The 144,179-nt window shown below is 35.6% G+C and overlaps 11 protein-coding genes and 1 non-coding gene across 13 annotated transcripts in view; 5 read left to right on the forward strand and 7 right to left on the reverse strand.

Moving 5' to 3' along the window:
• LOC109008950 (peptidyl-prolyl cis-trans isomerase PASTICCINO1) overlaps positions 1–4,217 on the reverse strand; it is an 8,114-nt gene extending 3,897 nt beyond the window's left edge. The window contains exons 1-12 of one of the 2 annotated variants that reach the window (XM_018989258.2): positions 3,944–4,217; positions 3,691–3,775; positions 3,507–3,591; positions 3,148–3,217; positions 2,612–2,709; positions 2,200–2,322; positions 1,906–1,938; positions 1,447–1,505; positions 1,257–1,341; positions 811–969; positions 267–324; positions 1–65 (exon numbers count right to left, since the gene is read on the reverse strand). The exon at positions 1–65 is cut by the window's left edge and continues 84 nt beyond it. In XM_018989258.2, the coding sequence (XP_018844803.1) occupies positions 1–65; positions 267–324; positions 811–969; positions 1,257–1,341; positions 1,447–1,505; positions 1,906–1,938; positions 2,200–2,322; positions 2,612–2,709; positions 3,148–3,217; positions 3,507–3,591; positions 3,691–3,764 (909 nt within the window). In that variant the 5' untranslated portion in view covers positions 3,765–3,775; positions 3,944–4,217. Of the gene's footprint in view, positions 66–266; positions 325–810; positions 970–1,256; positions 1,342–1,446; positions 1,506–1,905; positions 1,939–2,199; positions 2,323–2,611; positions 2,710–3,147; positions 3,218–3,506; positions 3,592–3,690; positions 3,819–3,943 lie in introns of both variants that reach the window. The other variant, XM_018989257.2, reaches the window with a different exon arrangement.
• A 13,002-nt stretch (positions 4,218–17,219) lies between these two features.
• On the reverse strand, positions 17,220–19,808 carry LOC109010626. Its single transcript, XM_019004464.2, has 5 exons — positions 19,200–19,808; positions 18,789–19,115; positions 18,323–18,677; positions 17,951–18,076; positions 17,220–17,836 (listed from the first exon to the last, which is right to left on the reverse strand). Exons 1-5 carry the CDS (start codon positions 19,530–19,532, stop codon positions 17,724–17,726), a joined length of 1,254 nt encoding a protein of 417 aa, XP_018860009.2. The 5' UTR covers positions 19,533–19,808; the 3' UTR covers positions 17,220–17,723.
• A 23,172-nt stretch (positions 19,809–42,980) lies between these two features.
• Positions 42,981–44,288, forward strand: LOC109012035 (universal stress protein PHOS32-like). Its single transcript, XM_018993470.2, has 4 exons — positions 42,981–43,340; positions 43,456–43,565; positions 43,662–43,780; positions 43,950–44,288. The coding sequence occupies exons 1-4, from the start codon at positions 43,166–43,168 to the stop codon at positions 44,038–44,040; spliced, it is 495 nt and encodes a 164-aa protein (XP_018849015.1). The 5' UTR covers positions 42,981–43,165; the 3' UTR covers positions 44,041–44,288.
• Positions 44,289–62,740: 18,452 nt separating this feature from the next.
• Positions 62,741–63,820, reverse strand: LOC109012036 (glutathione S-transferase U8-like). The gene is made up of 2 exons (XM_018993471.2): positions 63,416–63,820; positions 62,741–63,323 (listed from the first exon to the last, which is right to left on the reverse strand). Exons 1-2 carry the CDS (start codon positions 63,725–63,727, stop codon positions 62,964–62,966), a joined length of 672 nt encoding a protein of 223 aa, XP_018849016.1. The 5' UTR covers positions 63,728–63,820; the 3' UTR covers positions 62,741–62,963.
• A 7,404-nt stretch (positions 63,821–71,224) lies between these two features.
• On the forward strand, positions 71,225–71,851 carry LOC109012047. Its single transcript, XM_018993482.1, has one exon. It carries the CDS (start codon positions 71,225–71,227, stop codon positions 71,849–71,851), a length of 627 nt encoding a protein of 208 aa, XP_018849027.1.
• A 1,608-nt stretch (positions 71,852–73,459) lies between these two features.
• On the reverse strand, positions 73,460–74,390 carry LOC109012048. The gene is made up of 2 exons (XM_018993483.1): positions 74,151–74,390; positions 73,460–73,879 (listed from the first exon to the last, which is right to left on the reverse strand). The coding sequence occupies exons 1-2, from the start codon at positions 74,388–74,390 to the stop codon at positions 73,460–73,462; spliced, it is 660 nt and encodes a 219-aa protein (XP_018849028.1).
• A 14,626-nt stretch (positions 74,391–89,016) lies between these two features.
• On the reverse strand, positions 89,017–90,029 carry LOC109012039 (glutathione S-transferase U8-like). The gene is made up of 2 exons (XM_018993473.2): positions 89,656–90,029; positions 89,017–89,566 (listed from the first exon to the last, which is right to left on the reverse strand). Exons 1-2 carry the CDS (start codon positions 89,965–89,967, stop codon positions 89,210–89,212), a joined length of 669 nt encoding a protein of 222 aa, XP_018849018.1. The 5' UTR covers positions 89,968–90,029; the 3' UTR covers positions 89,017–89,209.
• Positions 90,030–94,207: 4,178 nt separating this feature from the next.
• LOC109012038 (glutathione S-transferase U8-like) lies at positions 94,208–95,288 on the reverse strand. The gene is made up of 2 exons (XM_018993472.2): positions 94,903–95,288; positions 94,208–94,813 (listed from the first exon to the last, which is right to left on the reverse strand). Exons 1-2 carry the CDS (start codon positions 95,212–95,214, stop codon positions 94,454–94,456), a joined length of 672 nt encoding a protein of 223 aa, XP_018849017.1. The 5' UTR covers positions 95,215–95,288; the 3' UTR covers positions 94,208–94,453.
• Positions 95,289–112,398: 17,110 nt separating this feature from the next.
• On the forward strand, positions 112,399–115,935 carry LOC109012040 (rop guanine nucleotide exchange factor 7-like). Its single transcript, XM_018993474.2, has 7 exons — positions 112,399–113,152; positions 113,248–113,364; positions 113,499–113,653; positions 114,190–114,264; positions 114,348–114,638; positions 114,718–115,074; positions 115,177–115,935. Exons 1-7 carry the CDS (start codon positions 112,549–112,551, stop codon positions 115,633–115,635), a joined length of 2,058 nt encoding a protein of 685 aa, XP_018849019.2. The 5' UTR covers positions 112,399–112,548; the 3' UTR covers positions 115,636–115,935.
• Positions 115,936–118,450: 2,515 nt separating this feature from the next.
• Positions 118,451–118,522, forward strand: TRNAD-GUC. Its single transcript has one exon. It is a non-coding gene; the product is annotated as a tRNA-Asp (tRNA).
• A 1,097-nt stretch (positions 118,523–119,619) lies between these two features.
• Positions 119,620–120,456, forward strand: LOC109012049. The gene is made up of 2 exons (XM_018993484.2): positions 119,620–120,020; positions 120,211–120,456. Exons 1-2 carry the CDS (start codon positions 119,681–119,683, stop codon positions 120,225–120,227), a joined length of 357 nt encoding a protein of 118 aa, XP_018849029.1. The 5' UTR covers positions 119,620–119,680; the 3' UTR covers positions 120,228–120,456.
• Positions 120,457–127,363: 6,907 nt separating this feature from the next.
• On the reverse strand, positions 127,364–130,209 carry LOC109012041 (uncharacterized protein DDB_G0271670-like). The gene is made up of 6 exons (XM_018993476.2): positions 129,801–130,209; positions 129,291–129,378; positions 128,876–129,039; positions 128,458–128,518; positions 128,310–128,358; positions 127,364–127,796 (listed from the first exon to the last, which is right to left on the reverse strand). Exons 1-5 carry the CDS (start codon positions 129,951–129,953, stop codon positions 128,342–128,344), a joined length of 483 nt encoding a protein of 160 aa, XP_018849021.1. The 5' UTR covers positions 129,954–130,209; the 3' UTR covers positions 127,364–127,796; positions 128,310–128,341.
• Between the last annotated feature and the right edge of the window lie 13,970 nt (positions 130,210–144,179).

A 144,179-nucleotide genomic window follows, 5' to 3' on the forward strand; every position in this document is an offset into this window, starting at 1 on the left:
AAGCATGCCCTTGTAATGGACTCGTAATAGACTGTCATGAAGAGGGCAGTCCATTGGAAATTCACCTAATTGTTTCAATCATTTCAGAATAGCATCATGTTTAGGTTCATGAAATAATAATAAAATTAAATGAAGAAGCTGAAAAGGCAGTAGCTGGAACCAAAACCATGTGCAAGTAGATAAATCATACAGCATCCTTTAGTCTCAGTTTACCAACTAATATCAATTGCAAAGGGGAGAAGAAATGTTCCGAAACCCAACCCAACCTTTTCCATCACGAATCCGACGTTTTATCAGGCGTCCATCTCCAAGCATGTCCCGCACCTGTCAATGCATAAATAGAAAGTAAACTGATATTTCAGTACGAATCCAGCTGGATGCTTGTCTGATATCTAGGGATTAACTCAACAATACCGGAACAAACTACATTACGTGTGACACATGGGATGGAAGAGTACAATAAAAATAAAAAGTTAATGTCTTACATTACGACTTCAGACAGAATGAACCTAATTCTTTACATGACTTGGATATTTTAATAAACCAACATCACCTTGAAGCAACAAGACTGCATTTGAATCTAAAGGGGGAAGGGTGGTTTTTCATATATATATAGGCAAAGAAAAGGTTGAAATATGTAATGCACAGCCAAAAAAAAGGAACCATGACCAAGAAGAAAGCACACCATTAAGCAGTTGCAAATCAAAGACTCGAAAGCTCAGAAAATCATTTGTAAACAGTGAATAGTTGGCATACATATAGATGAGCTGAGCAAATAACTATGTTTTGCCAATAGAAAGAGCTTCAGACCTGAATGAAGTGGACAAGCTCCACCTCAAAATGAACTTCTTCAAAACCTTCTATCACAGGGATCAAAGGCGATGGAGTTAAGTACTGACTGGTGACAAATATTATAGCCTTCTCTCCCCGTGTCATTGTTCCAATTCCCATCTCAAGACCTTTAGGTACCTAATTTACAAATGAGCAATGAAAAACACCTTATAGAAAAGTGCATAAGATTGTGTACAGGAAAAAAGTAGCATTCTTCCCAGTTATATCCAAGAGACATAGTTTTTCTAATCAGCTAAAAGCTCCATGCTTTTCTGAGTTTATCTCAACAAATTAGCAAGCTATGATTGAGTTAAAACATAAAAAACTTCATTATGCATATCATTCCATTATGAAAAAGAAAAAAAAAAAAAACAAGCATGTCTAACAATTTGGAGAAAGTAAATCATAGGGAATGTGTTGCTGACCTCTGATTTTCCAAAAGTAAAGAAATGTGGTTCTCCCTCCGTGTGTGACAGAATTAACTTCCCATTACCAGTCTTTGCAGAAATCCTGGAACAATCATACTCCAGTAAGAACTTCAAGCATTCCACTTTGCAGTTTAACATTAACATAGAAGAGAGGAAAATATATAAAGTGACAAGAACAAACTCCTACCAGGCTTTTACTTCATAAGGTTCTCTTGGTGATTCCCAACCCTGCCCTTCATTTATCACCTGTTCATATAGGAGTCTTCAAAGTCTTATAAATATCACATGCTTACTCAGAAAAAATGAAGTGAGAACTCAGATATATCACCATCGTGTTTCTTATCTTTTCCTTTTTCCGACAGCAGATTAAGATTTCATTATTACAATATAAAGAAATTCACTTCCATGCATTTATAATTCTTTCATAAAGCCAATGCAACAATTCAGAACAGATACTCTCACTGGTGAATGAAAGACACTAAGAAACAAAAAGAAAATTAAAAATTAAAAGGTTACAGCCAGCATCTAATAGAACCACAGCATGCAGACAATGAAACCATCTCAGGTTCCCAATAAAGTACCCTGAGATCATAGCATGACCCTAATGAAATTATAAACAATGAAACAACCATGTAGCTTCCAATACCTTCTTTAAAACTCCCAGATCATCACTAACAACCTGAAAATCAGTAAATTAGACAAGCAAATATTAGAAATAAAGATACGTCACATGCAATTACTCACTTATTCTTCAGATTTAAAGGCATCAAAAGCAAATCAAACATTTGCAAGAAAACACCAATTAGTTGAAGGTCCATGATCTTGAACAAATTTCAGTCATAGAACTGATATTGTAACAGCCACCCCAAAAAGTAATGAAAATTACTGTGTGCTGGGAGTGAAGTTCCACACAAGAGGATTTGAAAATTGATAGGCTCACCTTAGCTTTGAAAAAATCTATCATCTCAATCTCAAAATGAAGTTCATCATCCTTTGGAAAGTTATCAGATGCTGAAACTGGACAATCATCCTCACCATAATGCAATTGAGGCTTCATCTTAAACTGTGAAATAGCAATACAATTTTGTAGTAAGTAAAATATACCAGTATATCTAAACCATCAAAGTACTTAATTTGCTCACTCTAGAAGGTCCTTATCCAGGAAGTAAAAAGAAAACTTTCAGACACAACTAAAATTAGTGAAGGCTACAAGGATTAAGAAACAAATTCTAAATATTTTTTTGTGAAATATATATGGTGTACATTGAGTTTATTCTTCTCCATTCTTTGCCATATATTTTGCCTATTTTCTTTTTTAATACACAGAGTTTTGGAAACAATGAAAATGTTACCATTGCAACTTCACCCTTCAACATCGTTGGAATACCTTCTAGCAATCCCAATATCATCTTGCTTTTTCCCAATACAATTCTTATTGGGGTACTTTTGCCTGTCATGTAAGGTACATATTTATTCAAGCCAATGGCTATAGTAGAAGATAAATCACATAGTAAACCTTACAACAACAGCACATTAATTACAGGATAAATGAGAAATAACTGTTAATGAATGACTCCATCTCAATTATATTGAACCTCAAAAGGAATCTACAATGCAGTTGAAACATAAACCTTAAAAGTATTGAACAAAGAACTCAAGTGCTATTCTCTAAACCATCACTGTCTATGTGATTTCTGCAGTCATAAGAGAAAAGAACAGCCAAACCAAAGGAAATAAAATGAGTTGACCGTATAGGCATTACTAATGTACAGGATAGAACAGCAACCATTTTTGCAAAGAAAACATATGATATGTAACCAGAGGGAAAATACAGAAGTGTCTTTTTCAGTTTACTCAAAACGTAACTAGAGGCATACAATCAACTGACCTCCATTTTCAAATCTACTAGATTCAACAACAACTCCATCCAACGTTCGAATGGTACAGTGATACACGACCTGCAGAAAATGAAACACAACTCAGATTTCACATTTCAAATCCAAACTTCTCAAATAGCGCACATTCCATGATGACAATAAAGCCACTCCCCACTAGTATAAGACAGCAGGTCAATTGCAAAAATGTCCCGTAAATTATAGATTGAAGCATTTCTCACTACTCATATACCCAGCCGTGCTAGTTTATCTTTGAGTTAACTCAATGTTTTGTGTCTAATCGGGTACAATATTTGAAATGAAAAGGAATACAATCAGGCAGAACCAGAGCATGGCAAGCGAAAAGAGCTACCTGATCACCATCTGAAGGCCTTGAATCCCCCCCACCGGGCCTCATCAGCGCTTTCATCAAGCTCCCGGGCACGATTTTGCTTTTCCTTTTGGTCATAAGATGAAAACATAGAAACGAATAGCGTTACACTTGAGAGTTCTTATTATCATTAAAAAAATTGAAAGTGGAAAGAAAAAAAATATGCCTCTTCTCATCATCAGTTGGTGGTTTCTTCTTCTGTGACGCAGATTCCTGTTCCGTATCCTCGTCTAAAGCCATAGCCAATTACACTGGCCGCAAAATTGGCGAATAGTCTTTTAATATAAACCGACCCTAGATACAATTAATAGAATTACAAGAGCTACACGGTGAATTGAGCTAAAAAATAGTCACGATTAAGTTCAAGAACGAATAAGATATAGCGAACACATTGACGAGAAATGACAGTAAACCCTTACGTTCAACTTGCTTAAAAAAGCCAAGGAATTTCCTCTTTTTTCCACTATTTGAGAGCTCGCACAGCTAGAACACAAACACAATTGAGTATAATTGGAATGTTTGGCGATTGAAATGAACTTCCCGATTCTTCTCCGACCTGAATACTTTCGCTGTAAAATTCTTCCTTCTGGGTTTGGCTCCCGAGAGAAATTCTCGGAAAATGAAGATTTCGGATGTGGAAGACGAATCCGGACCGGTTGACCCAACCGTAACGCAAAATACTGAAATAGTATGCACTTGGTCAAAAAGAAAGTGCATTTCTGTTCTTAATTCGTCTGATATATATATTTTTATTTTGAAGAAACAATTTATTTATTTAACTGATATATACCTTCTCCTATTCGAAATTTATATGGAGCAATGCTACAAAGATAAAAGAATTACAAAATGTAAACTCATATGATTCATATGAATATAATCACTTTATGTAAATTCATAAAGTGATATGGCTTCATATTATTTATTAAATATAATTTTATAATCTAACGTATCACATCAAATCAGATCATTTTATGAATTTACTTTTTGTAATTCATTTGTAGTTAAAATATTTATTATCATTTTATGAGTGTCAATTTGGAATTGGGTCCAATTTAAAAACTTTCTTCAAATTATCAGATTTATATTTACTTCTATAATTCTTTTATCGTTTTTTTAATGAGCTCAAGTAGGGTTGCTATCCGCAACTACCGAACAGTTTGGGCCCCAAGCCCACCCTCCATGTGTGAGGGCCCCGCCCAAATGCCGAGGGCAGATTGGCCCCCACGGTTGTCCGCCCACCCACGACAATTGACGAACAATTTTGCATTTCAAAAACAACTTCACAAACTCACAACTAACTTAGAGAGAGATACCAGCTAGGAGCGACGGTGACTCGCGAAAAGTTTAAACTGGAAAGAGAGAGAGAGAGAGAGAGAGAGAGAGAGAGAGAGAGAGAGAGAGAGAGAGAGAGAGAGGCCATGGGGGAGGGGTTTTAAAACAAACACTATAATAAAACGACATTATTAATCCAACCAAGGCCTCGTCTCCCATCCTTTTGTCTGCAGGCGGGGGAAGGATGGGATGGGCGGGATGGTAGGTGGCGGAGCCCCGCAGCCCACTCCTATACTCAAGGGATGTAATATGTGATGATAGGGCTGTACAAAAAAATCGATAAACCGACCTAGACCGACTCAGACCGGCCGCCGGAGCTCGGAACCGGCCGAAACCGGTGAAGAACCGGTCGGCGTGCAGCAGAAAATAGTATAAACCGATATCAGCCGGTTCGGCGTCAGTTCGAACCTGGTTCAAACAGCTGAACCGGCCGATTAAAGAAATGTTATTTTTTTTTATATATTCTGTATTCAAAACGACGCCGTTCCAGTTAAGTTTAAGTGGAACGGCGTCGTTTTAAGTCTGTAATTGTGTTTTAACATAACTGAAACGACGCCGTTTGTATTAAACCAAACGGCGTCGTTTTATTCATAACGTATTAAAAAAAAATTAAGTAGAACGACGCCGTTTGGTTTAGACCAAACGGTGTTGTTTTGAAATTAGGTCGTCTTCTTCCTCGGGCCTCTTCTTCCCAGTGACGCATCGCATTTTTCATCCCCTCTCTCTCTCCTCTGCGACACTCTCTCTCTCTACTCTCTCAGACGAAACTCGCCGATGAATCGACCGTGAACCGCCAGAGAATTGCCGGTGTCGAGACGGCCGGTGTTTTTCTCCCCATCGATCGGTTTCGGCCGGTTTCCTCTCCCAAAAATAAACTATTTGTCGGCGTCAGTTTTACCCCAAAACCGCGCCGATACAGTCGGTTTTCACCCCTATGTGATGATATACATTTTTGTGTTAATTTGTAGGTTGCGGTGGCAAAAATGGAGGAACCATTTATTTTTTTTTTCTCAATTATTGATAATTAAAAAAATATTTAAATAATGTCATAAACTTATAGATAAGTAGTGTATTGTAAAAATTTATTAATTAAAATAAATTAAAAAAATATTTTTAATAAGAGCCGAGAAAAGTGAATGCTCTGTGCTTTAAATTTTGAAGGATAGGTGTTGGGCGTATCGACGACTATAAAAGTGGTAGGTCGCCAACTCTATTGTGTCGGCAATTACAACGTGAACCTGTTTTCTTTTTTTCTTTTTTCTTTTTTTAAATTTCTGGATATGAACAGTTTGTTTTCATATTAACGTCCCGCATAAACAAACTAGACGGCCACGGCCACCTATGGATGCGACGATGAATACAGACTTATTCGGTGATAACTTTTTTAGAAATGCTTTAGTTTTACAAAATTAAATTTATAAATTGACGTAATTTGATATGGTAAATTAAATTATAAATATACTTTTATTATAAAGTAAATTTAATGTATTATATAAAGTCATATCGATTTATAGATTTACTTTTATGAGATCTCTTTTTTATTCTTGCATTAATCTAGGTTTTTTAGATAAATTTTTTAGCCAAAAACAGATCTTACAAAAGTGAACTCGTAAACTGACGTGATTTGATATGATAAATCTGATTAAAAAGTTATTTTTATTATAAAATAAATATAATATATCATATGAAACCGTATCAATTTATAAATTTATTTTTATAAAAATAAAAATTATAGCCGTATTACTTCTCTAATTTTTATAGTTTTCCTTTCTTATTTCTTGTAAAAGATACCGAAGAGGATGAGGCCGTGAGAAACTCTATCTGCATTATGGCATTGCATCAAAAACTACATTTTTAACGGTCTTGTCCTTAAGTTTAGTCTAGAAACGTGGGTAAAAAAATGTTTTACCTCCACATCTTCTCTCATTGTTTTTATTTATAACGGTATATTGATTATAACTTAATAAATTTTATTTATTAAAAAGTTACCATTGGCTCTAAGGGGTCAATTTATGTACTAGTCCTTGACAATTTGTCGAATTTCAAATTTCTCTTCGCATATAAATTTCTCATTAGAAAATATATTTTAAAGTTATGTAAGAAGTATACCCTAGGAGACTAATGTGGCCCACATATTATAAGATACTTATTTAATATAAAGTTATAGGTGATATATACTCACGAAAGGTTGGATTGCTTGATAATACACCAAATTTGCATTCCTTGATGGAAGGGTCCCTGACCCACAATGAACCACAACATTAGTTTCAAGCATGTGTACTCCATCTATGATATCTTTTGATATGGGAGGGCTAGTAATTCAAGACCAAGGAAATACTTTAAAGGTCTAAAGTCTTTGAGTTTGAATTGAGAGTGAAGAAACTGTTTTAAATCAACTACAAAAGCATCATCATTACTAGTGATGATAGTATCATCCACATAAATCAATAGTGCAATAAAAGAAGCACCTATTTGTCGGGTGAACAATGTATAGTCAGTTGAAGATTGAACAAAGCCATAAGCTATCACGGCAATGGAAAACTTTGAAAACCATTATCTTGAGACCTACTTAAGGTCGTATAAAGACTTGCGCAATCGACATACAAGTGGAGTATTTGAAGAATTAGTAGTTGCTTTGACAAAAATAGAAGGTAAAAACTCCCCTTGAGTAGAAGCTCCATTATTAATGCATTAAAAATTAGGTGGAAGAGACAAATAGTGTAACGACCCAGACCAATAATTCTAATGTTAGAATATTGATCATCTTTATTGGGCATAAATTATATTTAATGAGCCATATTAGATAATCACACAAGCGATAAATTATTGAGGTTAATTATGAGTTTTAATTAAACTCAATAACTATGTTAAATCTCATTTAATATTTATTGAATGAGTTAGACTCATTTTAGAATTTAAAAATCAACTATTAGAAGTTTATTTCAATTTAAAATCATCACTGATTGAAGTTCCCTACACAGTCTCAGTACTCACAATCTTGCATTAAATGAACTACTAAGCTACTAAAGTAAGTTTTAATTTCAAACACACTAGGATTACAATTCTAGGATCCTATTCATTTTAAAATTCCTAAATCCAACCCATACCATCCTATAAATAGAGTCTCATGCACTGTACGTGCACCTACCTCTTCAAGCATAGGTTTTTTTTTGTTAACTCTCTTTGTACCTTCAGCATGTTGCAACCTCGTCTCCCCCACCATAAAACACAGCAAGACCACCATGTCTCTTCCTCCCTCCTACTCACAACCATCGTCGTCCCTCCATCGCAAAGTGATTGATTTTGTGTTGAAAATTTTAGGAAGCAACACTACAAGGTAAGTATCTTGATTATAAATTAGGATTAGCATACTTTAGCTAATTATACATATATTATTGAAGTCAGTTATTTCAAAGTCAGTGTTTATGTACCACGCATGTCATGATATTTGTAAGCACGTCATTCATCATGTTTCATTTCGCATATTATAATTATGTATGTATCATGCATCTCACATTGTATAAAACATGTAAGCTTTCATAAGATTAAGTGTAATATAAACTCAGAACAATCAATCAGATGGTCATTCATATGCATGGTACCAATGCAGTTTCAGGATGGATGTGCAAGCCATAGACTCAAGCGTGGTCTATCATAGTATGCCAGAATACTATCAGCGGCTCCCCTTGTGACAGCGGGACTTGAGATCGGTGCATAATCTCGCACACAAGATTAAGTGTGTTGACCAGTTAGATCAGTCAAATAAATCAGTTAAGTTAGTTAATTCAGATAAATCAGTCATGCATAGCATAAACATTAGTATGATTATTCATGATTTCAATTCGCAGCATGAAATATTTTATGAAAACCTTACGTTAAGTATGTTTACGTTATGATAAGTTTCTTACTGAGTCATTGACTCATTTTAGTTTATTTTTATATTTTTAAACCACCCCAAGTCAAAATATTTATAAAGGTAGAGTTACGGTATGAGACTTAGTCCAAGGAGGTGTGCCAATGGCCTAGGTCATGTACATGGATTTAAGTTACGATTTTTAGGCATAGATTTTGAGAAATTTTAATAAATGTCAGAATATTTATGAAGGTAAAGCTACAGTACGAGACTTAGTCCAGAGAGGTGTGCCAATGGCCTATGTCATGTACATGGATTTAAGTTATGATTTTTAGGCACAGATTTTGAGAAATTTTAATAAATACTTCCGCGCACTCTATCTTCTGATCTCAATATTTTTAATAAATAATCATTTTAATTATTATATAGAATCTTTGTGTTTGGTGCAAATATAACAAAATATTTTTTAAGTCAAGTTAAGGGTGTAAACTCAAACCGGAAAACCGGTCCGGATCGGACCGAACCGGACCAGTTTTACCGGTTTTGAACTGGTTCGGTTCGGAACCGATTTTTAAAATGTAAAAACCGGCCAGTTCAAGTCCGGTTCCGGTTCCGGGATTTTTTGGCCCGGACCGGACCGGTTGATTAAAAAAAATAAAAAATAATATTTTTATATATAAGTTTTATACAAAATATTTTTTATATATTAAATATTAATATATATAAGTTTTATATATAATGTATAATTATAAATTTTTATGTGAAATTTTATATATAATATATATATTCATATATGAAATAATTTCTTATTATAATTTATAAATTATTACATAAAATGTTAATATTAAATCACTAAAAGTTTATAACTAATACTAATATATAACTTATAACTATATCAATAGTCTAATATTAATACTATTATATAGTCTAATATATTAATAAAAGTATAAAACAATTTTTTTTAAATCAAAAAAAATTTTTTTATAAACAAATTTTTAATGACAAATTGTGAAACTTACATTTTAAAAAAACCGAAAAACCGGACCGGACCAGAAACTGGTAAAACCGGAAGTACCGGTTTAGGAGGGTAACCGGTGCGTAATCGGTTTTAAAAAATATAAAACCGGTACATATCGGTTCGGTCCTAGATTTTATCCAAAATCGGACTGGACCGGACCGGTTACATCCCTAAGTCAAGTTCAGTAGTAGCACTCCGGCTCCCCCAGATCTTTAAAAATGACTTTATTAATAATTGTGGGGAGCGGGGTGTTACACATAGACCTCATCCTCTAATTCTCCATGCAAAAAAGTATTATTTACATCAAGTTGGTGCAGAGACCAATTCTTGGATGCAGCAATGGCTAAAAGAGTATGCACAGTCACTAACTTGGCAACATGTGAGAAAGTTTCCAAGTAATCAAGTCCTTCATGTTGTGTGTAACCCTAAGCAACTAACTGAGCTTTGTGTCGCTCAATAGAACCATTAGAATTATATTTAATCTTATAAACCCACTTACATCCAACAACTTGCTTGTTTGGAGGTAAGTGAGTTATTGACCAAGTTTTGTTATCTTCCAAGGCCTAAAATTTAGCTGCCATGGCATCATACCACTGAGTATGTTGTATGGCTTGATGAAAAGAGGTAGATTCTAATTGGGAAGAAATGGAAAGGGCAAAAGTTTTATGGGAATGAGGAAGTTTGGAATATGAAATAACATAGGAAAGTGGATGCTGAGTACCTGAAGCAAGAGCATTACTCGAGGAATCAAATGAAGTGGCTGTTGTAGTTTTGGCTAAACTACAATGATAATCTGCAATATATGATGGATATTTATGAATTCAATTGGATTTTTGAATTTTTGGCTTAGTAATTGGAGTAATTGATTGAGTAATGGGATTATCATGTAATGATTGAGAATGCTCCCTTGTTTAGCCATAGAATATATAGCAGGAGCTTGAAAATCATTTTGTAGAAGATATAAGCCAGTCACTTGTTTAGCCACTCCAATCGTCTTCCAAGAGTGTAGGTCCTATATGAAGCAAGTTTGAGAAAGAAACACAAGACAACAAGAAGAATTTTCAGCGAGTCTTTTGACTGGAATGATATTAAAAGAAAAGGATAGGACATATAGAACATTGTGTAGGAATAAGGAATTTGATAATTTCATAGTACCAACATGTGTAACAGAACAAGTGCTATTTGGTAATTTTACTGAAGTATTGACAAGGGAGGTAATTGAAGCTAGGTGAGAAATAGAACTAACGATATGGTCAATAAACCGCTATCAATTATCCAGGAATTAGATTAACTAGAAACGTGATTAGAGTAAAAAACATAAGATAAAGTCATACCTGATAGGCTAAAAGAACATGAATTAGAAGGTGAATTAGAATGGCCCATAAAAATCATTGATGCGGGTTGGGATGATTGTGAAGAAGATTGAAGGCAAGAAGCTAACGGCATTGTTCTTTGGAGAAGGGAAATTGAGGAGTGGTATATAAATTCATGGTTGCTTCATCAAGGCCAGTAGAAGATAAAGAAACCTAGTTTACAGAAGATGTTTTGGTTCTAGGACACTGATGAAATCCAGGTAGGTAACCATGTAATTTGTAGAACCTTTCAATTGTGTCTAGTGAGGCCACAATGGGTACAAACAGGCTTAGAGCATAGCTTAGGATAATGCTTGTTGTTTGGTCTAGGAGAAGTTATACTCTTACTGAGCAAAGCAGCCAATTCAGTCATCACAGAGGCTCCTACAACTTTTCGTTGTTTTTCTTCTTGCAAATTCAGAGACAGCACCCTATCAATGGATGGCATTGGGACCATTAATAGGCTCTGTCCTCGAATATGTGTAAATAAATCATTTAACCCCATAAAAAACTGAACAACATATTCATTTTCATGCTGATCAATCACTGTCTTTAAAGCCCCATAAGAACTCCTCGGGTTACAAGAACAACTGGAAATTGGTTTTATAGTAGAAAATTCATCCAACATAGCTTTCAATCTTGTGTAATAGGAACTCAACATAAGATTGATCTTGAGTAAAAGAAGCAAGATCTTTCTTGAGTTGAAATAGGCTAGGACCATTACCTTGAGTGAATCAGGTCTTTAAGTTTCTCCAAACTTCTTCAGCGATTGGGGTACTAATAACACTAGCAACAATTTCTTTGGTAAGAGAATTGAGAATCCATGAAAGAACTATATTATTGCAACGAAACCACAAAAATATACGAGGGATTAGATTGATCTACAGGTCGAGAGAAAGTACCATCTACAAAACCTGTTTTGCTTTTAGCATTGAGAGCTGTCAATATTGATATGCTTCATGTGTAGTAATTCTCACCATTTAATGCTTGAGAAACTAGAATAGAACTGGGGCTTTCTCCATGACGAAGAAAATAGGGATTTGAAAAATCCTCTAAGAGAAATGCAGGGTTTGATGCAGAAGCCATACCAGGATTATCGGGTCACATTCGGAGTAGGGCGTCTTAGAATGTTTTTCGGGCCATTAAGTAACTAAGCCCAAATTGGGTTTATGAATTTCCTAACAGCATATGTAGCCCAATAAAGAAACCATAGTTCTATTTCTGTTGACCCGTGACAAATCCAATCTTTAGGTATTCGGGTCCCACTGCATTCAAGCATTGCATGTTGATCTGCCTGGACAGGTTCCGTCCAGATTCCATTTTGTCAAAACGGAAATGCTTTAGGTCTTGAATGATTTTTTTTTATTATTTGGTAATTAAGAAAGTATTTTTTAATGATGTTGTAAATTTTTTTATTTTTTTAAAAATATTTATGATGATTAAAAATATACATAAAATAAAATAAAATAAAATATATTGTTCAGTAGCCTAATTCAAAACTTTTTTTTGGTTACTCTAGCAGAACTCTTGTAAAAAATACCGCATCCCATTAAACAATTCTCAACAAACTTATTTCTTCTCTGTAATTAATTAGTTGCTATCAACTGGATTTGGGAGCGAATGAAGAAAGATAAGACATACAATTGAGGTTCTAATTTTATCTTAAAAAATTCACTCGAATAACCATAAATGTTATGGGACACATTTTATATGTTTATCTCTCGAATAATTCTATACATCAGCTATTATTCACTTTTACACTCCACATTTATAATTTTATTTTTCATAGGATGTAGGCCGGAGTGCTTTTCATAGAGTGTGAGATATTCTTTATAAAGTATGGGATGTGGAGTAGTGAACAGTAACTGATGAAAATAATTTTACGTTTAGATAGTGAGAATACCTGAGAAGTGTTGAGAATGTTTGTGAATAATTATAAGTAGAGATTAAAATGGATTTGTGGGTCTCATTGAGAGTATTTTGAGTTATTGACTTTTGAATAGATAATTGAAAAAAATGTAGGTCCCATCAATGATTGCTTTTTTATTTATATATAATAGTGATAAATATTATAGAATATTTATGAATAGTTATGAATAAAGATTAAAGTGAGTTTGTGAATCCCATTAAAAATATCTGGATTATTTATGCAAAAAAAATGTTTACGTTATCCATGATTCATCTCTTACTACAAGGGAAGAGATCCTCTTCTATCGTACCATCGTATACTACCTTGCCACAATGGATTTTTGGGCGTTTAAGAATTTGTTTATATTGATTTTTTAATATATTTATTGAAAATGCAATAGGACCCACCAATTATCTAAAGGATCAATGTTAGGTTTTGTAGTGCCAAACATTTCTTTTGAAAAATAATGAAATTTATCATTAAAAAAATTAATTTTTTTTTATGTGATTTTCATATTTCTTTATTTTTTTTTAAAACGAGTTCATGATGCTTACGTACTCCATGACTGTAAATATTATTTATTTATTCTTTAACTAAAATTAAAAGTTTAAAACCTTCTTGACTTCATATCATTTTTTTGGCTCAAAAACATCGCAATCTCAACCAAAAAATTTGTTAAGGTGGATGTAAGATACAATGTGGTTTTATCATTTATGAATAATGTAAGAGTGTATATGAATAGTATAAAAACTTGTGAGATGGTTTGGATGTAAGATAATTTCATCAATACATAAGTGTTTGTGAAAAACTCTTTAAGACCTGGTTTTATAGTGATAAAAATAGTAATATACTAATAAATTCATTATTAAAGTATATTTGGATGTAAAAATTGAAAATAATTAAATCATAAATGATCTAATATTAATTAATAATACTCAGCCATGATAGACGGAGTATTCATTTAATACATGTAGGCTGCAAAATGTAGAGAAAAAAATATATTTTCATACTATTTGTAAAGCATACGTAATAAATTGATTATATGATATAATTTAATTTAATAAAAAAAAATTTAAAATTCGAAAATAGAATAAGCCAAATAGAAATGCGAATTGGAAAACCAATCACGAAAGCAAAACAAATGGGGAAAAATGGAATCCTCGGCAGATAAGAGCAAGTCAAAGTTCAAACACCTCCCCGCCGAAACACGCACGCAGCCCACGTCCAACACCACTAAGGACACAACCGACGTGCAGAGCGGATACCCCAAGAGGCCCCATTCCCAACCCACCCCCCCAACTACGTGCCTAACGCACGTGGTGGCTCCCCCCAAATCCCTTTTAGTTTTAGTTTTGGTGCATGCAAGCAGCAAACTCCATGTGATTCATTCAAACTTACCAGACTCGTCGAGCCCAGTCTTTGCCGGCAAAATGAAGCGATGTGACCAATTTAGAGCAAAAAAAAAGAATGCATGCCATGCCATGCCTTGTGCCAGCACTGTTGTAAAGTGCTCGAGATAGTGAAAGCAACATCTTCTCCACTCATCTCTATCGTCAACTCTGATAGACAAAGCTTCAAGAGATTCAGAAAAAGACCCGCCATCATAGAATCAAGCGAGATTATGGAAAAAAAAAAGATGATGACAGGAAACGATAGGGCTGGAGCCACGCTGTGCAACCAAAACGTGTAAAAGCAGCAGCCCACGCGTAGTCGCGTATGATCAGTGTACTTCATGACGACTCCCATCATTTAAGCCACATCAAAAGATACTTCCATCCTAAGCAAAGCCACGGACTCTCATCACAGCTCAAAATTCACTTCATTTCTTCTCTGTTCCCTCTCACCCTTGGTTACATTCTCTACCAGAGTTGCGGAAAGTATGGTGATATTTGAATAGTAAATTAAGATAAAAGTTGAATAAAATATTATTATAATATTATTTTTTAATATTATTATTATTTTAAAATTTAAAAAAGTTAAATTGTTTATTAGATTTTATATAAAAATTTTAAAAAATTTATATAATAATAAGATAAGATGAAACACTTTCATCATCCCTAGCTTCGAGCCCACAAGGTAACTATTAAATAGTTTCATTTAGTTTACAAACAAGTTATAAGAGCTAGCTAAACGCCGGTGTCTAAAAATTAAATTATTAATTAATATATATAGTGTATTTATAAAATATAAAAAAAATTAAAAAAATTAATATTAAAATATCTAATATTATTTTATTATTTTAACTTTTAGATGGATAGTTCAATGTGTATTAACCTTTCTAATGATTTGACTTTAATCAAAATCTCAAATTTTAGACTTGGAACCATTGCCGATGCTCAAGTATAAGAGTATAAATTTCTGCACTTAAAAAAAAAAAAAAAATGATAGAGTTATTACTCTATTATTACTTATTTACTACTCTTTTTGTATTTGATTTTTTTCTAATTTTTAATTTTACTTAATGGTCTAAGAATTTTACTTAATGGTTTAAGAAGTGACTATTAGTAAAATTATATATATATATATATTTTTTAATTTTTTCTTAATAATTAAGAATGATAAAAAAATACTAAAAAGAAAATTATAAAAATATATAAACTTCAAATACACTATAAGTAAAAAATGAGTAGAGAACTTCCAATGTATGCTCTATAATACATTTTTTTTAAAAATATAAAGAAACTCTCTTAAAAGTGCCTCTAATAAGAGCATTGGTAATGGTCTAGCCATTACCAAGTCTAAAATTTGGCTAGAATCTTAATTTTTGGCTATAATATCAATTTTTGACTAGGTGAGTCCACATTGGACTAGCCATTATAAAGTTAAAATAGTAATATAATATTTTGTTTTTTATTTTATTTTTAATTTTTTTTTACAAATACAATGTATATATTTCTTATATCTTCATGCTTTGTAGAAATAATGTGTCTACTCTATCAATCAGTAGAAATAATGTGCATGACATGCATGTTTTACCATTCAAAGAGAGAGAGAAGTGATGAAATAATTAAATATTGCTTTCCATTGTGAATAGTAGCTAGCCATATTTGGAGAGGACTTAAGATTTACTATTCATCAAGTCTTAAGCTTTGGACCATTGGCTAGTCCAATGTAAATGTTTTTTCTCACATATAGCTAAAGTTTAGACTTGCATTGGCATTTGGCTAGTCCATTGCCAATGCTCTAATGGATTTTATATTTCATCATTCATTTTAAATTCTGCTACAATAGTATGCTAGATGTGGAGGGAACTTTAATCCTTGCAAACATTTGAAATTGGGTAATTCTATGCATCAGCCTACACTCTCCACACACCATGCATTCAATTTTTTTTTTTTTAACTCAATACACTAAGTGTGTGATAAATAGTAGACTGATACAAATATTTTTCCTTTTAAATTAGTTTCTCCCCTGCTGATTGATTTTTTCTATTTCTTCATAAGTCATTTATTTTTATTTCAGATCTTCTTTCATTCTTACACTTTCTTTTTTGCTGGACGCCAAAAAACAAAATTTATCCGTTTATTTTCACATATGAGATAAGATAAGTTGAGATTAAAATTAAAAAATTTAATAAAATATTATTATAATATATTTTTAATATTATTTTTATTTTAAAATTTAAAAAAGTTAAATTGTTTATTTTATTTTATATTGAAAGTTAAAAAAATTGTAATAATTAGATGAATAATATAACATAATTATATAACATTATATATAAATAAATATTGTAAATATTGTAAATTTTAAGATATTATTGATAGTTAGAAAAAATATTTAAAATGAATAAAAAAATATTAAAAATATAACATTTAAATGATATAAAAAAATAAATAAATTTTAATGATATGATTAAAAAAAAAAGATAAAGAATCAATTAAAAGTTCGAGAGAGAGCAGTAACCTATCACTATCCGAGTAAATGGAAAATGTAAAGTTCTAAATTTTTCTACTTTTTTGTTGAAAGGATGTGCGCCATGCCGTTAGACTATAGAGATCATTTCCTACGACTGAACAGATCCGGAAGCATGAACAGTTCATTGCGCGTTAAAAGAGGGACCCAGTCACCCATTTTGCAACATCAAATGGGCAAAACCCAAGAAAGAAACCTCCAGACCAAATTCAAACTCAACCTTAGTAAAAGATCTCCAAGAAAATTCCAATTCCTATAAAAAATCGTTCATGACATTGCAGAACAGGAAAGAGAACACGCGTGAGAGAATTGAGAAGGTGAAGAAATTAAATAATAATATGCTATTTTATTACTCGATGGCATGCATATGCGCTGGGCAAGACAGGTTGGGAATCAAATTTCAGGGGAGAAGGGATGGGCATGATGATTGTAATTCACCATACTAAACAAAACATAATGGGCTCCAACACCTCCTCCTCTTTAATCCCGTGATTTTCTTCCAATCGATCCCAAAGCTTATTCCCAAACTAGAAAAAAAAAAATCCCATCCACCACTTCCTCGTGTGAGCCCAACCGAAAGAACAAGAGCTGTAGCTTCATCGAATTCGACATTTATTACCTCTAACCCTACACCCAAAAACTGAAAAACCTATGCTTTTAATCCTGTTCTTCTCAATCTTCTTCGACCATTTCTTTCTTCATTCTTTCAGATACTGTATCTTAATATAACTATTCCTATAGCAAACTAAAAGCTTCCAAATTTCTTTTGCTTCCTAAAACTCCCAAAACACAAGGATATGAAGAACACAGATTGAAACGGGAATCAATAAGTCCACTCCTTTGGTAGCCTAATCTCATGGCTCGTTTCTGGCAGCGGCCGGATGTTACGCTTCTGATGAGAATAGACGGTGTTACTCCTACGCCTCGGAGCAGTGTCTGCAATAAAGAAAACAAACAAACAAACAAACAAACAAAAAAATGGGTAAAAACCAATTTCTATTGTTTGTACCCGAGGGAAAAAGCTTGACATGAGAGTAACCGTATATATACCAGCGTCTGGATCAGTAACTGTCCCAAAGAACCGAGGCTGAAGCTGGGGCTGAGAGCCCATCATATCTTCCGAGTTGAGGTTCAGTGCCTGCGCCACTCTTGCAGGGACTAAGACGGTGGAACACGCTGTAAGAGTTTATAGGAAAAGAATCAGACATGTTGTATAGGAGGGAAATAAGCTAACTAGATCTGACTATCGAGACAGCCGACAATAAGTAAATTAACAAATTCCACACCCACCAAAAAGGCTAAAAGAACTTGACGCAGTAGAAACATAGGGGAATAAACCAACATTTTTCTAAACCAACTAGAAATGGACGGTTTACAGCTTTAAACTCAAACCAACACAGCGGAAAGTAACAGTGAGTGGACCTGGCTTCCGGCGTGTATCGGATGGACTATCAACTTGACGAGGCAGAAACACCCCAGTGCCGGCGCATTCCCTTTTACCACCAGGACGCCCAAGAAATACAGCTCTCATGCCTGAACCATTTTTCTGCTGCTGGTGCTGGTGCTGGTGCTGGTGCTGTTGCTGAGCCTGTTGTAGATGGGGCCATGCAGAAGCTGACAAACCCAGAGGGCCACCGTTTCTGCCTCCAACGAACTCGCTGTTCCTTCCCCTGTTCTGGGCCTGCCGCTGTTGGTATTCTCCATTCGGCTTTCCTTGTGTTCCCCAAATCGCCGAGCCCTGCTGCTTCAACATCTGTTGCTGTCTGAGCTGCTGAAACTGTTGGAAGTAACAAAAACCCCATCAATAATAGAAAGTTTTGCAAGCTTCAGGATCTGATTAAACAAATCTCGGGTGGTGCCAAGAAAGCAGAGTAAATGAGAGCCTTACTCGCATTTGCAACTGCTGGTGGGAAAGCGCGTGTTGAGGAAAGAACCCAACATCAGTGTTGGAATTATCCTTAACGGGAACAGGAAGGGGAGAGGGTTTCCTCAAGGGATCCATCAGACCTCTGCCATGGTTAAGCGCATAAAACTCTTCGTTCATCCTCATCCTTGCCACTTCCCCTGCAGCAGAGTGAAGCAGATCCCAAGTCGCTGGTGGGGACGAGACTTGGGAAGAACCATTTGGGCTACCATGGCTAGAGCCCTTTCTGCATCCACATCCGCTGCCCACAGCGCACAGCGTCGATTGTGGTGAGCCGGACGAAACCCAAGCCTGCAAAATGAGCAATAGAAACCCCAAATCAGAAATCATAGAAACAAAACGCGTCGATTATAAAAAGGAAGAACTGTACCAAACCTTCGCGTTCTCAGAGTGAAAAGCGGGGCCTGATTTCCTGGACTCATTCACCAAGTTCGAGCGAGCCATTTGGCGGGTCAAGCCAGCGAGGTAGTCCTCCTCATCGCTCTCCGTCTCACTCGAACCGACAACTGACTCAACCGGTGAACCGAGATCCGATGAGGAAGTCCCAAAAGAGTCAAACCCGTAGGGAAACTCTAGAGGGAACAAAGCCTTCGTCGTCTCAGAGTCGGAGACGAACCCATTTCTTTCATTCTTGTCCATGGCAAAACCGTCTTCAGTGAGGAACTCAGGTGGGAGCCAAAACTCAACGTCATCCAAACTCAGAGCCATCCTAAAAAACCTTACAGAGAGAAGAAGAAAGAAGCTAGTAAGGAAAAAATATCAGGGGACTGGGGGCTTTTTGAAGTGACGATGGAAAGAGGTTCGCTTCTGGGTTAAGATTTTAATAACCAAAACCCTTTACCCAAGTTGGGGATTTGCGGGTGTGTGCGGGAGTCTGATCAGGGGGCCCAGCCGAATCAAAAAGCAGGGTGAGAAGGAGAGTGATTGAAGGAGGGAAACTGGGGAGGGGTCTCTACGAAAGCCTCGAGGCCTTCCTTTTTAACAAAGCCCCAGCACAGTAATTAGCCTCTCTGCTTTTCTTTATGCGTGTGTGTGAGAGAGAGAGAGCAGAGATACGCGCGGAAGAAGGGAGGTGAGAAGAAGAAAAAGAAAGAAAGAGAAGACAGTGGGGTCCATTTGAGAAGAGGGAGTGGGGCACATAACCTGCTGCTTGTGATCGAGCATCCAACTGAAGGCCACGTTCTCTGTAAAATTGTTGGCTTTTATGGTGGGACACACCAAACTCCAAAGTGCTTCGGTAATATCTATTCATTATCACTTTAAAATATTATAACAAAAATAAATTATTATAGATTACTCCCAATATTTTCCATTTTTTTTTTTATAAACTACGGTTCCATTTTTTAGAATATAAAAAATAATTATGGATGTATGTTTAGATTTAGAATGAGATAATTTTAAACGAAAGATAAAAATTTTAAAAAAATATTTTTTTTATTTTAAAATTTAAAAAAAATTAAATTATTTATTATATTTTATATATAAATTTTAAAAAATTATAATAATAAAATAATATGAGATGAGATAAAACATTTTATAAATTCAAACAAAACCTAATAGTAATGAAGAATATCACATTTATATAGTGAAATAAAGTAAAATAAATGTGTCCTATGTAGTAATTTCTTTTTTTTTATACTATCACCCTGTTATAGATATTATAAAAAATTTAAAAATGATCACATGAGATCACGTCAAATTGTAAAAATAAATCACAATAATGCCCAATTATTATTATTTAGATAGCTTGTATGAGCATTATTTTTAGGCCTCATTCGATTACACAGTTAAAATGTGACGAAATATTTATATAATTAAAAAAAATAAATCTTTTTATTTAGAAATTGGCATGGAGGATATATTACCTACTTTTTACATGACAACATACATCATTTGACTTGTATGGTTTGAGTACACAATTAGTTTTATTTCAATGTTTTTATATTATTTATGAAATTTATCTTTCAGATCAAATTATATCAGATTGTATAATATATAATATAAAGATTTTTAAATATAATTATTCTATACTTATAATATAAAGATTTTCAAAGGAAATTGCAGTATCCTTCTTGGCTAAGTATTGTAGAGGATACTTACTATATACAATGTGTGGTGGATTGCATATGCTGTGACTGTATCGTAGCTGTTAGCTTTTACGAAGGCAACAGCAGACGTACATTTGTCCATGTTAATGAGTCCACTTGGCACTTCAGGGGGGCGCCTCCTCCTTCCACGCATGCAACTCAGAATCTCCGCGGTTCCTTTTTTTTTTTATTTTTTTTAAAGTTTCCCCGTTTTCTTGACTTATCTGTCTCTGGAATCTTGCACATTGACCAAAGTTGGCATCCCCGTACAGTTCCAAGTTCGTAGCTACTGTACATTTTAACGATAAAACCAAAATCAGTTTAGCTGCCGGAGCTAACCATATACACACTTTTAACGATAAAACAAAAATAAGTTTATGCATTTTTCCTTTTACTCTATTGTATATAAGGATTTTAATCTTTATGTTTTAATTTATGAATGTTTAAAAATTTGTAATCTAAACCTCTTTTATGTTTATAAGAATAATGATCATGTCACATGTCCTGCATGAAATAATAAGAAGTCGGTATGAATAGTTGATAGATATAGTTTTAAAGTGTATAAGTCTCGTACATTCTATTTGAAAAAAAAAATAGAATTCATCATTAAAAAAATAAATTTTTCATGTGTATCTCAAATTTATCCACTCTTTTTCAAAAGTAATGCACGAGATGTACACACCTTATATCTGATGTTAATGTCAAAAATTACCCAATAGGTCAGAACGAAGGAAAGAGTTATCATCATCCCCTACATCACACACTAACATGTGATCTATCATTTTTACCATTCAATTTAAGCACACACATATTTATGTATAAATATGTATGTTTAAATAGAATGACAAAATTGATAAATCACATGTTGGTATGTGGTTTGGAGATGCTAAGTAGCATTTCTCAATAATAAATAAGCAAATAAAAAATAAATGAAGAGACACAAGGATTTACGTCGATTTCGGGAGGTTGAAGATGATGCCTTTATTGAGAGAAGATCTTTTGGAGTCATTGTGCGTGGTGGAGTCTGTGTTTAAAAAAGTCATAGAGAGCCCATTGATTTGTAGAGATCTCCTCATTTTATAGAGATCTATTTTCTTCCTCGGAGTGATTTAGTCCAACTTGTTTTGTGAACTCCTTTCCTTTTAGGTGTTTGAGTCAATTATCTCTTATTGGCTTTATTTCTTGACTAAATTCTTGACTTTATTTATTCTCTTATTATTAGCAATGGGTTGGACCCAGTCGACTTTATCCCCAACAGATGCTCACGATTCTTAAAATCAATTTGCTCAACAAGAAGGTCTTGAGAATCTTCAAGTCAAGCCGCGCTAGAAATAGTCTGTAGAAAAATAAACTCTGAAAATAATCCATTGGTTTTCTATTTTTATGTGCAAAGCAATGAAACTTCCTGAGCCCAGAGCTCGATTTGGAAGGTGGGTTAGAGATGCACTTGACAGTGCTAGTCGCGAGCGCAGAGCTCAACTTGGAGAGTTAGGAGGGAGATATGCTTGATCACGCTAGTCGCGAGTGTGGAGCTCAGCTTGGAGTTTGTTTGTGAACATTTGTCTGATAGGTTGCGTGAGACTGTTTATTGTTAGCAAAGAATGCGTATTTCCTTGATTGTTTTTTGCTATTTTTTTTAGTGGTGGATTTTTGTTTGCCCCTTGGTGTGAATTGTTATTTGATGTTTCGATTTTGGCGTTGACGTTAGAATTTGTTTGCAGTAACCCCTGCTTAATTGGTCAAAAAGCCTGTTGACCCCTTGAGTCCATCTTAGACTGTTACCTAGCCCATTGACTCGTTCTCGAAGGTAACCTGCACCTAGCAATTGTGAAGCTAGGAAGCTCCACAATCTGTGCTGGAGGTGGTTGTGGCTTGAGTGTCAGCACTCGGCATTTGTTTGAGAAGGCCTGGCGTTGTTGTCCAAGTGCCAGTGTGAGAACACTCGACTTTAAGTGGCGAGGGATGATGCAATCAAGGGACTTGCATCGTTCATATTCACCATAAGTCTAGGGACTCAACCACAGTGGGGCGAGGGTCACACAGTCAAGGGACTTGCGAGCCTGTGTTCGACATGAGTCATGGGACTCGACCTCATTGGGGCTAGGGTCATGCAATCAAGGGACTTACGGGCCTGTGTTCACCTTGAGTCTAGGGACTCAACCTCGATGGAGCTTGTGTTCATCGCGAATCTAGGGACTCAACCTGGGTGGGGCTCATGTTCATCGCAAGTCTAGGGACTCAACCTCGGTGAAGGAGATGCTCGACCGCACTTTTGTGGCGGGAGGCTGAGTTCGACCATGTTGTTGCGGTAGGAGCCGAAGCTCAACCATCTTGAGAGATTTTCACCAAAAACCAAATACGTTAGTGTAATATAAATTATGAGTTTGAGATTTGCAAACCTAAGCCATTTTGCTGGAGCGTGATGAAGGCTTGAGGCACACAAGAGAGACCCATTGGCAGCCCTGATTTGGTAATGATAAAGATCTTGGATGCTCGTTGTATCGAGTGGTCTATTCTGGTGGAAATAGGTTAAAATGTCTAGTTCCCACGGGGGTATTTGTAGCTAGCATTTCGCGTTGTACAAGTGATTTCCAGCAAAGTATATCCCCGAGGCGTGTAGCCACTATGATTTCCATGGAACCTCAAAGAGTTCTGCAGGGAGAACCTCCAAAAACCAGATTTCTTAGTAAAAATTAAATTAAAATAACAAGTTTGAGAGAGAAGAACTAGAACAATTTAGCTTTTTCTTTCAATTTTTTCCACCTGAGGTTGTTTACTGCTGAATGACGATTTTTGCATGGGGAAGTTGTCCATCCTTGAGCCTTTTTGTAGCAATGGAGATTGCCCGTTACTGAATAACTTTTTTTTGAACTATGTTGTCGAACTAAATTCTTTGTTTACATATCTTTTAGATCAACATCCTTATTGTTTTGTTGAATATGATTGATGAGCCTTTATGGTTACCTTTGAGGTTGGACTTGTGGTCCCATTGGAATTTCTCAAGCGAACAATTATTGTGATGAGCACTTATTGTGAGCAAGCAAAGGTGATGGCGACGACCTTCTACGTGGTGAGCAAATTTTTTGTACTAAGGTGCTTCCACGTTGTGGAAGATTGTCATCTCCATTTATTTGCTAGCTAAGTGTGGAGGGTGATATTGTTTTTGCCCGTTATGGGCAATGGCTCAACTGGTCCCGATGTGGGCAACTTCATGGTGGCGAGCCATGGCTTTCCAACGGGGACTTCGAGGTGGCGAGTGTTCTTTCATACATGGCGAACGATCTTACTAGCATTGAGGTTGGGTGAGGTGCATCATGGTGGTGAGGAGTGTGATGGTGTGGCAAATAATGCCTCCAGTGGTTTTTGAGTTTCCTGTCATGGGCTTTGCACCGATAATGGTGTTGGCATGCTTACAGGGGATTGGTGGCCCATTACGACCCATTCTGGTGCAGGCACGATCATTCGGTGAGACGTGGTTGGGCTCTCCGTGTGGCTAGGGATGCCATGGTGCCCCCCGTCCACCTTACCGCGCCATTGAGGTGCATATGGCTAGGTTGAGCTTCATGGGCACATTGTGGTGTCAATTTCCTGCGGGAAGCGTCAATGATGGTAGAGAGGAATGATGGCGAGGAAAGCCTCCGTGGTTGAGGATCATCTTGCGGGCTACAGGAAGTGCTGACCGTTTGTGTGGGGACTGGTGGTGGCTCTATCAGCTCACGGTTGGCTGGCATGTCCTTCCAGCTTGTTTCCAGGCTTTAGGTGGTGAGAAGTCGACATGAAAACTCTTGTTGGCTCCGTCTGGTTGTCCAACCAGGCAGTTGGGTCCGAGCCACACCATTCAAGATAATGGCAGTGGCGGTGTGCACAGAGCGTGCCATGCAACTTGGTTTCCCTTCCCTCTCCCCCCTCATTTTTTAAAAAAGTGTTTTTACCAAGGAATAATCCAAAGGTTAACAACTTTGCAGAGAAATTTAGAGATAATTAAAGATACCAATCGGATTAGTAACTATGATCCTTACATAATTTCATAGAACAATAATAGCAGTTATTTTTTGGTATATAATAGAAAAGAAACAAACTATATTTTTTTATCAAAAATAAATAAGAAAAGATAATGGATAAAAGGAAGATAAAGTCTTATCTGCATTTTTGAAGATGATCTTGTGAGTCAGAGAATATTCTTCTCCCAATTTTGGTTTAGAAAATTAATTTATCCCATAAATAGCGCTAACTGTTAATTTAAAAAATAGTCCAGTAGGCTGGAATGGAGGAAAGAGTCATCATCGACCCACGATAATAATTCGGACATTGATACGGTGCTCTTTGTATTCATCCATAAAATAAATAATAATTAAGTAAATAAAAAATAAACAGAGAGACATATAGATTTATGTGGTTTGACATAATAGCCTACGTCTACGGATTATTTGGGAGACGAAATTGATAATGATAGGTGATTTTACATATCTCTTATGACTTCACATGTTCTCAATACAATGGAGAAATTTCGGGAGGTTGAAAATAATGCCTCTTTTGAGAGAATATCATTGAATTCATTATGCGTGGAGGAGTTTGTGCATAGATAAGTAGTAAAGAGCCCATTGATTTGTAAAAATCTCCTCCTTTTATGGAGATTTATTTATTTTTCTTTTAAATGTTTGAGTCCAACTTATTTTATGAATTCTTAAGAATCTAAATCAGCTTGTCTTATCTCTTATTGACTTTATTTTTATATTAGATTCTAAACTTTATCTACTCCTTTATTATTAGCGATGAACTTTATCCCACCTAAAGGTATATATCCTTATCCAAGCTGCAGCCATGATATAGAAGGAGAAGGCATCCATGGGGTGGACTGTGCATATTGGGGTGGATCGCTGACCACGATAGGAATAATTTTTTTTGTTCTAATTTTTCTAAAACTTTGGGATTTTTTTTAATAATTTATACATTTCTGATTAGTATAAAGATGCCCAAATATTTTTATAAATTAGAGGCTCATTTTTTTCTTATTGAATTTTGTCTTTGCTATTTATTTAAAATAAAAAAAAATTAACGATTTACCACTTTCTAGCAACTTGTACGACTTTAATTATTTCATTAATTTTCTTTGCCTTACAACTATGAAACATTAATGGTCGACCATGCACTCATCTAGCAATTAGTGACCAGAGTCATACATACATATGTATATATTATATGGAAAAATATATGCATCTGCCTCACACCGGCACATACTTAACTTATTGAGTGTAAAAAAAAAAAAATGATGTGAAGTGTGTGCCGGTGTGAGGCAGATGCATAGCATTTTCCATATTATATATATATATATATAAGTATTCCCAAAAAAAATAAAATAAAAGGGAATATAAATGTGGGCGACGTGCATGGTGACATGGACGGGTGCTCTCATATTTTGGTCAATCTAAACTGTGCGTTTATTTTTGTTTTAACCGACGTCGTTTACTGTGTAGATCGTCACTGCGTGTCGTTATCCACTTGCCTAATTGTCGGCGTTGGTCGGCAGTGTCGTCTCTCCCTGTCGTGGCACGATGTTTTGTGTTCTATTTGGCTTTTGTAAAAACGGGAATTTGAAGCTTTATCTCGTGTAAATCTCCCGCCGAAAGATAAGTGATCAAGAACATAATCTTCACATTACACGTGTGCACGTGATTGTCAACTGAATGACCATACTGCTCATGAAAGCCATCTTCTGTCAAATAGAAACACAAAACCAATAAACTTCCTTTTGAAAAACTGAAAACTGAAAAAAAAATTTCCCTCATCTCTTCAATCTGTCAAACAGAGTTGCAATGTTTTTCTTCTCCATCATTGTCGGCATCCCGTGCTCGATAGAGTCTGATATTTTTCTCTTCAATCCATTTCCGTGTTTCCATGTTCGACCCACTCCAATCTCCTCACAACATTTTGAGTTCTGAGATTTATCTTGTTTATCATGATGAGAAAATAAATAAATAAATAGATTACAACAAATTGACCACATTTTTTTGCTTGCTCTAAATATCAGGACTCTTAAAGTTTAAAACTTTGCTCGCGTTTCTTTTGCCAAAATTCCCCAAAAAGCAAAAGAAATGGAACCAACAATGAACTATTATTTATTTTATATAACAAGAGCCCCATTTGCCAAGGATCTGACAAAAAATGCCACCAATTTCATATAATCCAATTCAATAATATATTTACATTACAATGATAGGCTATCAAATATCCCTGTAACCTACATGCCTTTTGACAATGATCCAACTCAATTACCGTCTTGAATTCCACTAAAGAACCCTGAACATCACCCTTGTGGAAAAAAATGTCCAGATTACACAGACTGAAATGCTTACAAAATTATGTACAAAAATGAAGTCGGAACTAGTATGTGTTATGTAAGATGAAGAAGCATAATATATACCTTCTGAAAAAGCAGCATTCCTTGTCGAATGGCAACACCAGCTTCACGTGCATGGTTACCGCCAATCAAAGCATCCCAAATTCTAGAAACTGAAGGAAGGAACAATCTTCTGGATAATGTTGGTGGTGGGATATGGTGGCTGTGAATTCCTGAAGGAATGACGGTGAAGAAGAGTGACTTAGAGTGGGTATTGAATCGAAAAGGGCGTAAGCGTACATAAGGAGTGAAATGTGAAGATGTGGGCAGTAGCTTTGAGCTGAGGAAGGGGACGTCGGGGTCTCGGGTTGATGAAGGCAATGGTGATCTCAATCTGAAGGGGACAACGTGTTTCAACAAGAAAGACGTGAGAGTAGGGGAGATGTGTTTCAGCAAGAAAGATAGGAGAATTCTGCGGTGTGCAGGGCCACTTAATGGAACGACACCGTTTTCACAATTAATAAAATGGTGTGTTTCTGGGTCGTGCACGGGTAATCCTCAAATGGAGATTGCATACAAAATTTTCTTACTAATTTAGAAGTTTGCACATATGTTGGAGAGACCAAAATCTCCCTTAGACCTCAAGGCCCACATGCCCAAAGGAAAGAGCCCATGATAAGCCGCGAATGTCATATGGCTCACCTATTCAGAATCAATACGTCACCTGCAAGAAAAGGATTCAACGGATTTTGTATCAGTAGAGTAAGTTTAAATAATTCATTGGTGATTGAACAATATCAGATAAGGAGGAAGATTCAAATTACTAGCCCTGTCCTAACTCAAATAAGAGATAAGGTTGTTACAAAGACGAGAGCAGCCCCTCCCAATCTCTATATATGATGACAGACACATGACCTTCAAATATAAAGAAAAAAAGTGAGAGACATGCAAACACAAGCAAATTGAGACAGCTTTCCTAATAAAAGAGGTAGACTAGTGAATAAATGATCCATTCTCGGGGTAAGTACTAGAGTGACACATGATGCATGATCAAAATTAATTAATGTAGAGATCAAGAGATGATCAGTAGTTAACGAACCTCTCTTCATGTTCATGTGATCTCCTCATTTTAATTAGTAGTAGTACTACTACTACGTACCTTGGCAAACTAATAATGAAATATATATATATATATATATATATATATATATAAGATGTCGGGCAAAATTTCATGGCAGCTAGCTCGATCGATCTCATGCGTGGACTTTTTGGATCAAATGCGAAAAAGATTTTCCACTGTACATACATGAGTTGCATGCTGCATGCAACCAAATCTCACATCCCCCGCCCCCATTTTTTCCCCTCAAAATGTCTGTTTTAGTTTGACTTAAAACTGTCATGTGCTGGATTAGAAAAAGGCCGTATACGGCCATGGGGCGGTGCAACGAGCTCGTGAGTTGCGTGCGTGCGTGTTATAACGACTATGACTGAGAACTTTAAATTAGTTAAAGCTTAAAAGCTGCATGCATCTCCCTGGCCTTCATATTCGTCACATATAGGCTAGCTGGAACAAACAATGATATAAAACATGACGACGTACCATAATTATATATGATCGATCTAGCTTATAAAAGGAATTAGCGTGTGCACGCATGCAGTACTCCTTGATCTTATCCACATGATGACTTGATTAGTGGGTAACATGTCGATGATCTGTAGATAGAGAAAACAATATATATATATATATATATATAATGAAATTATATATATGTATGGTACAGCTTGGGAGAATGTTAATCATGTAAATTATAGTCCAGAAAAATATACTAATTAATTATCAGATATAATTATCCTTGGAGTATGTATCATCTTATTTTTTGTGTATTTCTAGACTACTATACTAATAATTACTAAAAAAGTATCATCATGTATAGATTCCTACAAAGTCTTAATTAAATTATATATATTGTGTGAGCTTTACCTTGGATCGAGTAATTGTATATATATTTTTGTTATATAGTTTTGGTAACGCTAAACCATATAAAATTCCATCTTGTAATATTTAATTTACGTACGTTTTAGAGCAATTCAAATTCATCTATATATATATATATATATATATATATAATTATATATATAATTCGGTCTTTTCGGTAAGCCCGATATGATATTCCACTTGAACTGATAAGAGCTCTACAATAAAATCCAAAATTATGTCTGTAATTAAGCTGTCTCGATCGAGGAGATCAGGAGAATTCCAATGACTTGCTCTGATTATATATATCCCATTAGTTTACAATTAAATTTTACAAATAGTACTTAGGGTCGTAAACAAAAAGATAGATCAGTTAATGTTCCTCGATCCTTTTATAAGCTCAAATTTTAAAACCTTGATTTGAGTTTGGTTCGTATAATAAACAAGTTAGTATTACACATAAATTTATACTTGTTTATTAATGGACCTAATTCACTATAAGAATAACGAATATTTATGATAAATTATTTATGAAAAAAATGATTATTTGTGATGAAAACAGACTCGTTTTAACAAGAAATAATCATTTTCGCAAGAATAGCTAGTCACAAATAAACAGTTTTATTATAATATAAACTCATATAAATTGGATTTGACTCGATCGTATAAATTCTATTACTTTGTAATTAAACGTTAATATTTTTACTTACACAATAAAAACATTTTAATTATTAGAGAAGATAAAAGGGAATCACATTTTTATTATTATATCATGGATTCCTTTAGATATAAGTACTTTATATATAGATACGCTTGAATTTATATAAACTCAAAATAAATTTATTAGGATTTATCGATAAAGTCACAAATCTAATATAAATAACATATGTTGAGATAAAATTCATATATAACATTCATTAGTTTTAACTTTTATAAGTGTTTATATATGATTTACCTAACTAATTTAAATGATATATATTTGCATAACTAATAAACTCGTTAAAAAGTGTAGCTAAAATAAGGGTGCTACCCCCACCATATGATGCGGGTTATAATTTAAAAATTATGTAATTTTTAAATTTATTAGTACATATTTTTTATAAATTGTAGTGTAGTAGGCGTATACACTACAAGAAAATTGTTTATTTACGATCAGTTATTTCTAGTGAAATGATTATTTTTAGTTAAAATAAGTCTATTTTCGTCGTAAAAAAATTTGTCACAATACCCGTTTTTCTTGTAGGGAGTGTGACATTTTTATAGATTGTATTCACAATACAAGTCTCACACTTAAGAAATATGAGACTCTTATATTACTTTAACAATTTATAAAAAAGTAATCATAATACACTACAACTTATATAAAATATTAAGTAAAAAATTTTACTTAATATATATTACTATATTTATATAATAAAATATATAAATATAGGGCGGGGTTGGGCCCCGCACCCTGATGCCCACCCTAAGCTAAAATATCATTAAAATAATAATAGAATGAAAACACCTCGTATTAGGATTAGGACAAGTAGGCCCCAAGTAATTATTAGTGCACATGAGAATTAAAGGGTAGAAAGTTCACATAAAAGAAAATTAACTAATTATGGTTAAACTAACATCATCATAAAATAATCAACCCACCCAACTATAACCTCAAGAAAAAGGATAAAAAAAAATAAAAAAAAATTGGATAAATATAGTGTAGAGTTATAAGGATAAATAAAAAAAAATTGGATAAATGGAGGGGGAGATGATAACATCTCTTTGCTTGCCTCCCGGCTCTACAGTAACAAAGTGGAAAATAGATTTATCTTCACGAATATATAACTTTTTCTCAATTTGATCATAGCCCTAATTCCACTAGTCTAAAGACCCGTATGAACAAAAAGAGTAATACTAGGTATAAATTTTAAATAAATAAGTTCTGCATAGATATTTTTATAAATAAAAATTCTATTTACAATCTTCAAATGGAAATTATATGTGCAAGCCATTCGTTAAATAAAAAAAAAATACTATTTTAATAAAGATATTATTATAATTTTGATAAAAATTAAAGATAAAATTAATTAGATTTATAATATAATTTTTAAATAGAATCTGTATGTAACAATGCTCTTAAAATTATAAAATCCATAAATTAAGGGTTCTTAAAATTTTAGGATTGACAGGAAATCAGTTCTTAAAATTTATTAATATTTGTACGAATTATTAAACAGCATTAATTAGGTTTGTTTTTTTGTCTTTTTTTCTTTTCTTTCTTTCGAGATTCAGAACTTTCCAAGTATCTTAATGGAATGAGATAACCTAGGAAGTTTATTCTATACATTTTTTTATTTTATTTTAATTAATTTTGCATGGCCCAGTTGCAGCAAATGAACTTAGGGGTAAACTAGCAGACAAGGTGGACTAATGAGTGTCTTGTAACACTGCACCTGACAACACACGATCATAGTACCTTTTACGAAGAAACCTTAGATCCCAATCACCGATTCACCGCCACGGTCCGACTCCACCACGCTTTTCGTCAGCGCGTGGTATAAAAAATCTTCAAAATATTTTTGATCTTTTACCTTTTAAAATTACAGAAAATATTAATTGAAGGCGTGAGTGGTGGCAAAGTCGGTGGCCTGAGTGGTGTCCAGATGGGCAGTGGGTCTTTAGGATAATGTGAATCTATGAGTTACCCTAATTATTTGGTGGTGGGGGTGATTTCCTTTTGAGTGTCCTTCAAGCTTAGCTTGCTACGATGATACCATCATCTTCTTCCCTTCCCCGCCGGCCCCCAGCTGCTTGCTTTATGTCTTTCATCTCTTTTCCTTTTTGCTTTCACCTTGGAATCCTTCGATGTCTGCACCGCATCGGAGATATGGCGTGGGTGTTACAGTATTTAATGAATGATTTTGGTTGAATTTTCATTTCCATAATGCTTTCTGCCATCTTATCATGAAACGACGTTATCTCTAGCTGCTTTTCATCAGTCCAAATTCTTACCCTATATTATATATGGGTCCCCGCAGTAGCTTCGCATGCAAGGGATTAAAAGATTGATGATCTGTTCAGGGATAGATTTTTTGGATCTTAAGAAGTATATATCAATACATATTGAGATACTTTTCATCAATTAGCATAAATCACGTCCAACATCACCTTCTTCAAAGCATGCGATTGACTTATATATAACACATATATATTAAACTTTTGATTGTTGTAAAAACACGTAGTGTTGAGAAACAAGTGAAAGCAAATCAATCAGATCAATCACACGATATAAAATTAATATGGTTTGGTAACGTGTCTATGTCTATAAAACTGCAGAGAATTTTATTATATTGAGGAATTATAAAATACACTTTAAATGTGAAATCTCACTGTTCAAAACTCTCAAGTTATACTAAATTGTTTATTAAGTACATATTTATAGTGTCACATAGCAGAAATCTTAATTTTTACTTTTCTGCATTATTCGCTCGAGTAGAGTGTCGAGTGCACCTCAAGTAAGATCTCTATCCGAAGCTCGCTCGAGCTACCTTTCAAATGAGACTTGAGCGAACTTTCTACTTGAGTTTTACTTGAGTCACCTGTCCCGCGAATGTTGAGTGAGTTCTTTACCTGACGCTTTTTCTAAATGCAAACAGTGCTAAAAAATTTTCCCGACAGTGGCTTTGCCCCGAGACACCACAAGGCTTGGGCTGGCATACCAACAAAACTGGGCTCGACAAATAAAAAATTAATTAATTTAGATTAGTTTTTGAACATGTATCTTAATTAGGGCATCTCCCATAAATAGTTTATTTTATTAAAATTCTTTTTCGCCGCTGTACGTGGAATCCGTATTTTATGTAGATCGAATTCTCCGAATATGAGTGATGACTGTACTGGAGTTGATTGAATTGGTTCTAGGAAAAGTTTCAAAAGCGGATCAAAGAAGATATGTGGGAGCTGTCTTGGCGAATATGCAATCAATCATATCAGGATCGAAAATCATCCGAATAAAATTTAACCCGAGATGTTTGGATTCGCAAGTCATCTCAGCTCATCTCAACTCATCTCACTATTATTCATTACTATTCAGTAACTTTAACTTACAAATCTCATTACTATTCACAACTCATCTCATTACTATTCACAATCCATCTCAACTCATCTCAGCTCATCTCAAGTCATCTTCGAATCCAAACATCTCGGGTAGGTTTGGGGTGAGATGAGATATAAAATTTTCATCTTATCTTATCTTATCTTATTATTATATATTTTTTAAATCTTCATATAAAATATAATAAAAATTTTAACTTTTTCAAATTTCAATTCAATAATAATATTAAAACATAATATTTTAAACATTAAAATAAAATATAAAATTCTCATCTTGTCTTTCAAACATGTCCTTATTCGATTGTGCCAAGTGTGAAATTATCATTTTTTAAGTTGATAAAAAAATATAGATTTTATTATTTATTTTATATTTTAATATTTTTTTTACGTGTAGATCAAACTCTTCTTTAATAGGTGGCTTAACACGTAGAATATTTAATTAAATCGGTTAAAGTGTAGAGTCAGGGTTCGAACTTAGAAACTCTACTATGATACCATGTGTAAATTACCACTTATCCTAAAAATTTAAACTGATAAAAAAAATATAAATTTTATTATTTATTTTGTATGTTAACATTAAGAACGTATGTACTGGAGTGCTATTATTGCATATATTAGTTTAACAAGAATAAAATAAAATAAAATATTTAAAATATAAAAAATAATAATAGATAATTTTAAAATATATAAAGTGTGTGATATGAGATGATGAATAACATCCCTCAATATGGTTTAGTGTAGATCGAGATCAAGATGAGACGCACATGGGAATCACCTACCACTAATTAAGATTAGGTTTGGATACACAAACATTCTTATCTCATTTCATCTCATAAATACAAATTTTTTAAATTTTCATTAAAAATTATAATAAACAATTCAACTTTTTTAAATTTTAAATTAAAAATAATATTAAAAAATAATATTTAATAATATTTTATTCAACTACTATTCAAAACATCTATTCTCATCTCAGATGAATTTTCTATCTAAACCCAACCTAAGTATCATCTAAGCAAAAGAAGGAGAGTTTTCTAGATGAGTTTTGCTATACATCATTACTATTCATCCCACATCTCACTATTCATAAAATGTAGAGTTTGAGATAACGAATAGTAATTGAAAAGAATATCACAAATCGATATAATCTTTTTATTATTATAAAATAGATTCATAATCGTATAAATTTATGCATTTATATATGTACATATGTATATATATACACAAACATACAGATAAACCATTATGTATATATATACACAAACATCCCTAGCTTGTCCAATGAATGGATTAATTAATGGATACAACGCATATATAGATGAAAAATGATACCATGCATATACGTACCATGCTGAAATGTTAGTAGTAGAGCAGATGATCTGGTCATGTCATGACTAGATCGAGGTTGGTCGACATTGGCGAATAAGATACGACTGAAATGTCTAATGTTTTGGCTGCATAAACTTACCACCATGCTCATTACATGACATCATCATCATCATCCTCATCCCAATAGTGACTGATAAATTAATTTTTATTAAAAAATTAAGAAAGCTATTTAGGTCAGAATAGCGATAATTAATCTCATTACGAATTAGAGTTAAAATAATTAAGAAACTTTATAATTCTCCGATCCAATTGCATTACTCAAAAGACAGAATTGTAAAAAGTGTTTAAGGAAATCATGATGGGATTATCATGCATATAAAATAATGTTTTTTTTTTTTTATATATATATATTAAAGGGTAGAGTAAGACACAAGGGAAAGAAGGAATGGATTGTGAGAATAACGAGGAACATGTCCCCTTGAATTGCGGGGTGAAGTATGGGTTTGGTGTTTTAAGATTGTCGTTTTGCCTTTTCGATATTGGTCCGAGTATACGTGTGTGGTTGCGTCTCGCTGTCTATGAAGTAGTGCCTGAGATTCTGTTCTTATATATGGAAAAGCTAGCTTGACCATCTGCCCCCCTCATTTAAGCAGAGCCAGCTACCTCTTTGACTATCCTGAACCTCTGACACTGTAGCTTCCATTTCTCAATTCTCACCTCCTCCACCTTCCTCTCCTCTCTCTCAGTGGATGCCACACCCACAATCGACTATTATAAATAATTAAAAAATAATAATAATTACAATCATAAATATGTAAATATATAAAATTTACATAAAAAAAATAAATAATTTTTTAATAATAAATTTCATTCTTTTTCAAAATAATTATACGATACTTACGTATTCTAGGACTACATATAACATTACTCATAATTAAATGAGATAGAATTAATTTATATATCTAATAAAATATTATTTAATTTTTTAAATATTATTATCATATCTTCAAAAATTTAAAAATTATAAGAATATTTTCGTTGATTAATAATTTTTTTAAAATTAAATTGAAACCACGTAACGTACTATACAAAAAAACATATTTAAGAAAAAATATCAAAATATATTTTTTAATTTATTTAAGATGAAAAATACTTTACTACGTAACATCCAAATAATTTTAAAACTATTTAAACACACTTTTTTAAAATTTCAAAAGGCCCCAAGTTGTGTTGATACAGTTAATCGGGCGTTGAAAGTCGCTCAAGGCTTTTTCTATTCTGATTATGGTGTGTTGCAACTGTGACTAAAAGATTATGGAAATTGACAAGAACCTAACACAACACAATAATGGTAGATATCCTACTTTTATTGTAGAAACAATGAGGTTGACAGCTCGAGGTCTATGTAGCACCTGACCTTAGAGATTTTGGGCTGTATATGTCATGCTTTCCTAACTTGTGGACTTCCTTTACATGGGCTCGCGTGCCCATACTAAAAAATTTTTGAGAGAAAATATGATGTTTTATTTTATCATAATATAATAAGTGTAATTAAAATTGATTTCAATTGACATGGTATCTTATAATAGAAAGTGAATACTGCCTATCCATATTATGAAAATATATAATGTTAATGCCTTAATTTGTACAACAGATCGAAAGGGAGGAAATAATTATTCTCGGCTCACGATGATGATCCGGGCTTCGATACAATGTTTTTCGTGTTCATTCATAACATAAATAATAAAAAAGTGAATACAAATAAATAAAGAGAGACATATGGATTTCCTTGCTTCTGGTCTGTTAAGGCATTAACATCTAATAATTACTCTTTTTTTTAATCTATTTAAACTCACATTTTTCACCTTATAGATTCTATGATCTAACAACTTTTTTCTAATTTTCATACATGTTCAATGAAATGCACCAAGCAAATGCAAGCAAGATCATTGTGCCTCCCAATTTGGCTTACTTTCAAATCCAAAACCACGCAACATATGTAATATTTAAATTATATCTTAATACTTTCATTTCTCTTAATAGGTAGTTTCAACATATGTAATATTTAATTAATGAGATGAATTTTAGAGTTAAAGTTCGAAATCAATACCTCTGCTTTGATATCACGTAAATCTTTTGATTTCATTTATCTTACAGAGATGACCGAGTGATTAATTACAAAACAAATTTAAATATTACAAAGTAGAGAAATGTCTTATCTACAAAAGGATTTAAAAAAAAAATCTAAATTTATATGATTTGATATAATAATTGTAAAATGTTCTTTTATTATAAAATAGATATTATGCATATTGTGTTTGAATGTTAAATTGAGTTGATTTGAGATGATAAAATATTGTTAGAATATTAATTTTTAATATTATTATTATTTTAGAGTTTGAAAAAATTAAATTGTTTATTAATTTTATATTTAAATTTAAAAAAATTATAATGATAAATTTAGATGAATTAAGATAGATTTAGCAACCAAACGAAAACTCGCACCTCTGTGTTTTCTGGGTAGTCAAAGACCAGCCGAGCTCCCCTGCCCCGTGGCCCAATCTAGGACGCTCTGTGAACAAGAGTTCACACGACTAGGCGAGCAAAGGCAAAGCCCAAATTATCTTTCTAAGTTTTTTGATTTTGTTGTTTCCAAGGGGAAACGAGACTCGTTTATGTGACTATATGAATAAAATTAATCTATATGAAATAAAATTAATTTTTTAATAATTTATTTCACTTTTATTTTTAAATAATTATGTAAGATTTGTACATTTTATAATCGTACGTAGCATTATTTGTATAAATAAAATTAGTTATAAACTGATAAAAAAGTGAAAACAATGATGAAAAGTGAAGAAAAAAGAAATTCCGGTATGAATTTGGTCAAAAGTAACAGTACCCTAATCATATAAATGAAATGGACGAATATGATGTTTGACATTGTGTTATATATTCACGAGGCGTTTGATTCGGAAAATCTAATATTCTATTCGACATTTATATTTTTCAAGAATGTGATGCCAGAGGATATAGATTCTTGGAAGAGAAATTTTTTTAACACATATAAATTTTATAAAAATACATTATAAACTGGCTTGATATGATATAGTATATCAAAATGTAAAATTATTTATTTTATAAAATAAATTTAACGTATCATATAAAATAATATTAATTTATAAATTTATTTTTATAAAAGAGAAAATATATTTATAATTGTGAATTGTGCAATGTAATTATTTTGAAAAAAATGAATAAAATATAGAATCTATATAAAAAAAATTAATTTTTTAATAATAGACCATATTCTTTTTCAAAACGATCACGCGACGTTTATGTACTTTACGATTATATGTAAAATTACTCTACGCCATTAGTCCAAAATATCTTGGCAGATATCATTGTAGTTAATGTTATGATTCACACTTCTTTCGAGTAAAACTATTTTCGAATTATAAAAAATGGTTGTGTAAAAAATTCATAAAGGATCTTAATGGCAAAATTAAAAATTTCCTTAGACAATTCTTAGGCGTTTGATTACATAAATAAAAAATTTATGTATAAAATATTAAATAGATAACTTAATTTTAATTTTATTAATTTTTCTATAGAAAAAAGAGGAAAAAAAGATATTTATGGATCGAATTAGACTGAATGGACCGATAACTAACCATCAAATTTGACAAAAATGATAGGCTAAAATTCTCAACCTATGAATTTCCCGGACCAGAGCAGACCGATTCATCCGTATTTCAGACTGAGAGTTTGCTGGCAATTGAATTACAAATTACAAATTCCATATGCAATAAATTGCATGTCGGGCCCACTAAAATGAAGGTATAGTCAACCAACCGCTATTATTTGAAGGACAAATGGATCACAAGTCACACCCCACTTGGTTTGAAGGCGTTTAATGCTTTTTTATAATATATATTAGATTAGTTTATAATAAAAATAATTTTATAATATAATATGTCACATTAATTTACGTAAATTCATAAATTTATTTTTATAAAATATTTATATAAAATATGTCTCTTTTACATTTATCGATATATTTATTATTTTCCCTTAATTTTATTGAAGGTTTTCGCTTATTTTATTTGTGAAACTTATGAGCTCTTGAGACTGAAATTTTTGCTAAGGAAATTATCATTAATATTGCATATAAAAGAAAGTATCATGGATATGACAACTGACAACGACTAAGGAAGGTGTCGGAAGGTGTCGAGTGACTTGATTTGAATTTGTGATTAGTTTCAAAACCGTGTAATTTTATCTTTATTGGTGGTTTTTGGATGTTAATATATAATGAGAAATAAAATAAGAGATTTTTACTATCTAAATTAGGCTTTAAAAACTTTTTGTGTACCGTTGATGTGATGTAATTTTAATTTATAAGATTATGTTTGAATGTTGAGTTGAGATTAGGGCTATACAAAAATCGACAGCACCAGCCGCCATCGACGCGAACTGACCGGCCGCATTAGGAATCGGTAGAAAATCGGTCGGCGTGCGGTGGAAATTTTAAGAAATCGACGTTCAGCGGTTCGGTCTCAGTTTGAAGCTGGACTGGACCGCTGAACCGACCGATATAATAAAATCTTTTTTTTTTTTTTAAATATACCATTATCAAAACGGCGCCGTTCCACTTAAGTTTAAGGTTATGTTTGGGTACCAAAAGTTTCTCAACACTTTCCAAGTATTTTCGTACTTTTGAAAATACTTCACATGCCAAACAACTTAAAATACTCTTAATGGGACCCACAAACCCATTTCAATCTCTACTCATAACTATTCACAAACATTCTATAATACTTATTACTATTACATATAAATAAAAAATAAAATCACTATAATATTTATCACTATTAAATATAAATAAAATAAAATCACTATAATATATAAATAAAAAATAAAATCACTATAATATATAAATAAAAAATATTTATCACTATTATATAAAAATAAAAAATAAAATTGCTATAATATATAAATAAAAAATAAAATCACTATAATATATAAATAAAAAACAAAATCACTATAATATATAAATAAAAAATAAAATAACTATAATATATAAATAAAAAATAAAATCACTATAATATATAAATAAAAAATAAAAGCGCTATAATATATAAATAAAAAATAAAATCGCTATAATATATAATAAATAAAAAATAAAATCACTATAATATTTATCACTATTAAATATAAATAAAAAATAAAATCATTATAAAATATAAATAAAAAATAAAATCACTATAACATATAAATAAAAAATAAAATCACTATAATATTTATCACTATTAAATATAAATAAAAAATAAAATCATTATAATATATAAATAAAAAAAAAATCACTATAATATATAAATAAAAAATAAAATCACTATAATATATAAATAAAAAATAAAATCACTATAATATATAAATAAAAAATAAAATCACTATAATATATAAATAAAAAATAAAATCACTATAATATATAAATAAAAAATAAAATCACTATAATATATAAATAAAAAATAAAATCACTATAATATTTATCACTATTAAATATAAATAAAAAATAAAATCATTATAATATATAAATAAAAACTAAAATCACTATAATATATAAATAAAAAATAAAATCACTATAATGAAATAACTATAATATATAAATAAAAAATATTTATCACTATTATATATAAATAAAAAATAAAATCACTATTATATATAAATAAAAAATAAAATCACTAAAATATATAAATAAAAAATAAAATCACTATAATATATAATAAATAAAAAATAAAATTACTATAATATTTATCACTATGAAATATAAATAAAAAATAAAATCACTATAATATATAAATAAAAAATAAAATCATTATAATATTTATCTCTATTATATATAAATAAAAAATAAAAACACTAAAATATATAAATAAAAATAAAATCACTATTTTATATAAATAAAAAATAAAATACTATAATATTTATCACTATTATATATAAATTAAAAATAGAATCACTATAATATATAAATAAAAAATAACATTACTATAATATTTATCACTATTATATATATATAAATAAAATCATTATAATATTTATCACTATTATATATAAATTAAAAATAAAATCATTATAATATTTATCATTATTATATATAAATTAAAAATAAAATCATTATAATATTTATCATTATTATATATAAAAGTAAAATAAAATCACTACAATATTTATTAATATTAAAAAATCACTATAATAAAATCATTATAATATTTATTATTAAAAATCAAATCACTATAATATTTATGGGACCCACACATTTTTCAACTACCTACTCAAAAGTCAACAACTCAACATACTTCACACATTCAAACAACTCAAAATAATCTCAATGGGACCCACAAACTCACTCCAATCTCTACTCATAACTATTCACAAACATTCTCAACACTTCTCAACACTTTTCAACACCCAAACGTACCCTAAGTTAAACGGCGTCGTTTTAATTAATAAGTACTACAACAGATACTGGAAACGACACCGTTTGACATTAAACCAAACGTCGTCGTTTTATTAAAGACGTAAGAAAAAAATAATAAGTCTGAAACGATGCCGTTCCACTTAAATTTAAGTGAAATTGCGTCGTTTCATTAAGAGTAATCTTCTTCCCCGATCGTCTTCTTCCTGAACTCTCATATGTAACTCTCTCTCTCTCCCCTATGCATCTCTCCCTCTCTCATTCTCTCTCGTAATTATCTTAGTAGAACTGTCAAAGAACCGACGCCGACCGAGAACCGGCAAAGAACCGCCTCGATCGGTGTCCTCCTCGCCATCGACCGGTTACGATTGGCGCCTCACCCATTTTTCCAGACGTCGGTCGGCGTCGATTTTGCCCAAAAATCGTGCCGACGACGTCAGTTTTCACCCCTAGTTGAGATGATAAAGAAAGTTTTGTAGAGCCTATCTAAAATGAATTTATGTGTTTGAATGTTAAGGTAAGTTTCGATATATTTATAAAAAGTTGAAAAAGATTGTAAATCTTGTATATAAAGATGTATTGAGTTAAAAAATATTATGAATCTCACGTGTAAAAAAATTTTAAATTAAATTGAATTTAATGATTTACAAATTAGACATTAAATTTAATTTAAAATTAAATTGAATTGTTAAATTGAATAATTTCAAACGGAGCCTAAATCAAATTTAATATATTAACGGAATGAATGGTTTATTGTATGCCATCGACTCGCAATTTTTGTCTCTCGAGAGAAAGAAAAGCATTTGATAATTATTAAAGGAAGGAGTGCCATGTGGGACATCCTTTTTTTTATTTTTTTTTTCCGTTTCTTTCCCATTAGCATTTACTACATTTCCGAATAGGGATTTTGGGGTAGTGGGAAGCAGATAGCAATGAAAACACACTGGCGACGGTTTTCCATCCCCATCACACGAAACTGCTGGGAATGCGCACTTGAGTCCTTGAAAACTCATCCATTTTACTTTGAATAAAGCTACTTTGCCCACCGGTTTTGGCCGCTCCATTTGACCGCTGATAAATTTTTTTTTTTTTTTTTTTTTAACTTAGTGATTAAGAAAATATTTTTAAATGTATTAGTATATATTTTTTATTTTTTATTTTTTAAAAATATTTAAATGTATTAAAAAATGTAAAAAAAAAAAAAAAAAAATTTAACACTGGGCGGTAAGCCCAGTGGTAAGAGTGGGGCGGCAGAGTAGCCCCACTCTTTTACTTTTCCAGGCATCAATCAACGGTCTGTTACTGCGGACCCACCATCAAGTGGACCCATGCACAGAGCAGTGTGCACGCATTCATTCAAGCACCCATCTGCAGCAGAGACAGGATCTCTGCAAGAAAAATGATATCTGTACTTTAAAAAAAATAAAGAGAAAATAAGTTTATACAACTTGATCAACAGTCTCTTTTTCTCGTATTTATAAAGAGAAAAATTTTAAGAAAACTTTTGTTTTGAGAAAACTTCTCATCTCATCTCATCTCATTATTATAATTTTTCTAACTTCTAATATAAAATAAAATAAACAATTCAACTTTTTCAAATCTCAAAACAAAACTAATATTAAAAAATATACTTTAATAATATTTTATTCAACTTTTTAACTTTAATCTCATCTCATCTCTGAAAACAAACGAAGCCTAAGTCTCATATTTTACATATTTATTTAAAAATATGTGATTATATATTTTTAAATAGATATATAGAATATGAGGCTTCTACATAATTCAATATAAAATATAAAAATAAAAAAATAAAATTACATATTTTTAAATAGATATATAAAATATTCTACGTAGCACAACTCTTACCAGGAAACCGGACACCGTCAATTTTTTTCTCGTCTATGAGAATCTTAGCTTTATCTTTTTTAACTCCACACGCCGAACCCGTCTACTCCTTTTGCTCATTTTACAAAAGCAAGAGATCTCAGCATCAGCAAGACAGCAACGGCAGGAGAAGAAGAAACTAGATACAGAAAAATGGCAAAGGATAGGAAAATAGGTGTGGCCATGGACTTCTCAAAGAGCAGCAAGAACGCTCTGAAATGGGCCATAGATAATTTGGCTGACAAAGGTGACACCCTTGTCATCATCCACATCAACCCCAACTCCCTGGATGAGTCTCGTAACCAGCTTTGGGCCGAATCTGGCTCTCGTAAGTATCTTGTTCAAACTTTGATCGTTTTCTTTTTTTTCCTGAAAAACACTAATGATCACGAAGACGATCTGAACTGGGTTTGATCTGATATGATTTGATATGGTTTGCGAAGCTCTTATTCCTTTGACGGAGTTCAGAGAGCCCGAGGTTATGAAGAAGTATGATGTTCAGACAGATATCGAAGTCCTTGATACGCTTGACACTGCTGCGAGGCAGAAAGAGGTTATTTTGTTTTTTGTTTTTATCCTCTTGTCAGGTCCATCAAATTTCTCTTTCTTAAATAGTCTCTAATATTGAATTTTTGTGCCTTTCCTTTAGGTGTGCATTATCGCAAAACTGTACTGGGGAGATGCTAGGGAGAAACTTGTAGAAGCTGTTGAAGATCTGAAGCTGGACTCTCTGGTTATGGGAGGCAGGGGACTTGGCACCATCCAAAGGTTTTTTTTTTTTTTTTCCTGACCAAAATATCAAATACTGTGGGTTTTGATGATTGTCTTGAATTCTTAAATCATATATACATATTGTGAGATCTATCTTCTATCCTCTTTTACTTACATGCGTGTTTTTTGGGTGCTTGTAAATTGTGCTATATCATATGGAAAGCAGGATCCTGCTGGGGAGTGTGAGCAACTATGTGATAACCCATGCTCCTTGCCCTGTGACTATCGTCAAGGATTCAAGCTCTGGCCAGCCCTGATTTTGTCATTGGCTTTTCGGTTTTGAGTGCTCTTTAATTACCAGTACCATCAGCAGTGTTGCTGAGTTTAAGATATGTTCTTGTGTACTCCTCTGATCTCAGTCATAAAGAATATTGTAGTTTGATAAAACAAAATCCTAATATTTTGCCATTTTGTTTTCCTGTAAGTTGATGTTTTCCAATTGGTGTCGTTTGATTGATAGTGAGGGGAATTGAGATGAGACGTTTGAAAAATACTATTTTGTCCATTCAATTTGTCCTCTCATGTATTGAAAAATTTTCTTATTCAAAAATCTATTGGCATATCAAAATTTAAAACATTATCATCATATTATATTAGAGCATCACATCGAGATAGATATTATGTTTAACCCTTGTAGGGTTATGAACTACTATTACTCTTGCGGCAGGGTTGTATACCACTATTATACCCATGGCGAGTTTTGTATGCAACTATTATATCTATGGTGAGGCTGTACACCATTATTATACTTGTGGCAGGGCTGTATACCATATTTAACTCTCGTGATAGGATTATAAACTACTATTATACCCGTGATGGGGTTGTATACCACTATTATACCCATGACGGGACCTTAATGAAAAAAGAACAGAAATAACATCGGAACCAAATTATAATCAGGTAGAGAATCAGAACATTTATGCCAAGATTTTCAGATGACACATTGTATTAGAACAGAGTGTTGAGTAAGATTTAGATCATTTCACATATTCAAAATAACATAATCAAAACTTTTTCATTTAATCAAAGCAAACTTTTTTGATCTCATATTTGCTCTTTTTGTACAATTTAGAAACATAATGTAACAAAATAAGCTCATGACAAAAAATACTTCATTCTTATACAGATTTCATGAATATGCAGAACACATATCCGAAGTCATTTTCAGGTTTAAGCAAGCATGCATATTTTCAAAACCAACCTCATTTCATTTCTTTTATGTAAAATTTAGTATAAGAATTCCGTTTACCTAACTATTGTACTGTATTGTCTAAAGCTTGAGTCGAGACTAGCAATCTAAACACCTACCAAAGAATAATCACTGACCTATTAATAACCTACACAAACATCAAAACTACTCAATACAACAACTACTCGATTCTAACAGTGAATTAATAAGAACACATAGTTAGCAGTTAATTCATTATCCTTGTGGAAAGCAACACAACCTATTTTCCAGCAACTAACACAGCCCAACTAACCACTCATACCAACCTATACAGCACGCATAACTGCTTCTTCAGCCAAGCACAACAATCCAGACAGCCACATGCCCCACTTAGCATCACAACATCAACCTAAACAACCATATATCAACCCAACTAGTCATCATCATACTCTCCTCCATCCACTTCACCTATGCAAAGGAACTCCCAAAGCAACTATCCAAAAAGAACCCACACAAATTATATGCTTCGCCATTTAATATATTTTCATGAAAATTTTTAGCAACTACCAAGCATACCCATCATACACATTATAGTGCAAACAATGAGTCTAGTTATCATACTTACTTTCATTGGTGGTCGCTGGAATTAGTGAATGGAGTGACACTGTCCAGATATGTGAATACTGCCCTGTGCACCAGCAACCCACTAATATTTAGATTTTGTATTTGAAAAGAATACGCGATGGTTAATTCAAACCAAACAAGCAGAAAATGAATTTACCTAAGTGATTAGAACATATCTTAACTTTGTTAACCTAAGTTAACTGTAGGTTATCCTTGGGGAAAAAGTGATACTATAAGATAAATCCGAAGGTTTGAAGGGAAAATACGCTAAATTAATATACATTTAGGAAGGAATAAATACAGTGTAAAACACGAACAAAAAACTCGACAGGGACTTACCAACGTTGGTGGAGAAATCCCAACGATCCCTAAATAGGAGTGATACACGGTGGGGGAGTAGAAATGATTCGTGCAAAAATTATGTGAACTGTAATTTAGTGAAAGTGCACGGTGAAACAACAGAAAGACCTCCATTGATATTGAAGAGGCTCACCAGTGTTGGTCGAGGATATTGGCATTAGCAACAACAACCCACAAGTGCGGCGTTGATACTCCGTGTCCAGCAACAGAGGATGTTCACATACAAGGCTAGCAGTGAAAGAGAGAGAGAGAAAGAGAGTGAGAGATACTTACCAATGAGAAAAGGGTCAACCTGCAATGACCCTTGATGGTAGAGGTGCATGACGTGGTGGTGGAGGGGTGTCCTATTAGAGGAAGAGAAAATTATGAGGGCAAGAGCTTGAGTATGTGCGTGGTTGAGAGTGAGATCGGAGAGTGGGATGAGAGACTTACCGTCGTTTAGCCTTGTTCCGGTGAGGAGAGTTTGAGTATGGTTGATGCGGTTGCTGGGGAGTATTAATGAGTAAGACCCATGATGCCACCTATGGACTTCTGGAAGAATTGGCGTCCAACAATTATCAATGGTCTGATGAGAGAGCAATGATGAAAAAGGCAGCTGGAGTTTTTGAATTTGATTTTATTACCACACTGGCGGCACGTATGACAAATCTTTCACAACAATTAGGTAAGATGAACGTTAATGCTATTCAAACTAATGTTGTTTGTGATCATTGTGCAGGAAATCATTCAAGTGTAGATTGCCAAGTGGAGAATCCTTTTGTCCAATCGAGTCAAAAACAAGCCTACTACGTGTCCAATTTCTAACGTCAAAACAATTCTTATTCAAACACGTTCAATTCCGGATGGAGAAATCACCATAACTTTTCATTGAGCAATAACTAAGGGTCGGTTAGACCACCTCAACAGTTTCCACAGTAAGAGAAGAAGCCGGCATTTGAGGATATGTTCATGCAGTACATGCAAAAGACTGATATGGTGATCCAAAACAACTCGGCATCCATCCACAATCTTGAAGCCCAAATCGGTCAGCTCTCCAACATGCTTATCGAGAGGATAACAAGGACTTTACCGAGCAGCACTGTAACCAATCCGAAGGAGCATGTCAAAGCCATAACATTGTGAAGTGGGCAGATATATGACCAGCCACAAACAGTAAGTACAAAGCGAGATTCAGAAGTTGAAAATGTGGAGACCGAAAAGAAGGAAACTGAAGACGAGGTGAAAGAAACCGATCAGGAGGCGACCGACTAGCAAGCTGAGAAGACTAAAGAGAATAAAGGGGCTGCAAAATCCAAGAAATCCAAAGAGTTTACTTTTGAAACTTATTCTCCTTCAATTTTTGATCCACCAATTCATTTTCTGCAAAGATTAAAGAAAAATAAAATTAATAACCAATTGAAATTACCCAAGTACCCCCGTAATGCAGCGAGAATATCTACCAATTCACTCAACAAATTGGTTAGTTGTCAAATATGCAATTAATTTGATAAACAATCAAATACATAAAATAAACGAAGTGCGTAACACCAAGATTGGTATCGAAGGGAAACCCTTTAAAGAACTCTTTAAAGGTAAAACCTTATGGGGAAATCAAACCCAGAAAAATCAATTTTATTATTTGAAAATCAATTACAAGTACTCATTAATTACAAAACCTTTGCAACTTGACTATCTTACTTGCCTAGACAAACGACCCGTTTGTCTTTTACAGCAATAGCAGCCAGAACCTCTGGCGATCTTCAAATATTGTTTTTTCTCCTAGAACTCTGGAGACTGAAGTCCAATCATACGATCATCCACGCTCAAAGCACGATCACACTTAAAGAGAGATCACAAATATGAAAATTCACTAAGAAATTTTCTCCCCAAACTATGCATTAGAAAGTGCTCTAGAAAATATGTAGATCTGAATCTCTAATGATCTTAACCGGTAGAATCCCTTAAATAAATTATCTGGAAATAGTTCTAGTTTTAGTTGGATTCTGCTGGCAGATAGAATCTGTCGCGAAGACGTCTCCTGACAGATTGCTGACATGTCGCAATAACTCTTTTCTGTAGTAACTGATTTCTGTTCAGCTTCTGTTCTAGATAACTTCTTGATAGTTCGAAATTTGATATTTTCTTTTTGAATCTTCTATCCAGATTACTTGATATGTCCTATCTTTTTAAACATTCAATTTTGATCAAAAGTCTTTTGAACATTTATCTATTTAACCACTTATCTTAGAATTCAAATATTCATAGATAAAGATAAAGACAAACCTTTATCTATTAATCTATTTATTTTTGAATATAAATATTTATAGATAAAGATAAAGACAAATTATATTCATCTAATAATTCAAATATGTCATAGTCATCTAATCCTAGCCAACAAACTTTTATATCAACAATCTCCCCCTTTGGTGGATTGGTGACAAAACCAACTTGATGAATGCAATATAAAACATGTGAACATCACAAACAGTAGACCAAGAGACCGAGTAGAGATTCCAGACAAAAAATAATGACATAGAACAATGACTAAGATTAAAGTTCACAAGATTTAAAATCTAAGCATGTTCTAATCTTGGAGTTTAATTATATGCATATTTTAGTTCTCCCCCTCAATATTAAACTTTATTAATTAGAACAATAAAAATTCATTCAACTCCCCCTCAACAACACACTTACTTAAACTCCCCATAAAACTCACAATACGAATTTCATAATACCCGAAGTAAATCAATCTTCCAATATATCTCCCCCTTTTTGTCACTAATCTGACAAGACTCAACTCACATGTGTCTCAACTTTTGATAGATTAAATGCCTCTGATGCATGAGAATGAATGCAAGTAAAATCATGACAAAATGAATGAAGTGGTTTAGTTGAGACATAAAAACAAGCACTTGGTATGCACTGAGATAAAACTGAAATGTATAATCACATAACTCACAAAAAATCGTCCTCAATACATGAATAAAATACTCTCATATGATCAACAATGTCAATGTCCACTCTGCCCAATCAAAATCGCAGCCTCAACATCATAAATCAACAATCAAAATCCCAATTTTTAGATATTGATGTGCCGAAACCTAGAACTAGAAGGAGAGAGTGATTTGAATTAACTCAAAATTTTACCATGAATCCGTGATGGAGAGCCTTTAGTCAAGAAACTCAGACTCGAGTATTTCTCCCAAGTAAATCATAGATGATATGGAAGAGATGAGGAAGGCTACGGCTTGCATATAGAGAGTGCCGTGAGCTGTGTATAAGAAGATTTAGAGAAATCAACTAGGGGGCTGCGCATGTGACTTAAGTCACTTAAGTGACTAAGGACCATGCACGTGCTCTGTGCCTTAGAGTCCTACTGGGACTTAGAAACAAAATAGAGACCCACCACTAGGACTTATGCTAATATATCAGAAACCAAGTTCCAGATTTAAACCAACATCCAACACTTACCCAACCAAAAATTATATATTATATTTTTATCACTTTGTTCATAAAAAAATGAAGTAAAACAAATAGAAATTTTTTATTTTTTATTTTTTATTTTTATCTTTTTTATACATAAACTATTAAGCAAGTAACATGCCTAGATGCATCTTAGTTCAAGCATAATGTCAATCACAAAATAAATTCAATAGAGTACATCCTCTTATTTGCAACAATCACTATGGATGTTCACTCCTCATAAGATCATTAATCTCAAAATTCATGTGAGTGTGTGAGTGAGTAACCTTATATCATAGCACTTTTATATCTTCTTTCTTCAATATATTTTTGAGACCTTTATTTATGAATGTTTTGCTTCTTATAGGAGTTTGTTACTCACCTTAAAAGTCAAACTTTATGTTAGGGCCCAGATACATGAGCATCTCCTCCAAACACTAGTTTGCACAATCCCCTTTTTGTGTTCATGTTTGTTGCTTATCTTTTTTTCATAATGATTAGATTAACAATTATTTCTATAAGAACTTAAGGGGGTAGATCCGTGTAGGGTGTTTGTCTTTTTCCGCAATGATTAAACACCAACTTTTTCTATATGAATCAACTCTTTGTGTTTGGCAAGGGGAGATCTCTTTATTATTGTACTAGGTTCAGCTAGTATTAGTCAATTCAAGGCATGAAATCCCTCTATGGTGAGCATCTCAATATTTAATTATGAGGTGCATACACATAAGCTTCTCACAGTATTTTGTAAATGAACTTTGTCAAGATGACTCATAGGGTTAGTATGCATAAATTGAACTGCTCAAAGTAAAGTAGAGATATGCATAAGTTAAAAAATTTACCGTGTGAGAATACAAGTGTTCAAACTTTGACATATCAAGCATGTACTTTTTTTAAAAAAAAAAAAAAAAAAAGCTAATCAAACTGATTTTTATATTTTATTTTTTCTTATATAAAACTGAAAAAACAAAAACATGAAACAAAACAAAATTATAAAACAGAAAAATAAAATGCATGTCCGAAACTACTAAAATGAAATGCAATGAATGCAAGAACATGCAAATAGTCCTATCAATTAATGTGATAGAACATCTTCTTTGACCACCCACTTTGCTTTAAATTTTGGCCTATTATTTTCATCAACGCCACTTTGTATGGACTTTTCTTTATTGTGAAGGCAAAATGCTGCTAGTTCACCAAGTTTTAGAGTTATGAAGGTGATTTGTTGACTCATCTCATCAACTTGATTTTCTAGAGTCTTTCCTTTCTATTTTAGCTTTCTTTCTCCTCCATTTTTCTTTCCTTTATTCAAGTTAAAGCAATATGGTCTTATATGGCCAAGAATACCACAATGATGACAAGTAGGAATAAACTTAACTTTGGACTTACCTTGGTTGGGCTTCTTTGTCATTAATTTATCGTGCGAGGCTCTTGAAACATGAGTTTTAGACATGACTTTGTTTGAAGCTTTCTTATCTCGACTTCTTTTAATAAAAATGATACATTTTGATGAAGTGTCAACGGATGATGACCCCTGAAGTTCCATACCTTGGGAAGTTGTATACCCCAAACCCGTGCGACCATAATTAGATCTTTGAAAACTCAACATCTCTTCTAATTTCTATGTTGCTGTTTTTTGCTTGCACTCCTGAAACTTTTCCAATTCTTTTTCAAGTGTAGTCCTTTGATATTTTAATATTGATACTTCAATACCAGAAATTTTTAATGCCCCAGAGAGATATTTTTCTCATTCTCCACAATAGTAAACCTATTGTACAACTTCTTGTTGAGTTTCTTTAATTTGACCACTTCTTCACACATCATTGTATGCTTCCTGTAAATTTAGTTCTTGGTCAGCATCAACAAGTGATACATCCGAATCACTGAAATTACAACCACTTTCAGATTTTGTTAGTGCAATCTCAGAAAAATCATTCACAATAGAAGAAAAAGTCATAAAAGATTTTTATCATCAGATGATGAGCTTGAACTTTCAGAATTTGAACTATCACTAAATGTGACATTCAATGCTTTTCCTTTACTTTTCTTGAAATTTGGACATTCAATTCTTATGTGGCCATAACCAGAACATTCATAGTACTTTACTTTATTATTATTGTCAAATTTTTCTTTATTCCAATTTTCAGAATAATTTTTCTTTGCAAAAAGTTCTTTATCTTGCTTTTGTTTTCCACTAGCTTTTTTGTTAAACAAGAATTTTTTGAATTTCCTTGGAATGAGATATATATCCTCTTTGTTAAAATTTTCTTCATTAGAAAAATCATCTTGATCATCTTTTATTATTTTTAAAGCAATGAACTTACCTTTTTTTATTTAACGAAGTAAGGATTCATACGTTTGTAAGGAACCGATCAGCTCTTCAACCCTTATTGCATCCAAATCCTTACTTTCCTCAATGATAGTAACTTTAGGCCGAAATCTTTCTGGTAGAGACCTCAAAATCTTTCTTACGACCTTTGAATCTTCCACCTTCTCACCGAGATTAAATCTGGAATTAACAATTTCGTTAAGCTTAGTATAAAAATAATTAAAACTTTCATCTTCCAGCATCTTAATCTCTTCAAATTTTGAAGTAAGCAATTGTAATTTTGAGTTTTTCACAATTTTTGTTCCTTTGTGTGTAACCTCCAATATGTCCTATGCTTCTTTAGCAATCTCACAAATGGAGATTCTCTTAAATTCTTCCGGAGATACAACCATGAATATAGCATTCAGTACCTTGCTATTCCAATTACAGTTGCTGATCTCATCTTTTGTCTAAGCATCAATACTTGTTGCTAGTTTAGTCCATCATTTTTCAATGAAATACCACACTCGTTCATCCGACGATTTGAGAAAAGCCCTCATACGAACTTTCCAATATGCATAGTTTTCTCCATCAAAGTGTGGCGGGACATGTAGCGACATAGTCAACAGGGAACGGATCACACTCGAATGAGTGAACCACACTCTGAAGCCAATTGAAATTACCTAAGTACTCCTGTAATGCTGCGAGAATATCTAGCAATTCACTCAACAAATTCGTTAGTTGTCAAACATGCAATTAATTTGATAAACAATCAAATTCATAAAATAAACGAAGTGCGTAACACCAAAATTGGTATCGAAGGGAAACCCTTTAAAGAACTCTTTAAAGGTAAAACCCACGGGGCAGCCAAACCTAGAAAATTCAATTTTATTATTTGAAAATCAATTACAAGTATTCATAAATTACAAAACCTTTGCAACTTGACTCTCTTATTTGCCCAGACAAATGACCTGGTTGTCTTCCACTGCAGTAGTAGTCAGAAACTCTGGCGATCTTCAAATATTGCCTTTCCTCCTAGAACGCTAGGGGTTGAAGTCCAATCACACGATCACACTCAAAGAGAGATCACAAATATTAAAATTCACTAAGGAATTTTCTCACCAAATAATGCACTAGAAAATGCTCTAGAAAATATGAAGATATGAATCTCTAACGATTTTAACCAGTAGAATCCCTTAAATAAACTATCTGGAAAGAGTTACAGTTTTAGTAGGATTCTGCTGATGGATAGAATTTGTCGCGAAGACGTCTCCTGATGGATTGCTGACATGTCGCGATAACTCTTCCCTGTAGTAACTGATTTCTGTTCAGCTTCTGTTCTAGATAACTTCTTGATAGTTCGAAATTCTTTTTGCTTGATATCTTCTTTTTGAAACCTCTATCCAGATCACTTGATATCTCCTATCTTTTCGAACATTCAATTTTGATTAAAAGTCTTTTGAATATTTATCTATTTAACTACTTATCTTAGAATTCAAATATTCATAGATAAAGATAAAGACAAACTTTTTTTTATTAATCTATTTATCTTTGAATTTAAATATTCATAGATAAAGATAAAGAAAAATTACATTCATCTAATAATTCAAATAGGTCATAGTCATATAATCCTAATCAACAAACTTTTATATCAACACCAACCACTGCGCGCACTTCAACAGTCGGCAACAAGCAACCTCAACGTGCACTCAAGCCTTCGTTAGCCCTTTCTGCCGTCTCAACCTTGCATCGAGAGCCCCACGGCACCGAAGCCTTCGTGGGAAGCAGAAACCAAAACTGCTATGGTTTAAGCCCATAGAACAGAGCAACGCGACCCCAAGCATGCTGCACGTCTCCTCATGTACTACCATGCATCACCAAGCAGCACCACTGTGACACGCACCTTGCACCACCCCGAACCACCATACCCATCCTGGAGTCGTCGTGAGCCACCATCACAACACCTTCAACCCTCTCAATTACTCCCTGTCGGCATGGTCTTCATGCTCTCTCCCTCTCTCTGAACTCCACCGCCTGCCACGGAGGAGGCTGCCGTGATTGTATCTCGCCAGCCTAGCCCCCTGCACCTTCATGTATTCCCTGCTCTCCCTCGGTGAGTGTTCTTTCCTGTTATGCCATGATCTCTCTCTCACGCATTGCTCTCACTCTCTCCCTCTCTTTGTGCTCTTCTGCCGCACCCAGACTGCCATGCTTGCCACCGTCGAGCACAACTCAGCCACCCACGTTGCACTGCCTTCTCCCTTGTCTTGTGCGGTAGGTCCCTCTTTCATGCAACTTTGATACGCAATGCTGCTACACCTGTGATGGGTGGGTCGTGGGCCACAGGCCCATGTGGTTTCATGACATTACCAAAGTGATTTTATAATTTTAGTAGTATCGGCTTTCGCATCGGTTTATTTTGAATTCTTCTTACTTTAGGATGTTTAGCTTTAAATGAGTTGAATTGTATGGTGTTTTATTTTATAGATTATGTATTAACAATTTTAAATGGGCTTATAAATTATTGTATTATTTAAAGTGGGTTATGTTCAAGAGATGTAAGTTTTAAATATGACTAAGTTAATTTTCAAAATGAATCTAAGTTTTTTTGCCATATTTGGTAAAATTATTTTATGATAAGTTAAGATTATTTTTAATGATAATAGTATTTATTAGATTTATGATAACTAGATAGTTATTTAGCTATTTCCGTAGTATGAATTTAAGTAGATGGAGAGTTTTAACAGTTATTGTAGAAGTTTAGTAACGTTTAGTATTTTGTATATGTGACGATTGTATTCATTTCAGCACAATTGTGGAAAGATTCGGAAAAGCTAAAAAGTCTAGGTAAGCGAGGTTCCTATGCTAGGCTTTACACGAATTATTGAGACTAAGGTTGACATTCTGGAAATTTTGCATGTTTTGTTATGAAATGAGAACTTGGGAAAAACAACCTCGGTAGTTTATTTGCATTACTCATGAAATTTGTATGAAAAAGGAAAATTATTTTCTGACATGCATTGGTAGACATGAGCTATATTTTGTCATACTGTCTCTGAAATCTGAAAAATTGTGCAATGATTTAAAAAGATGATCCGACTTTTATTTTTAGTATGTGAAAATGATTTGAATATGTTTTGATTCTCTGTTTTGTTTTGATTTGGCATCTGAAAACCTTTGGCATGGTGTACTGATTTTGTATTTGATTTTGTCTCTGCTTTACTCTGTTATGCTCCACTCTGCTCTATTTGAGTTGGTACTAACTTCTCTGTCTCTAAGTGCACCCACTTTGGAAGCAAAGTGGTTTTATTTGGTCTTTCCTATGTGCACACTTGGAGTTTCGAGAAAAATAAGAGAAATATTTCATCTTTGTCTCTGCCCGGTTTAGCCACTAGGGATAGCACAGCCCTTTCACTAGAGTTAAACATGGTCTCAGCTTTGTGAGATCCTCTATTTTGATGTGATGATGATACTTATGTTATATTATGCCAAAGTACTCTGGTTTTATGTGTTTTAAAACTATCGCTCTGTTACGTTTGAAAACATGTTTTGCTTTGCATAATAACTCTAAAAGATATTTTGTTATGCATACTATACTCTGTAAATGCTCATTCTTGCACATTGGTATATATCTTTTGCCTACTCAGTTGTTGATAACTCATCCCTTATCTTCATAATTTTGATGGTACAACTGGGGATCAAGATTAGAAATTATGTATAAGGCTATGTGAGCATAGTGGATTAAGTACAAAGAAGGTATTTTGGTTATTGGTGATTTTATTCAATAGTTCTATTTTGCTTAGTCAACTTGGTATTCTGGAAGGTTATTGTTTAATTTGAGATTTTTGTGGTATTTAGATTTATTATATTGGAGTAGTTGATTAGAAACAGTGGGTTTTATGTGTCATTGAGAACTTTGAAATCTATGATTATATGGTTAAGACATGTTTTCAAGCGACATAGAGTAACTCTCCGACCTCTCCGGGACCGGGGCGTTACATCTATTCTGTTCCGTTTGGTGCATTGGAGACCTACAGAAAATCTTTTGAATCTCATCTGCTATAGTTTGAGGTAAATAATTTATGTATTCTATTTTCGTGGAAATTCAAGTAATAAGCAAGAGCAGCAGCCTGCACAATACACACAACCAACAACCATTTAACTTTTCTTTGAATATCTGCTGCTGTCCATAATTTATGTTTTGAGTTTCACCTTCCTTTTCTCACATCTTTCTTCTATATCTTGTGCATTTGAGTGGATAATCATAAGGAAGGAAAATATGATCTATAAATAGGATTAAACCCGCCTGTTAGAGCTCAAAGTACATTAGGAAATTTGTGATGTTTTCTATTTGTGCTGCAACAGTTTCCCCTTCATTTTTAGCTTATATCTTCACTCTACAAGGCTGGAACTTTGGCTTAAATTTAATTTGTAAGAAGACTAAGTTCAGTTTAGATTAAAACTCCATCATTTTCCCCTCTCTTAGCTCACGTCTAGTACCTAAAAAATAGTAGCAACACACTTCCAAGTTCTGAAATTTTCTGCAACAGATTTTGTCGTGGTGTCTTCCAACCTCATCTGTCCTTTCATGTTCCCCCTAATACTTTTTTAGTTGGGTGTGTAACTAAGTGGAGGGAGGGTAGAAACATGCATAATTCGTGCAATCTACTGCTTGAAGAGGTGAGATGATTTTCTGCCTTGTTTTGTTCCAAGCTGTACAGTTTCTACAAAAAGGTTCTGCTATAGTTTTAACTATACTTCTTCCTCTTTTTGAATCACTTTTTAGTTATGTTTAGGCCTCCATTTTTTTGTGTTAATGTAGTAGAGATCAATATGTATTTTTTTACCTTCTACTCAAGCTAATAACCAAGTAAACAACTAAGGATTTCATTCAAACTGGTAAGTTTTTTCTTAGAATTTTCTGGTTTATCAAGAACTATCTCTTGCTGTTTTTATGCTATGTCTACCCATAAATCATGCTTATTTCCAATTTTTCTTCCAACGCTAGTTCATTGCTTGTGTAGTTGGGATTATAGTTGAAGGAGGCAGATTTTGAAACAGGTTTACAACCAACTTATTGGTTGTACAAGCTAGTGCAGAAAATTCAGCAACTTTAGCTTTGATTCTTCTTAAGTTCTAGCCCCTTAGTTTGCATTTATCTCATCTCTTTAACTCAACCTCAATATGTGACATTAGGAGTGCCAAATGACCTTAAAATCTCAGATAGAAAATGGTATGAATGGGATGGTGGTTGATTTGCATTGCTAAAGTAAAACTGGACGCGATCTTCGTGCTAGTGGAATACTCATGAACAAGTAACATCATGATTCCCCCTACAATAATTTATTTTTGCATGTAGGTGATGTATCTGAGTACGTTAGTTCAAATGGTGATTTACTTAATATGGAAATTTTGGAACCTTGCGTTGAAAACTGGTTGCTACCACTTCTAAATTATTCAAAACTGCCTACTGAACTCCATAAGGGATTATATATAAGGGTGTTGTATTGCTCCTTTCAGGCTAGTGGAGTATTTGGTGTTGGATCACTTGTGGGTTGCTAGCTTCAACAACTTGCTAGTAAACAGGCAAATTTTGAAACCGGTACTCTAGCAAATTTTGATTTAAAGGACTGCCATTTTTTTTCTTTTTATCTCTTTAATCCAGCACTCTGTTACACCAGATTCCATTATCCTATCTTTGCAATATTTTTTTGAGTCCTAATGATTTATATGATGTATTGGCTTCAGGATACATTCACTCGAGCCAAACTATGGGTTCAAGAATTGCATAGAAAATGTGAGGTCGTCAAAATTGCTCTCAACATTTCCGAAGTAATTCACTCTTGACATTAAAATCATTTTGGATGATCTTAGACTCACTATGTCTTTTCTTGACTCAGAATATTACACATGATTTCTTAGATTATATACTTTGATAGTAAACTTGAGAGTGGGCTGATGATTACATGCTGTAATCACAAGTATGTGGCATACTATGACTTAATATTTTACAAAACTAATATTTTCAGCTTTTTTTAGGGTGCTGAGAAATAAATAAATCCTTCCATAGGATAACATATGGATGGATAACATTCGCAGCTTGCCCTTTGTGCTGAGAAATTGGAAATGATTGAGATGCAGAAATGGAAAAGGGGGCTAGCTGCTATTTTTTATGTGATCTTCAATTCTTGTCATATAGGTTTTTACTGTTATTCAGTCTGATGCTTAAACAGATAAAAGGTTCGTTTAATTTGCTAGGAAAGTTTTGGAGAGCAATTATGTCTGGTGCCCTTATTTTCCACCAATGGTCATGTTTTATAATCATGTTTATGGATCTTTGAAGTTTGGACCCATAACTTCTAGCAGGAAAATGTGTGGAACATATGATCAGGTACCATAGAGCTAACACTTTGAATATTTTCAGGGGAAAGTGTACCTGTTTTGCTTCTTGGAACTACTGCTCTTAGTCTGGTATGAAGTCATTTTGTTTTATGCTTTAGCTGATGTGATATGTAGTTTATGTAGTGCATGCATGCAATCGATGTACCTTGTTTGTTTTGTTCAACAACATCTTAGTGTTCGTTGGTACATATAACACAGTACGATAATTCTGAATGGGACTGTAAGAGTCTGCATTTTGTGTTTTTATCTTTTTAAATAAATAAATAAAAAAAGGTTTGGTGAACTTTTCTCCTTTCACTTCTAAAATTCATAGATTCTTTTCTTTTTCCTGGAATCCGGTAATGATGGATTAACAATTTCCTGAAACCAGTCAGAAAAAAAAATTATATGATGATGAAAAGTAAAGTCAAACTGGAAATGTAGTTGATATTTAGTTTTTCCTCATCCTGCAGGAAATGAGGATTTGAAATGATGAGTGAATACTGATTTCTTCGAATATTTTTACTTATAAAATGATAAGGGTGATCTGATTTGACAAAATCTTACATGAGCAAGAGGAGCATTCCCTGCAAGGGGCAGAAGCTTAAATTGATTTTTTTCATACAGTTTAGGCTGTTTCCTCCCTGTGATTAAGCATCCATATTCCTTTGGTTTTTGTTGATATTGGCGATAACTTTGAGTTCACAGAAATGAGTACATAAGGAGTCAACATGATGATTTCAAGTAAAGATGAATTCTCAATGTATAAAAGTCGTGTCTTTATTACCATGAGATTGTTTTTATGATTGCAATTTTGTAAACTTAAAAACTGAAAATTGTCATTCATGGATCAAGATTTGATTTGATTTGATTTGATGTTATTAATTCGATCTGAATGTATATATATTACTAGAGAATAACTTAGAACCGGTCTCTTTGTTCTATTGTAAAACATAGCCCACCAATAAGTAATCGCCACGTAGGCAGTCCATTTGAAAAACATATGGGACTGCATGTAGGAGCCTCCTTCACTCAAACCCCTCGTTTGGGGTCATCTCTCTCCTTCGCTCAAACCCTAAACCTTATGCACGCACCTAACCCTTCCTTCCTTCCACAAACAGATGAAGACGAAGACAAAGACGAAAACATGTTCTTCTCATCTTCTTCTTCACATGCCCTAAACCTTCCTTCCTCCCGCAAAGTCGTGCCTTTCCACGAAGGGATGACTCTCCCTCCCTTCGTCTTCCCACATACGTGTTCCCAATATCAATCGTGATTCATGGAAACAAGTAAAATAAGTTCAATAAACATAAAACTGAGTCACATAATACAACTCCCCCTGTTGGAATGCTATCAAAATGACAAGTTCTATCAAAACTTTAACTTTGACAAGTTGGAATGCACTTCTGGTCTCGATCTTTTGATTTCTGTACTTCATAAGAACTAGAAACACCACTTATTCAATCCCACGAAATTCATCATTGAACTTCAGTTCTAAACAAAATTATACGCAAGTTATGAAGTAGATATACTCAAATACTTGAAAGACCACAAGACCAAAAGATTTATCTGACGATGAAAAAACTCAAAACTCAAAATCCCAACAAAAAAATAAAAATTTATATATTCTACAGTCATGATAAACTTCCACAAGTAGGATTTGGGTATCTGCAAAATAACTAAGGGGAGGGGAATCTATGAAATTCTCCGTTATCATACATTGGGAAACCACTAAATAGAGTCGTCGTGGGCGACAGAGATGGTGGGCGGATGGTGAGTGACGGAGATGCTGGGCGCGACGAAGATGGTGGGTGCGACGGAGATGGTGACACCAAAATTGGTGTCTGACGGAACTGTTGAGGCGTTTGACTACACAGGGGGGTTCGATTGAGGGCACTAGATTGGGGTGTTCGACGGATCTACAGTTGGCGTAAATTCCTTCGACTGGGTTGAGTTTTTTGGCAAGGGCGTTCGATTGGGACGTTTGGATGATCTCATGTTAATTGTGTGGAATCGCTTATGTGACGGCTTATAATTGGTGGCTGGTATTCCCTTAAAAACAGCCAGACCGCTCCAAAGCGTTTATGATATTACTAATCAATTTGCTACTTTTTCTTTGCCAGGTCTACTTACTAAGTTGATCTGTGTGCAGTATCGAATGTGTCAAGGCATTATGGAACTATCAAATGCATTAATATATGGTGACATATTACTTTGTGGTTCCTCTTAAATAGCTAAAGGAGGTCAAAGCATTCTTTCACAATGTCGTTCCATTGTGATCTATTTATTGTCTTCTTGCCTTTAGCTGATATATTGTTTTTATGATTGTAATTTGTATTTTTTACGTAGAATGTTTTAGTACCGCCATTTTTTTTTCTTTCAAAATAAGTCATTTCCGGTGACTTCTTTAACTTCTTTAAAGAAGTTATGATACTATAAAAAGATATCATAAGGAATACTGGTGAAATGTTTCCCTAGTTTATTTTATTTTATTTTTGTAATAGATAATTTGCGGCGACTTATGCAAAAGGACCCTTTGTCATTGAAAATAACTTTTTGCAACGATTAATGATGTTGAAAATATGCTTTTAGCATCAGAATCCAAATTCATCGGGAAAATTTTATTTGCGAAGTGGATTTCTTATGGAAATGGATAATGGCGGCGAATAATGTTGCTCACAAAAGTCCTTATGGTTCTATTACCATTTAGCAACGAAAATAAATATTGTTGCAAACACTTCTTTGTGGCGGTGATTTTACCGTATTGAGACAATTTTTACCGTTGCAAAAACGTTTTCTCAATGATAAATGCTATATCGCCGGGAAATAGAAGAGTCTTTTGCGGCGATTTATTTACTTTTTGCGAAGATATATCGCCACAATGGATTTTTCTCAATGATTTAAGAGTAAACAGAAAGACCATTTCCGTAAATTTTTGGGACAATTGCGATTGACAAAAATGTCAGAGTTATATATTTTTTCCGACGACTTTTGCCTATTGCTAATTTAACTCATAAATGACACTTTAATTGCGTCTAAAAATAATTGGATTTATCATAAATTAAGTTTAGAGGGACGAGTTACCACCATAGTGGAACTCCTCTTAGGGAACTTGCCATCTGTATGCTTAGAATTTTCTGAGTCCGTACTATAATCTTTTTGCATGTTTTCCTTCATGTTGTCCCTCTTCACTTCGTGTTCGGATTGCACTTCGTCAAGAGCAGCCATATTAATTTCCTCCAAAATTATTTTCTCAAACCCATCTACCTTGAAGCCTATGGACCCAGGTTGCACCAACTGACCATCCACAATAACCCCAGCGTCACCCACCGCTTGAACAAGTTCTAGGGACCCCTTCATTCCGTGCACCACGTGTTGACTAGCAAGCATAACTAGTGGCTGCATGTGCAACTCAATCTGTCCATCCGCACCACTTTGATTCTCCACGGACCCATTACATGCTGCTGCAAGGTTGCTTCTCCACGTCCACCTTCACCACGTTGTCACAAGACTCACCCTCACCCTCACCCAGAGATTCCATATAAACCACCATCTGCAAATTCTTTTCTTGCAAGTTAGGAGGTTCTACAATTTTAACCTCACCATTAATACCTTCCTGTGATGCTTCAACAGCAACCTTGGCCAAAACTGAATGCAGGGAAGTTTTTTAACCACCAACCTTCTTGCACTTAATTGCACAGTATGAGTAGAATGTGCACCTACTGTGCATGCCATGCACAGTGGAGCACTGGGATATGGGTAGGAACATTGTGCACATAAGTGCACGGTGTGTACAACAGGTAACCGGCTATATGTAATGGGTGCAGGCTCGTGGCGGCAGGGCTGTTGCCCATTGCCCCTCATGAATGGCCCCGCTGTCGGTGTCAACTCCAATGGACGACCACGTTGAACCGACAGAGATTTCTCTGCCTAATTCTCGCCATGCAAGGTCTAGTGGCCAACGAGAGCCATCCCGTCGACCACCTGGGAGTTGGAGAAGCAACCGGCTGCCACCACGAGCTAGGGTCGCGGGCGGTGTCAACTTTTTTCATGCCCATCAAGGGCCCTAAAGTCAACTTTTTTAGACTAGTGTATCAAAGTCAACTTTTCGATAAACCCTCCCGAAGGAAAAAAGAGCTTCACCCTATTCTATCCAATCCAATCTGGTCAGCGGCGATTACTTGATGTGCGGACAATTATTTAATACAATATCTCATACGTAATTTTGTTCAACAAGACAAAGTTGAGTTAAGTACGAGAATCAAGTAAGTTAGACATATTGGTAATTAGATTTTATAATATTTATTAACCATTAGATATTTTTATAAAAATTATACAAATAATAACAATAAACATCATGATATAGCTATATATTTTAATTGAAATTAGATAATAGTTAGTAAAGGAGAATGCGCAATAAGTTAGATTGCATGCATATTCCCAAAGATCAAACTCATATCATTAAAATCCGTTTTGCAAAAAAAAAAATTATTCATTTTTTATAAATATGTCCAAGACATTGTTTATAAATAATGTAGAATTATTTCTCAACAATCTTTTACTAAAATATTATTTACAAACTAACCTAGCAATATGCGATACATGTTAGGTCTTTTTTTAAATTTGATGTACTAAAATAAATTATGTCAATTTAAAAATTTTATTTTATAGGAAATGAGCCAAACAATTTTCTTAATAAAATCACTAATGATAAACAGCAACTCGCTATTAAAATAAGACACACACAAAAGATAAATAGCAAACCGTACACAAGTATTTGATTTGTGACACGTACGGATAGATTACATTACATTACATAAAATACATACAGAAATATAACTTTTTCACTAACAGCGAGTGCATATTGTTACGTACGAAGTAGTCTTCTTCTTCTTCTTCTATTTGGAGGCATCAGTATTACGTGTCCCAAAGCGAGTACGTAAATAGGCGATTAATTTGTCTCTGGGAGGAAGGTTTTCTTTGATGCCACTGCTGCTCACGAACACATCAGCCCAGTTGCTAAGTTTGGGAAATTCCTCTCTTGTCAACAACTTTGTACCTGAAATTTCTTCAGTTATTCCCAACCAAAACCCTATGATGTTAGCAACAATGTCTACAAATCCAATCGCCTCTCCTCCAAAATACTTCTTTTCTCCGATCTCGTTTTCCAGATGCTTTAGAACTTCACATGCTTCTTTTACAGCATTCTCATGCTGTTTCTCTTCACCCCAGAGAGCATTGTGTATCACAGGCAAACACTGCAAAAGTAGAGAATTAAAGAGAATATTCTGAATATATAACAGCACAATTAACATTCCAACAAGCTGGAAAAAATATATATATGATCTACGTTTTCGTCAATGAATTTGGCCCAGAAACGTGCGTTGGCTCTCTCGTAGGGATCTTTGGGAAATATGGGATAGCCTTTCCAGGTCTCATCGATGTATTCCAGAATAACCTGGGACTCAGCTATAGGCTTTCCATTGTGTACCAGCACCGGAATTTTCTTGTGAATGGGGTTGTGTTTGAGAAGGGTAGGACTCTTGTTGGTTATATCTTCTTCAAAATATTTGTATTGGATTCCTTTCAGTTTTAGAGCCATATCTACTCTTCGACTAAAAGGGCTTCCCCACGCACCAAACAGCAAGACTTCTTCGGCCATAATGGAACTTAGATCTTCGGAATTAATCCAAGTCAATAATGCTGGGTTTTCAGATGCTGCTCTTTCTGGGGCTCTTGATCCTATTTTATAGATAAAGCCAAGCCATATATTTCAACGGTTACTTAGCCAATAAGGTCCTACAGTCCCAATAAATTTTAAATGAGGGTAGGTGGCAGTTGTCATTGCCGGTACATGACTTGCAGTACTGATAATCTGATATACTTGGGAAACAAGCTATACTATATTTGGGAAACAAGCTATACGACAAGAATAAATCTTTACAATTTCTTAATACTCTATATTTTATATTATTTTTAATTTTTATTAATTTTTATCAAATATTTATTATATAAATAATAAATTATAAATTATAAATAATTTAAAAAGAATAAACTAAAAAAAAAATAAAAAAAATAAAAATTATAAAAATTTAAAAAAATATAGAATATAAAGTATAGTAGAGATTGTAAAGCAAAACACGTACGACAAAAACAAATGCATCTCATGCGTCCTTCCTTACCCAGCAAGGATAAAGAAAAAGAAACAAACATGCAGGTCATTAATGATCTTGTTGGATGACTTCAATTGAATTTAGAGAATGCAATATCCCCAACTTTCTCTCTAAATCCAAACCCAGACCGTAACTTTCTCTCTAAATTCAGTTCATTCTGACCGGCTAGAGGGGGTGGGGGCTTCGGCTCCTTCCCCCTTCACTCTTTCCCTCTACTTCTCTAATTTTTCTTTGTATTTTGTTTTTTTTTTTTTCGTTTTTCAGGCCAAATAAAGGGAGAATCGCCGTTCGTGGTCTTCGGGGTCCCTATAGCCAACATGCGACCCACCAGGAGGTTGCCCAGCCGCCGATCTACACGTCCACCGAACACGGCCCCAACCGGAGTGGAGCGTAGCCTGCACGCGTGGGATGAAAATTCTGAAACTCGTCGGCGCGTGGCCCTCACGCGCCACCAAGGAGCTCTCTGCCGTTGCAACGAGCGGCAGTTCCCGAACCGGCGACTCTGGATCTCCCAAGACCGACCGTCGGTTTTCCCTTCCGAGGCATTTTTTGTGCACTGTTTTTTCCTTTTTACAGTGTTTTATCTATGTAATTTATTTATGCATTGTCTTTATTTTCAAGAAAACAAAAAAACCCAAAAAAATTTGTCCCTTCGGACTTAGGTCTAAAGGGTGTTGTCCCCTCTTCGCTTAGTCGGTGATGTTGGGGTTTGGTTTCTCCATACTCAATCTAGTTGGGTATGGAGTTTTATGTTTAGTTACTGTGAACTCTGTTGGGAATTAACAGAGTTGTGCTATCTCTTAGACTTCGGTTTTTAGAGATAAGCCGTCTGGACTAGACCATGTCAGTCACATTAGTGTATTGAGATTCTACTAAAGTTTGTAATTGACTTGTTGTTTGAAGTCAAAGATGTATGTCCTCTTAAATGAATGGAATGAGATCCTTTTTATCAAAAAAAAAAAAAAAGAGATGTGTTGAAATGAATTATAAATAATAAAATAAAATATTATTTTTTAATATTATTATTTTAAAATTTTAAAAAATTAAAATTATTTATTATATTTTTTGTGAAAATTTAGAAATGTTGTATTGATAAGATGAGTTGATGTGAGTTTTCTTGTCTACACAATAGATGTCAGAAAACACTTTAATTTTTTCATAAAGATTTTATGAGTAATACAAATAAACAACCGATGTTTATTTTTTTTCTAAGTTTTCATTTCATAACAAAATATGCAAAATTTTCTGAAAGTCAACCTCAGTCTCAATAATTTATGTAAAGCTTAGCATATGAACTCTGCTTACCTAACTCTTGTAGCGTATTCTCTAAATTTTGAAACTGCACTCTTGTGTCATGATAACCTATAATATAATAATTATGCACATGCTAATTACTATACCAAGCTAGTATACAAACTTAACTAATCCAAATTTACAACCCTTAATAGATAAAACATAAGCCAATCAATAGCTAAGTTTACAATAGCCCAACATCAGTTATAGCATAATTTGTATAGTTGCTTATTCCAATCCCGAATAATGACACAACACATGACATGCCTACACAACTAACCCCACAAAACTCTTCACACAAAACATTCATAAACACCATCCCAAAAATTGGTACCAACTCAAAAGTAACACCCAAACTAGTCCATCTTTTTCCCCGGACAGCCTCATAATTTTATCCATATCGCTACTACAACTCTACAATTTCCACATATTCCAATATAGGCAATAAATAATTCACCACAACCACATAATAAGATGCAAACATCTTGCACAACTCCAAAACAGATGATATGGATTAAAAACTGTCACATCAACACCAACCAACCACAACAATTCTCACCACCCAACACTTTCAACCACACTTTCTATAATTCATCCATGAACATCATACGAGTACAAAAATCATAACAATTCCCAAGGTTTGCTTTCGTGATTACCTTGAAGCACTTCGAATGGGGTCGTGAAGAAAATGCCTCTTTTCACCAAGCACGATGGTGATACTAAGACCTCGTTTGCTTTGAGACATGAAACACAAAACTTTGAAAACAAACACTCATTTTTTTATCTCATCTTATCTTATCTCATTTCATTTCATCTCTGATTATTTTATCACTATTCATCAACTGTACTATACACAGAAAAAGTCATTAGTGGGACCTATCCTTTCTTTCTTTCGGCAGCAAATAATGGGTCCTAGTGGCAGTGGGTCCTAGTAGTAGTAACGCCGAAATGTGTGCGAAAAAGAAAAAAAAAAGGGCAAGTGGCAAACAGAAAACGCCGAAATGTTAGGAAAAAGAAAAGAAAAAAGAAAAAAGTAAGTGGTAAACGCAAAACGCCGAAATGTTAGGAAAAAAGAAAAAAAGAAAAAAGAAAGCAAGTGGTAAACGGAAAACCGAAATGTTAGGGAAAAAAAAAAGCAAATTGTTGGAACCCTAGAGAGGAAATAGAAGACACGAAGTGGAGAAGTGAACTGGGTGAACTGAAGACATACGAAGTGAAGAGGGATCCGGAACTCAAAACGGCAGTGCACAAGGCCTCCTCAAAGCGCACCGTTTGGTTTTAATACGTTTTAGATAAATTAGAGAATTATGTTTAATTGCTCATCTGGGTGTAATACGCAGCGTTTTAGTGTTTACACTAAAACGGTGTGTTTTCAATTTTGTCCTTTAAGTTACGTGAACAGTGGTCATTTTATGGTTTTTTCCAGAAGTTTGTTATGAGTGGAGTATTTGACAGAGAACCGGGGGAGAGGACAGGGGTCTTTTGGATGATTTTGAAAAGTTATCTGTTGTAGTGGAGGAAGGAATGACCTCGAATTCATTCCACCTTGGTTCATAATGCATATCAATATTCCCTCATCTTCCTTGTCTTATTATCATTGTTCATCCCCAACCCAGTAGCACCATTCGGATTCCATCAAGGGCCTTAACAAGTGGTATCAACTCTGAGCACCGATCCTGCCAACCTTCCCTTCCGCAAATTCAAACCAAAAAAAAATTAAAAGTCCATCCACACAGTTCCATTTCAACGCCGGGTGATCAAGAAAGCCATAAACCATACATAACACTGAAATCCAGAAACCCTTGGACCAGAGGTCCTGCCCAAACACACAGCCATTCACAACCCAGAAACCATCCAAATAGACACCCATACACCGTATCCAAACAGAAATTCAGAAACTAGACTACCATACAAGACCATGGCTGATGCCACAAGATCCAAACACATGCAACAACAAATCGACAGCCTGGAGGAGAACCATCAAGCAACCGAAACCCGCCTCAACTCCATTGATGAAAGACTCGACCAGCTCACTGAAATGGTTCGCACCTTGGTAGCTCACCAAGGAAACATGGCAAGGGACCTGCAACACCAACAAGAAAATGTTCAGCAACAGCAAAGGGGCCCAAATGTGAGAGGTGTTCGCCTAGACTTTCCTCATTTTAATGGAGACAATCCATCAGCATGGATTTTCAAAGCTTCACAATACTTTGAATTCCATCAAACTACCCCTGCCCAGAAACTCTTGTTGGCCGCATACCACATGGAAGGAGAAGCTTTGGTATGATACCAAGAGGCCCTAGACACAGTCCAATTTGTGAGCTGGGAAACCTTGGTGCGTGCTATGTTGGTTCATTTCGGGCCAACAGCCTACGACGACCCCATGGAGACCTTGACAAGGTTAAAACAAAGCACCACGGTAGCAGCCTATAAGGCTAGTTTTGAGGCACTGTCAAATAGAGTTAGGGGCCTATCCGAGCACTATAAGTTGAGTTGCTTTCTTAGTGGGTTAAGGGATGAAATAAGGTTGCCGATTCGCATGTTTAACCCACACAACCTGACTGCAGCGTTTGGGTTAGCCCGAATCCAAGAAGAATACTTCATAAGCACTAAGAAATCAGGTAAGTTGCTGGGAGAGAAGAGCCCTTTTAATTCAAGTAGCACTTATACCTCTCATGGTACTAGTGGTACTAGTGGAACTTATAACCAAAAAAACAGTAGCCCTATCAAGAAAGTGTTCTCTACAGCGTGGGATGAAAAGCGAAAAAATGGGTTGTGTTATCATTGTGACGAGAAGTGGAATCCCAATCATGTATGCAAGAATCCAAAAATTTATTTCATACAAGGGATTGAGGAGCAGGAAAATAAGGAAGAACAGGAAGAAACAGATGTTGTACTTGCTGATATCACTACTGATTTGGACTCAAAACAAAAAGGGGTCATGGTAGCACCAGAGATTTCTTTGAATGCGATCACGGGGACTCCTAGTTCAAAAACTATGCGACTTGTTGGGTGGATTGGCAGCTCTCAAGTGGTACTTTTGGTGGATTCCGGGTCTACTCACAGTTTTTTGGACCCATCTATTGTCCGGGCTGCAAGGTTGTGTGTTGATAAGAGTAAGAAGATCGCTGTCAAGGTTGCAAATGGACAATTGGTGCAAAGTCTAGGCCACTGCAGCAACGTTAAGACAAAAATTCAAGGTACTCAATTCAACCATTCTTATTATATTTTAGACCTTGGAGGTTGTGATGTGGTCCTCAGGGTGGATTGGTTGGAAACCCTTGGATCAATTGTGTGGAATTTTGCTGAATTGAATATGAAGTTTGAACATTCGGGTAAAAGGGTGGAGCTATTGGGGCTGAGGTTAAATGACCTTACAATTGAAAAAGGGGGAAAAGCCATGTTGGCTTCGATGCATAAGGGGAAGGGGTTGATGTTACAGCTGATGGGGGGGAAAATATTGAGAAAAGAACAGAGTTGAGGGAAGATATCCAGCACCTACTTAAGAAGTTTTCCCTAGTGTTTGAGGTACCAAAATGGTTGCCACCCCCAAGATCCCATGACCATAGAATTCCCCTTAAAGAAGGAACTCAACCTATGACAGCTAGACCTTACCGTTATCCCCATTACCAAAAATCTGAAATAGAAAAGATTGTGGTGAAGCTGTTGGAGTCCGGAGTGATAAGGCCTAGCACAAGTCATTTTTCTTCTCCCGTGCTCTTGGTTTGTAAGGCGGATGAGAGTTGGCGCATGTGCGTTGACTATAGGGCCCTTAACCAAGTGACCATAAAGGACAAGTTTCCTATACCCGTGATTGATGAGTTGTTGGATGAATTATACGAATCGGTGGTGTTTTCCAAGCTGGACTTACGGTCCGGATACCACCAAATCAGGGTGGTGCCCAAGGACGTGGAAAAAACAACGTTTAGGACTCATGAGGGGCACTACGAATTCCTTGTCATGCCTTTTGGGTTAACTAACACCCCATCAACCTTTCAAGGGTTGATGAATGATGTTTTCCGACCCTATTTGAGGCGATTTGTACTAGTTTTTTTTGACGACATTCTAATATACAACAAGTGTTGGGCAGATCACATGGAGCACTTAGGGATAGTATTGGGGGTGCTAAACAAAAATCAGTTATATGCCAAACTTTCAAAATGTCAATTTGGGGTTACCAAGGTGGAGTATTTGGGCCATGTGATTAATGAAAGGGGAGTGATGGCTGATTCTCATAAAGTAGTTGCCATGTTAGATTGGCCAATACCAACAAGTGTAAAATCCTTGCTGGATTTCTTGGGATTGACAGGGTACTACCGTAAGTTCATTAAGGGGTATGGGACGATTGCTGCCCCATTAACAAATTTATTAAAAAAAAATGCTTTTGTTTGGAATGATGAGGCAATGAAAGCTTTTAGTGATCTGAAATCAGCTATGACCCAACCCCCGGTTCTTAGGCTTCCGGATTTTTCAAAGCCCTTTACAATTGAGTGTGACGCAAGTGGGAAGGGAATGGGAGCAGTTTTATTGCAGGCTGGGCAGCCCCTCGCTTACATGAGCAAGGCATTGAAAGGTAAGGAACTCCTCCTCTCCACTTATGAGAATGAGCGCTTAGCCTTAGTGACGGTTGTGAGGAAGTGGAGGCCCTACATCTTAGGGCAGTCGTTTGTAGTTAAAACGGACCAACAGGCCCTAAAATTTCTGTTGGAGCAGAGGGTGGGGACCATAGCCCAACAAAAATGGGTGAGTAAATTAATGGGTTATGATTTTACAATTGTGTACAAACAAGGGAAGGAAAATATTGTGGCGGATGCTTTATCCAGAAAAGAAGAGGGGGATGAGTGTAACGGGGGATCCTTGGCCATGATATCTTTTCCAACACCCGAATGGGTAGAGGAACTCAAAAGAAGCTACGAGGGGTCAAGGGAATTAAGTGAGGTTATAAAAAATCTCAGGGATGGCACGGTCCCTATTAAGAGTTATAAATTACAGCAAGGTTTAATTATAAAAAAAGGGAGAATTGTTCTTGCTGCAGATTCTGATTTCAAGGGTAATGTGCTACAACATATTCATGATCATCCTCTAGGGGGCATTCGGGATATTTGAAGACCTACCAACGGGCAAAAAGAGATTTCTATTGGAAAGGAATGAAGAAGGACATAAAAAAATGGGTACGGGAGTGTGAAATCTGTCAAACCGTGAAGTACGAGACAACACCCCCTGCAGGTTTATTACAGCCTCTACCAATACCTCAACAAGCATGGACAGATATCTCTATGGATTTTATAGAAGGGCTACCATTGTCAAGTGGGTTTACAGTGATATTAGTTGTGGTTGATAGGTTCACTAAGTTTGGACACTTTATACCCCTATCCCACCCATATACAGCATCTATTGTGGCCAATTTGTTCATTCTTCATGTGTTTAAATTGCATGGGTTACCCCGCACTATTGTTTCTGACCGAGACCCTGTGTTTCTAAGTTCTTTTTGGCAAGCCTTCTTTTCTCTACAAGGCTCAACCTTGAATCACAGTTCTGCCTGCCACCCTTAGTCTGACGGACAGACAGAAGCTTTAAACAAGTGTCTGGAAGCTTATCTCAGATGCTATGCTGGAGTTAAGCCCTAGAGATGGTCACAGTGGTTGCCCTTTGCAGAATGGTGGTATAACACCACCTACCATACAGCCACCAAAATGACACCGTTTCAAGCACTATACGGCTACCCACCACCCCAGTTATTATCCTATATACCCGGGACATCCTCAAAGCAGACCGTGGACCAGACACTCCAGAACAGAGATCAAATTCTAAAGCTATTAAAGGAAAATCTTGAAAGCGCACGGAACAGGATGAAAATACAAGCTGATAAACACAGAACCGAGAGAAAGTTTGAAGAGGGGGATTTGGTATACCTCCGGTTGCAGTCGTACCGCCAAAAATCAGTGATCCACCGCCGCAATATGAAGCTCTCCCCCCGCTATTATGGGCCTTTCCAAGTGGAAAAGAAAATAGGGGAGGTCGCGTACTGTCTCAAGTTGCCAGAATCCTCTCGGATCCACCCCACATTCCACGTTTCATGTCTAAAAAAGAAGGTGGGGGATTCGGTTCAGCCCTTAGTGACTCTACCACCTGTCGACAGGAACAGAGAAGTTCAGCCTGAGCCCGAATCAGTTGCAGATCGACGGATGAAGAAAGAAGGGAACCGATGCATCACTGAGATATTGGTGAAATGGAAGGGATTAACCGAAGAGGAGAACACGTGGGAGAAGCTGTGGAAGCTTCAGCAGCTCTATCCCCACCTTGTGGGCAAGGTGCTCTAAAGAAGGGGGAAATTGTTGGAACCCTAGAGAGGAAATAGAAGACACGAAGTGGAGAAGTGAACTGGGTGAACTGAAGACATACGAAGTGAAGAGGGATCCGGAACTCAAAACGGCAGTGCACAAGGCCTCCTCAAAGCGCACCGTTTGGTTTTAATACGTTTTAGATAAATTAGAGAATTATGTTTAATTGCTCATCTGGGTGTAATACGCAGCGTTTTAGTGTTTACACTAAAACGGTGCGTTTTCAATTCTGTCCTTTAAGTTACGTGAACAGTGATCATTTTATGGTTTTTTCCAGAAGTTTGTTATGAGTGGAGTATTTGACAGAGAACTGGGGGAGAGGACAGGGGTCTTTTGGATGATTTTGAAAAGTTATCTGTTGTAGTGGAGGAAGGAATGACCTCGAATTCATTCCACCGTGGTTCATAATGCATATCAATATTCCCTCATCTTCCTTGTCTTATTATCATTGTTCATCCCCAACCCAGTAGCACCATTTTGATTCCATCAAGGGCCTTAACACAAAACCCAAGTGGGTCCCACAACCATAAATACTTCACAAAAAGTCGAACTAATTTCATCTCATCTCTATAAACAAACACAATTTTATCTTATTTCATCTAATCTCATCTATACTAAACATATCTTAATATTATTCACACATATCTAAAAAAATCTCATTTCATATCTGAAAACAAATGAGGCCTAAGTGAGATGAAAAATCTGAAATTTCCAGTATGCGTGAACGATTAAAAGACCAAACGAAAGAGAAAAGAGAATTTAAAAACAAAATTTTAAAGGAACAATTGGTATCTAAACTGGTCTAATTTGTGGCATGATGTAATGATTTGAGAACAACAAAAAAAAAAAAGAACCTTGTGAGTGTAAAAACAAAGTGGTGGGGGCGTGCATGTGTGAGTGAAATAGAGAGTGAGTGGAAGAGAGTGGTCAAAAACTTACCGTCGTCAACTGAGTTTGAGAAGTGGTTGGTGGTAACACCGATCCAAGAAGACAATGCAGTCCAACTTCCGAATTCTTTGAAATTTGTGGAAGAGGGAAAAATTCAATGTGATGTGTTCTTATGGGGGAGAAACAAAGCGATAAAGATAGGGAGAAGAGACTGAACTTACCAGCGCAAGATGTGATCGGCGGCACCAAAATGAAAGATTCTAGCAAAAATCAGCCACACTAAAATCTCAGGAGAGTGAGAGAGAGGATGCAGATTTTTTGTTATTTGTGAGGAAACTGAAAAATGATTAAGCAACTGAACAGAAGGAAGTTGGGAAAGTGAGATTTCATGGGAGAAAAAAATGTGTGAGGAAGAAAACTGATGAGAGGAAAAATGGGAAGCAAGAACTGATGGAAGGGATGCATACCAAACTACACCGTATTTGGTTCAGGAGGGCTGGGCTTTGATCACGGGTAACGGGCTTGGGTCTCAAATCCTCTCCCTTACAAAAATTCCATCCTCGAAATTTGCTACAAGCTATCAAGAGTCTCGTCGAACAAGTGGGGGTACTTAACTCTCATCTCTTCCTCAAATTCCCAAGACGTTTTGTTAATATCATGATTATTCCAAAACACTTTAACCAAAGGAATAGTTCGAGTTCATAGCACTTGCTCTTTCCTGTCCAAAATCCATACTGGTTCCTCGGTGTAGGTCATATTCTCTTGAATCTGAAGTGGTTTATGATCTATAACGTGGGTGGGATCATGGATGTACTTTCTCAACATAGACACATGAGACACATTGTGCACTCCCAAGAATGCCGGTGGTAATGCCACCCTATAAGCCACTAGTCCAATCTGATCAAGAATCTCCAATGGTCCAATATATTTTGGGCTCAACTTGCCATTCTTTCCGAATCTCATAACTCCTTTCATTGGTGCTATCCTCAAAATTACTTTATCTCCAACCTCAAACTCTAACTGACGACGACGTTTATCTACATAAATCTTTTGCCGACTGTGAGTTGCTTTCATTCTAGTCTGAATGATATCTATCTTCTCTGTGGTCTGCTGAATAATCTTTGGCCCCAAGTGTGTTTACTTTCACCTACTTCATCCCAATACAATGGAGATTTACACCTTCTGTCATACAAAGTCTCGTAGGGTGCCATTCCAATGCTAGCCTGGAAACTTTTATTATAAGCAAACTCGACCAATGGTAAGTGTTGCATGCAAGTTCCCTTAAAATCCATCACACATGCCCTCAACATGTCTTCTAAGATTTGAATAGTCATTTCTGACTGCCCATCTGTCTTGGGGTGAAAAGCAGTACTGAAACTTAACTTAGTACCCATTGCCTCATGTAAGTTTTGCCATAACTTGGCAGTGAAATGAGGGTCTCTATCCGACACAATGGATATCGGTACTGCATGAATCTCACTATCTCGTGCACATACAGCTCATCTAGTTTCTCCAGTTTATAAGAAACTTTAATGGGCACAAAACGAGTAATCTTCGTTAAGCGATCCACGATCACCCATATAACATCTTGTCTGCTCAGCGTCCTTGGTAGGCCTGTCACAAAGTCCATGGAGATATGCTCTCACTTCCACTCTGGAATTTGGAGTGACTGTAACAATATTGATGGTCTCTGATGCTTTGCCTTCACTTGTTGGCAAGTTAGGCATTGTTCCACAAATTTAACTATTTCTCTTTTTATATCATTCCACCAAAAAGACTCTTTCAAGTTTTGATACATCTTTGTACTCTCCGGGTGAACTGTGTACAAAGAATGGTGTGCTTATTCAAGAATTACCCTTTTCAGTTCATCATTAGCTGGCACACACAATCTACCTGTAAACCTCGAAAGTCTATCCACAGGGAAAAATTTGATGTGGTGTGTTCTTATGGGGGAGAAACAGAGTGATAGAGAGGGAGAAGAGACTGAACTTACCAGCACAGGAGGTGATCGGTGGCACCAAAATGAAAAATTCCAATAAAAATCAGCCACACTAAAATAGCAGGAGAGCCAAAGAGAGGATGCAAATCTTTTGTTGTGTGTGAGGAAACTGAAAAATGATTAAGCAACGAAACAGAAGCAAGTTGGGAAAGTGAGATTTTGTGGGAGAGAAAAATGTGAGGAAGAAAAACTGAAGAGTGGAAAAATCGGGAAGGAAAAATTGATGGAAGGGATGCTTACCAAACGACGCCGTATTTGGTTTAGGAGGGTTGGGCTTCGTTCATACGGGCTTGGCTCTCACAAGAATTCTTTATAAGGGGGGATGATGTAATACCTAGGCCTAGACCAGATGGAAGCTCAGCCCCTCAGGATGATACGACATAGTTTAGGTAAGATTTTTGTTTTCCTAGTTTTCTTCTCCCCAAGCACTTCTCCCACGTCTTTGCATCCCAGTTCCTTCTCCCCCAAATATCTCTCTTCCCTTTAGTTTCTCCCCATGATTTCCTCTTCCCCAATCCCACTCCTTCCCCACGCTTCTTCATTTTAACTTAATTTTCTCTTCACTCTCAAAGACCTATACAACATACACTCTTTTCCTCACCTCTTGCAAAACCCTTGTGAGCTTGGTATTGTGCGTGTGGGTGTTCCTGGGTTTTGGGTCGTCGAACTGAACCAAGGTAAACATCATATATATATATATATATATATATATATATCTCTCTCTCTCTCTCTCTCGTTTTGTTTCTCACACATACACACACACTCACTTTGAGTTCTCTCCCTCTTCCACAAAATTTCTGTGCTTTTGTGTGTTGTAGTTCGTGGGTCTTCTTGGATCGGTGTCATCATCGAGCATCATCATCAGAACTGCTGGTTGGACGACGATAAGCCTCCCTCTCACTCCCTCAAACATCCTTTGTCCCCTTTCAATTTCTTCATGGCCCACAAATTCTTCATGGCAAAGCATATTTCTCCATGTGGTGCATCGCCGCTGCCCAACATCAATTTTGGTTGTCCCGTTGCATTGGTAACCGCCGCTATCCCTGCCTATCACTTTCTCTCTTTCTCTATTTCTCTCTCATGGTGTGTGTATTTTGCTGGCCAATGACCGTTTTCGTAGTATAATTGGTACGCCACCACCTTTGTTCGTAGACTTTGTTGTTGACCCGACTCCACATCGCCAACATTGGTGAGTCTCTACTAGTGGTATCGATTTTTACTACCTATTTTTACTTTCTTGGTTAATTGCCTCTGTTACTTGTTCCTCTCTCTCTAACCCCTCAAGTCTTGCTTTTCACAGTTGCATCCTTTTTCTCTAAGATTTCGGCTGAGGCCAATTGAAGCCATCGAAAACAACCTCTTCAAGGTAATTTCTTTCCACCCATGGTTTGATTTCTGGTGTGCCTCTGTCATGTATATTAATCCACTATACGAGCTCAGTTTAATGTGTTCCTTGTCACAGGACACTAAATTAGTTCCTAGACAGCGTTACTATACTTTCGAAACTCAACAAATCTCCACTCCGAGACTAAGGTATTCATGAGTGATAGCCCTGTAACCTTTGAGTTTGACGAGACTTGTGTAATAGTGTTTGTTATAAATATACACTGGTGCTGTATGTATGTTAGAACTGATTAATTATGTAAGCGTATGGTGAATTGGGTTATTTCTGGTGGATTCGCCGTTGTGAAGGGTATCTTGGTTTGTGGAGATTCTTTTGGCGTAAGATTGGATGAGTTGGAAGTTAGAGCACTAGCATTGGACTCATCAAATGAGTCCAATCTTCAAAACTTGATGATTTTAGTTTTAAAATCCTAGTATTGAATTCACCATATGCTTAAATGTCAAGTTTTTAGCTACAGTACATTTCTCTTCATCTTCAAATTTGAAGACTTACTATTTACACTCTATAACCATTATTTTATTTATTTAAATTATTGTTTCCTAATTTTGAGCCACAATATATTTAAATTGAAAAATAATAATTGAAGTACAAATTAAATTATTAATTAACATATAGTTAGCGTAATTGTAAAATATAAAAAAAATAAATTAAAAATATTATTATTAACAAAATAATATTATATTATTATTTTGATGAATCCAATAGCTAATCCAATGTGGGGTTATGGATATAGAAGCTTTAAATTTATGAAAAATATGTACTTTTCATCAAATTTTGAAGATGAAAATGATGAATCTAATGCTAATGCTCTTATGGCAGGTTATGCGGGACATGGAGTTGGAGATGATGGTTATTTGGGTCGAGTTATGTGGCTATACATGTTTGCTTTATGACTGTTGTTGGGTTGGTATATGTTTGGGTGGGTTGTGTTTGACATATTGTGAGTCGTATGGATACTTGAGATTGAACTGCTAGGTGGTTTATAAATGTAACTACTGGTAGGCTCGTTCTATTCAAGAGTATGACTATGGAATTTTCTTTTTCTAAGCAAGCTTGAATGTTATAAATAAATAAAACTATTACAAACTACTAAGGAGGATCATTTCTACTATCAATATAAAAAATAGCAGAGGGATTAATATCTAAAGGAATGCTACCAAACAAAAAGTATGTAGCTGCCCATTGCGCATCCGAGTGCGCGAATCGATTTTGGGATCGATCAATCTTATGAAAGCTTCAGCTTGTATGAGGTTTCAAAGAGTTTGCGATATCTTCCGAGATAGGTGCTATTTGCCATATCTGTTATTCCTTGTAAATAGAAGAAATTACCAACTGAGAGTCTCCAGCTAGGGAGATGAAAGGATGGTTGAGATGTTCCGCCATTTTAAGAGCTAACTTAGCCGCAAGTGCCTCTGCCATTACCGGGGACGTAGATAAATTTGTCTCAATCAAGATTTAGATAACTTCTCCTATTGAGTTTCTGCTTACAGCTGAAGCCAAGGAGAAAGAATTCTTGACTGCTGCATCAAAGGAAATACATATTTGGTTGATGAGAGATTTTTGCCATTCTTTTTCCACTTTGGATTCAAGCTTTTTTTTCTATGCTTGGAGATTTTTTTTATAAGAGAGATTCAGCTGCTGTGAAAGATTGTGGAGAGAGAGTTCCTTGCGATTATGAACTTGGTCATTTTTTAGCCTCCAGATAAAGTCTAGAATTTGACCCGCAAAGACTTTGAAAGGGTGTTCTTCCTGGGAGGTAAGACCGAGTTTTTTCTGAGGGTATAAAATAATCTGAAACCAATCCTTTATTGAATTTACCGTTAAAGAAGATAGATTTAAAGGCCAACTGCTACAACTCCAGAGAATTCTGGTAATGGGACATTCAATGAATAGGTGCAGGAGAGTCTCTTCTTTTTCATCACAGAGTGTGCAGTTTATGGAAGGAATGCTCGGAATGAATCTTTTAAAGCGCTCTCTTGTCAGCAAAATATCCCAAAGTATCTTCCATAAGAGAAGTTTGTGTCTGTCATGGATCTTGAGTTTCCAAATTTTCCCTCATAGTATATTCGTGATTTCATCTCTGGAGTAGTTTGCGATAGTTGATGCTAGATGGTAGACACTTTTAAATGAGAAATCCCATTTTGGGTTTTAGTCCAAATAGCACCATCCGCGGCTTGGTTGGATTCGAGTAGTGGAATTTTAAGAATTTCCTTTATGCTTTCTTGTTGGAACAGAGAATTTAGCAATGGGATATTCCAGGATTTATCATTCTGAATAATCAGGTCTGAGACCTTGAGGGTATTCGAGAAATTAGTTGTGTGAGTGCGGGGAAAATGTTTAAAATTTTCCAAGGTCAGGATCCAAGGATCTAGCCAAGCTCTCACAGACAAACCATTTGCAATTTTGAAACAAGTACATTTTTCCAAGAGTGGTCTTGTCTTTAGAAATCCTTTCCAGAGACTCGAGTTAGTTACCATTTTGGTTGCTAATTCGAAGACGTTTGATTTCAAATATTTCTTGGATAGATGCTTGTGCCAGATATTGTTGCTTGGTTGGCTCATTTTCCATCCTGTCTTCGCTATCAAGGCCACATTCATGTTTTCCATAAGTCTTAATCCCAATCCAACATCTTTTTTTTCGGTTGGCAAATAGATTTCCATGATTTTAGGCAAAACTTGTGCTTCTGGTTATTTGATTTTGCCCACAAAAAATTTTTAAAACTTGTGTTTAGCTTCTTGCAGATTGATTTTGGTAGCATATGCGTTGACATTTGATATATTGGGATGACACTTATTACTGATCTGATGAGCATCGTTCTACTGGCTTGAGAGAGCATCTTTGATTTCCAGCCATCCATTCTTTTGTTGATTTTTCCCATCAAATCTTTGTAGTCTTCTCTCCTAGATAGACCAAAAGTTGTTAGCATGCCCAAATATTTTATTTTTGAGAAAGACTCTTTGTATGGCATATTCTTTGAAATTACTCTTCTTGTTGCTTGACTAGTATTTTGAGTAATGTAGATAGAGGATTTGCTTTGATTGATGCGCTGGCCAAACCAAGCTTAATATTTCTCTAGAATATTATTGATCTCCTGGATTGACCTTCCTTTTGATTTTGCAAATATAATTAAATCATCTGCGAAAAGAAAGTGAGATATTGTGGGACTATCTCTGCTGATTTTAATACCTTCCAATTTTTTTAGTTCTTCTGATCTTGCCCATAGCCTTGAAAGTACCTCCGTACATAGGATGAACAAAAAAGGCGAGATGGGATCGCCTTGTTCAAGATCCCTTTGAGCCTTGAAGAGGCCTTTTGGAGATCCATTGATGAGGATAGAGAATGAAGCCGTAGAAATACATTCTTTAATGAGATCTATCCAAGTAGAGTTGAAACCCAAAGCTCTCATAACATCATAAAGAAAATCTCATTCAATAAAGTCGAAAGCTTTTTCCATGTTTAGCTTTAAAGCTATCTGACCTTTCTTCGCCTTGTAATGCTTTAGATGATGAAATATCTCATGAGCTATTATAGAATTTTCTTTGATATTGTGACCGGGAACAAAGGTTGTTTGGAAAGGTGAAATTATAGATGGAAGAGATTTTTTCAGCCGGTTTGCCAAAAGTTTTGTGATGATTTTATAGATGACATTTGTCAGACTTATTGGCCGGAAATGCTGAGGGGAAACGGGGTTGACTATTTTTGGGATGAGAGCTATATGGGTGTGGTTTTTTAGTTTAAGAAGTTTCCCACTTCTAAAAATATTTTGGATCGCCGCAACTACATCTTTTTTGATAATATGCCAGTAATGTTCTTAGAAAAGAGCTGTCATCCCGTCTGGTCCTGGTGCTTTATGATTTGGAATTTGTTTGAGTGCACCAAGAATTTCCCCTTTCGAAGGCATAGCTATTAAGAGATTATTTTTTTCCTCTGAAATCTGTCTTTCGAAAAGATTTTCTAGGTGCTCCGGGAATATGAGAGTTGTAAAGGTATAAATGGATTTAAGAAAATCTATGAAAGTAGATTCAATGATATCTTGATCCATTGTCCAATTATCTGGGCTTAGCTTGATTGAGTCGATCTCATTTCTTCTTCGGCGAATAAATATTGACAGATGATAAAACTTTGTGTTGAGATTAGTTTTAGTGAGCCAGGTGATTATTGATTTTTGTCGCCAAAGAGTTTCTTCATTTTTGAGTTGTTCTTGAAGTTTATGATGGAGAAACTTCTCCCTATGTAGGCTCCATTGATTCAGCGGGTTACTTTGAAGATTGCTGATCTCTGACTCGAGGTGCTGGATGTTGGTCTCAATCTTCCCAAAGTGGATTTTATTCCAAAGCTTGAGTGCTTTTTTTGTTTCCTTGATTTTGTTACACAGAATAAAAGCAGGGTTTCCGTAGAAATGATGATTCCATACCTCTTGAATTATAACATTGCTGAGTGGCTCTCGAGTCCAGAATTCCTCAAATTTGAAAGGAGATAGATTCTTCCTTATCTTCATAGTATTAACCAAGAGGGGGTTATGATCAGAGGTTAAAGAAACAATATGTTGAACAGTGGCATCTGGAAAGAGTAGGCGCCAATTTGCGTTGGCTATACCATGGTCCAAACGTTCTCTAATCATTGCCTTTCCCATTCGATTATTTGTCCAAGTGAAAATAGGTCCAGAGAACCCAATAACAATGAGGCCATGAGAATCCATTAAGCTTTGTAAGCCGCCTATGGATGAGGACGTTACTGGTCTGCCACCATATTTATCTTGTTGGCCTAACAAATCGTTGAAATCACCTATGCAAAGCCATGGACCATTAAAAGAGGCGTGAGTTGAGTCCATTTGAGTCCAGAATTTTGCTTTTTGTTGCATTGTGCTGGGGCATAAACAAAAGTTGCTAACTAGGGATTATTGAGAGGATCAAAATAAACCAAAATAGAAATAACAATAGCATTAATATGAACCGGTTCGATATCTACACTCGCTCTCCATAATAACAAAAGGACTCTTTTCTTCCCCGAGGCTGGGAAGTGTACAAAAAGTTGGAAACCCAGTCTATTTACAATAGTCGAGGTGCTATCATCAGACACCACGGTTTTCGACAAAAAGATAATGTTCGGACTAAAATTATTTATAAAAGCCCTTACATTTCTAATTGCCTTAGGGAGGGCTAGACCTCTGCAATTCCAAATCAAGGACTTCATGGAAAAGCTGGAGGCATGGTAGAGCCCGCCTCGTTAGCTTTCTTGGATTTTCCGAGTAGTGATGCCTTGGATGAAGCTTTGGTGTATGGCTTTGATCTTGCAGCTTCCTTTGATTTTTTTGCCTTACTAGTTGATGCTCCTCTTGATTTGATAGACAATAACAAACCGCCCACTTCTGCTTCCTCATCTCCAGGATTTTCGACAATGCTGCCTGTCTGTGGGTTATCAACCTCAAGTGTCTTTTGCATTTTTATTCTTAGTGGTTTAGAGCCTTGGTCATAAAGAGGTGCCACCCTTTTGATAGGGATTTTTGAAGTTGAAATTCCTTGAAAACTTGCTTGAGAAAACACTAGTAGCGAGGACACAATAGAATGTATATTGGCCCTTGAATCTGCGAATGAACACTTAGGACAACATGGTGATAAGTGATAGAAAGCACAAAATTTAATTGTTTTGGTTTTGGGTCCAATAGGCTTAAGGCATTGAAAGGGGGGTTGGACTTCCATCTTTTTATCTTGAGCCATACCTTCTTGTGGGCTTTTGGAGTTCGCTTCCGTCTCCATTGGGTCCTGTAGAGAATGATTAACCGGACTCTTCTTTGAGTTATTGGCCACTAACAAGATGCTAGTCAAATTAGTTCGCATAAATATTTAGGCTTTTGTCTTCAACCAGTTGGAGACCCATTCTTCGGTGTGTGTAGATGGAGAGAGGATAAAGTTCGTCGAGTCCGTCCCCTTGAGGTTACTGCAGAGTACCTGTTGGGAGATTGATTGAGAACCCTGTGTCTCTTGAGTGATTGATGGATCAGAGTTTGGTGAAGGAGAGTTAACACCCGAAGTGAATGAAGGGGTTTCGGTTGCAGTAGAACAAATTAGTACAGTTTGAGAGCCACTGTAGACTACAGTCTATGGAGCCATCCTCACCATCCAATCCAGAGGAACGCTGCTGTGAGCATCACCAACTGGAACGCCGCTATGAGCATCGCAAAGGACGCCACTGTGTACATCACCATGGATGCCTCCATGAGTGCCACTATTAGGGCCATTAAAAGCGCCACAAAAAACACCTCCATGAGCGCTGCAAGGAGTTGGGAAGCTCTGTGGAGAAGTGGCCCGAATTGCTTCTACGTCCTTTGGGAATCTCGCAAGAGACGTTAGGTTTGGCTTGAAATCCCTCTGCCTTGTCGAAATCTGGGGGATGAGTTGAGTTTTTGTCTGATTTTCGGCTAGATTGCTTTTTGAAATTTCACTTTGTTTGCCGCGTGCATCTGCATGAGATTTGGAATGAAATGAGTTTGGATTTTTGCTAGAAATAAGCTCATAGGGGAAATTAACTCTAATCGGAAGTATTTGCCAAGAGGAGAGTCCGATTATCAGCCTGATTAAAATCCCAATTTTTTCCCATTTTTCCTCTAACGAACAGATTTCCTCTTATCGAGAGGTCTTCTTCTGTAATAATAGCTTTTCCTTTCCCTTTGAAATTGTCTGTTGTTTGTTCTTGTGGATGAGGCATTGGTAGAATTAGGGCTGACGAATCAAAGTCCCTACTTTCTAGCATTTCAAAATTTGGATGGTCCTTTCTTTCTTGAGACTTTTCTTCATCTGGAGAAAAGTCCATGAAGATTCTAGGAACACTATCTTGGCCTCAGTTGGTGGGATTAACTGACATGAAAATAGGTGATTCTGCACGTAGCCAAGGCCCAAATGGCATTTGTTCTGTGTTAGACTTCAGAGAATTGCAGAAAATTTGAGAATGCCCAATCCTTCCACAGGCATAACAAAAAATAGAAAGATGTTCATACTTAAACGAAACCCATGTGTTAAAATTGCTTTCTCTTGGTTCCCATAGTCCTTGCTTCAAGGGTTTAGTGATGTCTAAATCCACTTTTATTATGATAAATTTCTTACAGGGTAAACCAAATAGAGGGTCAATGTCCACACCGAGGAAGGTTCCAAGTGCATTCCCTATTTTGTGAGCATTTTTTTTCTGTCATGTGTTTTCTGGTAAGCCTATGGATTTGGATATGGAATGGTGATGTGTCAAGACGAATATCTTTCCATGTAGTTTCTGCATGACAGTTTTTGAGGATGAGAAGGTGGCCTTTAAAGTTCCAAGGGATTTGACTCAGAATTCTCTTTTTGTCACCAGCATTATGAAAAGTAAAGAGGAAGATGTTTACATTAAGATCTTCAATATGAAACTTGCTAAGGAAGCTCCAAGCTGCTCTGAAGGAAGCATGTAAGGAGATTCTGCTCAGTGGTCGAGTCGCAACAATTCTACCGATTTGAGCTTGTTCAGGATCACCATTGGTTGGTTCATTTGGATTCGGCTAGAGTGTGGACTCAAAGCGTAGAGAATACACAAAAGTCAGGTAAAAATGGTTCCTATATTAGACTTTACATAAAAGAAATGAATTGAGATCGATTTTGAAAAACATACATGTTTTGTTATGAAAAGAAATTTTAAATAATGTCAGTTGTTTGTTCTGCATTACTCTTGAAATCTGCATGAAACATAATAGTATTTTTTATTATGATTGGTGTAGACATGAGCAAATTTTTGGCATTGTGTTTTTGAATTATGCAAAAAGAGTGAATATGAAATTTATGAAAATTTTTGCATGTGATGCGAAATTGTTCTGAATCTGTTTTAAATATGTGAAATTATCTGAATATGTTTAGTACTATGTTTTGATATGATGTGGCATCTGAAAACCTTTGCATTGAGTTTCTGATTCAATATTTGTATTTGATTCTGATCTATTTCTAATAGTTTCGTTAAGGCTATGCCACAGGTATAATCGTGGTATACGACTCTGTCAATGAGTATAGTGGTGGTTTATAACCCTACCACGATGGTTAAACATGGTATCTGTTCTGATGTGATACTCCGATATGATATGAAGATGATGTCTCAGATTATGATATGCGAAATGATTTTTGAATAAGAATGTTTTTGAAAGTTTCGTTCTGATATTTTGATAACATGTTCTGATTCTGCATTTTAAAAGTAAATTTTTTTTTTTTTTTTTTGCATTATGGATTCTATAAATGCTTATTGTTTACATACTAGTATATGTTCTCTCCTTACTGAATTGTTGATAACTCATTCTTTTATCTTCACAATATTTAAGATGACTTTGATGGTTCAACTGAGGATCAGTAATAGAGTGTGTGGATAAGATTGGCTGATGATAGTAGTTGAGTACCTCAGATTACTGTTGTTGTTGGTGGATTTATTTTATTCGGTATATAGGTTTCAGTATGTTAGGTAATTATGGAGACTTTTGTGAGCTCTGGTTTATTATACTATGTTATTTGAGATATGTGGACGAGTAAATCTATTTTATTTGGTTTATTGTATTGAGTATCTGACATATGAGTATGTGTATTTAATTAGATTAGAGGAATTTTTGTTTGATTTGGAGTCTAAATATATATTTGGATTTGGAGAATATATTAACATTGTTGAAGTTGATTTTCAAGTAACATGAGTTAACTTCCTGGACCTCAGGGATCGGAGCGTTACAAAGAACAAGGATACAATCTACATTTTCTTCAATGAATTTGGCTGAGAAACATGTGATGGCTCTCTCATAGGGATCTTTGGGAAATATGGGATAGCCTTTCTAGGTCTCATCAAGGTATTCTAGAATGAGCCTTGCTAGGTACAAGCGGTTTAGCGCATTAAACTGCGTACCGATATTGACATAAATTTTTTTTTATTGAAAAGAAAAATAAAAGAAGGAAAATTTTGAGAGAATAAGAAGATTCTCTATTTTGAGAAGTATGTACAGATACTTTGTACATACTACATATACTGTTAAATCTTTTTATTTTTATTTTTTAAAAGTATTTTTTTGTGTATTCGTTTTGTAAAAAATATAAAATAAAATACTAAAAAAATAAACAAATATAAATTTTAAAAATAAATTGTTAAGTACAAATGATAGATACACTTTATGTGTATATCTATAATTTTTACCTTTTCAGAACTCAACAAAATATTAAAAATAGGTAAAAAATCAAATAAAATTTAAAAATTTATATTTTATTAAATAATTATAAAACAAATTGTGTAATAGTCGTATCTTTACCATTTTTTAAAAGAGAAAATATAAATATCAGCCTACTGTTTGTTGAAGCCGCCGCACACTCAATGGATTGAGTGAAAAAAAAAAAAAAAATCTGTGTGGTGTGCTGCGGCTTCCAGCTGATGCGCAGCACAGCCCTTTTAAAAATCTTAAATAGGGATTGTTACTACCTGTAGGTAGACTTGCAGTGATATTTATTTTGCAACAAAAGAGGTTACAGTCTGAATAGTAGAGTTTGTTTGAGTTCACATTATACCAATTGTATAATTATGTTTTTGCCCTGATTTGCATAATTATATTTTTTTTCTCTAATTTATAATTAAAAATATAATTAAATCTTCTATTATTCTCATATTAATTAGATGATGATGATGATAAACTTACAAATAATCTAAATTGAAGATTTTGGTTTATTAAACTTTTGTGGAACAAATTAATAACTTAGGATTTTTATATTGCTTCTCAGATTTAAAAATAATAGTATTTTTCGTATATAATATTATTTGAAAAATCTAAATTCATGTTACTTTTAATACTAATTTGTAAAAATAAATCATAGTCATTGGACTAATAATATTTTTATTTTACAAAATACAATTATTAATTTTTGGTTCCAATTTATGCATTGGCTTATAATTGGTTTTTAATTTATCATATTCACTATTTTAATTTTTGTGGTAATGCATTTCATAATAATAATCTATTTTTAATGCATTTTTTAAATTATTATTAAAAGAACTAATAACACTTTTTATCCTTTAAATTCTATTTTGGTAAGAACATGCTTTTATTTTCTAAGATCAATATTGCAATTCCAAATTTGAAAAGAATAATAATATTACATTTAAGTTCAAAAATGAAAATATTGCCTTTAAATTTAAAGAATAATATTTCATTATCATAGGAAATCGTTTTTAAAAAAATAATAATTGTCTTCATATTATTTCTCATAATAATTAATCATACTGAATAAACGTTTTTAAATTAATATTATTTTTATTTAAAAAAACATTATTCTTCTTTAAATTTCAAATGAATAGTCTATTTTTACAATTTATCATTCCAATAACAATTACATCCATTAGTTTTCTAAAATAATTAGAAAATAATATTATTTTATTTTTCATTTATAAGAGATGCCTGATTATTCTTATAATGAGTTTTAAACATTTGACTTTTTATGTTTTCAATAATTTTATAATTTCTGTTTCCTTCATTTTTTCAAGTATATTGATAATCATTTGTAAAATTTGTTAAATAGATTTATTATTATCTTTACATTTATCATAATTATTGTTCTAAGTGATATGCATCTTAAAATTCATATTTACCATATGAAAATGCAATAGCATTTCGACTTGTCACGGACTCACATGTGAGATCACTTTGCACGGTTATGTCCTATAAGCTCAGCATTAGAAAAGCTTAATAAAATGATAGGGGTGTTAAAGACTTGTCCCTATATTTATCCCTTTGCTAGTGTGGTTTAACAAGGATGTCAAACATATGGCAGTAACAAGACATAGAGAGCTGCATTGTCGAGAAGTATTGTTATATTTACTTTCAGCCCATGTTGAGAGAGAACTTTCACCTTCCACTCGCTTATTTTTAAGAATTATTAAAAAATTGTTGGTCCTTTCTATTAGATTCTAAAGCTCGGCAATTGTGTGTGGAAGGGATAAAATATCCTTGGCCCATATGGCACCATAGGCCCACCTCAAAGGAGGAATTTCATCAGAAAGGAAGTGAGAAAGGAGGATATGGGTACAAGGATGAGACAAGAGATAGGGGAAGTCAGGGGGATGTCAAAGGAAAATGGGGAAGTGACAGGAAAAAAGGGGAAAAGAGAGAGAAAGGGGGTCAGACACGTAAAAGAGGATAGCGAAGTGACATAATGCTGAGTTCTTCACCTATCACTGACAGAGGCCAATAAAAAGGATTAGGTTGGCTAAGAGAATAAGAATTCTAGGCGACTAGATGTTAGAGTTTCTTCTACCTCTAGACGAGAGCTTCAGTTTTATTATTTTCTCTAGGACTTAAGGGCTCATTGATCCCATTTGTATTGTAAGATATGAGAGACCATAAAAGATTGTAAAATACTTCCATTTATAATGAATTTTCCCTCCAAACAACCAGTGGAAGTAGGTCCTGTGCCGAATCATATAAATTTTTGTCTCATTCTCCATTTATATTTGTTGTATTTATTTTCTATTTATAGCAATGGGCGCATGTACAATACCGTTGTCGTCGCTCCAAATTTCCCTCGTGACCTTCTAAAGACACTGACCAAGGCCCGAGTCACCCTCATGGGTCGGAATGACTATTTCTCCCTTTCTATCCAAGTGGTTACAAAATACAACTTAACAGTTGGCATTGTTTGTGAGATCCGATTTATTTTCTACACCGGAAGTGGAAGAAGCTAGAAGATTTCTTGGCTTCTAAAGTCATCTTTGAATGAACAGATAAGATTCTCCACACTTTTTCATCTTTCATTATTTTTATCACTTTGGATAATACTGTTACAAAAAGAAAGAAAGAGAGAGAGGAATTGCATGGAGTTCCTTGCCGTTAGTGTTGAGAACACTGTGCACTTCTTGGGCATAAAACACATGCACCCATCAAGTTCCTTGGTGATGAAAAGACCTATGCCCCAAGTACTTTGTGCACATAATTGCACAGCCTGCATATATAGCACATGCACCCACTGCATGCACAGTGGAGCACCGAGATATGGGTAGGAACATTGTACACATAAGTCTACAGTGCATAAAACACGTAACCCGCTATACATATTGGGTGCAAGCTCGTGGCGACAGGGTGGACATTGCTCGCTGCCCCTCGCAAACGATGCTGACAGTTGGTGCCCACTCCAATGGACGAGCGTGCTGAACCGACAGAGATTTCTCTGCTTGATTCTCGCCATGCAAGGTCTAGGGGCCAACAGGAGCCATCCCGCTGACCAGCTGGGAGCCGGAGAAGCAGCCGGCTGCCACCCCGAGCTAGGGTCGCTGGTGGTGTCAACTTTTTTTATGCCCATCAAGGGCTCTAAAATCAACTTTTCATGCCCATACACTGCGGGGTACCACAAAAAAAAGTCAACTTTTCATGCACATACGTAATTTTATTCAATAGGACAAAGTTGAGGTAAATACGAAGATCAAGTAAATTAGACATATTGGTAATTAGATTTTATAATATTTATTAACCACTAGATATTTTAAAAAGTTATACAAATAAAAACAATAAATATCATTATATATCTATATATTTTTAATTAAAATTAGATAATAGTTAGTAAAAGAGAATATGCAATAAGTTAGATGGCATATTCTCTTTTACTAAAATATTATTTACAAATTATCGTAGCAATATGCCATATACGTTAGGTATTTTTGTTCTACAGTAATAAAATTTTTACAATTTGATGTACTACAATAAATTATATCAATTTAAGAATTTTATTTTACAGGAAATGAGCCAATATTTTTTTTAATAAAATCATTAATGATAAATAGCAACTCGCTATTAAAAAAACACACAAAAGATAATTAAATAGATATGGATCGACAAGGTAAGTTGGTAATTACGAATTACATGAAAATGCTTAAAAATAAAAATTACATGAAAATAACAAACCCTACGCAAGTACTAGATTTATGACACGTACGGATAGATTACATTACATGAAATACATACAGCAATAGAATTTTTTCACTAACTGCGAGTGCATGTTACGTACGAAGTGGTCTTCTTCTTCTTCTATTTGGAGGCATCGGTACGTGGCCCAAAGCGACTTCGTAAATAGGCGATTAGTTTGTCTCTGGGAGGAAGGTTTTCTTTGATGCCACTGCTGCTCACGAACACATCAGCCCAGTTGTTAAGTTTGGGAAATTCCTCTCTTGTCAACAACTTTGTACCTGAAGTTTCTTCAAATATTCGCAACCAAAACCCTATGATGTTAGCAACAATGTCTACAAATCCAATCGCCTCTCCTCCAAAATACTTCTTTTCTCCGATCTCGTTTTCCAGATGCTTTAGAAGTTCACATGCTTCTTTTACAGCATTCTCATGCTGTTTCTCTTCACCCCAGAGAGCATCGTGTATCCCAGACAAACACTGCAAAAGTAGAGAATTAAATAGAATATTCTGAATATATAACAACACAATTAACATTCCAACGACGAAAAAATATATATATGATCTACCTTTTCGTCAATGAATTTGGCCCAGAAACGTGCGTTCGCTCTCTCGTAGGGATCTTTGGGAAATATGGGATGGCCTTCCCAGGTCTCATCGATGTATTCAAGAATAACCTGGGACTCAGCTATAGGCTTTCCATTGTGTACCAGCACCGGAATTTTCTTGTGAATGGGATTGTATTTGAGAAGGGAAGGACTCTTGTTGGTTAACTCTTCTTCAAAATATTTGTATTGGATTCCTTTCAGTTTTAGAGCCATCTCTACTCTTCGACTAAAAGGGCTTCCCCACAGACCAAACAGCAAGACTTCTTCGGCCATAATGGAAGTTAGATCTTCGGAATTAATCCAAGTCAATAATTATTAATGCTGGGTTTTCAGATGCTGCTGTTTCTGGGTCTCTTGATCCTATATTATAGATAGAGTTAGGGGGGTCTATACATGACAATGACACGATATGTAAATTCAATAAGAATAAAACACGAAATTAATAGATTTGAGTTTGATGTTAACGTATTCGGATCAAAACGGATTGACTTGTTAAGATACGATTTATTAACAAGTCAATCTACTTAACACGAAATAAATCCGGTTTCATTCGTTTAGATTTCATTTTAAAATTAAAATTTTATTATTGTTAAGTTGTAATATTAGTATTTATTAATATGCTTATGTTTTTATTGTTGTTATTGTTATGATTGTAGTTTTAGACCTATACTCATATTTATTATTATATAGTAATTTGTAAGTTTGATTTTATTATATGTTAAAATTTAAAATATATTTATATATATATTTTAAGATATTGTGACTATTAATAAATTATAGTATTAAAAATGTTAATCAGGTCACATAAGTTATGCTTGTAAGTAATTTAATCCATTTATATGAAATAAATTTAAATGGGTCATATTATTTTAATATAACCCATTATGTAAATAGATTAAATTAAGATTTAAAAGTCTGACAAATTTAATTTAATCGATTGAATTGGAATTCCATTATCTCGAGGATTACTTTAGCCAATAAGGTTATACAGTCCCAATAAATTTTCAATGTGGACCATGTGATTAGGTGGCAGTGGTTGCCGTTACATGAACATGACTTGCAGTTTTTTCAAAAAAAAAAAAATTAAAAAAAACATGACTTGCAGCACTGATAGTCTGGTATTCTTGGAAAACAAGCGAAACAAGCCATACAGCAAAAACAAATGCATGTCATGCGTCCTTGCTTACCTCAGCAAGGATAAAGAAAAACAAACAAACAAACATGGTGATTAATGGCACGATGGGACCTTGTTCGATTTAAAAATGTTATAATATATCCCAATTGTAAATTAATTTAAACTTATTGAGATCACTCTAATTGAAATAGTTTAAAATAAATGAAATCTTTTAAATTGCTGTTAGACAGAAAAATCGGCAGATTAGACAAAGGGACGGCTACTGTTAATTTTAGTTACAGTATTGTTAAAGTCAAATAGTACTGTTAAAGTCATATTTGCCTTAAACTGTTGATCAACCACACTCTCTCTTCTCTACATATTCTCTCACAAAACTACTGTCTATTTATTTTTTTCTATTTATTTTTTTCTGTTTCTTTTCTTTCTTTCGCCCTAGTGAAATTGTAGAAATCAGGAGACATCACATATTCAAATTGCACCGCCGCCAAACAATTGAAATTCTGGTCGTCGATGTTAGGGGTGTAAACTCAAATTGGAAAACCGGTCCGGATCGGACCGAATCGGACCGGTTGTACCTATTTTGAACCGATCCGGTTCGGAACCGATTTTTAAAATGTAAAAACTGGCCGGTTCCAGTCCGGTTCTGGTTTCGAGATTTTTTGGACCTGACCAAACCGGACCGGACCGGTTGATTAAAAAAAATAAAAAATAATATTTTTATATATAAGTTTTATACAAAATATTTTTTATATATTAAATATTAATATATATAAGTTTTATATATAATGTATAATTATAAATTTTTATGTAAAATTTTTATATATAATATATAATTATATATTAAATAATTTCTTATTATAATTTATAAATTATTACAAAAAATATTAATACTAAATCACTAAAAGTTTATAATTAATACTAATATATAACTTATAATTATACCAATAGTCTAATATTAATACTATTATATAGTCTAATATATTAATAAAAGTTTAAAATAGTTTTTTTTAAATCAGTTTTTTTTTTAAAACAAATTTTTAATGACAAATTGTGAAAGTTACATTTTAAAAAAATCGAAAAATCGGACTGGACCGGAAATCGGTAAAACTGGAAGTACCAGTTTAGGAGGGTAACCGGTGCGTAATCGGTTTTGAAAAATAAAAAACCGGTACAGACCGGTTCGGTCTTAGATTTTATCCAAAACCAGACCAGACCGGATCGATTAGACTTGATGCCACCGCACCACCCTCTCCTCTCTTTCTCTCTCTGATCCCGTGTGTTCTCTTCCTCCCCCAATTCGACCAGATATTTCGTCTTTCTCACACAAGCAATTCTCTCCCCATTTGCTTCTCTCTCTCTTAAAATCTGTTGTAGATAACCCTTGTCTAGGTGATTAATTTATCATTTGTAACCCCTCCAGTATTGGTTGTTTTCTAGCTGCTATGTGACTGTGACCCGTTATCTAATCCAATGAATCATTATCCCTTGTGATTTTCGTCCAGTAGTGCTCCTTCTTCCTTTACATTTTCTTTTTTGCTTTTTTTTTTTTTGGATTTTTGAGCTGTAAATCATCAATTACCATTTGCAAATTGCAGAAGCTAATCGTAGAATATGTGCCACCAAGATTCCCGTATGCGTATGTCGGCGGAGGACTAGGAAAGTGTCGCCGAAGAGAGCCTTTCTATTTCCTGCAAGCTCGTAGAGCTCTACAACATTCTTTAGTGCTGTGCCATTAGAAATGTAGTCGCCCTAGAATTTATTTTTGTTTTTCTTTTGTGTTGCTTTTGTCTCCAATTCTGTCTTTGCGTTTCCAACTGGAACACCTACCTTTTCTTTTCTTCATAGATGTTTGCGCCACAAGATATAGGTAATGCATAAAAAGAGGTATGTTTATGTCATGTTTCGCGACCTGGACAACTCCATGCTATTGGGCTCAGGCCTGGTTCTTGCTAAAATAGAGAATGGGGGGCTTGGGGGCCACGGTACTTCCGACACTCAACTTAGTTTCGGGATAGAAGATGAAGAGAGGAAAACACTTGCTTAAGGAGTATGATAGTAGAAGGATATAAGAGTGTGAACCCTCTTACTGTGTAATGCCCCATACCCATAAAGGGTCGGAAGGTTACTATTTAATACCTAAAATCATCTCCTCACATTTTAAATAACATTTCCAAAAATTTCATAAACAATTCACCTATTCCAATCAAATATAAATAGAATCCTCATAGAGTTTTCAATGAAATGACCCAACAAGATAAATTAAAAACTTCTCAAATTCTCCATAATAATAACAAATCTCCCAACAAGTTAGATCAACATAATAACAACGTCATCAACACTAAAAAAATTTCTCTCATAACCATAGTACTCTTAGGCACTCAATAATTAGCCAACTGCTAATCCCGCCCATGCCTCCTAATTTTGGTTCTCAGCAGTGTCATCACAATCATTTGAAATGTTATGAATATAAGGGAGTGAGTTATCAATAATTCAGTAAGTATGGAGCATATACCAGTATCAAGGTCTAAGGGCCAATGGAGCCATCCTACCGACCACCTGGGAGCCAGAGAAGCAACCATCTGCCACCACGAGCTAGTGTGGCGGTGTCAACTTTTTTCATGCCCATCAAAAGCCCTAAAGTTAACTTTTTATGCCCATAAAGTGAGGGGTAACCCCCACCCTGCACTATATATATGTTGTAGTATATTAGTTCTAGTGTAACTTGTAGTGCAAGTTGTAGTATATTGGTTCTAGTGTAAGTTGTAGTATAATATATATATATATATATAAAACATGTAAGCGTGGTCGTGGGCGTGGGCGTGGGGCAAGGGGTTGCCTGCCCCTCCATTTGCTAGACTGGTGCATCAAAGTCAACTTTTCGATAAGCCCTCCGGAAAGAAAAAAAGGAGATTAACCCAATTCTATCCAATCCAATCAGGTCAACGGCTATTATTTGATGTGAGGACAATTATTTAATATAACTTCTCATACGTAATTTTATTCAATACGACAAAGTTGAGTTAAATACGAGGTTCAAGTAAGTTAGACATATTGGTAATTAGATTTTACAATATTTATTAACCATTAGATATATTTTTTTTTAAAGTTAAACAAATAAAAACAATAAATATCATGATATATCTATATATATTTTAATTAAAATGAGATAATACTTAGTAAAAGAGAATATGCAATAAGTTAGCTCGCATATTCTCTTTTACTAAAATATTATATTTTACAAACTATCGTAGTAATATGCTATACATTAGGTGTTTTACAGTAATAAAATTTTTACAATTTGATATACTACAATAAATTATGTCAATTTAATTTTTTTTTTTTTTTTTTTATAGGAAATGAGCCAAAACAATTTTTTTAATAAAATCATTAATGATAAATAGCAACTCGCCATTTAAGATAAAAACACATACACACACGAAAGATAAATAGATAGCGATCGACAAGGTAATTAGTTGGTAACGAATTACATGAAAACGCTTAAAAATAAAAATTACATAACATACATTACATGAAATACATACAGAAATAGAACTTTTTCACTAACGGCGAGTGCATATTGTTTACGTACGAAGTGGTCTTCTTCTTGTTCTTCTTGTTCTTCTTCTATTTGGAGGCATCGGTACTACGTGTCCCTAAGCGAGTTCGTAAATAGGCGATTAATTTGTCTCTGGGAGGAAGGTTTTCTTTGATGCCACTGCTGCTGACGAACACATCAGCCCAGTTGCTAAGTTTGGGAAATTCCTCTCTTGTCAACAACTTTGTACCTGAAATTTCTTCAGTTATTCCCAACCAAAACCCTATGATGTTAGCAACAATGTCTACAAATCCAATCGCCTCTCCTCCAAAATACTTCTTTTCTCCAATCTCGTTTTCCAGATGCTTTAGAACTTCACATGCTTCTTTTACAGCATTCTCATGCTGTTTCTCTTCAGCCGAGAGAGCATTGCGTATCCCAGGCAAATACTGCAAAAGTAGAGAATTAAAGAGAATATTCTGAATATATAACAGCACAATTAACATTCCAACAGGGAAAAAAGATATATATGATCTACCTTTTCGTCAATGAACTTGGCCCAGAAACGTGCGTTGGCTCTCTCGTAGGGATCTTTGGGTAATATGGGATGGCCTTCCCAGGTCTCATCGATGTATTCCAGAATAACCTGGGACTCAGCTATAGGCTTTCCATTGTGTACCAGCACCGGAATTTTCTTGTGAATGGGGTTGTGTTTGAGAAGGGTAGGACTCTTGTTGGTTATATCTTCTTCAAAATATTTGTATTGGATTCCTTTCAGTTTTAGAGCCATCTCTACTCTTCGACTAAAAGGGCTTGCCCACAGACCAAACAGCAAGACTTCTTCGGCCATAATGGAACTTAGATGATCTTTGGAATTAATCCAAGTCAATAATGCTGAGTTTTCAGATGCTGCTCTTTCTGGGTCTCTTGATCCTATTTTATAGATAAAGCCAAGCCATATATCTCACCGGTTACTTAGCCAATAAGGTTCTACAGTCCCAATAAATTTTAAATGTGGGTAGGTGGCAGTTGTCGTTGCCGGTACATGACTAGTCTGATATACTTGGGAACAAGCTATACAACAAAAACAAGAGAATAACTTCAGGCCGGCCTCCTATAAAGTTAGAATTTTGGAAATCAATAGAAAATAGACACTTAAGCGAGTGCACATGTCTCCCTCCCTCTCTCTGCTCTCTTAGGGTGTATTTAGATGTTAAAGTGAGTTGAGTTGAGATGTTAAAATATTGTTAAAATATTATTTTTTAATATTATTATTATTTTAAGATTTGAAAAAATTAAATTGTTTATTATATTTTATATTGAAAATTGAAAAAATTATAATGATGAATTGAGATGAGTTTAGGATCCAAACTCACCCTCAGTGGATCCAATTCTCCCCTCCCCCCCCCTCTCTCTCTCAAGAGAAACCCTCTGCTGCCTCTCTCTCTGCTCTCTCACTGGATCCGAAAGAGAAAACCATCACTGTCTCTCATCGAAGCCATCAAGCACACACCAACGTATATCTGAAATTTTCCAAGATTTTATAGAGATAGACGTAGCATTACACCTAGTTATCAAGAAACAAAATCAAGCATATTATTACAGGCCAGCAAATTTGTGGACAAATCAGACCCGAACCATACGAATGAGTCTCACCAGATGGCTCCCATATATGCAAAACTAAAAGACAAGGCGAGAGGAAAAGAGAGAATTGAAATGATATCGAGAACCAAACCATAAACTCAAGAAAAGAAAATCTCGGAAGCTTAAGGGGAGAAAACTGAAAAAGTTGGAAAATCAGAACCAGAAAATAATAGGTAATTTACGCAAGCAAAACAATAAAGAATTAGATAAAACAACCACACACAAGGGATTCAAAAACGCAAATACAACCATTAAGAAAGTTTATGAATTGGGTGCTGGATAAAAAATAATAGACAAAAATTGGAAAAAATGTTCATCTAGTAATCATCCAACGATTCCAATTACCCCCGCAAGAAAGAAAGGAAAAAAAAAAAGCAAAAAAGAAGCACCGAACAGAGCATATATAGAAGAGAACCAAAACCATAAACATCCACAAGCATTAGGCCTATGATGACAAACCAACCCTGCAAAAGCCAAAATTACCTCATGACATTGACACGCAGGTGAGCCGCTCGTGCATCTGACCAAGGTCTGCAGATTTGCCATGCGAGTACAGCAACGTGAACCGAGCAAGGGATGCCTACAGAACATGGCAACAATCTTGTTCCCGCCTTTGCTATCCCGCTTTCTGCTCTATCACTGGATATGGAACTGTACCGTCGGAGAGATGGCTTGGTCTTGAAGAGTTAGTTTGAGACCGGGTGATGATGGGTGAACGGGGAGGAAGTAAGATGGGAGGAGGCTGAGGTGATGGAGAGCTTTGATTTTCGGAAGAGATGAGGGGATTCGAGATTGCAGAGGACGGCGACGAGGGATTTTGAGAAGAAGATGAAGGAGATACGGGGTGGGTTTGATTCGGTGATGGTGGAATGATGGGCCTAGTGAGGGACAAGTGAGATGGAGTAGAAGTTGTACTTGATGGGTCAGGTGAATGAAGAGGACCGGGACCAAGGATAGAGGGAAGAAAACACGGAAGTGAAACCGATTGTGGACTGGGCTTGGTCACGGGATGAATAGAGCTGGGCTTTTTGAAAGGAAAATGTTTTTCATTGAAAATAACATCCCGTAAAATCTAAAACTGATTGTGTTGTTGGTCAAAACACTTGTACCCTTTGTGAGAGGAACTATAGCCAAGGAATAGACATGAGGTTGAATGAAAACCCAATTTATGACGATTATATGGTCGTAGATTAGGCCAATATTCACAACCAAAAACTTTTAAAAAAATGTAACTTGGAGGTTCATGATAGACCATGAAATAAGGAGACCGATTTTGTAAAACTGGAGTGGGAAGTAAATTGATAAGATATGTGGCGGTTTCAAAAGCATCATCCCAAAAAGATAATGGGAGGGATGCATGAGCTAGTAGTGCAAGCCCAGTTTCGACTATATGTCTGTATTTTCGTTCAACAATATCATTTTATTGATGTGTATGGGGACACGAAAAGCGATGTATAATTCCAAGAGTCTTGCAAAGAATTTTAAGGGGTAAAAATTCTCCTTTAGCATCAGTTTGCAAAGAGATTATTTTAGTATTAAAAAATCTTTCAGTAAATGTGATAAAAGAGGTAAAAACAGAGAGCACATTCGATTTATTTTTATTAGGAAAAAGCCAAGTGAAGCGTGTGAAATGATCTACTATACTCAAGTAATATTTGTAGCCATTTCTTGAAAGAGAGAGGCTGGGCCCCATACATTAGCCCATAAAAGATCTAATGGCTTAACAGAAGTAGTGGATCCTAATGAAAAAGGTAGCTAGTGCGCCTTAGCCAAGGGACAATCGGGACCAACAAAATGAGACTGATTTGGGAAAAATGGCAAGCATATGGTGCGCAAGACTCTGGAGACAGTGTCGAGAGAAGGATGTCCAAGCCTTTGATGCCAACAGCTAAGAGAAGCTTTTTCACCAAGATGGAAAAGACGGTTGCATGGAAGATGGAAAATGGTAAAGACATTATGAGTTGGACTACTGATGATGAGCTTCCCGTTCAGTTGGTCCTTCACCGAAAAATGGGTTGCATGAAATTCAAAGAACCAAGAGTTGTCAATACAAAATTGCAAAAATGGAGACAAGATTTTTTGTTATTGAAGGAACATGAAGGAGATTATGTAAATGAAAGGAAGAGGAATTGACACAGAAAGAGGAGTCACCAATGTTTTGTATTGGGAGACCAGTTCCTCTTATTTGCTCATTTACACCATAAGGTTCAGATGAAAGGTTAAGGTGAGAAAGGTCATGGGTAATATGGTGGGTGGCTGCACTATCAGGATACCATGTGGAATCTGGGATGGTAGAAGGTGAAGTGTAGTTGGCTGAGAAAGAACGAGGTGGGTCATATTGATAGGCATGATCAAAACGGAAATGACATTGGAGAGCAACATGTCCAGGTTTATTGCAAACCTGACATGTTGGTCTGTTTGAGTGGTTGGGTTGAGAATAAAAGTTGGGTTGGGAATTTGGAGAGAATCGTCCTCTGTTATTGGGGTACCTCCCTCGTCCACGATTATTTCGGTTACCATGATAGGAACCCCTGTCTCTTTGGTCACGTTGGTTATTGGCACTGAAATTTGCAAATGGTTCAAATGGGGAAGACAAGTTTATGCTGCGAGAGGTATGGTTCAATCTGCTTTCATGTATAAGCAAGAGGTGATAGAGCTCTAGAGAGGTCACGAGGTCAGCTCTTGTGGTTATAGAGGTTGTAAAGGACTCATAGGTGGAACCCAGACCATTTAGAAGGTAAGTGAAAATTTCTTTATCTGAGAGACGACTACCCGTGGCAGTGAGAGTGTCAACAAGTGTCATTACTTTGCTAAAATAGTTTGAAATAGACTGATCTCCACAGCTCAAGTTAATGAGCTGAAAGCGGATTTGGAACTCCTTGGCTTGTGAGTGAGAGCTAAACATGGATTCAAGTGCAACCCAAAGCTCACGAGAAGAACCTGCAGAAATTACATGACCAATGATTGAGTCGGTTAGTGAAGAAAAAAGAATGCTCAAAATGAATTGGTCTGTTCTTTGCCAAGATTGAAAAGTTGGGTTGATTTTTTGGGTAGAGGTATTTGCAGCGAGAAGCTTTTGGGACAATTTGTGTTCCATCAACAAATGAATATAGATCTTGGCCTCTTAGATAGGTAGATATCTGAACCTTCCAGAGTAACAAATTGTCATTGTCGAGTTTTAGAGTGTTTAAATGAGAGAAGGATGAGGAAATAGGGGTGGATGATGATGGTGGCCGTGGTGGTGGTGGTGGGGTTATGTTTTCAGCCATGGCAAGAGAGGATCAGAGAGACTGCTAGTCTAGCAGCTTTGATACCATGATAGAACGAGACAAAAAGATAAAAGTCATAATGCTCATTGTATCATATTTACTCTCATGCGGATACACAGTGTCTTGGGTAGTTTATATAGGCATTCAATACATCAGGCATGTTCTAGAATAAAAGCAGAGAAAAGGAATAAGTTTGTTACAACTAGGGGTGTAACCGGTCCGGTCCGGTTTTGGATAAAATCTAGGACCGAACCGGTATGTATCGATTTTGTATTTTTCAAAACCGATTACGCATCGGTTACCCTCTTAAACCGGTACTTCCAATTTTACCGATTTCCGGTCCAGTTTTTCGATTTTTTTAAAATGTAAGTTTCACAATTTGTCATTAAAAATTTGTTTATAAAAAAAAAATTTTGATTTAAAAAAAACTGTTTTATACTTTTATTAATATATTAGACTATATAATAGTATTAATATTAGACTATTGGTATAGTTATAAGTTATATATTAGTATTAGTTATAAACTTTTAGTGATTTAGTATTAACATTTTATGTAATAATTTATAAATTATAATAAAAAATTATTTCATATATGAATATATATATATATATTATATATAAAATTTCACATTAAAATTTATAATTATACATTATATATAAAACTTATATATATATATATATATTAATATTTGATATATAAAAAATATTTTGTATAAAACTTATATATAAAAATATTATTTTTTATTTTTTTTAATCAACCGGTCCGGTCCGAGCCAAAAAATCCAAGAACCGGAACCGGCTAGTTTTTACATTTTAAAAACCAGTTCCGGACCGGACCGGTTCAAAACTGGTAAAACTGGTCCGGTTCGGTCCGGTCCGGACCGGTTTTTCGGTTTGAGTTTACACTCCTAGTTACAACAGAATAGAAAACATAATTCTTGAAGCTTCTAGAGCAGCTGACGTGGGTTATTACAGCTTTGAATCTTTTGAGTGTGCATCAGCTTGATTTAGGTTAATAAGCTCTGAGCTCGATGAAGAGCTCGTGCATTTGACCAAGGTCTGCAGCATTGCCATGCAAGTACGGCAACGTGAACTGAGCAAGGGGATGCCTCAAGAACATGGAAACAATCTTGTTCCCGCCTTTGCTATCTAACAAATTCATTTCCATGTTCATGTCCGCCATCACCCCTGGGAATACCGGCCTCCCATCCTCTTCTCTGTATATATCATACATTGGCAGGTTTGGTGGGAAAAATGCAAACTTTGCAGCCACACTCGACGTCATATTGCCCATTAAACACAAACCCAGTTCAGAAATGGAGGTCAGGAATAGAACCCTGTATTGTTTTTACCACATGGGATGCAGATTTTCTCTTGAGAGATCGAAGGAGAGAGAGAGAGAGAGAGAGTCGCACAATCGAAGTAGAGAGAGAGAGTCGATTGAAGCGTTTCTGAAATCGAAGGAGAGAGAGTTGATTGAGAGTGATTCGGGATGAATCACTGAAGGAGAGAGAGAGGAAATCAAGAACGAGAGAGAGAGAGAGAGAGAGAGAGAGTCGATCGGGAAGGACAAAACAAGATGACCCTGTATGCGTCCCCACATTAACATGGCATGGAAGGGTTACGTGTCACCTATTGATTGGTCTCCGATAAACCCACATTTTAGGTGTCTCCATTCTGAAGCGTTTCTACAAAAACAAATGCATGTCATGCGTCCTTCCTTCCCTCTGCAAGGATAAAGAAAAACAAACAAACATGGTTATTAATGGCACGATGGGACATTGTGTTGGGATAAAAGAAATAACAACATTTACTCACAAAACACCAAGACTTAAGTAGTTCGACTCAATTTGAGCTTACGTTCACTGGCAGGGTCGGTTTCAACTAATTCACTGTCAACGAAGATGGAGTACAAGAGATTAATTACAAAATCTTCTTCCCAAAGTACCAATACACTCTTGGGAATATCACAAGAGGACCACTCTACATCACAACAGGACCACTCTTTCTCTATGTAAATTTTTGGCAACTTCAAAGGTGAAAAGTGAAAATAGAATGAGAAACATTCGTATTTATACTAAAATGGCATAGACCCTGGAATACGAATATTCGCTTGAGCGAAGTGTCATGGTGTGCTTGAGCGAGTGTTAGGATTGCCATCCCGCTCGATCTGAGTGTTAAGCGGGTGTCGAGATAACTTTTGAGTTGCCATCCAACTAGAGCTGACTGTTGAGCGGGTCGAGTAAACTCACGGGTTGTGTCCCGTTCGAGCTAACTGTCTAGCAACTGATGAGTGAACTCTCAGGTTACCATTCCGCTCGAGCTGAGTGTCCAGCGAGTGTCCAGCGAACTGACGGGTTGTGTCTAGCTCGAGCTAACTGTCGAGCAAATGATGAGCGAACTCTCGGGTTGAAGATTCACTCGAGTGGCAGAGACACCGCGTGAGAGAACAATCTATAGAGGCGCATTTTCAATGGGATTCAAGCCACCTCTCAACAAATCTCCACCTTAGTTTGGATTCCACTAAGCCTAACAAAATCCATTAACCCAAGATCTGACCTCCTCCATCAAATCTCCTAAGGGAATCACATACCCCAAACACCAATCAAGTCTAAACAGAGTTTGAGCTTGTATACTGGAACTGACTTTGTCATCATATCTGCTAGATTCTCAGTAATAGTAATCTTCTGAAATTCTAACACACGCACTATAGCAATCTCTCGAAGAAAGTGATACTTGGCATCAATATGATTTGTTCTCTCATGATACATTTGATTTTTGATAAAATGTATTGCACTCTGGCTGTCACAAAACACTGAAATTACATCTTGATGTAGTCCTAAATCACTTATCAGACATTTCAACCAAATGGCTTACTTAATAGCCTTTGCTGTTGCCATATATTCTGCTTCTGTAGTTGATAAAGCAACAGTAGATTGTAGTGTTACTTTCCCACTAATAGTAGAACCACACAAAATGAAAACAGACATTGTCAATGATCTTCTCTTATCTAAGTCCCAGCATAATCAGAATAAACATAACCAACAACCCTGGAATTGAAGTCAGCTCCTTTATAAAAAAAATTAAACCAAGGTTCAAAGTCTATCTCAAATACCTGAGTGTCTATTTCACAGCCTGCCAATGAGCTCTACCCGGATTAGCCATGTACCTACTGACAACACTCACTGCCTATGAAATATTTGGACGAGTACAAACTATTGCATACATAATATTGCCAACTACACTAGAATAAGGAACACTAGTTATGAATCGTTCCTCCTCATCTGTCTAAGGAGATAGGGATGCTGAAAGTTTAAAATATGTAGTAAGTGGTGTACTTACTGGTTTGGAATTGGACATTCCAAATCTATGTAAAACTTTCTCAATGTACTTTCCCTGGGACAAGTACAACTTCCTAGCAATCTTATCTCTGTGGATCTCCATCCCCAAAATGTTCTTTGTAACACCAAAGTCTTTCATTTCAAACTCATGTCTGAGTTGGGTTTTCAACAAGCTAATATCATATACACTTTTAGCAGAAATAAGCATCTCATCAACATAAAATAGCAAATAAATGAAAAACCCATCAGATAATTGCCTGTGATAAACGCAACTATCATAACTACTCATCAAATAACTATGATCTATCATAAAAGAATCAAAACATTTATAACATTGCCTCGGAGACTGTTTCAAACCATACAATGATTTCTTTAGTCTGCACACACATGATCTTCCTTTCCTTGAACAATGAACTTGGCTGATGTATGTAAATGATCTCTTCAAACTCACCATGCAAGAACGTTGTTTTAACATTAAGTTGCTGAAACTCTAGGTCATACAATGCCACCATAGCAAGCAATACCCTGATTGAATTGTGTTTTACAACTGGAGAGAAAACTTCATTGAAGCCGATGCCTTTTCTCTAACTATAGCCCTTTGCAACTAAGCGTGCCTTGTACCTTGCATCTGCAGCACCTTGGATTCTCTCTTTTCTTTTAAAGACCCATTTGCAATCAATAGTCTTCGTCATCTTAGGCAACTTAATCAAATCTCATGTTTGGTTTTTGTGAAGAGACTCAATCTCCTCAGTCATCGCTGCATTCTATTATACAGACTCCTTACTTTTGACAGCTTCTGAATAACTAGAAGGCTCGTCACCATCAATGTCCTCTGCCATAGTAAGTGCATACATCACCATGTTTGCATGAGCATATCTTTGAGGTGGCTTGATCTGCCTCATTTGTCTACCAGTAGCAATACTGTAGTCTTGCTCAACCTGTGTGCCATCATCAAAATCAAAATCATGCTATTCATGATCTTGGGTGCCACTTGGCACCCCTTGTGAAGCTTCAACCGTAACTTTACATTCTTGCCATTACCCTGCTTTTCATCTGTAGACACAGTAAACTTCTTTCTCGGATTAAACATGGATTGTTAATAAAATATAACATCCTTGCTAATTACAAAGTTTGGTGATTTATTATTAGTACACCACAACTTGAGTCCTTTCATCCCACTGGCATATCCAATGAATATATCTTCTTTGTCCTTGGCTTAAGTTTTCCATCATTAACATGGAAATATGCAGGACAATAAAAAATTTTCAAATTTGAATAATTAGAAGGAATACTAAACCATATCTCATTTGGAGTTTTCAAGCCAATAGATGTGGTTGGAAAGCGGTTAACCAAATAGCAAACTATGTTGACTTCTTTAGCTCAGAAATCTTTAGACAAGTTGGCATTTGAAAGCATACTGCAGGCTCTCTCCAATAGAGTTCTATTCATCCATTCAGCTACCCTATTTTGCTGTGGAGTATGTCTCACTGTGTGGTGCCTGACAATGCCTTCATCTTTACAGAATATATCAAACGCACCTTCGTAAAATTCCATACCTATTAGTTCGAAGTCGCTTTACCTTTTGGCTTGTCTGATTTTCAATCAAAACCTTCCATTGTTTAAAGTTAGCAAAAACATCACTCTTTTATTTCAAAAAATAAACCCAAATCTTCATTGAGTAATCATCAATAAAAGTAAATAAATATTACACTCCACCTTTCGATGGAATAGAAGATGGACCCTAAAGATCAAAATAAATATAATCCATAATACATTTAGTTTTGGGAACCCCTGTAGTAAACTGAACCCTGCACTGTTTTCCAAACACGCAATGTTCACAAAAATCAAGTTTCTCTATCTTCTAATCACACAACAAACCCTGCTTACTCAGAATAGACATCATCTTTTCACTCATATAACCCAAACGCATGTGCCACAAACGGGTAATGTCTAAATCTAGATCATCTGAAACAGACACTACAACTGCACCTGTCACTGTACTACCTTGATTGAAATAAAGACCATCTGTCTCATCTCCTTTCATTACAATCATGGAGCTATTACTGACTCTAATAGCTCCACCTTCACCGGTGTACTGAAAACCCAAAGAATCAAGTGTGCCCAAAGAAATAAGATTTTTTATCAAATGTAGGATGCGTTGGACGTTAGACAATATCCTAACAATCCCATCACACATCTTAATTCTAACTGAACTAGCCCCAGCAATTGCTGGTTCATCAATTGTACACGCCATATCATTTCGCATCAAAGTAGAACCACCATTGACTTGCTCATAGGTAGTGAACCAGTCCCTCTTGGGACACATATGAAAAATACAAGCTGAGTCCATGACCCATTTGTCACCAAAGCGACCATTTGAGCCGCTAACTGTTAAGACAATATCTAAACCGTTAGACTTTTCATCATCAGTGCTAACAACATTATAGGAACTAGTGCCTTCATCTTTGTTTTTTGTTTAGGACACTTATTTTTGTAATGACCAAATCTATGACAGTAATAACATTTAACATTTTTCTTATTATACTTTGATTGTGAACTGCCCCTGAATTTACCCATGTTCTTCTCTGAACCTCTCTCACTAGATCTACCCCGGCTAGAGGAACCCTTAACAAAAAAACCATTGACTTGATTGTTCGTCCTTGTTAAATTCAATTTAGTTATCAATTCTTTAGAATTCAAAGTAAAATTCACATCAGCTAAGAAAATAGTATCTCTATCATACAACATTGAATTCACAAAGTTATCAAACAACATAGGCAACGAACACAGAACAATTAAGGCTTGATCCTCTTCTTCAAGCTTAATGTCAATATTCCTTAGATCTATAATAATTTTATTAAATTCATCTAATAGTTCAGAGATAGAAGTACCTTCCTTCATTTTGAGCGTGTATAACTGTTGTTTCATATACAAACGGTTGGTGTCAGATTTCTTCATATACAGACTCTCGAGTTTAGCCCAAACACCAATAGAGGTCTCCTCATCAACAACCTCCCTCAAAACTCCATCTAATAATGACAATAGAATAGCTCTGTGTGCCTTCTCTTCATCTTCTCTTGCCGGTGCAGGAGAATCATCAAATACCTTTCCATCCAACACCTTTGACAAACCTTGTTGTCATAGCAAAGCCTTCATCTTGATGCGCCATAAACTGAAGCTACTCTGACCGTCGAATTTCTCCACTTCAAACTTTTCCATAGCCGTCCCTCAAGAACTCGCACAGAGCCCAGCGCTTTGATACCAGTTTGTTGGGATAAATCGGTTATCAAAGCCTAATTTGAAATATAACAACGGAAGCAAACAAAAGATTTAACAACATTCATACACAACACCTAAATTTAAGTGGTTCGGCTCAATGTGAGCCTACATCCACTGGTAGGGTTGGTCTTAATTAATTCACTATCAACAAAGATAGTGTACAAGAGATTAATTACAAAATCCTCTTCCCAAAGTACCAATACACTCTTGGAAATATCACAAGAGGACCACTCTTTCTCTCTGTAAATTTTCGGTAGCTTCAAAGGTGAAAAGTGAAAATAGAATGAAGAAACATTCGTATTTATACTGAAACGACGTGGACCTTGGAATACGAGCATTCACTTGAGCGAAGTGTCGAGCGGTGCTCGAGCAAATGTTAGGGTTACCATCCCACTCGAGCTAAATGTCGAGCGAGTGTCGAACGAACTGACGAATCCAGCTTGAGCTAATTTTCAAGAAACTAATGAACGAACTCTTAGGTTGCCATCCCGCTCGAGCTGAGTGTCGCACGGGTATCAAGAGAACTAACGGGTTGTGTCCAACTCGAGCTAACTATTGAGCAAATGATGAGCAAATAATCTATAAAGACGCTTTTTCAACAGGATTCAAGCCACCTCTCAACACGTTGTTCGATTGAATAATGTTATAATATATCTCAATTGTAAATTAATTTAAACTTGTTAGGGGGCCGGTAAGCAGATATACATTTGGACAGATTTAGCTCATATTTAATGATCGAATTGAATTGATGATTTTATTACACATTTATTTTTCTAATCAATTCAACCACGACCAACCAATCAATAAAATGCAACAAAACTCGCAAATCTTATGAAACTTTTTTGTGATATACAAGTTAAATTTTATAAGGACGTGGTGCATTATGATACCCCATATGATAAGGATAAAGGTAGGTGGTGAATGAGATTCCACATTGCTTAGGAAGGAAAAGTTATTGCTCTTTATAAGCTTTCAATGGGGCTCTAATTATATGATTATTGACTACTCTTTTTGAAGCATAAGCCATGTGATTTGGGTTTTATATTGGAGCGTTACAAATGAGTGCAAGGTTATTATGATACCCGATGGATAAGAGTAAGTGGTGAATGAGATCTCACATTGTTTGGGAAAGAAAAGTTATTGCTCTTTATAAAGTTCTAATGAGGTTCCAATTGTATTATTGGCTAGTCCATTTGGAGTATAAGTCATGTGGTTTGGGCCTTCTATTGGGACGTTATAAATGGTATCAGAGCTTATCCCAACCAGAAATGTGGGACTTGAGCTGTGCCACCTACGATGGACTGGCACGACGAAGACGTTGGAAATTTAAGGGGGGTAGATTGTGATACCCCTTATGATAATAATAAGTGTATGTGGTGTATAAGACCTAACATTACTTGGGAATGAGAAGTTCTTGCTCTTTATAAGGTTCCAATGATGCTCCAATATATATAATTGGATCATTGACTAGTCCTTTTGAAGTAGAAGTGATGTGATTTGGACTTTCTATTGGGGCGTTACATGCATGGCATGCATGGCAACTATGGTGGTAATTGACTACGATTTCATAGATCGATCGAGTTGGGTTTATACGAGTAAAAGGCTCAAGATGGCAAAGGAAGTTGGCTTCAAAAGCGAGCGACGTGCATTAATAAATTCGTGGTGAGATCAGAGCCGAGAGGGCAACACTTTAATTTTGTTGCGCTTACTGTATATGGGATATTATTCGACGTTTCAAGAAGTTTTGTAAAATATGAAATATTTTCTGATAATTCTCTTATCAATCTAATCCATTTTAAAAGTACAATAATCATTTTTAATTCTCTAATTATCGTTTTTAATTGGATTTTGGCTGATGTACGTATGTTAATTGGATTTATAACTTGTACTTTAAATTAAGGAATTTTATAAACGCAACATCAATGGAAGTCCCAAATTTGGGTTTTTGCATGGCTAATATTAATTAATTGACAATTAGTGAGTAAACTCACCATTTATATATCTTAAAAGTCTAAAAAACGGCTCAATCATTTAAACTATATTGTAGCACTTCTCTCTTTTTTTTTAATACATTGGGGAGGGGGGTCGAATCCATGATCTCCATTTTGGAGATATGAGTCTTGTGCCATCAAGGCAAGGCTATTGGCAACACTTCTCTCGTTTCTATAGGTTTAATACAAATACAAAAATGTATATAAAGAGTGGAAAGTAAGGTTTACTCCATTAATAATCCAATGCCTTCAATTCAGTGTCTTAAAATGTTACTTTAAGGGCTCGTTTGGATGTTGGAGGCATCTAAGTTCAGTTCACTTTTAGACTGCACTCAACATCTAAACACACGTTTTCCCTTCACTGAGTGCAGTTTAATTTTGAAATCTATGGGATCCACAACTGGCAACCTTTAACTTTTATTTCATATGGACTTGTGCAACAGCAAACTCCCATGAATAAAAAAAGAAAACAGAATCAATTCAATAGCAAACCCAAGAAACGGAAACTCCAGCACCAACGTTCATGTTTTTGTTTTTGTTTTTGTTTAAAGGGTTGAGCCAGCTATCTCATGTCAGGTGAATAGTGGTGGGACCCATATATTTTACAATTTTTTATAAATATATCTAAACTCATCTTAACATCTAAACTTATCTTAGATAGATCTCGTAAAATTCACTGCACTATCTCAACTCACTATTGTTCATAAAGAAGTCAGTTCATCTCAATTCAACTTAACATCCAAACGCTGCCTAACTTTGTTAACCATCGAGTTTCTTGAGCATTTAATTAGTTCTCACATTTTAAAGAGAAATCCCAATTTTATTAATAGATTGGCTGGATTTTAAGTTTGAACATATATAAGACATGTATGCACTAATGTGAAGTAATCATTAATTGTTATTTAATTAAGAGAATTGAATTTTCTAATTTATGGATTAAATATGAAAACAGTCTACATGATTTGCTCCGAAATCAAATTACTCTCCTCCCCACTTTTATTTATATATTGAGGATTTTAGTTGATGTGATCTTACTTTCTGCCGTCGAGAAGTCATTTTTGAACTGTTATCAGGCCACGTACGCTAATATGTTACTTCTTAATAAAGAACTAAAAAACATAAAAATGGATAAGACTTAAAAGAAAATTGATAGAAAACTCTTTAATTCCCTTGTAAGGAGGGGTGGTGGTGGAGGCCGATGATCCTCCCCAACCTAGGTCACTTCTTGTCTTATTTAATTTTATAAATGAGATAAGATGAATAGAGATTAAAGTTAAAAATTAAATAAAATATTATTAAAATATATGTTTTTAATATTATTTTTATTTTAAAATTTAAAAAAATTAAATTGTTTATTTTATTTTGTGTAAAAATTTAAAAAAATTATAATATATAGATAAAATAAGATATTGAAATGAGTTGAGAAGAATTATAAAAACCAACGAGCTCAGTGGCCCAGACTAGACTGCCCAAAAGTGGTGGAGCCATCTCGAGATATGGGGTTTCCTTGAGAGAATGATCATTTCCCTTCACCCCCATGACCATGGTATAGGGTTCCCTTTCCTCTCCAAGATAGGGAAATTATCCCTTCCACTACCTTCAAATACTCTTTATCTTTGTTATCTATATTTATTTTCTTATATTTTATGTACTTTTTTCATGTATTTTGAAACATGGAAATTAAAACTAGATTAGTTTTTTAAAAGATGTTTTCTTTATCGGATTTGTCATAATTGGACTAGTTGACAGTGATTAATATAAGAAGTTAAAATGCGTCACATTACCATAGGTAGAGTAATATATATTATATATATATATATATACAGTAAAACAGGTAGAGTTTGAAACGAAAGCGAATTAATTAAGTTCCTTGGGCCTTGGAGCCGGGGAGTGTTCTGGCCTTCTGCACACGGGCCTAAAGAATGGAGCATGAGCTGCTGCATGTATTTGTTGAAATTTATTATGTATTAGTCACTATTTATTTTTGTATTTTATATTTATAATTTTATTTTTTTATAAGATATAAAATATTTTTTACAAGATATAAAATATGAGATGGTAAATAGTGATTAATGAGAAAAATTTTAACTAACTTTTTCACATACTTAACCCAAAATATGAAAAAAAAAATAGATTTGGCGTTAAGTCCGGATGTTACATTTTTCATAAGATGTAGAGTGTGAGATGGTGAATAGTGACTGATAAGAAAAAAATTTTATATTGCTACACCAATATATCGTAGCAGGCAAAGGCTATATATTTTCGTGTCTTTGAATTTGATTTTTGAATGAGCATATATGGTAGCCTCAAAATTACTTCTTTCAGGCCTTTGAGCGAATATAGATAAAGATATCTGTAAATTTCACATTAAACACGACGGTACCATACAATCCTACAGAAATTATGGCAATCAAAACGCGCGCATTTTTACATCTTACTGGCCGGCAAGAAAAGTGTCTGGTCTTTTAAGGCTCAGCATTCAAAAATTGAAATGGGGAGAGCGGGGTTGAGGGGAAAGACATGCCATGGTGAATAATAATAAAAATACCAACTTTTTGAAAAGAAATAATTCAAACAATTCAAAAACAGCTAAAGTAGTTTGTACATACGCAGTGCAGTAGCTTTAATTACTAAAGCAGAAATAACCATGAGAATTCAGTAACCTTTCCTTTCCATTTTGCCTCTAAGGGATTTCAAATTGGAAGTCAAGATCGACCAAACCAGTTGGTAGCCTTTGGAGGGAGCTAGCTAGCCTTTCTCTTTATTTTCGGTTGGAAGTTGGAACTACCGGCAACATCATCAAAGTATAAATTAGCCTTGCATGGGAAGTGACGAAAGCTCAAATGTATGAAGCTGATCTTCCTCGTAAACGAATATGATTTTTCTTATCATTATTAATTGTTTTCTAAGTTGTTCATGTGTGTGCATGGAAAAGATCATCTTCCTTTGAAGTAAACCCGAATTGTTTTACTGATCATTACTACTTAAAGAGATGTTTTCTTTTGTGCCGGAGAAGCATCCTTAAATTAAACTATATATGGGCCATGGCGCGTAACCAACGAAAGTTGAGTAAAGAACATACATTTAAATTCTTTACTCGAGTCATGGTGTTATCAGTAGTAAATAATACGAAAAACATATATATATATATATATATATATATATATATATATATATATATATAGGAGAAGCCATCTCTGAAAGACAAGACTCTTATGGATCGAGGAACCTGCTAACTTTGCGTCTCGAAGTTGCAAATTGAAACCCTAAGATGATGTCCCACGAGACATGATTACTAAGAAAATAAAAGAACACGGGCCGAGGATTATTTTGACTCCCTTGCTTCATCGCTGAAAGACAAGACGAATATGTACAACTATCTCCCCTTGGTCATGTCTTAGGTTATCCTTACTTTATTAGGACTATCAAACTCGTGTGGTTGCTCAGTACCAATATTCATTCCCTTGTAATTTTGTTTTTCTTTTTAAGAAATACTCTAATCACAAAGTGATTACATAAAAATAATTTTATAATCTGATGTGGTTTGATATGGTTTGTTAGATTATAAAATTACTTTTATTGTAAAGTAGATCCGACGGATCATATAAAGTCACGTCAGTTTGTGATATTATTTTAGTATAATCACTTTGTGACTGTAGCACTCCTAAAAAACTTATAAACATAAGCCTCACACCCTGCATAACTATTTAAAAAATATGTCATTTTACTTTTTTACCCACATAATGAAAATGATTCCAGACATATTTGTAAGTAAAATAGGATAAAAAAGTAAAATGACATGTTTTTAAGTGAGTGTGCAGGGTGTGAAACTTATAGATAGCACTGCTCTAAATATAATTAACCAATTTAATCTTGAAAAAAAAAATATGCACAAGAAAATCAGTCACGCTCTGTTTTGAAACAAAGATGCGCTCTCGTCCTTCACACAGAGTCTCCTATTCATGTTTTCTTAACCATGGACAGGTAAAGATTGTAAATAATGCACTGTCCTGGCCTGTTGCCCTGGTTGGTTTTCACATCCTGTAAAGAATCTAAAGATGACTTGCAAAATGCATAAAATGACAGACAAAGTGGAGCGGGAGCATAGTAAAAAGACTTAATTAACCTAAGCATCTAATGAAATGGACATCATGGGTGGTTTGGTAATGCCTAGGCAAGGAAGGATAATCTAGTCATTCACCGCTTAAATCAAGAGCCTTTGAAGAGGTTACGACCATCATGAAATGGTGGCCATCATTGACAGATTCGTCGCTTACACGACTCCCATGACCTTAGTTTATTATGTTTTTCAAACAGACCTTGGAATAATTTAACAAACCTATCATGTTAAAAGCCTTGTTTAAGCAAACCAAAGCAAAGCTGTGTGGGAGGGAGACAGAGTGGTACTTTCTTGTCTACTTTAAAATCAGAGGTAAAATGGTGGGGTTTGGAGGCTTCTTAAATGTAGTTGGAAGAGAGAAGAGGCTCTTCATGTCACTTTCACATCATGTGCTTGAGCAAGCTTCAGTAATCATGACTGCTTTCACCCTTCACATATAAGTATACACTACAAATACAAACCTCCTCCAAAGGTAGAATATCACCAATCTCTCCGTATTTTACCATGTATCCCTTCACCTTCCGACATGGTTGAAACCTTATGGATACAGCTTTCAACCACCAACAAGAAAGACAAGGAACTCAGCAGCAAAATCAGCACCTCAAGCTTTGTCTGCCATTGGGGAGGTTCAGAAGCTTTGATAACCGGAACCCGTTTTGCGTTATAAGGTTTTGGGTATCAAAGTCTCTCCGGAATTTGTATCGCAGAGTTTGTTTCTCAAAAGGGTTTTGCTTGAGAGGGCTTCGGTATAATGGTATGGTGGTAAACAACTCTGTTTTTTGTGCTTCGTCCGGTCTTGTTGAAGAAGGGAAAGCTGTAATGGAGGTTTTGACTGAAAATAATGAAGGCATTGAAGAAGGAAATGAACAGTGCAAGGAAAACGTTAGTCAGGATCATGCATTAGCGTATTTGGTTGAAGAAGAGCTCCGTGAGAGCAGTTCGAGCTCTGATATTTTCTCGTCTGAGACGACAGGCCATGAGAAACAGAGTCATAGCAGCTCCGAGTCATCTTCTCCAACTTCATTGGGTTGGCCTATTCAGAAAGCTGAAGTATCTTTTTTCACTAGTACCAATGGTAATGAAGCTGAGGGGAAACCCCAGTCGGGCGATAGAGTATTCGAAAAACAAGGTTCAGAAATATCAGGTTTCTCTCTCTCTCTGACACATTCATTACCCAATCAAAAATGTTGAATTGGTATTATATAGTTAAAGTAACAGATTTTGATTTTGGGATTATAGAGATTGAAATGATGAAGGAAAGATTTTCAAAATTGTTGCTTGGAGAAGACATGTCAGGTTGTGGAAATGGGGTTTGCACGTCATTGGCTATTTCAAATGCCATTACTAATCTTTGTGGTATGCAATTATTCCCAATTGCTTATAGTTCTTCTTGGCATCTTTGCTACAGTTGTTCGCAATGCATTTTTATGGCAAGACTACTGAATTGTATATCCTTATGGTTATTGCTCAATTCCCGTTTGATTTTGTAGCCACTCTATTTGGGCAACTATGGAGATTGGAACCTCTACCCTCTGAGAAAAAAAGGATGTGGCGAAGGGAGATGGATTGGCTTCTTTGTGTTAGCGATTACATGGTCGAGTTGATACCTACTTGGCAGACATTTCCAGATGGCAGCAAACTCGAGGTAAAATATAATTTCATTATGGATGTTAGAAGATGTCTAAATTTGAACCGAACTGAATTGAGTTCGATCAAGAAACCAAATGCAACTTATATGATATTTTTGAACCTACCATCACATTGCAATGTAGGATCATTTCTTCTACGCATTAATGCTGGACGAATTTGCAAATTGGTTACCACTTTATGGGAGACTCAAAATTCCCTTCAATTTTATAACCCAAACATTTTCTACAATTAGAAGACATACAGACATAACATGTAAACTTAACCTGTTAAATGCTGGATCCCACACTGTCCACACAAAATTTAATGATGTGGGATTCAAGTATTGCATCTATCTTTCTCCCAATTATGAAGTGTTTGGGTCCAAAAATTAAGGATGCTTAGGTCATAAATACAATGGTGCATTAAGCTTCTTTGGGATGCTTGAATGAACTCTAATAGTGTTCCTTTTTATGACCTTTTAAAACTTGATTGGTACCCATGTAATGCTAACCGAAGTAGGGTGGTTTGACTTGTTTTCACCTTGTAATGCAGGTCATGACTTGCAGACCCCGCCCAGATCTTTATGTTAATCTTCCGGCCCTACGTAAATTGGATAACATGCTTCTTGTAAGTACCTTGAGGACATGTGACTCTGTAAAATACATCCAGTTTTAAGAGGTCGTTATGAGTTCAACTCCGGCCTTTTGCAGGAAATATTAGATAGCTTTGTCGATACAGAGTTCTGGTATGTTGACCAGGGTATTCTGGCCCCAGAGGTGGATGGGTCATCCTCATTTCGAAGAGCACTTCCACGCCAAGAGGAGAAGTGGTGGTTGCCTTTGCCCCAAGTGCCTCTTGGCGGCCTCCACGAAAATTCAAGAAAGCAGTTGCAGCACAAGCGTGACTGCACAAACCAAATCTTAAAAGCTGCCATGGCTATCAACAATATTGCTTTAGCTGATATGGAAGTCCCTGAATCATATTTGGAAGCTCTTCCGAAGGTATAAAAGTCTCAGTATTTCTAGTGTTGGAATATATAGAGAAACATGGTTGTTGATTGTTGATCTAACTTGGTTTCAGAATGGAAGAGCTAGCTTGGGAGACCTCATTTATCGATATATTTCATCAGATCAATTTTCTCCTGAATGTCTACTTGATTGCCTCGACTTATCTTCAGAACATCAAGCTATTGAAGTTGCTAATCGAGTGGAGGCCTCAATGTTTGTGTTCCACAAAAGGACAACCTCAAAACCTGCCAATAATGCAACCCGATCCAACTCAAAGTCATCATGGGAAATGGTTAAGGAGCTGATGGTTGATGCAGAAAAAAGGGAATTGCTAGCAGAAAGAGCAGAAACCTTACTACTTTGCTTGAAGCAGCGATTACCGGGTCTCCCACAGACAACCTTAGATATGAGTAAAATCCAATACAACAAGGTTAGTATATTTGTCTTCGCCATTATGAGCATGTGTTTTACTACGAATGCCTTTTGATTTCGATTCTAACAGTTATTTGATCAAACTTATTCTTTCATCCAGGATGTTGGGAAATCAATTCTCGAGAGCTACTCGAGAGTGTTGGAGAGCCTGGCCTTCAATATTGTAGCACGTATTGACGATCTTCTATACGTGGATGACTTCGCTAAGCAATCAGATCAATTCTCATCACTCTCCAAAGCTGGTGTGATTGCTCACAAGAGCATTCCGATATCATTTCCAGTGCCTGTCTCAAGCAGTCCATATAAAACAGCTTTCACCACACCATGCTTTTCACCATCACAACGATTTAGCCCTGGAAAGGGAGAAAGATCGCCACTCATCACTAGCAGCAAGATTCCACATCGTGGGATCGGAGTGAAAAAGGTTCTAACAGATTATCTAAGTATTGATGCCAATCTAGAGAATTTTGAAATTCCTATTGATAGATCAGATACTAGACCCAACACATTACGAGAAGCGGCAGCATCTCAAACTGGAATTGAATCTGCTGGCTGTTAAAAAGTTGCAAGCCCACCAGCAAAGGACTCAATCGTGGAAGAATGGACCTTGAGTTTGGGGGCCTTTTCAACTCCACTTTTGAATTGTAAGTCAGCTCTTTTCTATTTACTTTTCAAAGGGAAGAAGGTATATATGAGATTGAGTGTTCTTGTAATGAGATATCTATAATAGTGATGAGTTGTATGCTTCATGTTTCTCATAGGCATTTTGAATTCTTCAGTTCCGAGTTTGTTTCTTATTGACCAAACTCGAACTGTGCATGTAAACAGAGATATTACTGAAGTATATGTTGAGGAATAATTTCACATTGTCTGTGGACAAGGTCTTGTACATGTTTATAAGGAATGTGCAATTCTCTCTTGTAGAACCGGTTTTAATGAGGTGAGTTAAGCCCATGAATTTCTTCATGATATCAGAGCCTGCCAAAAGACGAATGTGGGCCCACACTACTTATCCTGTGACAAGGATCAGAAAAAAAATATTGGCATGCACGTGAGGGAGGATGTTTAGGAATAATCTCACATTGCCTGTAGACAAGGTCTTTGGCATGTTTATAAGGAATGGCCAATCCTCTCTTGTAAAACTGGTTTTATAAGATGAGTTAAACCCATAAATTTCTTTAGTATATGCTTCTCTGGATTAAATAAATGAATTCAAATTCATATATCACGACATCAGTCAACATAAGTTTATAATGATAAATCCAGGAATAGATGTTTAGGAAATGGCCTTACATGTTTGGCACACTATTGAAGTGCTTAGGGGATGTAGCATTGTGTGGCTGTGTATTAGCAATAACAAACTCACCTCAATGGAAGAGGCCAGCTCAGCATCTGCATCAAATAAACAAATACCTCACAAGCCATAGAATGATCTAGAATAAGTTGTATACGTGTATCATTATGTTAGAAAGAATATTCCTTATCACTTGTGTATAAATAGACTCTGAAAGAATATTCCTTATCACTTGTGTATAAATAGACTCTGTGTAAAGCATACAATGTAAGGGAAAATCTTCCATTTTAGACTCACACTTTCTTCGTGTTATCTATTTTTCATTATGGTATCAAGAGCCGTGTAAGGACTCGCGTCCTAACTAGTCATGGCATAATCACAAAAATTTTCCCTGCCTTATCCCTCCCACTTTATTACTGTCAAGTTAAACCATGACAATTATCTGTTGTGGAAAGCACAACTTATGCCTTGCCTCAATAGCCAAAATGTCTATGGATACATTGATGGGATTAGCGTTGCGCCTAACTCGCTCGATGAATGTCTCACAAAACCAAATCCCGCTTATTTGGCCTGAAAACGGAAAGATCAAGCCATCATGACCATTCTCATCTCCTCCCTCTCCGAAAATGTGATAGCTCATGTTATTGATGCATCCACTTCACGTGAAATTTGGATCTGTCTGGAGGAACTCTTTGCGTCTCAATCTCAATCCCGTACTATGCAACTTCAGTATCAACTCACCACACTTAAAAAATATTCGGATTCTGTTGTTGACTATTATCAGAAAGCAAAACTCATTCTTGACACTCTTGCTGCTAGTGGTAAAGTTCTAACCTCATATGATTTCATTACGTATGTGTTGGCTGGTTTGGGCACCGATTTTGATTCGGTTGTCACCTCCATTACTAATCGAGTTGATCCCCTCACCCCTTCCCAAGTCTATAGCCATCTCCTTATTCATGAATCCAGAATCTCTCACCAACAGAAAACCCTCACTGCCTCCCCTGAATTTTCGGCTAACTCCACTACCACAAACTCCACAAATTTCAGTAACAGAGGAAGAGGATCATCTCGAGATAGAGGGGGTCACAGAGGTCGTGGTCTTGGCCATAATGGTGGTCAGTTTACTCTTTCTCACTTTTTTCCAAATCATCCCTCATGTCAAGTTTGTCATAGACAAAGTCACACTGCCATCCAATGTTACTATAGGTTTGATCACAGTTATCAATCTCCCCCTCCTCCCTCCTTATTAGCCAATTTCACCTCTGCACCATCCTCTACTAATGACACTGCTTCCTTGGTCGACAATAACTGGGGAGACAAGCAAGTTCGTGTAGGTGATGGAACTTCTTTGCCCATTCACCACATTGGCAGCTCCAGCGTCCCTGCATCTTTTGGCAATCTTCTTCTCTCTCAACTCTGTCATGTTCCATCTCTTTCAAAAAATTTAATCTCGGTTAAAAATTTTTGTGAAGATAATTTTGTTTTCTTCGAATTTTATTCATCTTGTTTCTATGGGAATGATTCATGCCTAAGGATAAAGGATTAGCGCGCTATTGAAGCGCTTAGCACCTCCCTTGACAATCATATTTGAGTGAATCAATTTCATTTGAGAAAATTCAAAATATCTGGAAAAAAAAAACTATTGATTAAATACATTATGATTATCAAAGTGTTTAACGAAAAGATTGTTCTCAACTGGTTGTGGACATTTGGAAGCACCTGTTCACAAGCATAAACACGTAGAATATGGCCATAAATATAGTTAATGGGAAATGATATTTGTAGTCTCGAAATGTGTGGTTTCTGTGTATTCTTTTTGAAAATAATAAGTAAATCTGAAATTTAAAATTAATTTTTTAATAATAATCTTTAATTTTTTAAAAAGAGTACGTGAGAACTGCCATTGAGAATCCCCACCGACAAGGCAAATTTTATTTTTCCACACAACTTATTAAAAAGTAATTTAATTGTCGGGAGCCAGAGTTGCGTTTTCCGTATGTATGATAGGCAACTGAGGTTTCCCCTTATTTTTTTGTCAAACGTTATCTTAAGCAATTTTGTCTTAGCTTCCAGCGAAGTCGTTGTAGTATAGTGGTAAGTATTCCCGCCTGTCACGCGGGTGACCCGGGTTCGATCCCCGGCAACGGCGATTTGCTTTTTGTCAAAATTTGTTGTTTTTGGCTTTTAAAGCAGATGTCTTTTTGTTTTGTTTTGTTGGCCGCACTCGGACTGTTTCCTGCCCTTGTCGGTAGCCATGGATACGAGTGCTGCCTAGAGCTCTTTAAAGATCTTTTTTATGACAAGCAACTTGCAAGATTACTCTAAAAAACTTGGGGATTGTGATAATTTTCTGTCTAAGCAACCAGGTGATGAGATTTCCCTAACAATTTCTTGTAAATATCACCAGATCAATGGAACACGTACGTGTTAGTTCACCTATTCAGTCTGCCATTGTTAAAAGGTGATCCGTGAAGTTAGTGAACTTTAAAAAGATGGCATTAAGATTAAAAACAATACCAAGTTTTTGGAGTCTTGGAACGGTTGTCCCCCAACGCTATAATTAGTTTCATTGTAATTAGTTTTGCAGAATTTGGTAATTGTGGGTCGGTTTGTTGCAGTTACACTTTAAAACATATGATTCCTGTAGCTCAGAATGAGAAAAAAAAGTCATATTTTTGGGTTTAGTCTGCTTTAAGACTTGTTGGGATGAGTTATTTTTAAATATCAAAGCTGGGTTTTCAGGTGTTATGAGGTCGTCGACTGTGGTAGGTGTCTAGAGGCTGGTCACAAGATTCCAGAAATAATGTGCGGAAAGGGGCCAATATGTTCGATGGCGGTAGTGGAGTTTTACAGAAGGCTGAGGTGGCTGGATTTTGAGCCTTTACACGTAATCCACTATCACTAATGGTTGCATCTGGAAGGATTGAGAATTTGAGAGACGGGATGGCATTCATGGTGGAGACACCAACCTTGATTGGACTAAAAGGAAGTAGATGTTGCACAGACCAGTTTTATTTAGAGAAATGAAGAAATTCATGGTCTAACTCATCAAATAAAATCGATTCTATAAGAGATAATTGTTCATTCCTTATAAACATGCCTAAAACCTTGTTGACAATGTCAAATTATTCCTCAACAAGTGGTACAATATTTTTGTTTTAGTGCAACATCCATTATACCGAAGTGGGTGATAGGAAGAAGCACTTTTTTAGCAGAGTTTCAGTATAAAAACTGTCTAGAGGGTAAAGGTTTCTGCATTGTAAGATAGCAAAGATTCAAAGAAGTTTCTGCATTCTGATATACGGGAATGGAGGCTCCAATGAAGTTCATCTGCCTTTTGGGATTGCTTGTCATTGTCAGCACGGCTGGGCCAGACTCGGTTGATGGGGCAAGCGCATGTGGGAAATCTACTCCAGACAATGAGGCTTTCAAGCTTGCTCCTTGTGCAGAGGCGGCACAGGATGAGGCAGCAGCTGTTTCTGACAATTGCTGCCTCCAGGTGAAGAGAATAGGCCAAAACCCAAGTTGTCTATGTGCCGTCTTGCTTTCTAACACTGCCAAAAGCTCAGGAATCAAGGCTGAGGTTGCTATCACCATCCCCAAGCGCTGCAACATTGCAAACCGTCCAGTCGGATACAAGTGCGGACGTAAGTAAACCTCATTCTTATTAGGCAAACGCTACGGCCTTCTGTACTTGATCTTGTCATTTACCGACACACTTGTTCATTGTTTTGTAATCCTACAGAAAATAATGTTTTTCATTTTATAAGATTTTTTATCCTTTTTGTTTTATGTTTTTCTCATCACTTACTAGAATCATTGTTGTCAACATTGCAGCGTACACGTTGCCTTGATGGAACATAAGGTGCTGAAGGCTATGGACAGAGGCATACATATATATATATATATATATATATATATATATATAAGCTACTTAAAAAGTCTGGTAGCTATTGGTGTAGCAATGGCCGAAGCTTTGGCATTGTAAATTTAGGCAATAAAAAGCTAGCACCTTGTAATATTGTATGCCTCGTATTAAATAATACTTTCATAATCAATGAGTGTGAACTTTTGAGTTTCAAATCGTTGTCTTGGTTTATTCTGTCTAGAGTTCTCTTTAGGACAAAAGTGTCTTAAAAGCAACCGTCAGCTCACAAGCTTCACAGCTAAAGGATTCAAGCGCAATCACATAACCAACACTGCACTGCATGCACTGTTATCCTCTGTAATAGGACTGTTTATCCGACCCGACCCGATAAAGAGGTATTCCGATTGGCTTGTTATGTGGTTGGCCGATTACCCAACCCGAAAAAGTTTCCAAAGGAACGGGTATTCCGACCTGATTTTTGTTTTTTTACTTATTATTTTTTTTTCCCCTTCTTCTTCTTCTTCTTCTTCTTTTTTAATTTTTTCATCTATACAAAAAATAAGCGAGTAAAATTGCATCCAATTAGAATGATTTCACTGTACTGGTTTTTTTTGTTTTTGTTTTTTGCAATAAAATAAACTGAATTAGAATGATTTCAGAGGTGGATCAGTCCAACAAACAAGTACGCCTGAGCTCACTATACAGTTTCATTAGCAATAGTTTTTGCAATAAAATAAATTGAATTTGGTAGAACGGTTGTAGGTAAATATCATTTTGATGGGGATAATCATAGATGATTGGGAGGGTTCAGATGTTTATATTTCTAATGAAACGATTATTTAAAAAAACAAAGGGAAAAGAAATGCTTATGATTACTGAAATTGAAATTTTCTGTAGCGGCTGCTAGCTCGACATAATCAAAGCTCCTTCAAGACGGCTTGGGTCTGGGAATCCCATCATTGTCAATCCTCAGATTCTTAGTGAAAAACTTGTGGCTTGCAATCAGCAAGGGAATGATGGATAACCTCTTCGCAGATTTCCTCTTCAAGGCCTCGATCACGGACTTCCTCTTCAAATCACGGACTTCCACTGAGACCTACCGTAGCTCTCTTGGAGTTGAGAAGTTGGCGCCAGTTTTTGCGTGGGAGAGATACACGAACTGAAACTACTATCATTTGTGGTTCAAGTCGAGACAGTGAGAAAGAGGGACATGTAAAAATGAAAATGATCAGGTAACGGGTAATACCCGTTAAAATGAGAAACGGTGCGGCCATTTCCTCGTTTTCGATTTTACCCGTGAATGGGTCAAGTTTTTGGGTCGACTGAATTCAAAAAATCGGGTCGGGTAAGCGGCTTATTTGTTTAGCTGAGTTTGTAACAACAATACTAGACCTAGAATATTCCATTCTTTGTATTATTTCAACTCATGTCTATAAAACATCAATTGTAATAGCCTTCTCAATATAATGAAATACATAAAAACTCTTTACTGCAACATAGAACCAGAGCCCTTCAAGGACTAACATCCGCCCTTCAAGGACTAACATCCATGGCTTCCTCACCAGATTCATCTTCTTCCACCCTACCTCACCCAAATTTCTCCCACACAATTTCTGTAAAACTCACACCAGAACATTATTTACTACGGAAGGTTCAGCAAGTTCCATATCTATGTGGTCAATGTCTTTACAAATACGTCAATGGTTCTTGTTCTCCCCTACAAACCATAGCTCGATGACCTCACCCTAAACCCAACATATGATATCTGGCTGCAACAAGACCAGTTGGTACTGTCTACCCTTATCTCCTCCCTTTCTGAACCTCTTATTGCTCAGGTTGTTGGCTGTGAATATGCACAAGCCGTATGGCTCTCTCTTGAGTCCACCTATCCATTAGTTTCACAAGCACGCCTAATCCAAATCCAACTGCCGCTTGCATCTTCAAAGAAAGGATCTGACCCCATTTCGACTTATTTTCATTGAGCTAAAACTCTGGCAAATACAAAGGCAGTTGTTGGTCGTCCCTTACCACCTGCTGAATTTGTCCCATATCTCCTTGCGGGTCTTGGCTCTGAGTATGATGCTCTTGTATCTTCACTCACCACTCGACTCAAACCAATCACCCCTGATGAGTTGCTCGAGCACTTGCTGGCTCATGAAGCACGCTTACTTCATCACTCAGACACAACCATCTTCCCCACGGAGACCTATTCCAATTTCACAGCCAAATTCTCCTTTGCTTCACGTGGCCGAGGGCCTCGTGGTGGTCAACACTTTTATCGTGGACGTAATGGTGGCCTTTATAATCTAAACCGTGGTCATGGAAGTCATTCAGGTAACACCGGTACTAGGTCCTCATCACCAATTGACCAATGTTTAATATGTCAGATATGTAGTCGACAAGGCCACTCGACGCTCACATGTCTTTATATATTCAATCAAGCTTATACTATTGCCCCTCCCATCATTGCAAATGTTTCTTTCTCAAATAATCTTTCGGATGCAAGCTAGTACCTGGACACTGTAGCCATAAACCACATCACAAGTGATCTGGCTAACCTAAATTTGCAAGCTGTTGTGGAGAAGATCAGCTGCGTGTTGGTGATGGCTCTATCATGTCCATCTCTCACTCTCGTTCAACTTCCTTCTCTTCTCCCTCAAATACATTTCTTCTTAATAAAATTCTTTGTGTTCTCTCCTTTCAAAAGAATCTAATCTCAATCCGTCAATTTTACATCGATAATGATGTGTTCTTTGAATTTTTCTCTAACTTTTTATGTGTTAAGGACTGCAAATCAGGAAAACTCTTTCTTCAAGGGACCATAAATAATGGTCTCTATTTCTTTTAATCACCAGCTGCTAGGAGTGCTACTCGTCCCCTACGATGCGAGGCCATCCCATCCTCTCATGAAGCAGGGGGTGGGGTTTTCACCCCCTTCCCCCGCCCCTGCCCCCGCCCCCGGGATGTGGGGTGGGGTGTGCGGCGAATTGGGAATCCGTCCCGACTCATGTCTACTTAAAAAATAGACTATATTCCACTATGTTTAAAAATTATTCCTAGGTCTAAAAGTGATTAAAAGTACATTTTTAGATCCAAATTGTAAATTTAAATTTTGTAAATATGACTATAATTTAAAATTTATATATTTTTTAAATTTGCTAGTGCATACTTTGTGAACAACTCTAACAAATTGTAATATATACTTATATATACATAATTTTAAAATATAAATATATATTTATGTTTATATATATAATATTTATATATATATATATATAAACATGTAAGAGGGGGTGAGGCGGGGTTGGGCCCTCCCCGCCCCCTGCCATGCGGGGGTGGGGCAGCAGGGTGTGGGGCCGCACTGCCCACCCCTACCGACTGCTCCTCCATCTACTTTGACCAGTACCCTGTCGATTCCACTGTGACACTCTCGACTTGGTCATCCCTCCATCAAGCTCGTTCGCTTCTTGTCCAACAACATGATCTGCCATATGACCACTCCATGGTCCCATTCTGTGATGCATGTGCTAAGGCTAAAATTCATAGAATTTCAGCTTCTCCCGATTAAATAAATCTATTGCTCCATTTCAACTTGTTTTCTCAGAATTATGGGGACCATCCTCTCGTGTTTCTCATTATGGTTATAAATTTTATATCACGTTTGTAGACGACTTCTCTCGGTACACAGTTATTTCCATTAAAATCTAAATCTCAAGCTTTTGATATCTTTGTCAAATTCAAAGCACAAGTTGAACTTCTATTTAACGAAAAAAAAAAAAAAACAATTTCAATCGGATTCGGGGTCTGAATTTAGGCCCTTTTCAAATTACTTAGCATCTTGTGGTATGCCCCTATACTTGGACACAATATGGCAAAAAATGGCATCGTCAAAAGAAGACACCGCCATATTGTTGACACAGGCTTGGCACTTATTGCTCATTGTTTGGTTCCATTAACCTTTTGGCCACATGCATTTCTTCATGTCGTTTATTTAATAAATATATTACCAACTCACACACTCCATAACTCATCTCCTTATTTTCTACTCCATTAAAAACATCCTGATTATAAAGGTGTTTGGTTCCGAATGTTGGCCTTTAACCACTCCATACAATACCCATAAATTCTCCTTTCGCTTGGTTCCATGTGTTTTTCTAGGACTGAGTCATGTCCACAAGGGCTACGTCTGTCATGATATCCCAACAAGTCAAACCTATATTTCCAAAGATGTTAAGTTCAATGAAGCTAACTTTCCATATGCTACTTTTCCTAAGCCCAAGCCCATCACTCAACCCACTCACGTGGCACTGTCTCTTTTTAACTTTAATTTCCCAACGGTCACTTCTCCTTCTTCTTCCTCTATTCTAGGCCCGCATCCTTCCTCCCCTGCATCTTCCCCACCACCCAGACGCACACCACCCAGACACAACACTTCTCAAATGAAATCTTAGCAACCTGCACATTCGATGGTCACCAGATCACACACTAACTCCCTTCGCCCTCGACAGTTTCATGATGGCGCCATCAAATGGCCTCCAACCCAGACTCCCCGTGCACTCTTCAGGAACCCAAACTCTGTACCAAAAACGCCTTCCAGCTACACCATCGCCCAACAGTATCTTGAGTGGCGTGAAGCTATGGCAAAAGAATTCAATGCCCTTCTTGCTAACCAAACTTGGCCATTAGTTCCAGCTTCAGGGGCTCTAAACATAGTCACCTATAAATGGGTTTTTCGCACCAAAAGACTTGTCGATGGCTCAATTGAACACATAAAAGCTCGTCTCGTCGTTAAGGGGTTTCTTCAACAGTCTAGTATAGACTTCGAAGAAACATTTAGCCCCGTTGTTAAAGCCACGATCTTCCGTGTTGTTTTTGCCCTAGTAGTTTCACAAAATTGGCCTATTCAGCAGTATGATGTGCAAAATGCGTTTTTGCATGGCCTTCTACACGAAATTGTGTTTATGGTTCAATCTCTTGGATTTTCTCGCCCTTAATTCCCTTCTCTTGCTTGCAAGTTAAACAAAACAATATATGGTCTTCGACAATCTCCCCGTGCATAGTATTCATGTCTGAGTTGTCGCCTAACAGACCTTGGATTCACCATCTCCTCAGCGGATCCATCTCTATTTTTGCACACATCTGGAACTGTCACCACTTTTATCTTGGTTTATGTTGATGACCTTTTGGTCATATGTTCCTCTCTACAATGTATTTATGATCTCATCTAAGCCTTGTGGATTGACTTCCCTATTACTGATTTTCACAATTTGTGCTACTTCTTGGGTGTTGAGGCAACGTCCATTTCAAAAGGCCTGCTTCTTACACATAAAAAATATATCATTGTTCTACTCCAGCAAACAAACATGCATCTTGCTAAGCCTGTTAAGTCTCCAATGGCCACTTCGGAAAAATTAAGTGCTTTCATTGGAAATTTATTTGAAGACCCCACTTTGTATTATAACACAGTCGGCTCCCTACAATACTTGTCATTTACATGGCCTAATCTTACCTTTGTTGTCAGTAAAGTGTGCCAATTCATGCACACTCCTCATGTACCTCATTGGCAAGCCGTTAAGTGCATCCTTAGATACCTCAATCCTTAGATACCTCAAACAAACATCTAATGTTGGTTTGCAAATCTCCCCATCTTCTACTTCAAATATCATTACATTTTCCGACGTTGATTGGGCGGGGTATCCCGATGATCGGAGATCAACCAATGGGTTTTGTATATTTCTTGGATGCAACTTAATCTCTTGGTCTTCGAAGAAACAACCCACCATCGCACATTTCTCCACAGAGGCTGAGTTCAAAGTTGTTGCCAACACTACTACTGAGGTAATTTGGCTGCAACATCTCTGTCGAGACCTTGGAATAACTCTCACTTGTGTTCCTCTACTTTATTGTGACAATTTGGGAGCAACTTAACTCTCCTCCAATTTGGTTTCTCACGCACGAGCAAAGCATGTCGAAATCGACTTTCATTTTGTCCTTGATCGAGTTCTTAATAAATAGTTGAATGTTGTTTTTATATCTGGAAAAGACTAGCTTGCAGACCTCCTCACAAAACCACTCTCGACAACTCATTTCACAAAATTATGTTCAAGTCTTCGTCTTCCTTTACTGCTTGACTTGAGGGGGGATGTTAAAGATAAAATTGTCTCTAAAACAACCGTCAGCTCACAAACCTCATAGCTAAAGGATTCAAGCGCAATCACATAACCAACACTGCACTACATGCACTGTTATCCTCTGTGACAAACCGCAAATACTAGGCCTAGAATATTCCATTCTTTGTATTCTTTCAACTCACGTCTATAAAGCATCAATTGTAAATAGCCTTCTCAATATAATGAAATACATAGAAACTCTTTACTGCAACACAATCGAATATTCAGAAACCAACCAAAGAAGCTGCTAGAAAGACAAAGGCCGAAAGTCGAAATAACAGAACAACAAGTTTTTAGGCCCATTCGAGACAGTGATTCATCAGAATATCAAAATCATTTGTAACTTTGCAAAGGTGTGGCTGAAGAATCTTTGTCAGCAAACTAAAATTTCTTCCAACGACCAGAACTTAACGACCACCGAAAAGGATCATCCCACCGTCACATGGATAAGGACTACTGCTTTAATGGGGTGGGTCACATGTTGGATAGGGAATAACCTCGAATCAAAATCTCAAGCTCGGATAAGAAAGAAAACAAAGAACAGTCCAGAGACAAACCGTCCATGAGATCGTCAGATAATTGTGCTCGCTGGGCCACACCTTTGAAAGCTGATTTAACGTGTAGCTATGCGTGGCACCTTGAGCGAAATCTAAACTCTTAAATGCATATGAAAAAGTAGTTGCATGGAACCTCACCATCATCAGCTACATGGGTCGACCCTTTTTTACTGTCGTAGAGAACGAGTCATGCTGCTAATTAATGCGTATTACTTAGCTGATGTTGTAGGCTTTTATATCAATAAAATATGCTTGATTAGTGTGTCAATAAACAGACTTACACATAAATTATGTGTAAAAAGCTTGGTATTAAAACGTCACCATCCGATAAGTCCAACATGTTGGGCGTCGGGTGGTCGAAAACGGGATATAATCTGGAAAAGAAAACACAAAGATTTATATAAACATCTTATCTAAAGAAAAGAGTAGGGATGTTTTAGGAATCAAGAGTCCCAACATATGAACATGAACCCTATCTTCAGAAGTTGTACAAATTTCAACCACAGATAAAATACATCCACTTACAAAATACCAAATTAATAAAGCGGCCAGAACGAAGCTCAACCATATAGTAAGGATAAGTGACACTACATATTTAAAGTTTCAACTACATGATTAAAGTAGGTGGTAGAAAATGAAAGTCTCCCAAAACCAAAAGTAACCTCTACAAGAGCTTCATATAACGATTATGTTGTTTAGCTGGAGGAAGCCATTATAACCAGCTATCACAACCATCCATCCAACTGCTATCATCTATATATCTTCCATGCATATAACAAAAGATAGATTCAAGCTGCTACCCTACGTTCCAGTATACCTGCAAAAGATCTGGTCACAAGAAACATTTCAAACAGATCAGTTTAAGATTAGTGGAAATAGTAGTAGGACACTCCCTCAAAATCAGTCAGCAATCTTCTTCTTGTCTTTGATTTAATATCCCAAGTGAGTGAAAAATCAAAACCAACAGCTTCATATGGTATATTTAGTCATTTACACACACACACAAAAACAATACAAAAAACAAAAGAACTTGTTGGAAGGACCAAATAAGCAAAGTCCAGAGGCGGCTTCTAGCTTTAGACATGTTCTGCCAGATTCTTCCAAAAGTAGTGCAACAAAACAAGATGAGCAGAACAACCATCAGTGTAAAGTGTTGGAATAAATCGATGAAAAAATCTATTACGGAAACTGAAGGTTTTAGCAAACAAACAATATCTTATTCATTGACTACTTAAGTTAACAGGTAAAAGCTACAAAACTTCTGGTGAAGATAGAGCCGACTTGCATTGCACACATGCTTTTTAGGTATTGAATAGACATGTGTACCAAAAAATTAAATACCTTGATGAGTATATGAATAGGCAAGTGAGCTCTTAATAATAGAGAGACCCTGTAGATAGAGAATTTAAAAGCAAAAGGAAATATTAGTATATTTAAATCATGCCCATAATGCCTAATCATGCACCTCCATAGCATTCACAATTCATACCTTGCCACCAGTTTCCTCTTGAAGCACTCCCTGAATCATCTTCTCCCCCATCTTTCTTATACTGAAAAATTCACAAAGATTAGCATATTTCCTAACTTAAACAAAAGATCAAGGAAAAATCAATTTAATAATGCTGTTCAGACTCCTTTGTGGCCTACAAAGACTGGGGGACAGAACATGCTAAGTAAACAGCAACGGAGATAAGAGTCTAGGAAAGTGTTGCTGGTTGGTACCTCGACTAAAATAAAAGATTGCCACCCAATGGACCAAACACTTCAACTCTAAGTGAGCCTAAAGTTATTTTGATAAATATGTCATGCTTTTATAATTGCTTCAAATCTGTTGCTAACTCTTCAAGAAACATGCTCAAAGTGCTCTGGGTACACTTCTTTTCTGACTAAGTAATATATACACTCACCAAAGAGCTCTGGGTACTCGGGGGATGAGAATAGATGTCTTGGCCACCATAATAGATTGATGAACTGAGATGACATGGCTGTACTCTTTGATCCTGATAAATGGAACTCATGTCTCGATCTGGCATGCTCTCGCTTGTGCCATCAATGGTTTTAAAGGTATCGTCTGCAGGCAGAAGTATTGTTAATTCAGGGAGACAATCTCTGGACAAATTTAAAAAAGTTCCCAAGTCTTGGACAATCAATGAAACCAAAGCCACAACAAAATTAAATGAGAGATCAGCAGCTTGCGAGAGAACATGTTTTGTCAATTGAATAATGTTTCTGTCTCCAAGACAGAAGTAGTGTATTTTTGGGTTTACATATACTTGTTAAAAACACAAAATATAAACACTAATATGGGCATTTTTTATTGACCTGCTCCAGGTTTTTTCTGCCATGAATCGTTCTTCGAATCCTGCTTTCTCCCAGCAATCTCAGAGTGCAGAGAGTCCCTGCCTAGCACCTGTAGAAATACCAGCAAGATACATGATGTTAAAGCATTGGTTTCTTTTTTGTTTTATTTCAATGACTTGCGTTAATTAATTAAGAAAAAATCCATCTATTTAGGCGACTCTTACAGGAAAAGATAAAAGTAAAATAATATACAGAACATAAAGAATTTACTACACTCAATCCATAATAGCTATTCGGTCCAGGTTCATGTTGCAACTCTGTTTTCCCTTCCACAAACTACACCTTTTGATTGCGTTTTTATTTCGTATCGACACCATTAAAATGCAGAAAACTCACAAGCGAAACTAGAATAGAGCGATCAAAATTGAATCAAACAACCGAAGAAAACACATTATTAATCGCAAATATATAAAATTTCTTTAAGAAAAACGATAGCACAAAGAGACAACCGAGAACAAAAGCTGGCAGGACCTTGGACGAAGGAGCAAAGATAGACCCAAAAATCCCCGTTGAAGACGATGGCGACTCTTTGAATCCGAAAAGCTCAGCTGTCAAGGAAGAAGAAGAAGATGATGATGATGATGACGACGACGACGACGACGCGGCTTGCTTCCTCCCTTCCATTCTCTCCCTCTCCAAAACCTCTGCTTGAGCCCTCAACAAATTGTTGATGTTTAAATATTACTGTGTATAATATAATATCTATATTCAACGACACCTTTCAGAGAAAACGGTGTAAGAGATAACAAACTGTGAAAGTATTTCCTGGAAGCCAAACAGGAAAAGAAACGAGATGGAAGGTAACAGAACGAAGAGAAGAAGAAGAAGAAGAAGAAGAAGAAGGAAGAAGAATGAGAGAGAGAGAGACGTGAAAGATCGAGTAATACGAAACCGTTCGCTGAGACCAATTTATAAGCCAAAAAAGTCGGCTTATTTCCCAGCCTTTGATCTCTCGACTGTTATGATTTGATTTTGGGACACTGTACGGATAGAGAGACAGATTATCGCCACGTGGAGTGATAGGTCCTCCGCGACGGTCCAACATACATGTCCCAATGGTATAGTGCCACGAGTACACTAGAGGATAATAACGACCCTAGACCTCTGCCCTAACGATTAGGACAGTCCGTTTGTTTTAAAACCCTATTTCTGACTTTTTTTTTTTTTTTTTTATTTACTTTTCCTTTCTTTAGTACTCTTCTTCAGCTTGTTTCTCTGTTTAGAAACAGAGATGGCCTGACCCTATCTTTTTATCTTGTCGGATCAACAGGGTCATCTTCTTCTTCACTGTCCCTCCCTTTTTAAGACTCGTCATGGATGTCATAGGACAGGACGCTCGTAATATGGATACCATGGAATTTACTCTAAGTGGATATCTCAGTTACTTTTTTATTACTATTATGCAGCTCCTCAACTTTCAAACATAATCTTAAAAATTTTAAATTCAAAAAAAGTTATCTCATATTAATTATAAATAGCTTAAGGGCTTTTCTAAAAAAATAAAAAATAACTTAAGGGTTGGTTTAGATTTAGATACGAAATGAGATGGTTTTATATGAAAGTTTAAAACAATATTATTAGAATATTATTTTTTAATATTATTATTGTTTTGAGATTTGAAAAAGTTGAATTGTTTATTATATTTTGTATAAAATTTTTAAAAAGTTATAATGATAAGATGAGATGAGATGAGATGAGATGAGATAAAATATTTTCTGAATCTAAACGATACCTAAAATATGAGGTTAAAATATAACACTACTTACCATTCTTTTTATAAGAGAACGGCTAAAGACGTGACTCGGTGAGTTACCAATTTTTATTTCATCCAATATTAGTCTGACATCTGTATTTCTTAGAAAGTTTACAAACCCCGTGTAGTCTCACTTCCCTCTCCTCCTACCTAGTCGATCTCTCTCCCCCCCTCTCTCTCTCCCTCCCTCTCTCTCTCTCTCTCCACTAAACCATAGATTCTCTCTCTCTCTCTCTCTCTCTCTCTCTCCTCAAGTCGAATACCACCATAGATCTCCCTCCCTAAAACCAAACGATAGAGCTCTTGATCTCCCTCAGTCAATCTCCTCGAAACCAAACGATAGGTCTCATGTACAAAGTAGGATCTAGCAATTAGGATTTCGTCGAAGGCGAAATAGGGTTTATTGAAGGCTCAATTAGGGAGAAAGGGAGGGGCTTTTGTCAGGGGAGCTGGGGGAGAGAAGGGAGAAGAGAGGGAGTAGGGAGGAGAAGAAAGGCCAAAAAGGGTTATGTGGGGGAGTTGAGAGGGTGGGCAAGAAAAGGGGAGAGAGATTCAATAAAACGCACACACGATTTGCAGTTGTAAATTGCCAACATGTCAAAAGATAATTCGAAAGTATAAAACTTAAAAATGGAAGCGCCGGTTTGAAGATAAACTCTTTTTCTAATTCTCGTTTCATCATATATAACATGGTATTAAATAATTAAAAGTTATTTGATAATTTGATTACATATCAAACAATGTTGGAAGAGGGGGAGTCCTGAAACCCTAGCAAACCTCTCGCTCTCTCCCTTTTCTCATTACAGCAGCCCCCTCAAAAAACCCAGACCATTGGAGGGGACATGGAGCTTTAGCTCATCCCTCCGTCCTCCCTCTTCTCTCTAGTTTTTTCTTTTATTTTTTCTGATTTTGTGTATTTTTCTTTTAAAAAAGGGCGAAATGCCGATTTGTTGTTCTCTGGAGCCCCGCGTCCACCACGCGCCCCATCGCAAGACTCCCAAGGTGCCGAACCTTCAGACAAGCGAAAAAATCTCGTTGAACGAAGCTACGCGTGAGCCACATGCGCGGTCCAAAATGTGGCGCGTGACATCCATGCTCCACCGCAAGGGGAGCTCTACCACAGCCACGCGTGGCATTTTTGGGACTAAGACCATTGGTTTCTTTAGACTCGATTGTCCGTAGTACTTCCAGGGTGGTGCGTGTCTCTCATGCGCCACCACAGTCCCTGTGTTTGTTTTTTTTATTTCCTCTGAGGTTAAAAATGTAGATCTACAGCTTTTCAAGCTATACTTCGCTATTTTCTCATGTATCATTTATGTTTTCTGTTATTTCCTTTGTTTTAGGTTATTAATAAAAAAAGAAATATCTTGGACATTTTGTCCATAGAGTGAAAGTAGAGGAGGAGGGTGGGGTTTGAAATATCTACTTTAGGCAGAGTGTGGTCTTTCAAACGGTTTGTCTGTAGAGAGTTCTAGAAGTTAAGACCATACCAGTCACAAAAAAATTTATGTACTGTTAGAGTATCAACCGTGAGTAGTTGGTTTGTAATTTGAGTTTTTCTCTGTATGTATCAGTCATAGTTATAACTTCGCTTTCATGAAATCTATTTCCCATAAAAACATATTAAAAAAAAAAAACAATGTTGGAAGGTAAAAAATCTCGTTAAGTTTACTCTATCTATAGCCTAACTTAAGGATATGAGATTTCCCAAGTTAAATATGTCCAGTTAATGTTTGCTTTTCGGGATCACTCAACTATAAAAAAGGCAATCAACTCCTCTATATAAACTACCCATTTAATTAGATTTCAAGAATAACAAAAGAAATTATAAGTATAGACTAATTTATACAAGAGGAAGACTGTAGAGGAACCCTTTTGTCCAATCTGTCTCCAAACAGAAGAAACTCTAGGGCATGTTTTGTGGGCTTGTTCATCTGCACAGGATGCATGGATGGTTGGAAGCAAGAAAATGCAGAAAGCTGCAATCACTCATGATGACTTTGGGGATATCTTTATGCATATGCTACAAAGAATAGGTAAAGAGGAAATCTGTGTGTTTGCAGAAATGGCCAGAATGATGTGGACAAGAAGAAATAAGATGTTGTTTGAAGACTATTTTGTAGCCCCTTCCATTCTGATGCAGAAAGCAAAACAGGCGTGCACTGAGTTTCAACTAATGCAAAACAAACAGAGCACCTTGCGAAGTAATGGAAATTTGGATCAGATACATGATGATCTATGGCTGCCTCTTGAGATATATTGGATCAAGATAAATTGGGATATTGCAATAAGGGAAATAAGCCAAAGAATTGGAGTTGGGATTGTTGTTAGAGATTCTGAGGGAGATCTACTGGTTTCATGTATGCAACCACTAAGTTTTTGCACACAAGCTACTATGGCAGAGGCAAGAGGTTTAATATCGGCTGTGAAGCTTTGAAAAGAACTCGATTTACAGAAAGTTGTATTTGAAGGAGATTCACTTCAAGTTGTTAATGCAGTAAGGCATAATCAACAAGAGCATGGTTTACTATAATGTCTAGTGCAAGATGTTCACTCCACATTGACAGATATAAGATGGGAGATTAGACATGTAAGAAGGAAGGCCAACCAAGTTGCTCATCAGCTAGCTCAGCAAGCAATCCACCAAAGTTATGAGGTTATAGATATTGAGTTTGTCAACCCTTGTATCCGTGAGTTAGTGATGGCTGATAAAAGTAGATCTGGTTTTTATCCAAGTTTAGTAGATGTAGAACAACCTTCTGTAAATGGTGAAGGTGTTGTAATGTTTGATCATGTCTTGAACAATGTAATAGTTGAATGCCACAGTGATAGCTTTTGAATGAAGGTTGAGGTTTTTCAAAAAAACAAAAAAAAAGTATAGACTAAAATGACAATAAAAACTTGATAATTAGTAATTGATATATAAATGTAAAATTAAACTTATAAATTGATATGGTTAAATATTATACATTAGATTTTAAAACTTTTTTTTATTATAAAGAAAGTCTTATATCGTGCATTGAATCACGTTAATTTATAAATTTATTTTTATAAAATTAAGTAATTCTATGTAAGAAGGGGCAATGAGAAACAGAAGAGTTTTAGGTAATTCAATGAAATGGAAAGAAAAGAAGCTTAGAAAGGGAGTCAGAATAAAATCATCCCATTCATAGACTCACATGATGGACACGTTATATAGAAGGGAAAGTTAACACAATGATCATATAATGACGATAAATAAGCTGGAATTCAGCGCCGAGAGGGCCACAGGTGGGCAGAGGCAATGGGGACAGCTAGCGCTATATGGCAAATAAAATAAGGGGTCCACCTTGCATCTGCTGCATGTGTGCAGTCGTTGGCTGGCGCACCACTGAGGGTCGCCGCGTGGTGTGTGTGTGTCCTATTTTTAGCCACATGGATTGTCACCGTCCCACATACTTCAATTCACCATCATCTTGTCTATGACCATCATGCATCTCCTTTTCTTTGTGTACTACTACTATTTGAAAACAAAATTAATTTTTTTAATATAAATGATATTTATAATCTTAGACTGTATAACATATGGTAATTAAAAGATTATTGGAGATGAATACAATCTTTTCTGTCTACATTACAATTTAAAATCGAACATATCTTTAGAAAAGATAATGTAGGGATTGATTTTTTAGCTCGTTACGCTTCGGATCAGAAATCAGGCACATGAATGACGTTCCAAGAGGTTCCGTACAAGCTAAAGGGATTCTAAAACTTGACTCTTCATGCCTCCAGACGCTAGACACTGTCTCAGGTTTGATGTTTTGGTTTTTAATTCGTTTGAATATTGTTGGTGTCCTTTGGTTTTGGTTTTTTTTTTCTTATCTTGTAACCCTCAATTGTTATGTTGTTATTATGGTTTTTCTTCGTCATAAGTGAGATTTTATTGATAAAATTTGGGAGGGATCACTTCTGGACTCTTTTAAAAAAAAAAAAAAAAGTCTTAAACTATGTAAATTTTATGTATTTTTTGTAAAACAAATTAATAAATATGAGATCTACATAAAAATTTATTATTTTTAATGATAGATCTTTTTTTAAAACTAATGATAGTTATATAATATATAGGAAAACTATTTCAGACATAAAGAGATTACACAAATATATATATATATATATATATATATTTATATATATGAAGATTGAATTACTTATACTCTATGAGGTCGTGAATTAAACACAATTTGTCAAAAAGAAAAAGTATATATGACGTACCAAATGCTACTCCTTAGATCTACATCATAATCTTATCCTACTTGATCATACTGAAGGATAGGACGCATCTTGAATGGCTTTGATTGATAAGTCCACTTTTAAGTTGTAGCAAATCAATCGACGTGTTAGAAGATAGCAAAAGGCAAAACGAAAGCATGATTCTTTTAACTATAAGGAACATGATCAACGTGAGAGTGAGAGAGTGAGAGAGAGAGAGAGAGAGAGCAATTATTTTTAGTTAAAGGTCAAGTGGGCCTGTCACATGCAACACATGGTCGAGGGAATAATTCATATGTGAAATGGGAGCCCTCCAACAAGGTTAATTAAGAGTAAGAAATGGATTTAGATATGCAAAAATTAAATCAAAATAAGTTTATGCTCTCCTTAATTCTCACCAATATGTTTTATTAAAATGAATTACTATATTTACAAATAAATCTTATAAAAGTAAATGTATAAGTGTGGCTCGATGTGAGATGTCAAATCTATTTTATACTAAAATTAATTTTACAATATATATGATATATCACGTTAAAATCAATTAAATATTTTCTATTTAAACAAAGTTTTTGAAAATAAATTAATTTTATGTTCTTTTTAGATGAGTTCTCAAGTAATCTAAACTTTCAATTAATGTTCGACGGTTTGAAAATAAGAAGTTCAAGTTTCATCTAAGCAACTCAACTCGCCTTTAAAGAATATCAATTCCACTCCATAACTACTACCATTTTTTTTATATTTAATGGATGGATAATTAATATTTTAAAAAATATATTTCAAAAATAATATTATTCTATATAATCAAGAATTTTAGCTCTTAAGGCCGATCGTTTAAGAAGTGAGGTGAGATAAGCATTTCGTGAATAGTAATAAAATTATTTGAGTTAAGATGTTTTATTGAGTTTAAAAAAAAAAATTTGAATAAAAATATTATAAAATTACAATATTATTATAATATAATTTTTTGAAATTTTGAGAAAATTGTAATAATTAAGAATCAAATTGATTATTCTGTCAAAACTCAATTAGGAAATCGTTAGTTTTACCATATCAGCACCAAATACAGCTTAGCACGTCATTAAATATAAACCATATAAATGGTAATTAAGAATAGTTATGAAAGACTATACCCATTTAATTTTTTATATCAAACACGTTTTCAAACATTTAAAAATGAAATAAAAGTGCCAATGTTTATAATAAGATGATGAGAATTTCATTTCTAGTCACATATAATAGGAGTGTATAGGAACCGATTGAACCGGTCGTCACCGACAGGAACAGGCAAGAACTGGTCGGCCGGTATTAGGAATTTAGTAAAACCGACATCGGCCAGTTTCGTCCCAATTTGAACTAATATCAAACCGCCAAACCGGCCGATAGCAAATATATAAAATATATATATCTTGCTTAAAACAACATCGTTTAACTTAAGTGAGTTAAACGGTGGCACTTTATACCTAAGGTTTAGAAAAAAAAAACAAAAAACAAAACGGCGCCATTTAGTTTAATACACCAAACAACGTCGTTTGGATTTAGGGTTTATTACCCCTTCCCCTCCTCCTCCTCCTCCCGATTATCTCTTTCTCAATTTCTCTTTCAAACTCTCTCTCTCTCTCCTCTCTCTCAAGTCGGCAACTGCACATCATCTCTCCTATTTCATCCTGCCAGTGAGATCTGCATCTCATCGATATCATCTATGAAGCTCTCTCTCTCAACGAATATCTATGTTCGACTTTCGTGACTCCGAAATCCGAATGTCTATATCGGTATGATTTTGATTTTTTGAGTTTGTTTATTATGAAACTTTACAATATAACTCAATGAATATGTAGTATATTTTTGAAATTTTTCATATTTGTTGCTACTGTTACCAATCGGGGATCGTGATTGTGTTTTGGACTTTGGTCATTTTCTGGATTTGTAACTTTGTATGTGTTTGCATAACCGATTGGAAACCGGCGAACCGACCAAAATCACATTGAGATCGACGTCGCCTGTTTTCTCTTCCTTAATTGGCTAGTTTTGGTCGACACCACCTCCTTAAAAAACTAACATATAACATATTTTAATAATTTTTATGTTAATTATTTGACTAAAAATTCATCCTATATAAAGAATAAGGAAAATGTTGCATCCATCGATGATGCATCCTAACAAAAGCTACCGATTCTCATTTTATTTTATTTTTTCTATATTTTTTTACTTAATTATTAAGAAGTTATTCTTAAATGAATTTATGAATTTTCTATTTATTTATAAATTTTTAAAATGATTTAAAAAATACTTGAAAAAAATATATAATAAAAAAATGCGATTAGAATACTCGAAAGTCATTATCGTTAGCTCTATCGGTAGCTCTAACAGGACCAAAGAGTAACATCTCCCAACGAATTTGATGAGAAGGTGAAAAACAGGCGTGTAACACAGCCCTCCTCTCATTTGCTCGCAATCATTGTACTTGTATAGAGACGTGAGTAATCACATCTAAAAGATCTTTTATTGATAAATATCGTTTCTTTTTATTGAATGCCTACAGTCCACAAGAGTTGAAGTCTGTTTTGAGTTTCTCTCCTTTGGCCCAGCAACGATCACGTTTCACGTCTCACATTTTAGTAAATCAATCCTTCAAAGGATATTATTATTTTTTTTTTTTCTGTAAACAAAGGGTTTTTTTCAAAAATACTTATTTCCGTAATTTAAATTTAAATAAGAAAAACAATTGCTCAAATAAATAAAAGATTTGTAGAGAAAAACCTTGTAATTCTTGACGTAAGGGGGATTCGATTTCAATGGTTTGAGTAATTAAAATTCGCTTATACGTTAAAAATACTAGATTAGTTAAAATCAGATTTGAATGTCTTAATTTTTGTTATTACGTCATAAGGATACTGTTAATGCCTAAATTCGCATAACAGACCATAATGGAGGAAATAATTATTCTCATCTCACGATAGTGATTTGGGCATCGATACGATACTCTTTACGTTCATCCATGTAATAAATAATAAATAACCAAATATAAATAAATAAAGAGAGACGCAAAAATTTAACTAGTTCGGCATAAAAACCTATGTCCACAGGTTGTTTGGGTGCAAAATCCACTATGATTGGTGATTTTATAATCTCTCGTGACCTTACATATCGCCCAATACAATGTAAAAATTTAGGATTTCAGGAGGTTAAAGATGATACCTCCATTGAGAGAGATCTGATAGAGTCGCTATGTGTGGTGGAGTTTTATATGTAGAGAGTTTGTGGAGAGTCTCATTCATTTGTAGAGATCTCATCCTTTTGTAGAGATCTAATTTGCCTTGCGAGACCTTTTCCTTTTAGGAGCCTAAGCCAACTGCTTTTGGTTTATCTATTCTTTACTTTACCTCTTCTCTACCTTATCTCTTGGATTTATCTCTTCTCTACCTTATCTCTTGGATTTATCTCTTCTCTACCTTATCTCTTGGATTTATCTCTTCTCTTATTATTAGTGATAGGTTTACATGGGTTGGACCCAGTCAATTTTATTCCTAACAAATGCTTGCAATTCTTAAGGTCGACTTGTTCATCAAGAAGGCCTTAAGAATTTTCAAGTCAATCGTGATAGAGGTAACCTATAAAAATTGCAAAAAAAGCAATTTTGGGAATTGGTCCATAGTCCATCATTGTTATGCAATGCAATGGAAATCTCCATGAGCAGTCATCGAGAAGAATGTTTTGAAATTTGTAGTAAGGGTCTTCAAAGATGGGCTGGGAAGTTTTTTTCTAAGAACATTTGGGTGACTATTGAGTGTATTGATGATTGTATGTGACTATTTTTTGTTAGTAAAGTGCGTATATTTTCATACTCGATGATCATTTTTTGTTTTCGGTGGTATCAGTGGATTTGGCCCCGTGCTGCAATTTTCTATTAGTGTTTTTTTGTAAGAGTTTGTTTGTAGTAATCTGCGCTTAAGTGATAAGTGTGCCCATCGACCCCCTGGATCTTAGGTGGTTGCCGAACCCATCGACTCTTTTCCGAAGGACACCTGTGTAAGGCGGTTGTAGAACTTAGAGGCTCATCCCCAAAGGTAACCCATTGTCGGCGATTGTAGTGAGTGGAGACACTCGGATGAGAGTGTAGCGGGAGGATGCCTCGACCTCGGAGTACCTCCAAAAATTTCATGTCGAAGACTCCGAACTCCAACTTAAATAACAAAAAACAAAAATTCTGCTGCCATTTTTATTACTTCTTCGAATAAAGAAAGATAAGTTTGAATTATTTTTAGTGTATTTTTTGTGTTTATCTCAATACGTCTATCTTTGTCTCTGTTTGTCAATCTGCCTTTCTTCTGTCTCTCTTTTACTTTTTAATGTTTACATTTGGGTTCAATTTTTGCCACGAGGTGCTTGACAACGTGCTCGCATGGTGCAAAGCATGCACGATGCGCTACTATGGCGAAGATTGGGGGTGAGGAACGCCGTTTTGGTTGGGAACCATTCTGTCGATGGCAGAAGGTACGGGTGGGCTAGGTGGTGGCCAATGGCCGAACCTTCGCAGTCCACAAGAATGTGCATCCTCTGTCTAGAGCGTTGTCCTCGACGTGGTTGACTTCCGGCATCGAGGAACCACCCCACCTGCGACAGAAATCACCGGCAATGTGGTTAGTGGTTGGTGGTGTCCTGGCCAGCTCATGGATGTCAGTGTGGGGGTCTCCAGCTGCTCGTCGATCTTTGCTCGCACTGTGCAAGGCGTGCACAACGCACTGCTACGGTGAGCAGCCGGTGGAAGGCTCTGTTGTCATTGTATCTTTGCCATGCCGGGTTGGCGGCACTATGGGGGTGGTGGTTGCATGTCCTACCTGTTGAAGGAACTGGGTGCACGATGTGCATCCCTTACGTGCACTGCGCATGGCACATGCACAGTGCATGCTGCACGGGCGGTATGCTTCCTGTGTTCTTCCTCTATTGTTTTTTTGTTTTACCATTCACTACAATATTAAGAGAATAAATAATAGGAAATAGCAAAGTTGAAGCGATCTTATCTAGTTTTTCGAAGACGATCTCATGAGTCGAAGAATATCCTTCTCCCAATTTCGATGCAGAAGATTTCGTCGATCCTACAGACAACGCTAATTGTTAGTGCTTAAATTCACATAACAGACCGGAATGGAGGGCGGAATTATTTTTGGCCCACAATGGTGATTTGGGCATCGATATGATTCTCTTCGTGTTCATCCATGAAATAAATAACAAATAACTAAATAAAAATAAATAAAAAGAGATACAGAGATTTACGTTGTTTGGCATAAAAGCCTACGTCCACAGGTTGTTTGGGTGCAAAATCAACTATGATTGATAGTTTTACAATCTCTCATAACCTCACATATAACTCAATATAATGGAGAAATTTAGGATTTCAGAAGGTTCAAAACGATACCTCCCTTGAGAGAGATCTGGTGGAGTCGCTATATGTGGTGAAATTTTGTATGTAGAGAGCTTGTGGAGAGTCTCCTTCATTTGTAAAGATATCCTCATTTTATAGAGATTTATTTTATTTCTTAGAGTAATAGAGTCCAACTTGTATTGCGAAGTCTTTTCCTTTCAGGAATCTGAGCCAACTATTTTTTATTTATCCATTCATTGCCTTATTTTTTTTATGTCTTATCTATTTCATGCATTATCTTTTGGATTTATCTTTTTTCTTATTATTAGTTATATATAAGTTTCCATGGGTTCGACTCCGTCAATTTTATCCCTAACATATACTTGCAACAAAAACTTTATTGAAGATGCCTTTCTTTTTCCCTTTGTTCAAAAGAAGGCAAAAGAATGTTGAAAATTAGAGCGCAAAAAGAAGATGCCCAGTTTGGAGCACAATTTCTACCTTGTACAGGTCTCCTCCATAATTGTCTGTGTCTCTTAGTTATCACGCGTTGATTTCTTTGTTCCTTTGCATAATTTCCAACACGTGGACCTCAATTTTCATCCATTTCTTTTGTTAATCCTCTCTGTCTGTTTATTTACTTTTTGTGCTCAGCTCCCTTTCAACTATCGGGCCAATTTTCTGCTTCTAAAAGAAAAATATGTTTGATTAAAAAAGATTATAGAAAATTACTTTACAAATGAATATGGTTGAATGTGACACATCATAATTTTAATTTTTTATATCTTAATTTGCTGCAATTCATTTAAAGCTAGTTCCAATAAGATATATATATATATATATATATATATATATATATATATAAATGAAGCTTATTCCAGTGCATTTTAAAAATTATCATGTATCTCTTTAAAGTTTTTCAAGTTATTCTTTTATCGATTTAGCTTTCAGTGTTGAGTTTTAAGGAATATATATGATGGGTTTAAAATTGATTTTCGACAGTACGAAAAAGACATTTATGGTAGAATTGTAACTATAGAATACGACCTTAATCGAAATGCATAGATTTATCTCATACACTAGGAGGATGATGAGAAAAAATACATTTTACATCCTAGAGTAGCTATAATTGGAGATACCATTGTTTCAAGTATGGAAGTTCCTATAAAAATAGAAATGCCTCTTACCTTTGAGTGCAGTTTGAACTTTTAATTTACGTAATTGAAAGTAACCAATTAGGTTTACAACGAAACCTTGAAATCGATCATTGATTCAATTTGAGTACCTTTACAGGATAAACCTCAATTGAAAACTATAGACCTTAATAGAAAACTGAAGAGGAGCAACAACAAGTAATTGAGTTCAATAGTTCGTCATACATATATATATATATATATATATATATGTTAAGGACATGTTTCACACCACCAACCGCACGAACAACCTACAACAAATAAGATGGTGGCAATGGGTGCCTAGGAGTGCTCCGATGCTTAAGTTAGAGAAATGTTCACAGTATATGTATATGAATAAATGAATGAATCTCAATATGTTACCTACAGGTATTATTTATAGGAGTATGAAGATGTTGATAACGACTAACTCCATAGTTCATCTTAGATAACTCTCGAATAAATCGGTAGGATAACTCTCCTGATCCATCGGAGATGTTATCTATTCTTTATGTTATTCACCACATGGTTAAAGATCCAATCTCTAGGCTTGCAGTGCTGATCTGACTCTTGAGGTCTCAAACTTAGGACTTCCAACGCATTAGCTTATTTGCCCCAATGCCCTAAATATCCATTCCAGTTATCCCGCTAATTTCTTTCGTGCCATGAATGGAAGGCGCAAACCTTGTGTTAGGGAACAAACAGGGAGAGCAACCCTCCCTGAGAAGCCTTCCTTGTCGACAGTGCCCTCCGCTGAAAGAGTGAGAACCACAGTGTCGGGATACAATACGAAGTCCTCAACATTTCCAAGTCTCGGGCGACGAGTGTGGAGCGCCATTTGAACCCTTCAAAGAAAGGTAAAGTTTGACCATCAGAGAATTTGGGAACAGAATGGGGAGAAATCCCCAATGGGGTTTGGGCGAAGGCATGGTTTGGAACACAGGAAGAGTCACGTTGAGCTATTGTTGAAGAAATGAGAAGAGACGAGATCAAGATGAGGGAAGGTAGCGAGTGTTTGAAAAATGAACAGAAAGCAAGAGGAAATGATGCAAGACAATGAAAGAAGAAGAATGAGAAAGACGGGAAAGAAAGGTAGTGATGAGGAATTCTTGGGAAGATGATATGGTTACAGCGCCGTCATTTGTTATTTGAATAAAAGAAAAACAATAATTTAAAGTGTGGGAACAGTTACGGATGACGTGAGCCACGTTTTTAACATAACGAAAAGATGAATTTTCGTTAGCCCACAACTTACTTAGTGTAAAAACTAGCGGGGTAGTGTAGGCACAAATTGATGAATTTCTCACATGCCGGTACGAAAATAATTAGCAGAATAACTAGAAGGGATATTTAGGGCTTCGGGGCAAATAAGCCCATGCGTTGGAAGGCCCAGGTTTGAGACCTCAGGAGTCGGATCAGTATTGCAAGCCTAGAGATTAGATCTTTAACCACGTGGTGAATAGTATAAAGAATAGATAACATCTATGATGGATCAGGAGAGCTATCTAACCCATTTATTCAAGAATTATCTAAGATAAACTCTGGAGTTAGTCGTTATCAACATCTCCATGCTCCTATAAATAATATATGGAGGTAACACATTAAGATTCATTCATTCATCCATATACATATACTGAGAACATTTATCTAACTTAAGCAACGGAGTACTTACAGGCACCCAGTGCCGCAATCTTATTTGTATATTTATATGATTTTTCATCCGTCTTCCAAGCTGGAACCCGGACCGGGTTAGTCCGGATCAGAGTCAAGCCTAAACCCCGGATTCTGAGTTCCAGGTTGAAATTGTTTTTTTTTTTATAATCTGCCTTGAGAACAAGTTTGTAAGGAAAAGGAATTGGAACCTGCAAACGTATAATTTTTTGTCCTCGTTAGAAATCATAAGATGCTGGTAGTTTTATCCTTCCGTGAATATCTAGAGGATTTTTTTTGGAATTGTAATCATCTTCAAAATGAAATAAACTTGACTCAAGTATTATCTGAATGTGGGTTGAACTGTTCATGTGGTCTTTGAAAGATTCCTTCGTTTTTTTTTTTCTTTGATGATTGCTTGTGTGATCTCAAAGTTTTATTTTTCATGAACTCTGGTAAGTTAAAGCTTTCATAAAAGCATTCTGTTTTTTATTTTTGAGAGCAACTTCAGGCAAGTCAGGTGATTAGCTTCAATTTACACCAAGAAATCACAAGTTGCCACGTAGGAGAAGCAGCAAATTACAACATAGACTCATATACAGGTGAGTTTTTTTTTACGGTTCTGATCTTTCCCCTCTTCCTCTCCCTCCCTCCCTCCCCAGCCT

Source organism: Juglans regia, chromosome 4 (assembly GCF_001411555.2).
Source record: "Juglans regia cultivar Chandler chromosome 4, Walnut 2.0, whole genome shotgun sequence".
NCBI classification, from domain to species: Eukaryota; Viridiplantae; Streptophyta; class Magnoliopsida; order Fagales; family Juglandaceae; genus Juglans; species Juglans regia.

Excerpts from the sequence above, each read along its gene's own strand:
- LOC109010626 (XM_019004464.2), bottom strand. The coding sequence starts at position 19,532 with ATGGCTCTGAGTTTGGATGACGTTGAGTTTTGGCTCCCACCTGAGTTC. Across the intron at positions 19,116-19,199 it reads TTCACTCTGAGAACGCGAAG|GCTTGGGTTTCGTCCGGCTC; the intron begins GTTTGGTACAGT and ends CTCATTTTGCAG. Across the intron at positions 18,077-18,322 it reads CGATACACGCCGGAAGCCAG|CGTGTTCCACCGTCTTAGTC; the intron begins GTCCACTCACTG and ends AAACTCTTACAG.
- LOC109012035 (XM_018993470.2), top strand. The coding sequence starts at position 43,166 with ATGGCAAAGGATAGGAAAATAGGTGTGGCCATGGACTTCTCAAAGAGC. Across the intron at positions 43,566-43,661 it reads CTGCTGCGAGGCAGAAAGAG|GTGTGCATTATCGCAAAACT; the intron begins GTTATTTTGTTT and ends CCTTTCCTTTAG. Across the intron at positions 43,781-43,949 it reads GGACTTGGCACCATCCAAAG|GATCCTGCTGGGGAGTGTGA; the intron begins GTTTTTTTTTTT and ends TATGGAAAGCAG.
- LOC109012036 (XM_018993471.2), bottom strand. The coding sequence starts at position 63,727 with ATGGCCGAAGAAGTCTTGCTGTTTGGTGCGTGGGGAAGCCCTTTTAGT. Across the intron at positions 63,324-63,415 it reads CCAAATTCATTGACGAAAAC|TGTTTGCCTGTGATACACAA; the intron begins GTAGATCATATA and ends CTACTTTTGCAG.
- LOC109012047 (XM_018993482.1), top strand. The coding sequence starts at position 71,225 with ATGACACCGTTTCAAGCACTATACGGCTACCCACCACCCCAGTTATTA.
- LOC109012048 (XM_018993483.1), bottom strand. The coding sequence starts at position 74,390 with ATGGACTTTGTGACAGGCCTACCAAGGACGCTGAGCAGACAAGATGTT. Across the intron at positions 73,880-74,150 it reads AAACTTACATGAGGCAATGG|ATTATTCAGCAGACCACAGA; the intron begins GTACTAAGTTAA and ends TTGGGGCCAAAG.
- LOC109012039 (XM_018993473.2), bottom strand. The coding sequence starts at position 89,967 with ATGGCCGAAGAAGTCTTGCTGTTTGGTCTGTGGGGAAGCCCTTTTAGT. Across the intron at positions 89,567-89,655 it reads CCAAATTCATTGACGAAAAG|TGTTTGTCTGGGATACACGA; the intron begins GTAGATCATATA and ends CTACTTTTGCAG.
- LOC109012038 (XM_018993472.2), bottom strand. The coding sequence starts at position 95,214 with ATGGCCGAAGAAGTCTTGCTGTTTGGTCTGTGGGCAAGCCCTTTTAGT. Across the intron at positions 94,814-94,902 it reads CCAAGTTCATTGACGAAAAG|TATTTGCCTGGGATACGCAA; the intron begins GTAGATCATATA and ends CTACTTTTGCAG.
- LOC109012040 (XM_018993474.2), top strand. The coding sequence starts at position 112,549 with ATGGATACAGCTTTCAACCACCAACAAGAAAGACAAGGAACTCAGCAG. Across the intron at positions 113,365-113,498 it reads TGCCATTACTAATCTTTGTG|CCACTCTATTTGGGCAACTA; the intron begins GTATGCAATTAT and ends TTGATTTTGTAG. Across the intron at positions 114,265-114,347 it reads AATTGGATAACATGCTTCTT|GAAATATTAGATAGCTTTGT; the intron begins GTAAGTACCTTG and ends GGCCTTTTGCAG.
- LOC109012049 (XM_018993484.2), top strand. The coding sequence starts at position 119,681 with ATGGAGGCTCCAATGAAGTTCATCTGCCTTTTGGGATTGCTTGTCATT.
- LOC109012041 (XM_018993476.2), bottom strand. The coding sequence starts at position 129,953 with ATGGAAGGGAGGAAGCAAGCCGCGTCGTCGTCGTCGTCGTCATCATCA. Across the intron at positions 129,379-129,800 it reads TCTTTGCTCCTTCGTCCAAG|GTGCTAGGCAGGGACTCTCT; the intron begins GTCCTGCCAGCT and ends GTATTTCTACAG. Across the intron at positions 129,040-129,290 it reads GCAGAAAAAACCTGGAGCAG|ACGATACCTTTAAAACCATT; the intron begins GTCAATAAAAAA and ends TTCTGCCTGCAG.